Below are 143,513 nucleotides of genomic sequence, written 5' to 3'. Positions count from 1 at the left end.
GATGAAAGACCGACTTTTCTTCCTTTGCAGCCCCCATACCTAGGCCCTTGTATAGTGCCATCTCATGGCACAGGTGCATAGTATTTACCCAATCCATCCATCAGCATTGTTTTTTCTATTTTTTTCTATCACTGCCTAGCTAAAGATTACAGTATAACGGATCCGACCTTGTAGCCTAGTCTCTGACCTTCCACTGGTCTCGGCTCTGTCACATACTGCAATTACAGGTAGGAATCCAGCTCCTGCCTCAGTTCTAGCACCAACACATGCTAAAAAGGCTGGAATAATCAAGGAAATATCTTTCTCTCTTATGATCAATAGGGTTGGAGGATTGACTCATCAGTTACATCTGAGCTTAGTCTGGCACGATGTCCTTCAATTGCTACAAACTTGGATTATAAACACTTTTTTAAAAAGATTGTATTTATTTGTTTGACAGAGAGAGAAGCAAAAGCAGGGGGAGCAACAGAGGGAGAAGGAGAAGCAGGCTCCCTACTGAGCAGGGAGCGGGAGGGGGGCTGAATCCTAGGACCCTAGGATCATGACCTAAGCTGAAGGCAGGCCCCTAACCAACTGAGGTCCTTGGTTGTTTGGTTGGATGGTTGGTTGGATGGTTGGTTGGTTGGTTGGTTGGTTAACCAACCAACCCAGGTGCCCCTGGATTATAAACTCTAAATAAAAATTCCTGTTGAAAGACTTGGTATCAGGGGATTGAGAATTGGGGACCTGTATCAACATGTTAAATATGAATCAATTAGCTATGAAATATAAACTATTTCTGAAGTGAGAGTGTGAAATTTTAATTGGATTAATAGAAAATTTAGTATGCTTGTGACAAAAGGAAATGTATGTTATATGGGAAATGAGAATTTAGAAAGGTATGGCATGAAGAGCTTTTTATTTTGGATTCTTAGAAGTTTGAAAAATCCTTCATCATCGGCCTGATCATGCTCTGAAGGTAACTACTATTTTCAGAGGAGGCTTATTGCTTACTTTGTCATCAATAAGAATCTATAGTAAATAAGTGTTTCCATGTCTTGGCTATTGTAAATAATGTGTCATGGGGTGCAATATCTTTTCAAGGTAGTGTTTGTTTTCTTTGGCTAAATAACCAGAACTGAGATTGCTGCATCTTATCATATGGCCTTTTTTTATTTTTTTAGGAACCACCATTCTGTTATCCATAGTGGCTACATCAATTTACATTCTCATCCTAATTTCATTTTTTGATTATTCATTGCCAGTGTGTAGAAGACTAATTTTGCATATATCCTGTGTCCTACAAGCTTGCTGAACTCATTTATTAGTTCTGATAGCGTTTTGGTGAGTCCCTTAGAATTTCCCGTACACCAGATTATGCCATTTTAGAATACAAATTGATTTACCTCTTTCCAATTTGGATGCCTTCTATTTTTTTTTTCTTGCTTGAATGCATTAGCTAGAACTTCTAGTACTATGTTGAATAAAGAGGAGCGTGTGAACATTTTTGTCTTATTCTCAATCTTACGTGGCTGGTTTTCAGTCTTACACATCAGATGTGATTACTCTAGATTTTTTTTTCCTTTTTTTTGCAGATGCCCTTTGTCAGGTTGAGGAACTCCTACTCCTAGTTTATTGACTTTACTTCTTTCTTTGGTTTTAAAGTGAGCTCTGTGCCCACCATGTGGTTTGCACTCAAGACACGGATATCGAGTCCCACACTCCACCTACTGAGCCAGACAGACGTTAGACTATTTTTATTCTGAAAGAGTGCTGGCATTCGTTTAGTGCCTTTTTCTCTATCTATTGAGATAATCCTGTTTTTCCTTTATTCTATTGATATGGTATGTCACATTAATTGATTTTGGGATGTCGGCGAACCTTGCATTCCTAGGACAAATCCCAACTGGTTGTAACCTACCATCCTTTTTGTGTGTTGTTGCTCCATTCAGTTTGCTAGTATTTTGTTGAGGAATTCCGAATCTGCACTCATAAGCATTGTTACCTGTCAGCTAAGTCCAACATCTGCATCCTCTCAAAGGCAGTTTCTACGTGCATGGGGTTCAGTTGCATGTTTGTATGTCTCACTGTTTTTTTGTTGCAAGCTGTAGGTTTCCATTGTAGCAACTCTGGAGACTGATCCAGACTGGCTCCAAGGTTTGTTGTCATTGTTGTTCACTTCTTTATTTGCTGAGTGACTTGGCCAGACGAGTTGAGGGGAGTTTATTTCTCCCAGAGTGTGCAGGCTCTGATGTCTCCCCAGGGCTTTGGCGCCTCTCCCCAGGCTGACACCTGGACTCCTTCTCCCTCCCCTGGGAGATGACAGTGGTTTTAGTCAGGTTCTCAGACTCTTTTCCTTATCTCCCTATCCAGCCTTTGGCTGGTTTGCCTCTCTCAGTACTACTCCTAACTGTTAGTCTCTACTAATTGGCAAATGATTACCCCAGTGCTTCTGACAATGCCCTGGGCCATAAATGTCTCCATGGTCTGATGAATGGTTACTTTTTTATTAATAATTTTCATGAGTTACGGTTGTTTCACTGGGGAGAGTATATAGAGAGAGCTCCTCGTGTTTCCATTCTGTAAGAGCTCTGACATTAGTTTTTAAAGTCAATGGGATGAAATTATAACAGATGTAAGGCACAAAGAGTTATGCTTACAGGATGATCAGGTCAAAGAAATTATGTTATATTATGTTATAACAAAAGAAAACCCTGAAAACTCTAGCCATTTCTTTAAAGAAAAAAGGACTCTGTAAAAGGGTTTAAAAGGAACCTGGCATCACATTAATCATATCTTTAGGAAAATGCCACTTCCTTTCTATGGATTGAGCTGCTCTTACAAGAATAATCAGAAGAAGTTGACCTTTATATTCAGTCTTATTGAGCCTCACCTGTGTCTTGCAGTCAGGATCAGATACGAAAACTTGTTTGCCATCTTGTTGATGTCATCTCATAAAATATCGTGCTACGGTATTTCTGATGCCTCTTCCTCAGTTGAGAATCAAATGGTAGAAAATGTAAACTCAATGGTAGACACTGTGACCAAATCTCCCACAGCCATTTTCTTTCTGTCGGTGCTTGCTAATGGTGCTTACTAATACACTTAGCTTTGGGTAAGCCTGCTGCCCTTAACGTAGCATTCTTCAGTGAGCACGGGATACACTGAGCATGGGATAATGTCATTAAAAGGAGAGAAAAAGGGTTTAAACTGTAAGTCCTGATCATTTGCAGGAGAGGTGGGAGGGGGAGGCGACTTTGTGACCTGCAGAGATAAACATTGAGCACTGGGCTGAATTAACCTGCCTTTGACTCACTGCAATAACTTTAATAGGGAAAATTAATTAATGTGCAAATCCACAGGCTTAAGAGATTTAAAATATTTTGGCCAACATTTTCCTATTTTGTGACCACAAAAGTACTTGTCCCAATGTGGAGCAAAAATATCCTGCTTGGAAAATGGCGAATGAGATAATGAATAGTAGACATGGGTTTTGTGTGATCATGTTTTACTATCACACCGTGGTACCTCACCTTCAAGAATAGAAGCCACGACTAAAACTCCTGACTGGAGTTCTGACAGCTGAGGTTAGTGAGAGAGTTTAGTTTTTATTGTGTTAATTAACCTTGCTGATTTAAATGGAGAATACCCCCATGACTTTCTTACCCCTTCTTCTTTGCCCTCTCACTGCCACATTGAGATGGCCTACTTTATCTCCACATTATCTGGGTACTCCCTTCACTCCAGCCTCACAAACTTATTCCCATTATGTTCCCCAATCTCACTCCTACACTACAGATAATGACATATAGCAGTTTTAGCCTTAACTTATTTAAAATGTCCTCACTTTGGGGCACCTGGCTGGCTTAGTCAGTAGAGCATGCGACGCTTGATCTTGAGATTGTGAGTTCAAGTTGGGTGTAGAGATTACTTAAAAATAAAATCTTTAAAAAGTAAAATAAAATGTCTTCACTTTTTAAAAAAAATATTTTATTTATTTATTTGAGAGAGAGAGCACAATGTGGGGGGGGGTCGCTGTAGAGGGACAGGGAGCTGCAGACTCCCTGCTGAGCAGGGAGCTGGATGCAGTACTTGATCCTGTGACTCTCGGATCATGACCTGAGCCAAAGGCAGACACTTAACCAACTGAGCCACCCAGGCACCCAAAATGTCCCCGCTTTGAACTTAAAATAATTTTAAGATTGATATCATATGTTGCCTAACAATCACAGAAAAGGAAACTCATTTATTTATGCCAATGACAACATATTCCTCCCTTTGTATCTATAGCACCCTCTGCTTAGTCTGAAATGCCCTCCCAAACTCAGTCCCTACCAGTCCTGGCCAACTGCCACTGTCTTTCTCTAGGAACCATTTACACACTCGCCTCTGCTCCACTAGACCATTAGGTACCCATTCCCTTAATTCTTCCTCTTTGTACTTGTGCTCTGCATTCTGTTTTATATGTCACAGCACGTCTTGTACAGTATTATAGTTTATTTTCTCGCTGACACGTTTGTAAGGCTGGAACTGTAATTGGTTCATCACTGTGTCCCATGTACCTAGCCCAGATCAGGTTCTCAATAATGTCTGTTGACACTGAGCAGTACCACTTTGCTTTATGTTTCTTATCTGTAGGATGAGGATAAGACTTTGTTTAATTTGATAAGGATGTCCCAAGGCTGGATTAATTATTTAATTCTTAAAATGTAAAGGAGCACTATGTTAATGCAAAAACACAAGAAACAAGAGGTTTGCTTTATGAGCCACCAATGGAGAGCTCCATTAAGTGGAGGAGTCAGTGATGCAAAAAAATATAAAACATTTACTTAATGAAAGTTGCTGAATACTCAAAGAGGTCTAGGAAATCGCAGTATAATTAAATCCTATAAGGTTAATTGGTGTCAGGCTCTACTGTCTCCTTTTCAAGAAAGGTATAATCCAGGTAGAATGTCAGGACATATACCAATAAAGAGGGGGGAAATATGCAAAATAGCAAGCTGTGTGCCAATCCGTGGTAAGGAATAATTGCAACAGCTCATGAATACTACCTTGTCTTCTTTGGGAACCAGAAGAATCCCCTGGTGTCTAGCTAGATTGGAAGGCACAAAGCTGACTAGTAAAACAACATGTTGAAAGAGCCTCCATCAACACACAGAAACTTCATTTAGAAGTATCATTGTCTAATGATATTTGCATACCCAGGTTGCTGTCACTAACTGCAATCAACCATTAAATGTTAGCTCCCCTCCAATTTGAAAAAGCAAACCTGTTCTTGACGCTGGCACAGTCAACTGAAAATGTAAATTTTATCTAATAAATTCTCGAGGCTGCAGGCACTCACTCACCCCAGCACTGGCCTTTTCAGTGACCCAATTCTTTCACCTAGCCTCTGGAGTCAACCCCTTTCCCCTGCCACAGACGACGTACTCATTCTCCCTACAACCTCCACCTACTTCCTATTGGACTCAAATACTTTCATATTGAATTTCTGCTGACCTTGAATTAAACTATATTCTATTTTGGGCCACAGAGAAATCAGAGGAAAAAGCAGGGCTCCTAGTCTATAATGATTTCTGGCTGCTTAATCACACATACAATGTCAATGGGAGCAGCACTCCAGAGATAAAGCTGCCGGTTAGTTCATCTGCACACTGGGCTTATCATCCTGCAACTTGAGCAGGAGATCTTTCACTGAATCAGTATGGCTTCTTCTTCCAGATAATAACAAATTATGCATCAGTCTATAATTAAATCAGCAAAGGGCTCCAGACATGGGAGACTTTATAGCAAAGGTGCTATCTTCATGAGGTGCCTCGAGAGTAGGAATCTTACCTTGTAAATTCTTTTGGCATTTAGAAAATTCTAGGTATTCAACATATATGAAATTATTTAATTTGATATTTAAATAATTTTATGTTGGTTCATGTCCACTTAAATACTAAGATTAATCTTAGTGAAAGAGGAAGGAAGCTGCAACAGCAAACCAGCAGAGCAAGTCTTTATTTGCTGTTTGCCTTAAAGCTATTAGAGCTGTGACCTGAAAAGTTAGTTCGGCTTGCTGAGCAATCCGTTTACTCAAGTCAAACACAGCTTTTAAGGAAATAACTCTGATTTTACCTAATCTGGAACCTTTCAACACGAATCATGGGTTCATAGAGTTTCCTAGCTAGAATTTACTTTATATCATCTAATTCAGTTTTCTGAAACTTTTTTTAAAATTCATTTTCTTTTTTTTAAGATTTCTATTTATTCGTCAGAGGGAGAGAGCACGCACAAACAGGAGGAGCAGGAGGCAGAGGGAGAAGCAGGCTTCCTGCTGAGCAAGGAGCCTGATGCAGAACTCCATCCCAGGACCCTAGGATCATGACCTGAGCTGAAGGCAGACGCTTAACCAACTGGGCCACACAGGCATTCCTGAAACTTTAATATGCATACAGATTAAGTGGAGATTTTATTACAGTGCAGAATCTGATTTTTAAAGGTAAGAATGGGACCCAGATTCTGCATTTCAGACCAGCTTTTGTGGGATACTTATGCTCCTGGTCCAATGGTGAGTTTGAGGAGCAAAAAATCTGGGGCTCATTTTACAAATGAAGTCCAGAGAAGTGAAATGACAATGATTTTTATCATTGCTTCAGAGCTTTTCATTCATTAGCATAATTTTAAATTTTTTTGTTTTGTTTTGTTTTGTTTTGTTTTGTTTTAAAGATTTTATTTATTTATTTGTCGGAGAGAGTGAGCACAGGCAGACAGAGAGGCAGGCAGAGGCAGAGGGAGAAGCAGGATCCCCGCTGAGCAAGGAGCCCGATATGGGACTCCATCCCAGGACCCTGGGATCATGACCTGAGCCAAAGGCAGCTGCCCAACCAACTGAGCCACTCAGGCGTCCCTCATTAGCATAATTTTAAAATACCATGAATTTGAAACAGGGAAACTGATTTCTGGCAGATGAAGAAAAAAATTAACATCCCCAAATTCTTAGATTCGTATTTTTATTTGTTTGTTTTCCATGATCTAACCACATATGTAAATGCTGTCTGGATTTGTTGTAATTAGAGAATCACTTTAACCCACACATAGTTTGTTCTCATCACAAACAATTAATAGGCTCACAGTATTCCCGTAGATAAATGACAGTATACTGAGTATCATCTCCTGACATACTCATTCTTTCTCGTTTAGCAACCTTTTATATTTAGTCTTTTTTTTTTTTTTCAAAGATTTTATTTATTTATTCATGAGAGACAGAGAGAGAGGCAGAGGCAGAAGGGGGAAGCAGGCCCCTGCAGAGCCTGGGATCATGACCTGAGCCAAAGGCAGATGCTAACCCACTGAGCCACCCAGGTGTCCCCTTTTATTTAGTCTTAATTTTAAAAGTTTAAGTCAGGGATGCCTGGGTGGCTCCATCAGTCTAGTGTTTGCCTTTGGCTCAGGTCATGATCCTGTGGTCCTGGGATGGAGTCCTACATAGGGCCCCCTGCTCAATGGGGGAGAGGGGGAGGGGAGGATGTCTGCTTTTCCTCTCTCTGCCCCTCCCCCTTCTTGTGCTCTCCCTCTCTCTCCCTCTTTCTCTCAAACAAACCAATAAAATCTTAAAAAATAAAATAAAATAAAGTTTTAAATTGGGATGGCTGACTGGCTCAGTCAGTAGAGCATACAACCACTGATCTCAGGGTTGTGAGTTTGAGCCCCACATTAGGTATAAACGTTACTTAAAAAAAAAAATCTTAGGGGCGCCTGGGTGGCTCAGTTGGTTAAGCGGCTGCCTTCGGCTCAGGTCATGATCCCAACGTCCTGGGATCAAGTCCCGCATCGGGCTCCTTGCTGGGCAGGGAGCCTGCTTCTCCCTCTGCCTCTGCCAGCCACTCTGTCTGCCTGTGCTCGCTCACACTCTCTCTCTCTCTCTCTCTGACAAATAAATAAATAAAATCTTTAAAAAAAAAAATCTTAAAAAAACAAAATAAAATTTTAACTCAAACAATTCCAAAGATTTTGGTTATGTCCTACAAGACACTATTCAGTATGAGACTAGATTATTCCATCTTTTTTCTCCAACTCATAAGTAGAAAGCAAGCTTGAGATACGAAGAGAAACAGGATGTCTTTCTCTACTTTATGACTCAGTAATTTGAAACTACCACTCAGAGTTCTATTGAGAGTTAGTTTAATTTACTCAGTTCTTGGGGGAATTCTGTCAATCTTTTTTATCCTTTTAATAGAATTTTAAAGTTTTAAGAGTAATATTAAGAAATATTTAAATATATTTATGCACTAATTACTGAGTCTCCATCTCTCCATTCCTCCAGGAAAGCAAGTAGAGAGGCACTAGAAAATCCCAAATGGGAGAAGGTGCTTTTCTCTTAGACCCTGTCATCCGGAGCAGCTAAGCTGTATTATTATCTGTGAAAGGGGGAAAACAGAATGACACTTAGGCCAACTAGCTTCTTATTTTAAACATGATATATTTAAAAACACAAATATTATCAAGAAACATGTACCACATGTCCCCTGGATACAAGGCTCTACATTTCATACAATAACACATAAAATCCAGTTTTTGCCCCTAAAGCTAGTTGGAGCAGTATACTTAGGAGGGTCATGCATAAACCCGTGATTAGCAACAATTCAAGATTATATAACAATCGAAAGCAATAGGGCAGTGCAGAAGAAATTGCTAATTTCGTGGAAAAGCAAGTCTGATCCATAGAAATTCAGAAAAAGGAGTAATTATGTATAGCGAGGGTGGAGGAATTTTGTTTTCAATCTCTGATAGCAGTTATCTCAGAAGATAAGTGTGGTATAAAACAGAAGCAGTTGTCTTTCATCTGGAAGGGACTTTATCAAGGACTAACTGAAAAAATGCTTTATCAAGGACTTACTGAAAAAATCCTTTGTTAGCTTGTAATAGAATGTAATTTCCCAGAGACTGGAGTCCCTTGGCAAATTTACATGAGATAGGCCACAAGTTGCTAAGCAGCCTTTCAAGGTCTGCTTTTTCTTAAGGAAAATTAAGTCCATGATCTCCAAGACCAATTCCAGTCTAGAATCGTAGGATTCTGGGACCTCTTGGACCCTTTTGGGTTTGAAAAAAATCACTGGACTGTGAACTTTCTTTATGTATAAAATTTCCCCAGCATCCAGCAAAGTCTATGGCACTTGGTATTTGTTGGTTGACACTAGGAATCTCCAACCAGCTTTTTTCATTCATTGATTCATTGTTGAGGGTTTACTATATCACAGTCCCATGCCGGACATGGAAGTAGGAATACAAAAAAACTTGCCCCAAGTTCACAGTAGTAGATATGTGTCAACATTTATTTAAAAACCTGTGGTAAGGGGGATTCCTGGGTGGTTCAGGCCATGATCTCAGGATCCTGGGATTGAGCCCCACATCAGGCTCCCTGCTCAGCTGAGAGTCTGTTTCTCCCTCTTCCACCATCCCTCCTCCTCCCACTTGTGTTCTCTCTCTGTCTCTCAAATAAAATCTTTAAAAAAAATGTGGGAAGAGCCAAGCATAATTAAATATGGGAAATAATTGTTGTTGTTTTGGTTTGTAGCAAATGATGCCAGAACAGTTGGATACCCATGTACAAAAAAATGAAGTTGGACCCCTATCCAAACCATTTACAAAAATTAATTCAAAATGGATTAAAGATCGGGGCGCCTGGGTGGCTCCGTTGGTTAAGCAACTGCCTTCGGCTCAGGTCATGATCTTGGAGTCCCTGGATTGAGTCCCACATCGGGCTCCCTGCTCGGTGGGGAGACTGCTTCTCCCTCTGACCCCTCCCCTCTCATGCTCTCTCTCTCTCTCTCAAATAAATAAAATCTAAATAAATAAATAAATAAATAAAGGATTAAAGATCTAAATGTAAGAGCTAAAATTACAAAACCCTTAGAAGAAAACATAGTAAATCTTTATGACCTAAGATTAGGCAATGGTTTCTTAGATTGACACCAGAAACAGAAATAACAAAAGAAAAAAATAAATTGAACTTCATTAAAATTAAAAACCCAGGGGTGCCTGGGTGGCTCAGTGGGTTGAGCCTCTGCCTTTGGCTCAGGTCATGATCTCAGGCCTCTGGGATGGAGCCCCCCATTAGGCGCTCTGCTCAGTGGGGAGCCTGCTTCCTTCTCTCTCTCTCTGCCTGCCTCTCTACCTACATGTGATCTCTCTCTCTGCCAAATAAATAAAATCTTTAAAAAAATTAAAAACACTGATTTTCTTTCTTTTTTTAGAGCATGCAAGGGATGAGGTTGTTGGGGGGGAGCAGGCTGAGAGAGAGGGGAGAGAGAATCTTAAGCAGGCTTCATGCCCAGAGCAAAGCCTGATGTGGAGCTCGATCTCACAACCCTGAGATCATGACCTAAACCAAAATCAAGAGTCGGAGGCTTAACTGACTGAGCCACTCAGGTGCCCCCCAAAATACTGGTATTTCAAAGGATACCATCAAGAAAGTGAAAAATCATTCCACAGAACGTGAGAATATATTTGCAAATCATATACCTGATAAGGTGCAAGTATTCAGATATACAAGTAACTCTTAGAATTAAACCATAAGAAGACACATAACTCAATTTCTCTGTGGGCAAAGAATTTGAATATATATTTCCCTGAAGACAACATATGATGACCAATAAAAACATGAAAAAAAAATTGTTGGTCCTCAGGGAAATGCAGTTCTAAATCACAGTGAGATTCTACTTCACACCCTCTAGTTTGACTATAATCAAACGGTCGATAATAACAAGTGTTGGCAAAGAAGACCCGAAGCTGAAACCCTCATACATGGCTGGTGGGAATCTAAGGGCTGCAGCTGCTTTGGAAACAGTCTAATTGTTCCTTAAAATGTAAAATAGAGAGTATGACCCAGTAATCACACTCCCAGTTATATATAACCGAGAATTAAAGATGTATGTCTACACAAAAACTAGTACATGGACCTGTTATTCATAAAAAGTATGTGAAGGTAAAAAAAAAAAAAAAAAGGAAGTGTTATTCATGATACCTAAAAAGTGAAATTAAACCAAATGTCTATCAGTTGAAGAATGGATAAACAAAATGTGGTGTTTCCATAAAATAGGATTCTGTTTATCTGTAAAAAGGAATGAGGTCCTGAAAGATATTACAGTGTGAGTGAACGTTGAACATTAAGCTAAGTAAAAGAAGCCAGACACAAAAAGTCACACACTGTATGATTCCATTTATTTTTTTTTATTTTATTTTTTAAAGATTTTATTTATTTATTTGACTGAGAGAGAGAGATCACAAGTAGGCAGAGAGGCAGGCAGAGAGAGAGGGGGAGGTAGGCTCTCCGCCGAGCAGAGAGCACAATGCAGGGCTCGATGTGAGGACCCTGAGATCATGACCTGAGCCAAAGGCAGAGGCTTAATCCACTGAGCCACCCAGGCACCCCTTATCTTATTTTAATTTTAAGGATTTATTTATTTGAGAGAGTGGGGGTGGGGGAGGAGTGTGTGAGTGGGGGGAGGGGCAGAGGGAGCAAATCCTCAAGTAGACTCCAGGATGAGCAGGGAACCTGATGCGGGGCTTGATCACAAGACCCTGAGATCATGACCTGAGCCAAAATCAAGAGTCTGCCACAGGCACCTCTGTATGATTCCACTTATAGTAAATGTCCAGAATAGGAAAATCCAAAGAAACAAAAAGCAGATTAGTGGTTGCGAGAGGTTGCAGAGAGGGTGTAATGAAGAATGATTGTTTAATGATCATGGAGTTTCTTTTAGAGTGATGAAAATATTCTTAAATTAGATAGTGGTGATAGTTATACAACATGAATATACATTGAGTTGTACACTTTATTTTAATTATTTTATTTTTTCAAGTAAACTCTACCCCCAACATGGGGCTTGAACTCATGACCTCGAGATCCAAGAGTCCCATGCTCTACCAACAGAGCCTGCCAGGGGCCCCATGAGTTGTAACTTTAAACAGATGGATTTTATATCACGTAAATTTTATCTCAAAAATATAAGTACTCAGAGAGGAGTATAAACAGAGTACTATGCAGCTAACTACATCTGAGAGAGACTATGTAGGCCAAAGGAAGAAAACGATTGGAATCTGAAGGATAATGCCAGATGACAACAGTGGTTGGAGAGAGTCAGCCATATTGAAAAGGCCAGGACATGCATCTTGGAGCTGGATTTTGGCTCCAAAGCTAGTACTGCCATACGCTAGCAGAGTCAGCTTGAACGAGGTTACTTAATGCTGCTAAAATGAATATCCTCATCAGCAAAAGGGAGGAACCTATTTCATGGATTTGCTGTGCAAATTAGATGGGATATTATATGCAGGGCACTTGGTAAGTACTCAATAAGCATAGCCTTCTCTTTCTCACCTCAACCTCTTATTGGTATTTTAGATGGAATTAATGTTGAGTGTAAAGGCAGAGCCGGGTAAAGGCCTTGCTTGTGTCTGAATGGCAGGAAGTTCAATGAAGCTTAAGTATAAAGGGAGTTGGAAGCAGAGCAAGGCATTTTAGAGTCAGAAAATAGAGACTCTGTAAGCCAAAGAAGGAGCTTTGAACTTGGTCCTATGATTGAGGTCTTAATCTGCAGACGTTTTAGAGAAGAATGTGAAGATGTTGGTTCTTTAGATGAGAGCAAAGGGAGGGGTGGCCCAGAGTAGGTAAGAATGGTCGCTCTGGGGGCGCCTGGGTGGCTCAATCGGTTAAGCGGCTGTCTTCAGCTCGGGTCATGATCCCAGTGTCCTGGGATCTGAGTCCCACATCAGGCGCCTTCCTCTGCAGGGAGCCTGCTTGTCCCTCTGCCTCTGCCTGCCACTGTGCCTACCTGTGCTCTCTCAGTCTCTCTGACAATTAAATGAATAAAACCTTTAAAAAAAAAATGGTCGCTCTGGGAACTTAGGAGAGGATATAGGCTTTTAACTTCATTAAGTGTAAACCAAGTGCCTGGTTATTAGAGGCACTTGATGTGGCCTGTTTGCTGATGAATTGTTAATAATTATTCGATGTCAGATTTTCTTTTTTCTTTTTTAGAAGTTACGCATTCTTTTTTTTAAAAGATTTTTATTTATTTATTTGAGAGAGAGAGAGAGTGAGAGAGAGCATGAGAGGGTAGAAGGTCAGAGGGAGAAGCAGACTCCCCAAGAGCTGGGACCCCGATGTGGGACTCGATCGTGGGACTCTGGGATCATGACCTGAGCCGAAGGCAGTTGCCTAACCAACTGAGCCACCCAGGCGCCCAGATTTTCTTTTTTTAAAAAATATCTATTTCAGAGAGACAGTGCAAGCATGGGGTGGGGGAGGCAGAGTTAGAGGGAGAGGGGAAACTGACTCCCCGCTGAGCAGGTCTGATGATGTGAGCCCGATTTCCCCGATGACAGGGAGATTATGACTTGACCTGAAAACCAAAAGTACAGCGGCTTAACCAACTAAGTCACGCAGGTGCCCCTTGATGGCAGATTTTCTATATTTTAATTGTTCATTTCAGTTAACCAAACGTTAGATGATTCCAGCAAAAAAGGTGTTTATTGTGGGAAGCTCCAGTCCCCAGCCTGAGCACTCCATGGCAAAATTGAAAGACTTGGCTCTGTTTTTGACTCAAGCAGGTTATGTAACTTGCTGTGAGTTTATTTCCCTTTCAGAGACTAGAGGATGACAACTTTAGCCAGACTGACTTCAAAAATATTATGAAAATAAATAAACATTGCAAAGCTCTTTGAAGTTCATTGATGGAAAGTACCCTTCAAATCTGAAATTTACTATATAAATAGACAGTGAATTATTATTCTTTTCCTGAATCAATTTTTGTGTTCCCTACTCTAATCTTGCCCTTGAACATTTCTACAATTACAACGACAACAAAAAAACCCTCTGGAAAAGTTCCTGCTGCATATTTTGGTAAGAGTAAATTCTAAACATGTGTGCGTGGTACACTACAGTTACTAAACACTTTTACAAATACAATCACATGTACATTAATGATGTCGTGCAACAAGCTCATCTGGTAGAGATTACTGTTATGATTACTGTTATCTGTGCTTTACTGCTGACGAACTTGGTATGCAGAGAGGTTAAATGAATTGCCTAAGAGCACCCAGACTACTGTTTAGACTTAAGCAGCTAGGATCTGCCTATCTTCCTGCCTATCTTCCTGCATTGAACTAGACAAAGACTCTTACAGGCGGACAGACAGATACACAAATATTTAATTTCCTACAAAATGTTCCATACCTCTTGTGAAGAATAGACTGCTTCTGGGCTCTTACATACTATATTGAGGTAGAGGTCATTTATTTGTAGATTAAATAGTATAGTATTGGCTAAGAGAAATTTATTCGCTTTTAAAAGTTTTAACTTATTTCCATAAAACTATCTCAAATAAATAACCCAACCATACTCAAAGTAATATGTCAATATTACACAAATTATTTGAATAAGCTATATGTATTAAATCATCATAACAGAAATTATTCTGAAATCAATATATATCGTACTATGCTTTGCATAAATATGTAAGTGTATTTAAAATACCACATAGGAATCATGGTTTATAGTTAATCTGAAGACTTTGATCAGGGAATGAATTTCATAACACCTAAATTGGAAATGCATTAATCAGGCTTTTTATTTTGTGTGTTTTGTGAGGCTTTGCCATCTTGGTGGCCTTAGTAACAGAGGAGCCCTCCCAGGGCTAGCTAATTCCTAGAGATAGAAGATGACACACCTGTGACCATGCCTTTCTTTTGCAAATGAACCCCCCAGTCTATATCCCCAACCACCTCCTTTATTACACTCGTATTCAAGCCACTATTTCCCCTGCTCTAAATTACTCCAGGCCCAGGCATTGGACAAATAGAGATCACCATTATCGACAAGAGCCTACTAAAATTATTCTAACCATCCAATCCCAAATTTGCTCAAACTTTCTTGTACTGCCTTGTCCATTCCTTCCTGCAGAAACCACAATACACACTCTGGGCCTTGCTTTCTCTTTCACTCTCTCTGCCTCCTAACTGGCTGGTACTTCCCCATGTGGCCCTGCATAGTATGACATGACCCCTTCCAGTGGAAGCTGTAATAATAAACTCCTTTCAAAGGCAGTTGTCCCTAGGTCTGTCATCTTACCATACCCAATTAAAATAAACCTCAGGTACAAATTAGGGACAACTATGGTATTGCTCCTGAACTAAGACTAAATAAAGAAATGAAAAAAAAAAAAAAGAGGCAATGCTCTATCCATCATGTATAGGAAATGAAAGATCAAATATACTTTTTTTGGTGCATTACTTGTATGTTTATTTACTCTTCCAACATGTATTTATTGAGAGCTTACTATGTGCCTGGCACTGTGTTAGGCACTGCATATCCAGTAAGGAATAAAACAGGTTTAGGCCCTGTTCTTGTGAGGGTCACAGTTTAGAGAGAAAAGATAGGCAAGGAAACAGGTGAACAAACGGGATTACAAGCTGTGGTACAAGCTGCAAGAGACAAAGATTGTGTAGTTACAGAGAATAATGGTGGGGAGAATTCTATTAATTCATCAGGAAAAATCTATCCAGAAAAATAGCATTTATGCAATGAATTAAAGGGAAACCAGGAACTAGATTTGAAAAGTGTGGGAAAGAATATTCTAAGGTTGTGTGGAAGGCCTTGAGGTAAGCTCAGTGTGGCATGTTTGAGGAACTGCGAGGAAATGAGGCAAACGGACATGGAAACATACTGTTATTTGAAAAAAGTGGCAGAGGGGCAAGTATAGTCTAACACCGTTCTTTTTTCTTTATTATTTTAAAATTTTTATTAACATATAATGTATTATTTGCCTCAGGGGTACAGGTCTGTGAATCATCAGTCTTACACAGTTCACAGGACTCACCATAGCACATACTCTCCCCAATGTCCATAACCTGCCACCCTATCCCTCCCCACCCCCAGCAACCCTCAGTTTGTTTCTTGAGATTAAGAGTCTCTTATGGTTTGTCTCCCTCCTGATCCCATCTTGTTTCATTTTTTTCCCCTCCCTTCTCCCCACGACCATACCCTGCTTCTCAAATTCCTCCTATCAATGAGATCATATGATAATTGTCTTTCTCTGATTGACTTTTCGCTTAACATAATACCCTCTAGTTCCATTCATGTCCCAACACCATTTCTGATTTAAAGAAAAACAAAAAAACTATATATATATATATATATATAAATACACACACACACACACACACACACACACACATGTATGTTAAGTGCATAGAAAATCAATAAGAATATACGATAGGCTGTTAATAATGATTATTTGGGGGCTTAGAAAACATGGTTTTATAGTGGACTTTTACTTTCGACTTCATATGTATTTCTGCATTATTTAAATTTTTACACAATTTTGTACTCCAGATTTACTGAAGATAAATATCAAAATTAAATTTTGCATTCTTGAATGCTTCTGCCACATAACTTTTCCCCAACTTTTCATCCCTGCTCACAAGCTTTGGTTGTTCCCTATTATGTATTTTGTTCTGCCTCCTGTTAGCATTTTATGTAATTATGAAAGCCTTAGCTATCAAAAATAGGACATTACAATTAAAAGTTAATATGAGGTGGCTCAGTCAGATAAGTGTCTGCCTTCGGCTCAGGTCATGGCCCCAGGGTCCTGGGATCGAGTCTTGCATTGGGCTCCCTGCTTCTCCCTCCCTCCCTTCTCCCTCTGCCTGCTGCTCCCCCTGCTGTGCTCTCTCTCTCTCTCTCTCTCTCTCCCCCTCTGTCAAATAAATAAATAAAATCTTTTTTAAAGAAAGGTTTAATATGATGAATGCCTGTGTGGCTCAGTCAGTTAAGCACCTGCCTTCGGCTTGGGTCATGATCCTTGGGGCCTGGGATCAAGTCCCGCATGGGAATCCTTGCTCAGCGGAGAGTCTGCTTCTCCCTCTGCCTGCTGCTTCCCCAGCTTGTCCTCTCTCTCTCTGACAAATAAATAAATATATAAAATATTTTTAAAAATTTAAAAAAGGATTTAATATGAAACCAGTATGATACTGTTTAATACATTAGGAACATACAGACAAAAATCTATTCTTAATACCGACACTAAATAATTTAAATGCAGCTTATGCAAGTTAAAAAAATGTATAATGCAAACTAACTTTCAAAAGTAAAGACTGCCTCATAATTTTTAAAAGTGCATAACCTTCGGAAATAGGATAGGAGGACTATGTTCCTTTACTTTAAAAATAGTAGTAGTATGTAGCAAAATAACAAAAAACATGAGCAATCATAACAGCTACGCTTAGTGAGAATTTATTACGCTGCACCACTTACATACATTATTTCCTTTTTATTTAACTTTTCTGTTTTAAAAGATTTTATTTTCAGGGTGCCTCGGTGGCTCATCGTTGAGCATCTGCCTTTGGTTCAGGTCATGATCCCAGGATCCTGGGATTGAGCCCCGCATCAGGCTCCCTGCTCAGTGGGAAGCCTACTTCTCCCTTTCCCACTCCCCCTGCTTGTGTTCCCTCTCTTGCTGTGTCTCTCTCTGTCAAATAAATAAATAAAATCTTAAAAAAAAAAAAGATTTTATTTTCAAGTACTCTCTACACACAGTCTGGGGCTGACCTCACAACCGTGAGATCAAGAGTTACCTGCTCTACTGACTGAGCCCCAGTCGGAAGCTTCCCCCATTTTTATTTAACTTCTACAATACCATTGTGGTAAATATCCCTGTTTTTCAGATTAGGAAATTCATAATTAGAGATGGAAGTAATTTCATTCATTCAATGGATATTTATTGAGCACGTGGTGTTTTAAGAACTAGGAATACAGCAGGGAACGAAACAATAAAACATGGAGCTTACAACCTGCAAGTTGAGGGGTGTCATAAACAAATATGTATACAACATAATGTCTGATGCATTCAAGTGTTAGGAAGAAAAGTAGGATAAAGGAAAGACAATGGTGGGAATGCATTCTCAGCTGCAGAAGCAGGAAGTGCAAAGGAGGACAAGCAAAGCAAGGAGGCTAGTGTAGTTGGAGCAGAAGAGCGAAGGAACACTCTGAGATCTGTTCCTCCCTTCTTTCTTTTCTAAAGATGTATTTATTTTAGAGAGAGAGTGCAGGGGAGAGGGCCAAAGGAAGAGGAAGAGAGACAGTCTTAAGCAGACTCTGTGCGAAGTGCAAAGACTGATGCAAGGCTTGAGCTCACAATCCTGAGAGCAGGACCCTGAGCCTAAAACCCAAGAGTGGGGAGCTTAACCAACTGCACCACCCAGGTGACCCTCTGGGCTCTTTTTCTAAGTGTGATGGGAAGCCATCAGAGGAATTGAACAGGACAGTGACATGATCTGATTTAAAGTTTTAAAAGCTGACTTACTGTGTGGAAAATAGACTGTAGAGGAACAAGACTAGAAGTTGGGTGACGTGTCAGGAGCCTATGGCCGGGGTCCAGGGAAGAGATGATGGTGGCTGGGCCTAGGCAGATAACAGTGGAGGTGGTGAGAAGAGTCAAATTCAGTTTGTATCTGGATGATTTCATGCATGTTCGTGGTGGTGCGGCCAGGGATGAGGTTATGTGTTGAAGGTGGAGCTCACAGGATTGTAAGAGTCACACCGCTCGTGAGTGGCGGAGCCATTATTCCAATCTAAATTTGTCTGATTCCACAGCCATGCTTCTAGCGACAATTCTATGCACCACAGTGCTAAACGACAAAAGCATAAAGGCAGAATGGAAAGTACATAGTCTTTTTACATGTTTATTGAGCACCTATATGCTTGAAGCAAGGCTTAGTGGCACAACACAAGACAACTCTGGATGGGGAGGATGGGAGATCAAGGGTCAAACTCTGATTTTTGCCTTGGATTTTTCATCAGCTTGGGTCACATGTCTAATGTCCTTTCTAGCTTTAAGGCTCCATGTTTCCACTATTCAATACCTGGGGAGATACAGCCGACTGTGTGTGGTGCTGCCCACAGGTGTACCAGGGAAGATAACATGGATTAGCATATGATTAGCATACTGATGACTGCGAGAGCAGAGGAGGGACGTAGGACTAGAGACTGTCTTTTCAGTTTCAACATCATTTGGCTTAGCAAAAATATTTGGTTTTAGGAGATTAATTTCAAAGAAAAGAGAAAGCAGGTCTATACATTGTTGTCATTTTAATTTTCAGGATGTACTAGAATTTTAAGCCTCATTTATCCGAACAGTCAAGCCTTTATTCCTTTAATAAGCATTTAAAACCATTGAGTATTACGCATACTTAATAACATTTATTGAGCAAATTTAGGCGAAGGGAGATCATGAGAAAAAGTTAAAAAATAAACAAGAGGGCTTTCTTAGACTTTACATTTGGCCTTTTAAGACTTCACAGCAATCTTTTTTTTTTTTTAAGATTTTATTTATTTATTTATTTATTTGAGAGAGCGAGAGAGCGAGAGAGAGAGCTCGCACAAGTGGGATAAGGGGCAGAGGGAGAGGCAGACTCCCCACCAAGCCTGACATGGGGCTTGATCCCGGGACTCTGGGATCATGACCTGAACTGAAGGTAGGGGCTTAACTGACCGAGCCACCCAGGAACCCCAAGACTTCACAATAATTGTATCAGGTGCTGTTGCCCCCGTCTTTTCCGTATTATAAAACTCAAATCAGTGTGTGTGCTGTATTAACTACCCTGAAAGTGTCCAGCATGGGAGGTAGGGGGCCATCAGTGATCTAGAATAGAGATCCCAAACTCTGTCTGTAAAGGGCCACACAGTGAGCAGATCCTTACACTGTTGTCAGCCTTACCTCTTACAGCAAAGAAGCCAGCACAGATGGCAAAACATAAATGAATGGGCATGGCTATATTCCAGTAAGACCCTCCTTAATGGAAAATGAAATTTAAATTTCACATGATTTTTACTTGTCACTAAATACTTTTCTTCTTTTGATCCCCCCTACCCCCACAATCATTAGAAATGGAAAAAGAATTCTCCTCTTGAGAGCTATACCAAAACAAGGGGCAGGCTGGATTTGGACCATGGGCTTGAGTTGGTGAATTTGGGCTGCTGTGACAAATACCACACCACAAATACCACAAATAGCCACCACTGGGTGGCTCAAAGGACAAACGACCCTTTCTCACAGTTCTAGAGGCTGCGAAGTTGAAGATTGAGATGCTGGCCGATGTGGTGTCTGGCGAGAGCCTTATTCCTGGTTTGCAGATGACCGTCTTGTTGCTGTATCCTCACGTGGGAGTGAGAGAGAGCATCTCCCTCTCTTGTCTCCTCTTCTAGGGGCACAAATTCCATTTATGAAGGCTCTATCCTGATGATCTAATCACCTCCCTAATTTAGAGAAGTCTATGAATACCATCACATTGGGGGATTAAGGCTTCAATATACGAAGTTTGGGGCAGGGGAGACACATTCACTCCATTGCAGTTTATGAGGGGAGCCCTGGCGTCCTGAAGAGTTCTGTGATCACTCTTCTCTGCAGGCCAGACCTTACAGTGGGAAATGCAGCCACTGACTTGGGGAACTAAATGCAACAGGAGTAATTGGATCTTAAGTGGGCAGGGGCCAAGTGGCAGCACGTAATTGCCAAAGGCTCAGCGGGCATGGTCACCATGATGGACAGCAGAGTCAAAGCCGCAGTCAGAACAGTCTGACTTGCACAGACCTATGTCATTAGCTAGCTCATCATGGCATTCCTAGAAGGGAAATAGGAAGCTTACTAAATTCTTACTTGAAGTGGATCAGTAGAGAAGTTCTTGGTTAAGTAAATAAAAGTTTAACCTGTATCTTAAGAAAGGAGTCATAGCGCCTCAATCAGTTCTCAGACTCCAGCCAGTTTACAGATCCCAGAAACCCCTAAATGAAGGGGAGGTTGCATGCCCCAGAGGAAGGACGCTGGGATACTACCAAAATTTTATAGTTAATCTTTCTCTAACCTTTCCCGAAGGGACCTACAACCTTCTGCTAGGGTAACTGTGCCCTGGGGTAAAGGAAATAATCAGGCCCTTTGGGCACTGCAGGACAATGGCTCTGAACTAATATTGATTCCAGAAGACCCAAATGTCACTGTGACCCATTAGCCAGAGGAGGGGCCTACAGAGGTCAGGTTATTGGTGGAATTTGGTCTCAGGGCTATCTAACCATGGGCCCAGTTGGTTTCCAACTCTATCCTGTGGTTCTTTCTTTAGTTCTGGAATACATACTGGGAATAGATATACTTAGCAGCCAGCAGAATCCCCACATTGGTTCCCTGACCTGTGGAGTGAGGGCTATTATGGTGGAAAAGGGCAAGTGGGAGACCCTGAAACTGCTTCTACCTAGTAAAATAGTAAGCCAAAAATCAATAGCCCTTTCCTGGAAGATAGCAGAGATGACTGCTACCGCATACTTATTTGACTCCCCTAGTTGGCCTGTCCAGAAGACAGAAAGTTCCTGGAGAATGACAGTGAACTATGATGAGCTTAACCACGTGGTGACACCAGTTGCAGCTGTTGTACCAGATGTGGTTTCCTTGCGTAGCTATCGATCTGGCAAATGCTTTTCTTTCTTGATCTCTATTAGTAAAGACCACCAAAAGCACCTTGCTTTTGGCTGGCAAAGCCATCAGTACACCTTCACTGTCCTGCCTTGAGGGTACATCAACTCTACAGCCCTACATCATAAATTAGCTCCCAGAGATTTTGATCACTTTTCCTTTCTACAAGGTGTGTCACACTGGTTGGTTACATGGATGACATTATGCTGATAGGATTTAGTAAGCAAGGAGTAGCAACTACTCTAGACTTGTTTGTAAGGCATTTCCATGTAACAAGGTGGGAAATAAATCCAAAAAGACTTTGTCACCTCAGTGACATTTCTAGGCGTCCACTGCTATGGGGCATGTCAAGATATCCCTTCTAAAGGGAAGAATGAATTGTTGCTTTTGGCCTCCTACAAACAAAAACGAGGCATGATGCCTAGTGGGCCTCTTGGATTTTGGAGGCAACATATTCCTCATTTGGGTATTTTACTCCATCCCGTTTACTAAGTGACCTAAAAAGCTGCCAGTTTTGTTGGGGGTCCAGAACAAGAGATGGCTCGGTGACAGGTCCAAGTTGCTGTAGCTGCCTTGCCACTTGGGCATTATAATGGTGCTTGAAGTGTATGTTGTAGATGGGGATGCTGTTTGGAGCTTTTTTTTTTTTTTTTTTAATTTTTTTTCCAAGATTTTATCCATTTGCCAGAGAGAGAGAGAGAGAGAGAGAGTACACACAAGCAGGCAGAGAGGCAGGCAGAGGCAGCGAGAGAAGCAGGCTCCCCGCCGAGCAAGGAACCCGATGCGGGACTCGATCCCAGGACCCTGGGATCATGACCCGAGCCAAAGGCAGCGGCTCAACCAACTGAGCCACCCAGGCGTCCCTGTTTGGAGCTTTTGATAGGCCCCTATAGGTAAATCATTGCTCAGGTCCTTAGAATTTTGGGGAAAAAAGCCCTATCATCCTCTGCATATAACTATTTTTCTTTTGAAAACCAGCTCTTGGCTTGCTACTGGGCCTCAGTAGGGACTCAATGGGTCACGCAGTTACCATGAGACCTAAGCCACCTATCATAAACTGAGTGTTACTTGAGTTACCAAGCCATAAAGTTGGGGGTGCATAGCAGCATTCCATCACCAAATGGAAAGGGCCCAGCAGGCTGTGAAGGCACAAGTGGGTTACATGAAGAAGTGGCCCAAATGTCTATAGTCCCCATGTCTGTTACCCTGTAAGGATTGAGCAAGGAGGCAGCTGTCTGCAAAACTAAGAAGAGGGGGGGCACCTGGGTGGCTCAGTAGGTTAAAGCCTCTGCCTTTGGCTCAGGTCGTGATCCCGGGGTCCTGGGATCGAGCCCCACATGGAGCTCTCTGCTCAGCGGGGAGCCTGCTTCTCCCTCTCTCTCTGCCTGCCTCTCTGCCTAGTTGTGATCTCTGTCTGTCAAATAAATAAATAAAATCTTAAAAAAAAAAAACCAAAAACCTAAGAAGACGGTTCTCACTAGATACTGAATCTGCTGGCACCTTGATCTTGGACTTCCCAGCCTCCAGAACTGTGAGAAATAACTGTTTGGTGTTTAAGCCACCCAGTTGATGGTATTTGCCTTCGACCCCAAAGACGAAGGCAGAAATAGTAGTTTGCCAACTGCTGATCTAGAGTCTAAACTGGCTCTGTCCAATAGAGTTTTCTGTAATGATGGAAATGTTCTATATCTGCACAGCACAATATAGTTGCCACTAGCCACACGTGGCTATTGGGCACTTGATGTGTGACTCATGCAACTAAGGAACTAAAATTTTAATCTAGCCCTTTCTACCACTCCTGTAGCCCTTACCCTTTCTCTTAGGATTCATACAGTTTCTCAGTTAGTTGCTCTGTATCCATTTTCCTTTTCTTCCAATCCATTCTTCACAAAGCTAGAGGGTTCGTTCTTTCTTTCTTTTTTTTTTTTTTTTTGAGAGTTTTTTCTAAAATCAAAGAGAATCCTAGCACTTCTCCAAGGTAATGGTTCCTGGAAACTTTAGAAAGAAGTTCAACCTTCTAGCGTGCCATATACATCCTTTCCTTAGGAAGTAAAACACTGGGGGCCCCTGAGTGGCTCAGTCATTAAGTGTCTGCCTTCAGCTTAGTCATGATTCCAGGGTCCTGGGATCGAACCCCACATTGGGTTCCCTGCTCAGCGGGAAGCCTGCTTCTCCCTCTCCCACTCCCCCTGCTTGTGTTCCTTCTCTCTCTATCAAATTTAAAAAAAAAAAAAAAAAGTAAAACACTGTCCTCTGTCTGGTCAGGTAAGTGATGATAAATTTCTTAAGAGTAGTCCCTTATCATACTTTTCCCGTTCTAACATATCCCACAGCGGCTTGCTGAATGCTGCTGTGACGAAAACAACAGCAACAACAGCAAAAACTTGGCTTTGGAGATGGAAAGCTTAAATTAGAATCCTGTGTCTGGGTTTAGACACCGTGGGTATCTAATCACCTCACTATACTTCTGTGCTAAATGGGAGTGATGGTAATATACTGCAGGGTTGTTGCGAAGAGTAAAAGAGTTTGTGAAAATCCTCTGCACTTAGTAAAAGGCTGTAGAAATGGTTGAGGTTATAATAACTATCGAGTTTGGAAATGTTTCTAAAAGGCAATACTGGTCTAACATACATCTGGAATTTTAAAGCCAATCTTCACCAGGTGACTATAGACATGGGCCTTAGATGTTCAAGGAAAAGAGGGAAGAAAGGAACAATTTTGCCCGATTTATTCCAAACACTCCTTGGAATTATGCATTTTTTTTAATTAAATTTTTTATTTATTTTCAGCGTAACAGTATTCATTGTTTTTTCACCACACCCAGTGCTCCATGCAATCTGTGCCCTCCCTAATACCCACCACCTGGTTCCCCCACCCTCCCACCCCGCCCCTTCAAAACCCTCAGGTTGTTTTTCAGAGTCCATAGTCTCTCATGGTTCACCTCCCCTTCCAATTTCCCTCAACTCCCTTCTCCTCTCCATCTACCCTTGTCCTCTATATTATTTGTTATGCTCCACCAATAAGTGAAACCATATGATACTTGACTTTCTCTGTTTGACTTATTTCACTCAGCATAATCTCTTCCAGTCCTGTCCATGTTGCTACAAAAGTTGGGTATTCGTCCTTTCTGATGGAGGCATAATACTCCATAGTGTATATGGACCACATCTTCCTTATCCATTCATCCGTTGAAGGGCATCTTGGTTCTTTCCACAGTTTGGCGACCGTGGCCATTGCTGCTATAAACATTGGGGTACAGATGGCCCTTCTTTTCACTACATCTGTATCTTTGGGGTAAATACCCAGCAGTGCAATTGCAGGGTCATAGGGAAGATCTATTTTTAATTTCCTGAGGAATCTCCACACTGTTCTCCAAAGTGGCTGCACCAGTTTGCATTCCCACCAACAGTGTAAGAGGGTTCCCCTTTCTCCACATCCTCTCCAACACACGTTGTTTCCTGTCTTGCTAATTTTGGCATTTTTGATCTTTAGGTGTAAGACCGTGCTTTCTTTACTTTTGTTTCTCTAAAAGAAATTTCAGCAATACCAATGGACAGTTGATTCTTGAGAGTCAAATGACAATGACATCATATGAGCAGGTCAGAAAAGAAAGAAAAAGTCATGATACCTTATTTTTAAATATCTACAGGGACTTTTCAAAGGGGACTTTCTCAGGGAGTTCTCCTAGGAGTAGTAGGAAAGGCACTACTCTGAGAGAGGAAAATAAGGTAAAGAAAACACATTTTCAGGGGTGCCTGGCTGGTTTAGTCAGTATAGTGTGCAACTCTTGATCTAGGGGTTATAAGTTTGAGTCTCACATTAGGTGTGGAGATTACTTAAAAATAAAGTCTTTTAACAAAAGAAAATTTAAAAGACCCCATATTCTCAGAGGTGGGGAGGGAGGGGTAAACTGACCATTTAGTTTACATTGGAAGTGTTCTTTTCCCTACCCTAGGGACAGCCTGAAACACAAGATTTCCGAGATTAAGTATACTTTTCATTAGACCACATGACACTTCACGATGAATTTGTATCAGTACTTCATTTCTCAGGTCTTGAAATTAGTGCAGTTCTACCATCTTAAGAAATACCAAAAGAATAAATTGTTTGTGAGCAATACACTTTTTTTTTTTTCTGTTAAGTGTAGTAAAGATTAATTATTCTGTGAACTTAAGGTTTCCAAAGCACTTAACGGATCTGTTTCAGAACACTTATATTGCAGGGATATTTCTACAAAACTCTCCCCAGTCTCCAAATTAGGACTTCCGGGAAGACAGGGACTTTTTAATACTCCTCTTTGTCTCATTCTGCCTCAGAGGACTTAGCATATATACTGAACAGTAAAACGTACTAGCAAACTTCTCTCTCGTATTCAAGTTTGCAATCCCTACCAAGTGCTCGGTAAATTCACGTCGCAGACATGAACGATACTCATAGGGTAATCAGGGTGATTCCTTAACTCAGCAGCGACTGGAACACTATCTTTGCGCCTGACAGAGGAACTGCTGGTTTGGACCCACAGTTCCACTGAGCCCCAGTTAGCAAGCCCTGCACCACCACAGTATTTCCTTTCCCACTGAACTCCAAGCATCCAGTCTTCTTGTATTTTCTTTCATTTCACTCTCTGCAATTTACATAGGCTTTTGTATATTTGAGATGTTCTTTAAATATGTAATTTAACAGTCTAAACACAACTTTTCATATCTCGGTTACAGATCCCTTCTCGAGAGTGAGACCTTAGGCAATAGAAAGCGAGGGGTGGACGGGAGACAAGGAAACCTGGTCACTTCCCAGAGCGAGCAAGGCCTCAAGTGGGATTGGGGATTGGAAGCCGAGCACGCCACGTGACCTTGGGGGCTCCCCCGGGCTGAGTCGACCCCGCCCCTCCTCTGGCCGCCGGGGGGCGCATGCGCAGCCCGTGTTAGTGATGGAGGAGAGAAGATGGCGGAAGCGGAGTGAGTGACTTGCTGGTGACTGATGTCGTAACCGGGGGGCGAGTGGGGCAGCGACATGTCCCCGAAGGGGAAAGCTCAAGGCTCTCTGGCGGGCAGTGCAGGGAAAGGGAGACCCAAGAGCTTCCTTATCCTTGGGGATCCTGCTTGGCCTATATCGGGGGGCGGAGGCCAACTGTAAGGGTCTAGTTCCCTCCAGGCGGGAGCGCCCCTTCCGCGGTCTGATCCCAAATCGGCCGGGCCTTGCGCGCAGAGTCACCCCAGGGACCCCGATCGCTGGGGTCTTCCGGGAGCTGAGTCCCGGAGGGCTCCTCAGGCGCTGTCATCCCTGCAAGTGGGCCCCGAGGGCAGCCTTGTCACGGATGCCCGCGCCGGGGGCCCGCGGAGGCTGGGGAGGGTTGGGCGGGCACTGCCAGGCCTCCGCGCTCCCCTCCTTCCCGCCCCGGCGTCAACCCACTGCTCCTCGGTAGGAGAACCCGAGACGAGGCTGCTCACCGCCCTCCCCTGGGAGGTGTGGAGAAGGTGTCCCAGCGCGGGCCTTGGAGCGGAGGGTGGTGGGGGGAAATGTTCCTGCGGGTCTGGTTAGGCAGAAAACACCCCAGAAGAAAGACGTTATTTCCCTTGGGTCTCTGGCTGCAGTGTCGATGCCACCTTAGAGGGCCATATTCTTGTGTGGCGGTGTGGTGTGATGGTATCCTTAGCTAGCTACTCAAACTTAGTGTTTCCTGGGTAGGCCTCTTGTGCACCAGGACTGGCCAGCTGTATTTTGCAGACAGTACTACGCACAGACGGTGGAGTTAGCAAAATTGTTCTTTTGTGCCAGGTCTCCAAATGCAGTACAATGGTTTGGCCAGTTCTACTCACTGATGTTTAGACTTGTGCCTAGAATTTGTATTATCTGTGACCATTTTTGGTTTGTTACTGAACAAACCTACCATGGGGTCTGAGTTTGACCACATGATTGCATAGAATACCACTCTAAAAGGACCAGAATTTAAGTTGGCTTTTTGCATATCACTGCTACATGTTTCATAAGTGTTATGAAGCCAGTAATTTGGTAAAAACCTTACCTTATCTACCACTAAATCTGAATGATGTTGAACAGTTACCATATGAGGCTGTGATTTGCTGATTGGAAGGCAGTTTGAAAAACTAAAAAAAACAACAACCCCAGAGAAGCATAAAGATATGTGAGTCATTTACTAATGAGAAAAGTGAAGTCAGCTGTTTTCCTTTCACTTTTTATTAAATTGAATTTTCTTTTTACTTTTAATTCCTTGAGGAGCATATAAATACTATTTACATAAATGATGTAAAGAACAAAGAATATTTGTACATAAAAGGACACCATATGGGAATAGCGTATGCATGCATAATTAGTGCCAAATTCCTTTGTCTTTTCATGAAGTAGAAAGTGTTCTTGTTACATTCTTGTCAATGATGCTGATGTGATGTGTGTCAAATTTTGTTTCTCAGAAGAAAAGAGGGGTTAAGAAAGGCAGATAAGACTGTTGTATTCACAGGTGTGCTTTTCACCATTCTGGTGCATTTTTAACTCTACAAAAACTATTGTAGTTCCACTTTCTAACAATATCGAGGGCTTCAGAATTGACTTAAAATACAATGTTGTTTGATTGAATTAAAGTATAGATTCAAGGTGAAGTGGAAGTTTATATCACAATAGTGAAGTGAGTTTGCAGTATTGGAGGGGAAGAAATCAGAAAGTCTGGTACAAAATGTACTTTATGAACTTTATTGTTCATATGTGGGGAAGGTGACATAATTGTGCTGTTTTCAGAATTTGGAGCAATTCTTTGTGAAAAGACACTTTTGTAGGGAAGTGGGAAAATTGTTGTCAGGTGCTTCTCTGATTTCCCAGAGTAATCTGCTAATAAGTGTAACCAGAGTTATTAAATGTAGTAATGACAATGTTATAGACTAATAAGGGAAAAGCCAGTGTGAGTTAATAAAAAATTACTATTTTTACCTTTTTTTTTTTAAAAGATTTTATTTATTTATTTGACAAAGATCACAAGTAGGCAGAGAGAGAGACGGCGGGGAAGCAGCCTTCCCACTGAGCAGAGAGCCCGATGCAGAGCTCGATCCCAGAACCCTGAGATTATGACCCTAGCTGAAGGCAGAGGCTTAACCCACTGAGCCACCCAGGCGCCCCAATTTACCTTTTTTTTTTTTTTTTTTAAATGTAAGTTTTATGCCAGTGTTGGGCTTAAACTCAAGAGGACCTTGAGGTCGAGAGTCACATGCCCTACCATGTCTCTTAGAGCCCCATGTTAGATATGGAGATTACTTAAAAAATAAAATCTTAAAAAAACAATTTTTTAAATTATTTAATAAGAGAACATGTTTTTAAAGCAGAGTGCATATGGTAACCAGAAATAACCTAATTAACACAAGTCCTTAGGCATCCTGTTTTAATATATAGATAAGAATTACTTTAATTTGTGATTAGTATGGGCAAAAGAACGTAAAAAAATACTTTAAAGTACTCTGATGCTGCTTAAGCATTTGTTTTTTAGGTAGTTTAGTGTTCTCTTATAAACCTGTTCTGGTTTCACTTATCTTTCAGTAATGGAAAGATAAAGTTTAGGCCAGGATTTATTTAAGTTGCGTATCCTGTATCATTTGAATGCAAATTTAGTAGGTATTAACTATCAAATATGCTACATATTTGCGAAGTACTTTTCCTTTCTAAGTGGTTATGGTGACTGTGTGCTATGTATGCCATTTTGGGAGGGTCTTAAAAATTTAGATTGTTGCTGATTATTTCTTTGAAATCATTAAATATTCTTTAAAGCCCATGAAATAATGCTTTTGCCAATGCAAATCCTTTGTGTTATCTGACAGATTCAAGGACCACAGTACAGTTATGGATAGTGAACCAAACCCTGGCACATCTTCTGTGTCGACAACAACCAGCAGCACGACTACCACCACCATCACCACTTCCTCCTCTCGAATGCAGCAACCACAGATCTCTGTCTACAGTGGCTCAGACCGACATGCCGTACAGGTATTTCGGTTAGAATGTGTGGTAGATTGAGACTTAGGATGTCATTACTTTTCTCTTAAGCCAGATGAAGCTATTGTTTCACATCCTCAGATGAGTCACATGATATTCTCTAAATGAGTACAGTTAGGATTGTTAATGTTTGAAACAATCAAAAAGTTATTTAATAATCCTATTGAGAGGGCTTATATTTATCAGCAGGTGGCCTATAAAACCACATGTCAGGAAAATTATAGCTGAAAGGACTCTAGGTGCTGCTGCAATGTGGAGAAACTCAACGTACAGCCTTGATATGCAGAGTGGCTCTAGGTTTTTCTGGGTTCTTTGTATTTGAACCCAAAATATAGACTTAGGAAGATCTATTCAGGTCTGTAGATGTGTTAAGAGGTTCATTTAAAACTCAGGTGGTCTAAGAAACTAAGTAGGAGGATCCATTTAAAGCTCCTAGGGGCAGAGGGGGAAGGGAATATTTAACTAGGAAAAGTTTTAGGTCTTCACTTGGTTAATTAATCTTTATAATAACGGATGTTGAGACAATATGGTATTGCATAAAAGGGGCATGGGCATTACAGTCTGATACGCTCTTTGAATTCCATCTTCTTAATCATTAATACCTATGTAGTGTTGGATGAGGGGCGTGATCTCTTTGCACATCAGGAAACTGTGAAATGAGGATAAGACCACCTAGTTCCTTAGTTATGATGAGGATTTAAAAAAAAAAAAAGATTTTGAGAGAGAGATTTTAAGAGAGAGAGCCCTGGAGAGTGTGAGTGCATGAGCTCAAGCAAGGGGAGGAGCTAAGGGGAAGGGAAGGAGAGAGACACCTAAGCAGACTCCCAGCTGCTTATTGAGCTGGTTGTGGGGGCTCAGTCTCACAACCCTGAAATCATGATCTGAGCTGAAACCAAGAATCAGAGCCTTAATTGACTGAGCCACCCAGGCACCCCGTTATGAGGATTAAAGGAAGCATTAGAACTGTGTGGGACACAATATATATGCCCAGTCAATAATAATATCTAGTATTTGTTGAACAGTTGCTATGTGCCAAGCGTTTGATGAACGCTTTACGGGGATTATCTCTTTTGATCCTCAGCACACCTCTTTGAAATAGATATTATTATTATCTCCATTTTATAGGTGGGAAGACTGATGTTTTAAGTGGGCTAAATAACTTTTCCAAAATTCACGTAGCTAGTAGATTGTCTGGTTTTAGAGTTGTGCCTTTAACCACTCTGAGTTTTTTTGTTGTGTTGTACCTGCTTACTCTTTCTACAATCTCCATAATTTCATTCTACTCTGAAATAACTTAGTTGTTTGCAAGATATTCCTCTCTCCACTCCATTGCTATTTCACTGTTCTGTTGTTTTGGATTCTGAAGTTACCATGGGGTGGAATCAAAATTGTCGGAGACTGAGTCAGTTCAGCAAAAGTTCAGACAGGAATGAGGAATGTGTTATTAATGTTTTTCACCTTTCTTTGAGGCAAGGGACGCAGGAATGTGGTATTTTACTGTGCCATTTTGATCTCTAGTTTCTATCTAAGCTGGATGTGTTAATAAAAAATAAAGTGTTAACTGGAAATATGTAGATATACATGTATCTCACAAGTAGCACTAACACTAGTTCTTAAGGAGTCGTATGGTTGTTTCCCCCAAAATGTAATCAAATCAGTATTTATTGAATTACCTAAGGAATTCTTTAATACCTTCCAGCATTTGTTTTCATTGCTATGAATACTTTTTGCCCTTTTCATTTCTTTAGAGAAATAATATAAGAACAGTGTATTTTACCTTTAACTTGTATTTAACGAGTCTCTCTTCTATGAGTCTGTGGTTGAATGGCAATGAAAGACTATTTTGATGATAAGAAATGACTACACTCTGACAAAAATCTGTCAAGTAGATTACTCATTTCTTATTTCAATTTGATTTTAGTTTTGTTATGTAATTTAAAGAACATGTATAGATTTATCTGACTAAAAAGACATACTGTTGTAATTCTCAATCACTTAATGTTGGTCTATAGTCTTCTGCAACTGAGGTTCAAAGTCCTATAATGATTTTGTGACAAGAGTCTGTAGCAGGTTTAGCAGTCTATAGTTGGAGAGATGAGATATGTATACATGAAAGTAAACACAAGGAAATATGTTTTCTTGGAATTTGAGTAAAGAGATTCATTGCTTTATGGCTCATGGTGTCCTGACTCAGATCTCAAGCTGTAGGATTATGGCTCTGTTACTCCCTTAGCCTTGAAAACTCCATGGTTGATGCTGAGGTTAGGGTTCTGTGCTGTTTAAGAGTCACTGTGGGCATGATGTGACTTTGGGACATGGTTGCAGAGGACTGGCATAGTCTGACTTACGGGTTTGGACAGATAAAGGATAAAGGATTTTTCTCTGTTTTTGGAATATTTGACTTTCCTATATTTATCTATTTATGAAGTTTCAGGCTCAGATTTTATATTTCATTAACAAATATAGTAATTAACACTTTTTCAGGAATTTTTTTTAGTTAAAATAGTTTTATTCTATGTTGAAAGGAATCTGATGTTTAAAAAACATTTAAAAAAGTAATTAATAATTTAAAACATGAAACATCCTTATAATTTTATGTGATTATTAATATAATACTACTCAGATTTTTTTTCAGACGTTTAAAGAAAAATACACATGTGAAGGTAAAAATCACCTTAAATCTAGTTGTCTCTCGGGAGTCTTTTAATGTTTTTCTGAATATTCTTTTAAATATTTTAATATAAAATTGGTATCTTACTCTATACACCATTTAGTAATCTGCTTTTTTCACCTAGTAATATATTGGGAATTTTTGTGTTGTCAATAAATGTAGATATGTCTGTATTCAATACACAGTAGCTCCAAAGTACATGTGGCTGTTTATATTAAAATTTAGTAAAATCAGAAACTAATTTTCTTAGTTGCATTAGCTACATTGGTTAGTACTCAGGAGACACATGTGGCTAGTGGCTGCTATACTGGGCAGAATGGATCTACAGGGCTATTTTTATTTTATTTTATTTTATTTTTTTTGAGAGAGAGAGAGAGAGTTGGGGAGGGGAGAGGGAGAGAATCTTAAGCAGGCTCAGTGCCCAGTGCAGAGTCCGACACGGCACTCAGTCTCTAGACCCTGAGATCATGTATGACGTGAGCCAAAATCAAGAGTTAGACCCTCAACCGACTGAGCCACCCAGGCACCTCTGTGTTACTATTTGTAACTACTGCAGGGTTGTGCATATTCCTCTCTACACCCAAGCCCAGAATTCTACTAAGTTTTATCCAAAATAGTTACACCAGTTTCCATACTTACTAACACTATGAGAGTATCTTTTTTCCCACTTAGTGGTAGTATTCTTTTAAATCTTTATTCATCTGAAAGTTGGAGAATAGTATCTTGCTTTTGTTTTTTAAAGATTTTATTTATTTATTTGACAGAGAGAGATCACAAGTAGAGCAGCTGGCGGGGGGTGGGGTGGGGTTGGGGGGGTAGGCCGTGAAGCAGACTCTCCACTGAGCAGAGAGCCCCATGTGGGACTTGATCCCAGAACCCTGAGATCATGACCCGAGTCGAAGGCAGACGCTTAACCCACTGAGCCACCCAGGCACCCTGAATAGTATCTTGTTTTAATTTATAAATTTTGACTACTGATGAGATTGAAGATCTTTTCAAGTGCTCATTTGACTCTTCTGTTCTTTGGTGAATTGTCTCTTCTGAGTGGTTTTAATTTGTATAGATTAGTGCATCTCAGTGATGTGTAACTAGGAGAGAACTGTGTTAATAAACTTGACATTGAATATTAAAGCAGTGAAATTTTCAACTGCCTGTTCTTTCATACTTTATTTTATGGTTCAGATGAACGTTAAGATCCATATTTGACCTTGGTTCAATTGGCTGCCCGCAGGTGATTCAGCAGGCCTTGCACCGGCCGCCCAGCTCCGCCGCGCAGTACCTGCAGCAGATGTACGCCGCTCAGCAGCAGCACTTGATGCTGCACACGGCTGCGCTGCAGCAGCAGCACTTGAGTAGCTCCCAGCTGCAGAGCCTTGCTGCTGTTCAGGTGAGACTTCCATAATTGGAGAGTTTATGAGGCCAACGTTGATGAAAAGTTGACATTCTTAGCAGATAATCACTGAAAACAAATACGTTGGGAGTTATTTCAGAATCCTTAAATGTCCTATGATTATTTTTTCTTAAAGAAATTAATAGGCGGCCAAATAGAAGTTAATGAAACAAATATGGCTATGTCTTATATAGTACTCTGTCACTAGCTTTTGTCCCACTGCTTTTTATTTGCACTGCAGAAATTCAGTGCAAGTGTCAGGAATGTGTGTATAAAATTCTAGGTACAACAGTGAATACTTCAGGTTACATGAATTGTATTTACGTTTCAGTGAAAAATGTCTTTTCTTTTAATGTAAGTAATTTACATTCATTAAAAAAATTGAACTGCATAAAATTATAAGAGGTAAAGTAGGGGTGTTCCTTTTCTAGACTCACTGCTGTTTTTCATTCTTCAGAGGTGGCCACTGTTTAATATGTATCACTCCAGAAATTTTCTATCTAAAATAGTATCCATGAAGCTTTCTAATACCCACGCATACTTTTCCTACTGATAACAGGATAATTTTATGATTAAATACTTGTTTTAAAAAAGATTTTTGACCCTGTTTATTTAAATAAAACTACATGTGAGATTTAATCTCAAATTTTCTTACTGAAGGAGGATCTCAGTTGACTAAACCTGAGAGTTATTTCTGTTAGAAACACATCCCCAGCTGTTGCTTCTTCTTCGTAGTATACTTTTAAATAACCTCGTGTTCATGATACAAGTTAGGAAACTGAAACCCACTGGCACTTCACGTAGCTACAATTTCTTTTTCATAATGTTGTTATGGGTGGTTTCACTTCAAAGAAGACAGAGAGCTGATGAGTAAAACTGACAATGGGTGCAGCTATTAAAATAAGATTAGCCTTTGGGTCCACAGTTTTCATCGTTCAGCTTTTTCTTTTCCTCTTAATCTGTTTGGCCAAAGCTTAATCTATGTTGGCTGTGAAATAGATTGGTTTATAAAACAGACATTTTGACTTTTATCATGGTTTTGTGGTATCCTGGTACCAAAAGCTTTTAACTTTAGATTCTTAATAGATCTGTTACAAAGATCTTATTATTTTAGGCAAGTTTGTCCAGTGGAAGACCATCTACATCCCCAACCGGAAGTGTCACACAACAGTCAAGTATGTCCCAGACATCTGTAAGTGCCCTAATTTTTTTCCTGGATTTAAAAATTTTAATTACTGTTTTCCATAAGTGAACTGTTACTGTTTACAAAGTTGCTATTGCGTTATGTTGATTGCTTCTTAAGTAATAAGTGCCTAGAAATAGAAGTGGTAAGTTTCAAGAATCCAGAACTAATATTAAGCTTCTGAAAATCTGAGTCTTTAAAAAATGTTTTTGTATTATTTCTTATACATGTTTTCCCATTGATTTTGTTCAGATCTTATGTGATTCAAAATGTTTACAGTTTTCAGTGTGTATTGAAAGCCTGAAATATACAGTGCAAGGGGTATTAGGCCATGTATTTACTGTGATATACTATAATATACTAAAGAATGTTAATTCTTGACACATAAATGTTTCTAGGTTTTTCTGGGCACCTCACATTTTAGAAATTAATACTTTTCAGCTTATGCTTACTTATCTTGACCAAATTTACAAGTATCTATTCAAGATAATGTAATTTATTTTGAGAAAGGAGTAAATCTGCTTGGCTGTATTACACATATATACTGGGAAATTGTATAAAGTTTTCCAGTTGAAAGAAATTTTCAGGCATGATAATACTTAACTTTTTATTTTGATATAATTTTAAGTTGGAAAAATAATAAACATTTCTGTATATTCTTTACTCAGATTCACCAGTTGTTAGCATTTGGCTCATTGCTTTACCATTCATTCTTTCTCTCTGCATATATACATATAGACATATCTTTTTCTGAACCATTTGCAGGTAAGTTGAGACATGTTCCTTTATTTCTGAATACTTTGATATATATTTCCCGGAAAGAAAGTTGTTCTCTTACAGAGTGACATGAAAATAATCAGATTCAGGAAATTTAGCATTGATACAGTGTAGTCCATATTCACATTTCATCAGTTGTTCCAGATTTCTCTGCATCATCACTGTAGCTGTTACAGAGCAGATAATTCTTGTGGGGGGACTATGCTGTGTGTTATAGGATGCTTAGCGGCATGGCTAGCTTCTAGCCACTGGATACTAGTAGGCTATGGCCTTCCTCCTTGCCACAGTGTGACAACCAAAAATATCTCTAGACCCTGCCAGATGTTTCCTGGAGGGCAAAACTGCCTCTGGTTGAGATCCATTAAGTTAACCTAATCATATCCTTACCAGCTATTTTTTCCTGATCCAGGAGGATAAGATTTTGATACTTTATAAAGTTGACTCCAGTAGAGTTTAGTTTGTAGATTGCTAAGAAATTGAAGATGAACTTGTGCTGTATTTCTTTGTCTAGGGGTTTGGTCTTTCCTGACTTGATACCTATATCTATATGTTATGTGTATATATATATATATGCATATGGTTATTTTTCTGATATTGATCTGACTTTATTTTTTTTTAAAGAGGGCCAGAGAAAGGCAGGGCAGGGCAGGGGAGAGGGAGAGAGAGACTCTTAAGCAGGTTCCATGCCCAGTGCCAACCCTGTTGTGGGGCTCAATCTCACAACCCTGAGATCATGACCTGAGCCAAAATCGAGAGTTGGATGCATAACCGACTAGGCCATGACATTTTTAATTTAAAAATTCTATTCTTTTTTAGCATGGAAGTATCCTGGAACATGTAAAATTAGGTAATAAATTATGACTTGAAAATGTTAGGCTGAAGAAAATAAAAAATTTCAGTGGTATAATCTAGCCTAAGCATTAATAACTGTAATTATGATTTTTTTTTTAAAATTTTTTATTTCTTTATTTGACAGAGAGAGAGAGATCGCAAGTAGGCAGAGAGTCAGGCAGAGAGAGAGGGAGAAGCAGGCTCCCCGCCAAGCAGAGAGCCCGATGCGGGGCTCGATCCCAGGACCCCGAGATCACGACCCGAGCTGAAAGCAGAGGCTTTAACCCACTGAGCCACCCAGGCGCCCCTGTAATTATGATTTTTAAAAAGATTTTTATTTATTTATTTGAAAGAGGGACAGTGAGAGAGAGCATGAGAGGCGGGAAGGTCAGAGGGAGAAGCAGACACCCCATGGCGGTGAGAGCCTGATGCGGGACTCGATCCTGGGACTCCGGGATCATGACCTGAGCCAAAGGCGGTTGCCCAACCAACTGAACCACCCGGGTGCCCCTGTAATTATGATTATTGATGTCATGTCTTTCTTTAATACATTGGTAGTTAAGACAAGCATTCATAAACATTTGTGGTCTGGTTAAAAAAATTATAGACAGTTTTTTTATTCTATGAAATACTGGAATAACATTAGGGTATATATGGATAAAGAGGTGCTTTTTAATTTTTCAAATTATTAAAAGGTATCCTTTTAAACTGTTTTTCTCTCATTATGATTTTATGTATGTGACTGTCACAGAAATTATAGTTCCATGGATTGTGTTTATTTTTTATGATGTTGTTAGTGCTGCTTGTCATAAACCAGGCAGCCTCATATGATAAAGTATGCCAGAACCTGACTAGTTGGTGGAGGAAAAGAAGTAAGCAGAGAGAAACAGATGTCCAGGAAAAAAAAGGAGTAATGCATTGTATTTGCTTCATTTTCGATCCCAGCTGAATAATAGCTCAAGGGAGTTGACTAGCTGTCCAAATTATGATACCAGGGTAGCTTAGTGAATTTGGGTCAGTCTCCAAAAGCGGGGTAGAACCTGGTAGCAGAAATCTCTAGGTAATGATACTAATGACCCATGTTAGGGGGCAGTCTAGTAATTTTCAGTTTTGGTTATTTCAAGGTATGGTTCCAGATTAATAGTGAAAGCCCATGGGGAATGGTCCAGCCTTTAGTATAATAAAGGACTGGATGGTAGGTTGTCAGGTTTTTAGCCAGATTAACTTGGGTTTAAAGTAGGAGTGGGATCCCAGTAGGGAAATGGAATATTATTAAAGAGTGGATTATGACCTCGGGAAACGGGCGAAGTCTGTTGTTAATTGAATATATGGGTAAATAGTGGATGCAAGCATCCTCTTCTTCCCTCATTAAAACAGAAAGACTAATTCTAGACACTGATCAGTAGTGAGAGTGGTGGTTTTATGATTGTTTGGCTTTAAAACTAGTTGGGACTGGGGGTTTAGTTTGTTGTCTCTGTACTTTAAGTGAACAGGACTTAGATTTGGTTAAATTTGATTTGTCAAAATGAACCCTAAACCAGTTAAAGCATCAACAAACTTAACACAAAATGGTTGAAAATATATTTGTACCTTGTAGGTCAACCAGCTTATATTTGTGAAATAACAAGGGCCCTTTTATAGTGGTGAGATAAACAGTGAGAATTCACAAAAGACCTGCACTGGTAATTTTCAAAAGAAAGACTATTTCTGGCTTTTAAACATGTGAAAACATATTTATCATATTAGTAATAAAGAAATGTATATAAAAATAACAATGACATCTCTCAAATTAGAAAACAAGGAAAAACATTGAGCCAATACCCATTGTTGGCAAAGATGTGAGAAAGTAGATACACTCATTTACTATCAATGGGAATGTATTTGGTACAGCTTTTCTGGAGGATTATTTGACATTGTGTATGAAAATTTAAATTGTGCATTCCCTTTCACTTATCACTTATTTTTAGTGATGTCATTTACTAAAAATGATAGATAATTATGACAGATAATCATGTAAAAATGACATAATTATGCAAATATGCATGGCTTATAATGAAGAATTATAAGCAGTATAAGTAAGTGCCCATTAATCAAAGATTAACTTATAGTTAATTCATACAGAGGAATACTACAGCTAATAAAAAATGCTGTATGTATGTATACAGAGAGAATTAGATTTTCATTAGATATTAAGTGAAAAAAGCAAAAATGTGTAGTATGATCTCATTAAATTATTTCTTTAGGTTATTCTGTTTTTCAGTTCTAAAATTTCCATTTGGTCCTTACTTATATCTTCTGTTTGCTGAGAGATTTTGCTTTTTCATTCAAGTGCGCTCATGTTGCTTATTTAAAGCATTTTTATAATGACTGCTTTAAAATCGTCCGAATTATCCTATCTCTTTCTTCTTGGTGTTGGCATCCACTTGTCTTTTTTATTCAGCTTTGGTCTTTCTGGTTCTTGGTATGAGTGATTTTTGATTGAAACCTCAACATTTTGAGTATTATGAGACTATGGATCATTTTAAACTTTGCATTTTGGCTCCTGGCTTCTGAAAGGGAATGTGTGACAACTCCTTAATACCGTCTGAGGGTAGACTGACACCTGAGAGGGTGCTTCTCAAAATTCCTGAAGCGGGGGGAGAGTTCTGGCTCCTCACTAGACCTCCATGGATGCGTCCCTGGCTGGAGGGGTTGGGGGGAGGGAATAAGAATGCCATGTTATGGCTCCCCGCTTGGTCTCCACTGATACCTTAGGGATGGGGTGGGTTGGTGGAGGTAGTCTATTCCTGCATGGCTGGGATAAAAGTCCTCTACCTTGACTTCTCTGATGCTTATCCATTGGAGGGATTATGGCAATTGAGGTGCCTTGTTACAACCTGGTGTAGGTGGAAGTCTTTGCTGGTGTGGGTGGGGCCACAGTGTTTTCTGTGGTGTTTGGCTAGAGTAGAGCAGCTATCTAAAAGTTTTCTATGTTGCTAGGGAGTTTCTTTCTTGTTCATTTGGCTAGAAAGAGCAGGCTTCTTTTGGGGTGTTTTTTTGTTTGCCCCCATTTGTGTTTCTGGGTTACACACTGATTCAGCTCTAAGTTTGGCTTATATAAGATAAAAGGAAAACCAGGGAGCCCACAACCACATGGTCCTGTGTGTTCTGAGGTCCCTAGCCAGTCTGCTTTTCTCCACCTTTCAGGATTTTCTTTTGCTTATTATATATGTTACATCCAGGGTTTTTAATTGTATTTAGGGGCAGGAATAGGGAAAAGTATGTCTGTTCCATCTTTCTGGAAACAATTACTGTCATTTAACTTACTTTTTAAAAAATTATATATCTGCTTGATAACTCAAGAAGAATATCTGTAATACATAACAAATTGTTAATCAGTGGTTTTCTCTGAGGAAGTGGATTGAAGAGCTTCATTTTGTTAATTTTTAAAAAAGATTTTATTTATTTGAGAGAGAGAGAGAGAGCGAGCGTGCGTGCTATAGAGAGCACAAGTGGGGGAGAGGGAGAAGCAGGCTCCCTGCTCGGCCGGAAGCCCAACACAAGGCTCCATCCCAGGGTCCTGGAATCATGACCTGAGCCTAAGGCAGATGCTCAACTGCCTGAGCCACGCAGGTGCCCCTGTTTTGTTAATTGTTATATTGCCTAAATAAAACACGAATATGCTCTTGTTGTCTAAGGTGCAGACACTACAAATGTGTAGAGTAAAATGGACATCCCTTCTTAGTAGTCCCTTTTGCTGTGAAAAAGTTATGTGTAAAGCTTTCTTATTTATTACTGTGTGTTTCCATACATAAATGTAAATAGATAGGCCTGTGGTTAATTTTATTTGTTTTAATGTAAGTGAAGTGTTATCATTCTCTATATACTTTTACTTCATTGAGCATTTTCAGCTGGAAAGGATTATGTAGCTGAAAAATTGCAATCATGAGTCTCTAAGTGACTCAGGGGCTATTTGCATCTCATTCCCTTTATCTTTTCTTTGTTGTTTTTTGGTCTTGGAATCTACATTAATCCCAGATGTTTTGACTTTAATTCACTGTACTATTTAGTAAAAAAGGACAAAACCTTGTTTGTAATAGCTTTCTAGTTATGGTGCCAGATAAGATGAGCTTTTGAAGATCGGTTAGTTTTATGATTTTTTTCATTCATATATTCACTCATTCATACAACAAATATTTATTGAGCATTTAATATGTGTCAAAACCCTTTAGGTACAGGAACACAGCAACACAACAAACTCTCTGTTCTTATGGAGCTAGAGATAGACATGGTAAACTGCTGGTATATAATATGTCAGATGGTAAGTGCTATAAAGAAGAATAAAGCAAGAAAGGAGAATAGGATAAGGGAACTTGCTGTTTTAACTAGGGTGGTCAGGGAAGGCACTGCTAATAAAGATGGTATTTGAAGGAGGGTTAGGGAGGCAGACATGCTCAAGGAACAGAAGGGAGTATGGTGGCTGGAGTAGAATGAGAGAGTGGTAGTGTGGTTAGAGATGACATTAGAGAGGTAATTGTAGTCCAGTCATAAGGAGATTATAAAACTCTTACTCAAATTGGGAAGCTATTGGAAAGCTATTTCAGTAGGGAAGCCACATGATCTCAGGGTTTTTTTTTTGTTGTTGTTTTGTTTTTTAATTCTAAATTTTTTTTTTCAGATTTTATTTATTTATTTGACAGAGATCACAAGTAGGCAGAGAGGCAGGCAGAGAGAGAGGGGGAAGCAGGCTCCCCGTTGAGCAGAGAGCCCGATGCGGGGCTCGATCCCAGGAGCCTGAGACCATGACCTGAGCCAAAGGCAGAGGCCCAACCCACTGAGCCAACCAGGTGCCCTGATCTCAGGTTTTAACTTAGTGACAGTGTTAGGTTGTGGGGGGTGAAGATAGAAGCAGGGAGACCAGTTAAATGATTCTTGTAGTAATCCAAGAAAGATTGGGGGCTTGCACCATGATGGTGACAGTAGATACGGTGAGAAGTAGTTGGCCAGATTCTAGATAATTTTTTTCACCAATATTTTTTAATTGAAATTTGTATATGTTTTAAAAGTAGAGCTAATAGGGTGTGCTGATGGATTGAATCAAAGATGTGAAGAAAGGTGAAGAGTCAAGGATAACTGTAGTATTTTGGCCTGAACATTTAGAAGGATCTGACAAAGCAGGTGTTGAGAAGAAAATCAAGAGTTCAGTTTTGGACATTCTGACTTTATGGTGGATGTTGAGTAAACATTGGATATATGAGTTTGGAGTTCATGTGGAAGTCTGGTGATTAGTGATGTCTTGTGCATCTCAATGAAAATTCAAGTCTCAAGAAAGAGTACATGATGATTTCACTACCAATTCTGGGTTATCATGAAAAATGGGTAGAATGGAGGAGGTGAAGGACATGGATTCTAGTCCTCATTCTGTGACTGACTGACTGGTGGTGTGCTTAGAGCAAGTCGTTTAGCCTCCTTAGTCATTTATACCCCATTTTTCTTCTGTGTAAAATTCAGTTGTCTAATTAAATGGTTTTTATTACTCTTTTCATCTAGATAACTCTGGGTCTAGATCAAGGTATACACTGAATTGCATCTCCCCAAAGTTCATGTATTGAAGCCCTCATGTGACTATATTAGAAATTTTGCTGTTATGAGTAAACAAAACATTGGAGTTCTGTTATATATTTTTGTATACATATTTTTGTATACATATCTAGTTATTTGTTTTTAAGAAATTTCTAAAGAGTACACTTATTGAGTCAGTGAGATGGTTTTCTAGATCAAGAACCTTAAAAATGTTTACTTTTCTCTAAAAATGTCTAAGTCAGATCAATCACACATCAAATGAACCCGTTACAGGTTTATTTCTGAGAGAAGAATACTTGGTTATAACCAGTCATTCCCAATGGTCTATTGCTAATGTTCTCATCCTATTACCTATTTTAGGAGGCACTTTAATCAAGGATTTTTAAAAATGTAATTTCAAATGATTGAGTTTAGAAGTCTATTCCAAAACTTAATACTACCTTAAAGTAAAACTGTAGCCTGAATATTTGTATGGTCATGAGCAGCTTTAGTGCATTCTTGTGAAATATTCAATAGTACAGAAAAAGTGAAAAAGTGTTAAGTCCCTTCTTGAAGTTCTCTTCAGTCCTTCTGACTTCTCAGTTTGCTGGTTATCCCTCCATATCTTTACCTATGTGTTATGGACATATATAGCATAAAGAAATGTGTGTGTATGTGTTAACATGCTTTTTTTTTTATACACTGGAAACACAATATTCTGCATTTTGTTTTTTATACCCAACAGTCTTCAGCTCTTTCTGTATTAGCACACAAAGGTCAATCTCACTCACTCAAGCTGTTGCATAGTGTTGCACAGTATGGATGCACTTTACTTTATGTAACCATCCCCGTTGCTGAATACTGTATTTCCAGTATTTTAATTGTTTCAGCATTGCAACTTTTTTGAGATGTCAAAATCTGAAAGCAAATGGGAAGTTACGAGGTTTCTTGTTTTGCTGTTGTGTGTTTTTTTTTTTTTTAAGATTTTATTTATTTATTTGTCAGAGAGAGGGAGAGAGAAAGGGAAAGCACAGCAGAGGGAACAGCAGGCAGAGGGAGAAGTCTGATGTGGGAGTCTGATGCAGGGAGTCTGATGCAAGGAGTCTGATGTGGGACTTGATCCCAGGACCCTGGGATCATGACCTGAGCCCAGGGCAGATGCCTAACTGACTGAGCCACCCAGGCATCCCTGCTGTTGTGTTTATAGCGTGTATTACAAGTGGTAGAAATAATGGTTTTCTATAATAAGTAGGATTCACATTTTATTTTATATTATTAGTGAGAAAGTACAGTCTCTTAAAGGAAATCCTTCATGGGTAGATATTATTATTTGAAATTTTAATATAGCGTTTTATATTTCTAGATACTTAAATTACTCATATACAAATCCCCACTGAATAATGAGGCAAGAAAATGTATACACTGTTTTAAAGTGGTAAAAACAGGGGGCGCCTGTGTGGCTCAGTGGGTTAAAGCCTCTGAATTCGGCTCAGGTCATGATCCCAGGGTCCTGGGGTCGAGCCCCACATCGGGCTCCCTGCTCCGCGGAGAGCCTGTTTCCTCCTCTCTCTCTGCCTGCCTCTCTGCCTACTTGTGATCTCTGTCTGTCAAATAAATAAATAAAATCTTAAAAAAAAATAAAAAAAATAAAGTGGTAAAAACAATGTACCAAAGTAAACATTAAAGAAAAGGAAAATAGCATTTCTTCTCTGATTCTAAAGTTAATACCTACACAGAAAAGAAAAAAAGATTAAAAAAATACACATTATCCTAAATTTTACCCCTAGTAGGCATTATTCACCTTTACAATTTGGTGCTTATTCTTCCAGAGTGGTGTGTGTATGCCTATATACCTATATGAGATTTAATAATATACTGTTTTATGAGTATGCATTATTGTGTGTATATACATTTGCTTTTCTCTCAACATATTTTTCATATGTGATGTGTGTATTCATGAACACATATTTATATAATTACGTAAATGGGATTGTACAGGATATGTTATTCCATAGTTTTTTTCATTCAGCAGTGGGTTATAAAGATATTTTCACATCATTAAATAATACAGGTATACATTATCCTTTTAATGTCTGTGCACTATGTTTCTGTAGATAGACCTGATTGATTTTGATCAGTCAAATGGCAGCAATGGTTTTCAAATGGGCTTTGGTTCTAGGGAGTACTCTGAGCCAAAAAGCCTACATAACTTGTGTTGGAGGGACACCAAGATGTGACTGTGAGTTAAACAGCTTTTTTTTGTAGACATGGTTTTCTCTGGTGACCCTTGGAATCAGTGCTTCCAACTGGGAAGAGAAGCTTCCAGTAATAAGGGCTCAAAGAGTGAGTTCCTTCAGGGAGTGTGGGGTTTCAGGTATGAAGTGACAGGATTGGCCAAGGCTTTAAAGGGAAAAGAAGTTAGGAATGTTGGGATGGAATTGACAGAGAGTATAATGCTAAGGATTTGAGGCCTTTTGCTCAGGTCAGCAGAGCAAAGCAGAAAGTAGAGGAGAGCTTTATTAGTTGTGGAATGGAAGGGAAGGTTTTGGGAAGGTTTTTTTTGTTTTTGTTTTTGTTTTAAAGTTAGGCCAGTTGTGGAGGTGGACTTCTTGCAGAGATATAATTGCCCTCATTCATGGGTTGGGCATTTGTGAGTTAGATACTGCCTGAAATGTTACCTGTTATGTGGAACTTAAAAATAAACATGATACTGGTTTTTTGATCTCACAACTTAGACAAAATGGAAATGCAGGTGGTTAGGAAGTTACTATTTTGTTTTCTTACTTCCTTTTTTCTTTTTTAAGAAAAAGAAAAGCATTCTGTTTATACTGTGTGTTCTGCTTCCTTAAAGAGCACTCTCAGGCATTTTAGCTACCAGCCAGTCATTTTTTAGAAAGACTTTTGTTGTGTTTCTGTTTAAAGATTGTGTGGTCTGTCCTGACTACAGTTCATTCCTTCTTTCTCTCCCTCCCTTCTCTTTTCCTTCCACTGTCTGAAAAAAAGTGTCATGGCACTATTATTTCAGTGACCCAAATTTACAAGCCATCAGGGTGTAGGAAACCACTCTGAATGCCAAAATACTTGAGTCAGAAAACCTGGGTCCAGTTTTATCCTGCTAAGTGATTTAACCTTTTTAGTAAGAGTTTATCCAAAATGTCCATTCATAGACCTGTAGGAAAATAGTACGTTTTGGGGGGGGGCTTACTAATAACTTATTATGTAGCATATCAAAAATAGAGTTGAACTAATATTACCACACTGTCTCTGCATTTTTACTCTGCTTTGTTAGGGATGCTACTAAAATTGTTTTTTTTTTTCCTTATTCACACTGATACTCTTTATGATGAGCTTATATAATACATTGAAACTATGAGGTATGTCTTAAAATAACATGGTGTTCATTAACTTAATAAATGTATTGAATGAAAGTACTTTTGTAGATATTGGGTATATGAAGATGAATAGTTCATAATCCCTACCCTTATAGAAATTATTGTTTAGAAGGATGAGATAGAAGTATATGAATGATAACAAGCAAAAAGGAAGGGAAATAGTTCTGTGGGATGTAGAGATGCCTGAAAAAGCTTATTAGAGCAGATGCTTTTTGAGAGAGGGTTGTTCACTACGTAGGTACAGATGGGGTGGAACCTGTGAGTAGGGGGATGCCCAGACCAGTCCAGAGCATTGTTACTAGGACCACAGAGGTGTGGGACATTGTGATATTGCAAATAGCTTCATATAGCTAATGTGAAAGGTGTGTATGGAGGAGTGGGAGGAGTGATGCTAGAATGTTACCCACATTTTTAAATGGTTAATTAATTAAATAAGGGAAGATTGGCAAGTAGAAGGAAACAAGATTACAGGCAGGGAGGTCAGTTTGCGGCTGTTGAAGTAATCTAGCTGGAAGTGCCATAGGCCCAGACTCTCAAACTAAGTGATTAAAATGAAAACAAAGAAAATAAAGGTGTATAAACAGTAAGATGTGACTGGTTTTGTATGTGTGGTAAAGGAGAAGGAAGAATCAGGATGACTTCCAGATCATCCGTTTTGTAGGATTTTAGTAGATGCCAGTGACTATTCGAGGAGAAGCTGGCTTAAGAAGGAATAATAATGAGTTTGGTATTTGAACATGTTGAATATGAGTTGATAAGAGATACGCAGAAAGATGTGTACTGTACGTATGTGGATCTGTAGCTCAGAATGAGTTTATAATTAAGGATTCAGAGTCATCAGGTTTGAGTTTTTTGCAACTGTGGGAGCGTGGGTGTGGTAATCTAGGAGTTCAAGAAGAAAAATGGTGGGGGTAAACATTTTGAAGTTGGGCCTGAAAGAAGAGCTGGTAGGAAGATTGAGAGGGAATGGCCTGAAAAGATCCATTGAATTTGTCAGATGGGCGGTGTTGGTGATTATTGCTAATGTGATGTTAGTGGTGTGCTAGGAGCAAAAAGCATATTGCAGAATAATTCTATGTATTGTATTTGTTGCCTTTATGCACTGAATTATAGATGTAAGTATGATGTATTTTATTAAAATTAATAATACTTTAAAGATACAGATAAGTTTAGAGAATTAGTTAACCAACTCTTGTGTACCCCCTATACAGTTTTTTCAGTTTTTAAAAAACTTTTAAATTTTTGAATAATTATAGACTCATAGGAAGTTATGTAAAACCACCACAGAGAGGTCCTCCAGTATGGCCTTCACTTAGCCTCCTCCAGGCACTTGTTCAATTTACCAGATATCTTTCTTGTTCAGTTTACCAAATGTCCTGGACTGGTTTAAATGCTAATGTTTTGAGATGGGTTATGAAATTGCAGGTAGTGTAGATTTGGATTGTGTACCCCCCACATGGTGCAAGCCTGGGGTTTTGATTCTCATAGGAGCCTTTCTCCTTCCATTGGGGGCAAGGCAGATGGCAGGCTTCCTTGCTGGTTCTTAGAGCGTATGAGTGGAGCTTTTCCTGTTCTCTTCTCACATACTGAGCACCCCTTTTGAACATCTTGGCTCAAAATAGGGGTTTTACCTCTAGCTCTTTCCTGAAATAGGCTCAAAATTAGGCTTTCTATCTTTAGACCAGTGTCCCCTGAGATTGCCTTGGTGCTGGGTGTCAGCTAGAGTTTCTTCCCTTCTGGAACCTGGGAATTTCCCTCCCCCTCCCCTTTTAGGAGTTCAGTTGTGTTCTGGTATTTCATGTTGCTTTGGCATTTCAGTGAGTATATTTGGGCACATGGCTATATTAGGCTAGTCTACCTTGTTGCTTGAATCAAAAGCCTAAAAAACTATTTTATAACTTCTTATTTCTTAAATTTATTCTTTGTTAACAAAAAGTACTTGACATCAGGTTGTATTACTTATTAAAATATTTATTTTTAAAATGGATAATGCATAAAAATTAAAAAAGACCCAAATAGAAAAATGAAACACAAAAAAAGAAGAAAAAAAGGGTAATATATGCATGTGGTATGAAATTGGAAAAATAAAAAAGGGTATACATGTCTCCCTTTGCCCTTTACTTTCTTGGGAAGTTTGCCTTCAGAGATAAGACCCATTTATAAGATTCTCATGTATGCTAGAGGTAGACTCTGAACTGGTTTTCTTTTTTCTAACAGCAGTTATAACTTTACAGTAGTGCTTATAATTTAATTTTGTAACCAGAATTCAGGATTTTTCCATCTGTTTGACAGTAGCAATTGTATTTTCTTTTTTGAGAGCTTTTGAGAGAGAACATTATACTAATTATATGTTATATGTATGTTTATATATATGTGAATGGATTATCTGTGTTTTAATTTTTGTTTGCCTGAGAAATCAAAAATGTGACAGAATCTGACAAAATAGTATAAACTGTTGATTCAGATGTTTTAAGTTAGTATGTGGAATATTAAAATAGTGGAATATTAACCCTAATTTTTGAGAGGTAGTGGAAATGAAATTTTAAGATAGTGAAATCTTAGTGAATGAAACACCTTGAGGATATCCTTAAAAATTATCCTAATTACTACTCAGTACATACTGTTGTTTGCATATGTGCAAATAATTGCCCAAAGAAGTGAGGGAGGCTCTGTCATAGATGAAGCCCTCTCTTTTAGGTTCCTTAGCCATAGTTTATACCATTGATTGCCTAACTGCAGCTTGGTGAAATTCACTGGCATGGAAGCAAGAAATGGAAGCCTATGACCTAATATGTTTTCTTCCTTAGATCAACCTCTCCACTTCTCCTACACCTGCACAGTTAATAAGCCGTTCCCAGGCTTCCAGTTCTACCAGCGGCAGTATTACCCAACAGACTATGTTACTAGGGAGTACCTCCCCTACCCTAACGGCAAGCCAAGCTCAAATGTATCTCCGAGCTCAAATGGTAAGATATGAGCTACCAAATTTTTTCAGTGTTTAAGGACTTGAGAGAGATCGAAATGTTTCTTGATTTGATGCAATAAGAGGCATTTTTAATACTTAAGAAATGTTTAACAAATTTTTTTATATGTGTGTGCTTAGCTCTTATACATTTACGTCATGAAAAATTCTACTTTTAATTGGTAGGGCTTCTTGGTGTATCAGATAGCAACATTGGGAAGCTAACAGATTCTGTAACATGGAGTGACTGTTTTTTTAATAGCAAATTTTATGGATTTCAAACTTTTTTCACATCTTAACATCTCTGAAATTGAGGTGCATTTATAATTGATGGCATCTTACAGTTAAAATTAATGTTTGCAGTGATACGTAGGTATATACATATGAAAAGTCATTGTATATCTTTGACAACTTAAATTTGATGAAATAGTTAGCAATGTTAAAAAGTTGTGGTTAACTGTAAGTTAGAATTTATACCGTGGGATCTTCTTAAATCTGGATTGGAGTTCCTGGTAATTTACCAGATAACTTTTAGCTTTGGTTATTCCCATCTTAAACTTAACAAAATATTTGTGTTCTTATGTTCACTTTGATCTTTTGTTAATACAGGAATGTTAATTTGGCTCTTCTGTATTTGAGTACCTACTGATTTCCTAGTTTACCTGTTGAGCTTCTTTAAGGCGTTGGTTAGCATTTACTTTATTTGATGTCTGCAGGTAGCTAGACAAGAGCTTTGGTCTAGTATGTATTTACTTATATTCTTTTTTGTCCAATGAACTAAATATATATCTGGATCCCCAGTTCTCCACTAAAATTACAAAGAAAGTTTTCCATCATATTTCTGATAGGAAACAATGACATGACCCACCTTTTATTTATAGATTATTCAGTGGACATTACCATACTTCTGGGTTTTCTCCCCTAAGAGATCTTATTTAATTAATGATGTGCTTTAAAATTAGGCTGAATCGTTTGAAGTGACTACTTTAGACCTCTTTATAAAACTTAACAGTTTCTTATGGTTCAAGCTAAATAGAACAAACATCTTCTCTTTATTTTTAGTTGCTTTTAATTGTTTGTTCTGGCAGTTACCTTCTTGTGAAAGTTATACTTTGTTGTTTAATTCACTTAAATTTAGTATTATAAAGAACTGAAATTTAAAAGATCCTATAATCAGTAATTTTAATTTAAACAGGAACGGTTTGAGGACCTGAATAACTCCTAATGCAATTTTTTAAAAATAGAGTACACACTGTGTGAAACGACTATCATAATATACTAAATTGGATTGGATAATCTCTGTGTGGATTGATAGTGCCTTTTTAAACTAACGGCATTCTGTTTTAATATTGAAAAATAACATTTGAAGAGACAGTGATAAGTAAATAAATCGACTATGTCTTCCTTCCTTATTTATTTGATGTGAAGCTTTTTTGCAGGCCGTTTTGTTGTTGTATTTTGACATGTGGCATTTACATTTGGAATGAATATTTCTTTATGACTAGTTTTAAAATCAAGAGCAATTTGGTTTGTATTGTAGATCCCATGTAGCTGAGTGAAATACTATAGTATGGGGCATAGTTATCTTTTGTGATAAAGAAGACTGAAAAGACTCTTGTGTTTCTTTTCAGGTTTCTCACTGAAATTTGTATTCAAGAGTGGTTGTCTATTAAAAATAACTTCATTTTATAAATCCTGCCACAGTAGTTTCTGAGCTGGGAAAAGTTTGAGTAAATAATAGCTTATTTGGGGTAAAATTTGGTATGAGGATTTTATATTACCAAAATACATTTTCTTTTTGGAGCACTGATTTATTTTTCTACTCATCAGAATCATGAGCTGTTTCAAAATGTTTATGCTTTTTTTTTTTCTTTTTGAGTTCTGTATTAGAAACTTTTCTTTGTCACGTAAAACCTTTTGCTTAGAGGACAGTCCTAAACTGCATTGTCTTTCTGTCACAAATTTCAGTCTCTCTTGCCTGCTATACATTGTGTGTGGGACACGTTCTTTTGTCTTAGGGTATTTTTTTGGTTTTTCTGTCTGTACAGCTGATTTTCACACCCGCTACCACTGTGGCTGCTGTACAGTCTGACATTCCTGTTGTCTCGTCGTCATCGTCATCTTCCTGTCAGTCTGCAGCTACTCAGGTGAGCTTGTCTGCTTCATAATGTGGTACTTGAGGTCTGGATCTTTAGGATAAAGATAAACACACATTGTGTTTAAGTTGCTGATGATTTCAGTGCTCTTTGTCCTACATTTTGGATTGGAATTTAATGAAATACTGTGAGAACTTCAAGAAGTTTTGGTTACATAGAAATTACCATTAAGCACAGATATTTAGGTTATTTGACATTAGTGAAAGTTAATGAGTTTTTGCTATAACATAGTATGTTTAGTTTTATTATAAAGCAGGCTTATTGTTCTTACTATGTGAGTTGTATTCTTTTGTGTAGATTCCTTTGCAAGCAGTTGTGTAATAACTAAGTGAAGATAGATTTTAAGTTTAAAAATGAATTGGGGAAATTCTTAACTTAAAAAATGGAATAGAACATTATTTTGTTTGGTATTATGAAAAAACCCTTAATTTTCTCCTCACACCATTCACAAAATTGAGCTAGAAGTAGAATACAGACTTAAAGGTAAAGCCTACACTATAAATCCTCTAGAAGAAAACATAAGGATTATTTTTACAGCTGTAGGGTACACAAAGCTTTCTGACAAGATCGGGTGCATTCAGGATGGTATGGCCATAGACTAGGCAAAGCTTTCTTAGGACACAAAAAGCACTAACCATAAAAAAAAATAATAACAAATCTGAATTTATCAAAATTAAAATTTTCAAAATACATTGTTACAAAAGTGAAGAGGCAAGCCACAGACTGAGGGAAAAAATTCGTAATACATACCTCTGACAAAAGAGTTGTATCCAGAATATACAAAGTAATGCGTATAGCTCAGTAAGATCAGTAAAAAATGGGCCAAAGATTTAACATTTCACAAAGGAAGATATACAAAAGGCCAATAAGCGCATGAAAACATGTTCAACATTAATAATCCTTACAGAAATTAAAACCACAATGAATATCATTGCGCACTAAAACGGCGGAAGTGAAGGAGACTTCATAATACCACACGTTGGTGAGAATTGGAGCAGCTGTAATTTCATAATATTCCTGGTGAGAGTGTAAAATGGTGTCACAACTTTGGAAAACAGTTTGTCAGTTCCTGATAAAGTTAAATATATGCTTAACATGTGACCTAGCAAATCTGCTTATAGTTTTTTATTCTCAGAGGTTTGGAAATGTATATACATACAAAGACATGTAAACGAATATTTGTAGCAGCTGTATTCAGAATAGCCCCAAACTAGAAACAACCATTGTCTTTTAACTGGTAAATGGATAAACAAACTGGAATATTACTCAGAAATAAAAAAAGGACACACTCCTGATGCATGTCAGAAACATAATAGCAAAAGAAGGCAGACACCAGAGAATATCTACCATGTGATTTTTTTTTTTTTTTAAAGATTTATTTATTTACTTGAGAGAGTGCATAAGCAGGAGGGGCAGAGGGAGAGTGAGAAAGAATCCCAAGCATATTCTCCACATTGAATATGGAGCCTGAGCAGGGCTGGATCTCACAACCATGAGGTTATGACCTGCCCGGAAACCAACAGTCGGGCACTCAACTAACTGCCCCCCCTGTGATTCTTTTCATTGAAATTCTGGAACAGGCACAGCTAATTTATAGTGAAAAAAATTGGTGGTACCTGGTTCAGGAGGTGGGAGAGATTGGGGACAGGCATGGGTGAACTTTTATGTGATGGAAATGTTCCATATTTTCATTAAGGCGTTTGTATAACTCTTTGAACTGTTTGTTCATTTTATTGTAAGTTACATCTCAGTAAAGTTGACTAAAATGAATTAAATTAAATAAATTTTATTTCTTAAAATTAATTTTATTTTTTTCAAGTAATCTCTATACCCAGTGTGGGGCTCAGACTCACAACCCTGAGATCAAGAGTTGCATGCTTTACGGACTGAGCCAGCCAGGCACCCTGAATAAATTTTAATTAAAACAATTGAGTAGGGGTGTCTGGGTGGCTCAGTGGGTTAAGCCTCTGCCTTCAGCTCAGGTCATGATCTCAGGGTCCTGGGATCGAGCCCCGCATTGGGCTCCCTGCTCAACAGGGAGCCTGCTTACTGCCCCTCTCTGTCTGCCTCTCGACCTACTTGGGATCTCTCTCTCTCTCTCTCTCTCTCTGTCAAATAAATAAATAAAAAATCTTAAAAAAAAAAACCCCGAACATTTGAGTAGAAGAGGTGCCTGGGTGGTGTGGTTAGTTGAGTGTCTGACTCTTGGTTTTGGCTCGGGTCATGATCTCGGTGTCATGGAATTGAGCCCCTCTTCAGGCTCTGTGCTTAGCAGGGAGTCTGCTTGAGATTCTCTCTTCTTGTCCCATTGCTACTATCCCCCACACACACTCTCTCAAATAAATCCTAAAAAAAAAAAACCCAGTTGAGTAGGATATTACTTTCTATGATACTATTTTGGGTTTTTTTTTTTCCATAGCTAATGTTTTAGACTACATATGGCAGAAATAGGTATAACTTATAGTCATCGTTGGCTTTTTATTTTTAATTTAATCTCAATTTTTTTGGTAGTTAAAAAAATTAGTAGTAATATTCTTTGGTACTTTTCATAGAACCTCTTTATTATTTTATTGAATAATAAAGGCCAGTTTTCAATATCAGTATATAAAGATGGTGATCAGTTAAACTCAGGTTTCTCCTAATGTGCTTTGTGTCCATCTACAATTCCTTAATGTTTTTGTACTTTAGTTTCCATATTTAAAAAATGAGACCTTTATTACCTTGAAGGTTCTTTGATCTCTAAACCTTTATGATATCTCTTTGTGGAGTGATTTGTTGAAGTAATGATCTTCCTGTTTTCTTTTGGTTTTATAAAACCCAATAAAGATAGACTGTAATCAACTTTCAGAACATGTTAAATTTTATTTTTTGTTTATTCTTGACTTTGTTCCAACTAAGATTTTATTTAATTGATTTACAAAATGCATACAATAAAACAAGATAAAATAAATTGAAAACATGCATGAAAAAAGCAGAAATCAAAATAGAAAAGTGGCATAGAGTTAGGAGTGAGGGTCCTCTTCAAGTTACACACATGAAATCCTCCATGGGTTTAATTTCAGCTCCCACTTCAATTATTTATTAGTTGTTTTAGCCAAGTTATCAAACATTTTTATCATATATATTTGTGTGTGTATATATATCTATACAGTCATATATACTTGTAGGGTAATTTGAAGAATGAATAATAGATGTGTTTAGTGTCTAGAACATTATAGGTACTCAGTACTTTTTTTTGCAAAGGGAGGAATTGAAAGACTTGGGTTAAAATTCTGACTTCCAACTGCCAGCTTTGTCACTCATCAGTTGATTGATTTTGAACAAGGTCCTAGTGTAGCATACTGTTACAAGTTTGGACTCTAGAACTAGTCTCTCCTGGTTCAAGTACATTCTCTGCCACTTTTTCATTATATATCATTGACCTCTCCCTCAGTTTCAACAATATAAATATTTATAAAATGATTCACAGGGTTGTAGTGAGGATTAAATATGTTAATAATTGAAAAATAAGGGGCGCTTGGGGGGCAGTCAGTTAAGCATCTGACTGTTGGTTTCAGCACAGGTGATGATTGATCTCAGGGTTCCTGAGATGGAGCCCTGTGTTAGACTCCACGCTCAGCAGGGAGTCTGCTTGAGATTCTCTCTCCCTCTTCTCCCACCACGCTCTTGCATGTACGTTCTCTCTCACAAATAAATGAATACATCCTTAAAAAATAATTGAAAAATAGAACAGTATCTGATACTTAGCACTCACTAGGTGTTAGTTATTATTACCTATGCTGAGCCTCAGGTTTTCTTCTTCTAAAGTAAGCTCTACACCCAGTGTGGGGCTTGAATGCATGACCCTTGACATCAGGAGTCTGTATGCTCTAGTGGCTGAGCCAGCCAGGTGCCCTGAGCGTCAGTTTCTTTTTTCTTTTCTTTTTTCTTTTTTTGGACATTTTAAAGCTTTCATTAAAGTATAATATGCATCCAGAACATATATTAAGTGTTCAACAATCTGTACCAAAAGAATATGCTTAAATCCCAAGCACCCAGACCAAGAGGGAGAAACTTACCAGGATCCAGAGAAGCCTTACTGATGGCCTGTTTTGGTCCTGTCATTGCTGCCCCTCAAGGGTCACACTATCTTGACCTATGTTAGTTTTGCCTGTTTTTAAGCTACATTTAAATGAAATTATGTTGGGTATAATTTAAGCCTCAGTTTCTTCACTGTGAGCTAGAATAGCTCAGACTTGTGAAAAGAAATAAATGAGACGATACTCAAAAGTATTTAGCATAGTGCCTGGCACATCACAAGCCACTAATCCCTATTTTTGTTATATATTATCTAAAGATAAGTCATGACTTCTCTTCTCAGCTTTCAAGTAGCTAATAGTGAAGAGAGAAAGGTAGCCATTTAAATGATTCACAGTTTCCAAGGTAAAATAAACCAGTTGTTAGAAAAACAATTAACATGCTCTCTAGAGAGTGCTCTAGAGTGTGTCTTGTGTGTTCTCATGGAGAAAACCTCTTAGAGTGTCTTTAGTAGTGCCTTTAATGTGAGCATAGTCAAAGTAATTTTATAAAACTGGCTCTTTGGGGTCCAGCTTGATGTGATACAGGTATGCAGCTCTGTGATAATTTGACTTAATTCAAGGATAGACTTTGAGAAGCTAAAGGGATGGATTGACCTTTAAGAATTTGTCTACAAATGTTTTTTCTTTGCGGTGCTTTTGAAATGGCAGTAAATGAAGATGACAGTGGTAGGGGATGCTAATACTTTGCATATTCTAGTGATAACTCTCCTCAAGTTTGGGGCTGTTAGTTTTGAAAAAATTTGTGTTCTACTTTGTTAATTTTTAAACTTAATATGAAATTTTTAAAACAATGAATTTGTAATTGAGAGATACCAGAGTTGACATTTTATTTTAATGCTCTTTTACAGAAGTCAGTATAACAGTTAATTTTTTCTTAGTATTAAAATTCATTTGTAGCATACTGTCCAAAAATAAGAAATTTGGAATATCTTACCCTTATTTACTATTTTAAGTGCACCATCCCTTCTCCCTACCATGACCAAGAAAATAAGTAAAAAGTCTGACTTTCAGAAAGATACAGGACTAAAAGTAGCAAATCTTACTTACCAAGGCTTTTAGAATTGAGGAGAAAATAGTCCTTTGGATTTAAAAGCTAGAAACTCAGCTCTGCTGTTGGCAGTGTGACATTAAATCTTAGTTTCCTCATCTGCAAAGAAGGGATGTTACACAGTAATTCACACAGTATTTGTTAGAGCCAAATTAAGTAATAGATATGAGTATTTGAGTAACCCACTATAAAAATGTAATGTGTGAAATTAGCAGAAATAAATCATGTGCTGCAACCTAGATTTTTTAAAACTTAGAATGTTTCTATAATTTGATCATAGGAAAAGTTCAGATGAAATGAAAGTTGGACATTAGAGAACTATTTTGTATCTAGAAAGGGTGGATTCTTCTCAAAAGGGAATGTCTGTCAAAGACATTTGATTATGTGATCTTTCTATTAACAGCTAAATTAACTCTACTGTACTCTGGGAGTATGATTGACATGTTTTAAATTTATTATAAATATTTAAGCCAAGATGACCATAGTTATTATGGCCATACTCCAAAATTTATTCATATAGATAATGTATATGATACACATAATAAGCACATATATACATTTTCTTCCAGAATTCCAAAGAACAAAATTATTCTATAGAAATGTATTGCTGCAGGTTTAGGGTTCATTGTGTGAAATCCTCATATACTGTGAATGTGTCTTTTATTTGAAAGAAAGTTTTCTCGTTTTTCAGATTATAATTTAGCCTTTGAATATCATTATGATTTGGTTCACTTTTAGATCATTTATGGCTGACGTTCAGTTTTATGCTGTTTTTTCCCTTGCTTCTTGAAAGACTTTAATGTGCCTCCACTAGATACTGGTTGAGATTTTTTTTGGTTAAATGTGAACAGATTTTACTGCTTGCCTAAAAAAACTGTAAATAGAACTAAACACTTAGCAAAAAAAAAAAAAAGGCAGTTAATATATATTTTAAAATCAGATGTAGGAGAATATCTCAGACTTGCGGAGTTTCTGTTATGTCTGTAGCACTGAACTGTGGGGAGTACAAAAATGAATGTCAGAGATGAGAGCCTGCCAGCAAGTGTCTCAGCATTTCACAGACACATTAGTAATTCTAAAATAAGCTAGACATATGTCAGTGCTGTAGGCCAGTATGTCCAGATTCTGTGGGAAAGGCATTGTAGAGGAGAGGAGAAATTATTTCTAACCAGGAACTTTGGAAAGGCTTCTTTGGGAGAGAGTGGGATTTTACTGGGCCTTGAAGAAAGGATTGGGCTTCAGGAGAATGGCATTTTAGGCAAGAGAAGCTTGAGCCGGGGCTCTCTCTAAATGGAGGAAGTATAATGTGTATTTGGAGAAGGGTGAGCAGAACGGTTTGGCTAGAATGTGAATATTGTGGATTGAAATAGTGGGGAATGGGGCTTGGAGTGGTTTGGGCCTAGACTGTGGAGGGCTTTGAGCGGCAAGCTGAGAAACCTGGATTTTAGCAATTTTATTTTTGTATTAAATTTCAGTAATACCACAATTATTAGTCCACTTACATTGCTATGAAATATTTGACAAAAATCTGAGAAGATGCTCCATATGGTCTCAGAAAATTCTTTCAGTAGTTTAGAATAGACTGATTCAAGCCTCAACTGCTCTGAAGTGAACATTTGTTCAAAACCTGCTGTTGGCTGCCCACTGCATTTGGCACTTAGGAAGAGAAGTTTTAGCCTGTATCAGTTAAATGATACAGTTGTAGAGACAGAACACACATGAAACAGGAATGTGCATAAAGCAGCACTATCTCATTTGCTTTGTCACTTTAGAATCTTTTGCTTCAGTTTCCTTCTCAGGGTCCGTGCTAGCATAAATGTGTTTAATGCATTCATTTCCAGATCGGTAAAAGGTTAGGCAGCTATTGGAGAGGCATTTTCTGTCTTGCCCTTTGGAAATGGTATAAACCTCAGGTGAAAGTCATTGGGGGATGATCTTGCTACTATCCAGATTGGTGGTATGTTTAGAATAGCCCTGGGTGTAGACAGGAGTCATGGTGTAACCAATTTTAAGGCCCCATTCGAGGTCTTTTCAGTTCATGAGAGCTAGTTCTCAAAGCCATGTGAGTATTCCATAACAACAGGACTTTAAAAAGGAGTTGAGATATGCTTTTAATTATCACAGTGGGCAGGTGATTTGATGAAAGAGTTTTCTAATTTACAAGAAGAGTGTTCCCTTATAACCTCTGTGGAAGGGTTTTTTTTTTTTTTTTTCCTTTTTCTTTCTGATCTGTGTGAGGATGACAGTATTGTATATGCACACTCCTAACTGTATGTAGTAACTTCTCACAAGAGTATGAAGCACTTGTAACCTTCAAGGTTTCACACTCTTGGCCTGGAGGAGTCAGAGTGAAGTTGAAGGAATTGCTCCTTCTCTTACCTGGGCTCTTCTGCCATGGAGGCTTTGATCAAGTTTTCCTTTTTATCTGGAGTACCCTTCTCTCTCCTTCCCTTTGCCTGTCTCTGAGCTGGTAACTTCAAAATGCAGTATGTTGCAGAGTGATTTCCTCATACATATAGTTCATTTGAGATATATGTATACTGTTTTCATTTTGTTCTTAATGATTCCCTTCATGTCTTTTAAAAAATTTTTACCTAATATTTAAGGTATGATTACTTAGAATTATAACTCCCCTTTCTTTTAGGATTAATCAGTCATTTCAAATGCTTGGAACTTGATATGTAAAAAACATAATATAAATGTATTGTCATTGTTGTTATAATGGTAATGATTATCATATCTCAGTTAATACCATCCGTTTCATCCTTATTTTTTGTTGTGTGGTTCTTAGGTTCAGAATTTAACATTACGCAGCCAGAAGTTGGGTGTATTATCTAGCTCACAGAATGGTCCGCCAAAAAGCACTAGTCAAACTCAGTCATTGACAATTTGTCATAACAAAACAACAGTCACCAGTTCTAAAATCAGCCAACGAGATCCTTCTCCAGAAAGTAATAAGAAGGGAGAAAGTCCAAGTCTGGAATCACGAAGCACAGCTGTCACCCGGACATCAAGTATTCACCAGTTAATAGCACCAGGTGGGATAAACTTGTTGGAAATAGTTGCATTTTTCACTTTATCAGCAGGCAGAGCAAAGCAAAAGATGTCTATTACGTGAACAAAAATACTTTTAAAAACATTTTTAAATGTGAATTTCATGAGTTTAAAAAAAAACAGTATTGTAGTTGAAAAAAGAGAAATCAAAAGAGCCCAATAGCTAAACAAATAATAGTAATAAAAGAAATTTTTTTGGTTAATTGACATTTGATTAACATCTTCATTATGTGCTGGTCTTTCACTGTATTGGTAAAACCAATAGCTTTTATTTTTTATTTATTTACTTAATTAAAAAAAAATTCTAACTCCTGTAGAGTTAACGTACAGTGTTATATTAGTTCCAGGTGTACAATATAGTGATTCAGCAATTCTGTATATTACTCCATGCTCATGAAGAAAAGTGTACTCTTAATCTCCATCACCTATTTTACCTGTTCCCACCTCCCTCCCCTCTGGTAACCATCTGCTTGTTCTCTATAGTTAAGAGTCTATTTTTTGGTTTGTCTCTATTTTTTTTTCTTTGTTCATTTGTTAAATTCCACATATGAGTGAAGTCATACAGTGTTTATCTTTCTTTGACTTATTTCACTTAGCATTATACTCTCTAGCTCTGTCTATATTGTTGCAAATGGCAAGATTTCATTCTTTTGTATGACTGAATAATTTGTGTGTGTGTGTGTGTGTGTGTGTGTGTGTGTGTATCACATCTTCTTTATCCATTCATCTGTTGATGGACACTTGGGCTGCTTCCATAATTTGGCTGTTGTAAATAATGCTTCAGTAAATAGTGATGCAGATATCCTTTCAAATTAGTGTTTTCATATTCTTCATATTTACATACCCAGTACTGTGATTACTGGATTGTAGGATAGTTCTATTTTTAATTTTTTGAGGAACCTCTGTACTGTTTCCCACAGTGGCTGCACCACTTTGCCTTCCACCAACTGTGCCATAGGGTTCCTTTTTCTCCACATCCTTGTCAACTCTTGTTTCTTGAAAAACCTTTTAGTTTAAAGAAAAAAAAAAGATTTGCCTGTAGTTTATTTGATATGCTTTAGTGAGACAGAACTAAAAGCTCTTAAAAAAGCACATATTTTTTTTAAAGTTATCGTTAGTAAGTGGAGTTTACCACTTTCCAAAAATAAGGATTTTATATAATTATTTTTCTTACAATGTTGCTTTTTTTCCATACCTGAGAGGAAGATGTCAGGCAATCAACTAAGTTGTTTTCATTCTCATCCACCTTTGAATCCCATATGTGCTCTCTCTGCTATCCATAAGATGAGATCCTTCATGGTTCTTAGGCTGAAAATGTTGGGGCCATCCAGAGTGAGTTTCCTTACCACCTCTTCTGTTCATCTCAGAATTACTCAGTGTTAGCTTCCTTCACTTCTAATAAGATAAGGAGTTACTCATTTTCTACTTTAAAGTTAACACTGTTTGCTTGTGTCATCAATTATATCTTTTTTACCAGCTCTTAACCTTCTCTTGTAGTTGTTATAGAATCTTTTGTCTGCTGGATCCCTTCCTTTGCTTCTCAAGCATACTTGTATCTCTTCTGTAATATATCTGCATATGTTTTTATTCCAGTCCGGCTATTGTTTATTGAAAGTATGTGTGTGTGTGTTATGCACTGGACTAGACACCACATATGTTTCATTAAAAAAAAAAAAGTCCTCCCTTGATTCAACTTCATCAAGTAAGCACCTTCTTTCTGTCTTTTTATAACTATGTATTACTTTTTAAAGATTCATTTTATACTATTGAAGTCTGCTTTTTCTCCACCTAAATCTGTTTCTTTTGCATGTTTCCTTTGTGCTAATATTGCTTGCATTCTCTGTGGTACCCAATCTCAGTGTCTTGAAATTGTTTGATATTCCCCTAGTTAGAAATCTCTCCTCACTTTGAACTTGTGTAGTGTTTTTATGTTTCTTTGTGGTCCTTTTTCTTTTATAGTTATTTGTATACTTACTGATCTTAGTTTTTCTACTGTATAGTAAGCTCTTTGAGAGTAGGATGATAATGAACATTTACGTGTCAGGTACTTTACAATTAACTTCTTTAATCCTCTTTAGTTTCACCTTTTCACCCTTTTTTCTTGACAGCACTAAGTTGTGCCTTGTATGTACTTATTTACATTAGGTGGACAGTAACTATTTGGTGGATTAATAGTTGGTCTATTTTTCCATTTGAATTTTGGAAATTACAGCACAATTTTTTTTTTTTCCCATTCAAACTGGGTATCACTGCTTGGAATTCTTAAATCTGAATCTTTAGATAAGTGCAGGCATTGTTGTAATGTATAAATTAATAAGTCCATTCATAGTATAGTATGATGTGAATTCTTTTTTATAAACATCTGTGTGCCTAGGTCCTGCTCTCTGTATGGCTTGATAACAGGATTTTTGTACTCTACTGTTTAGAGTATTTTCAGCGTCAGTCCAGCCTCTGGCCAGTTTTGATAGGTGTCATTGTGGAGCATTAGTGACCCACTGCACTTGACATGACTGCTTGGGACAATTTTTAGTGATTATAGTTTTGATAGATTATAATGGGTGATAGGTTAATTTCCTTCCAAAGAGAATGCTCCCTTCAGATAAAGCTAGGACCTCTTGCAGGGTTAGTTAGTTCAAGCAAGGAGATTACTTTTAGATTTTCAGTTCTCCTTAGCTCCCAGTACCTGGTTCTAAGTTGACAATTACTCTTCCGCTTTTCTTTAATTGATAGTGTGATAGGATCCCTATCGTTGCCTTCCTCTAATGCCCAGTATTTTATGTAGGTTTGGAGGAGACCAGTAAGCTAAAACCATCAGACTCTCAGGACAATTGCAATGCCAAATTTAGATCTCTTAAGTGTGTTAACCAAACTCCAGTTTCCTGTCGTGGTGTTGTTTCAAAGTAAAACCAAATGAAATACCTTAAGCCACAAAAACCTTTGCAGTTACCAAACTTATAAATTCACTCAAGCCTTACACTGCAGTTACTCTAAGCAGTTTGTATCTTCTGGCTAGGCAATAGCTGAATTTTTCCACTCTTAGTTTTTCTACTCGTGTTGGTGAGAAGTTAGTCTGAAGTTGAGGGTTTTTTTTGGTTTTTTGGTTTTTTTGTTTTTGAGATTCTTGGTAATTTATCCTGTTCCTCAGTTAGAAAATGCTTATTTATATAGGTCGCTTTCAAATATGAAGAAATCTACTGGTATTCTACTGTAGCATAGACTAATAATAATTATAATGGATATGGTTATTGTTTCCTTATATTTATTTCTAAGATGCTAAAACCATTTGGTTTTCTTTATTTCTTCTTGAATTTGTAGCTCTCACTTGATCGTTAATCTATTTTTAATATATAAAATAAAGGTGAATTTTAACCGTATGACTGGAAATTATCACTAACTGTATTCGAGTTCAAGTTTTTATAGCAGTTTTTAGAGCTTTTATGACATCAGTTGGAAAAAATATATACCAAACTTTAATATATGTAGTAAAGAGCCTATGCTAGTCTGCTCAGGCTGCCATAAAGGATATCATAGACTAGGTGGCTTAAACAGTAGAACATTATTATCTCAGTTCTGGAGGCTGAAAAACCCAAGATCAAGGTCTGGCAGTGTTCATTTTTTGGTGAGAGCTCTCTTCAGGGCTTGCAGATGGCTGCCTTCTTGCTGTGTCCTCACATGGCCTTTCATCTGAATGCTGGGAGAGAGGATAGTGAGCTTTCTGCTCTTCTTGTAAGGGCCCCACCCTTCTGACCTCATTTAACCTTAATTACTTCTGTAGAGGCCCCATTACCAAATGTAGTCACAGGAGGTTTAGGGTTTCAACATATGCATTTTTGGGCACTCAAACATTCAATCCATAATAGGAACCCAGACTCAGCTAGGGACTCTGGGTTCTTTTACACCCAGGGCTGCCCCTCAGTAGCTGGGTGATTTCAGGCAATGCACTTAACTGGCCAGTTCCTTCTCCAATAATATATTGGATTAATGTAGCACCCTGTCTACCTCATAAGGTTGTTGTAACTACTTAGTAAAATAATGTGTTTAATAATTTACAATAATATGTAATTATTTAATAATATATTTAACTATAAGTAATTATATAAAGAGCTCTATATATGTGAGAGATGATGCCAATCATTAATTCTCCAAATAAAGGCCATCCTGACAATAATAAAAGGTTTATTAAAATCAGAGAAGTTAACAAACATGGTATCATTCTCCAGAGCACTAGGGCTTTTCTTATACAGAAGTATTGTTTCAGGTAGCCTCACAATTATTCTCTAATATATTTTCTTGTCACTTGGGCTTAGGGACTAATATAAAATATATAGATTCACTTTGATTTCTGATCAAAGAAAAGCTTAATTTAGGTGTAAGTATTAATTGAATACTATTAAATTACCAGTTCTAGAATATAAAAGATCGCTTACTAACTAGAGCTGAGAAAGAACTTTTATTCCATAAATGTGATACCCATTGTACATCAAGAATATGGTATTTTAGTTATAACTTTAAAAATTGAATTAAAGTGGCTGTTTGCTGTTATGATGGCAAAACCTCTATTACCCCATATGTAAAAGAGGAAAAATAATACCAACCTATTCCATAGGCATTTTGTGAGAACAGATGAGAGAAATGTGAAAGCACCTTCAGCCCTTTGAAGGAAAGGCACTCTAGGATTCTGAGATTTTATTGAATGCCCTGTAGCGTAGAGTCCTTATCAACACATTTATAAAGTACTGGCATAAAATTTTCAGTCTTAGTTTGAAGTGCTAGTCTAGTTATGCGAAAATTACTTTGTTAGGTGAAAGTCTAGAATGAATCTCTTATTTTTTTAAAAAATAGAATTGGATATTTTGAACCTTTTAAGTGCCTGTGTTTTGAGATGTTAATCAGATGTTAATTTCCTTAAAGGACCCCCCCCAATTTTAAATGATAACTAAGCAAATGCAAGAATGTTAAAAAGTTGTTACAAGTTTTTATAAGGCCTTTGTCACAAATATGGTTAGTAGATGTAAGATGTTAACAGCCTTTATCTTAACATTCTGAGATTAAGAAAGTTTTGCCCTCTCTTTAGACCTATTTAAAATGCATACAGCCTTTGTATGATAGTAAGAAATCTTTTCAGTTTATCTTCTAGTGAACCCCATTTCCATTTATATTTAGAGAGGGTTTCACCAGCACCTCCCTCTGCGTAAACATACAAACTAGTGTGTAGAAGAGGCATGATATGGACAACTATTTACTACTTGATTTTGCTAATTCTTATATATATTATCCCTGTTGTGAGTGACTCCTCTGTGGAAAAAAAACGGATACTGTCTTTTATAGATTACTGTAGGGTTTTTTGTTGTTTTTGTTGTTTTTTTTTGGGTGGGGCAGGGGAGAAGTAAAACTAGGTCCTTTATTTAGACAGCATGAACTTATTGCCGCCAAACTAGTGCTGTCCTGGTTTTGGAATGGCCCCGGAAATTTTATTTCTTAGTTACAGTGATTATTCAGCAATGCTGTAGAATTCACACATGTGTTTTGCTTAGCTAAATTAACTTGTTATACAAAACATTTTCTGTTCCTGGGTCCAATAATACCAACTTTTCATCTTGGCTCAAATTTGGAAACTTACTTGGGAAGCTTTATAAATAATTACATTGGCTGTTAGTTGGAAGACTATTTAGACATAGACTAGAGAGTTATGAGACCTTTATTTTATGAATTTTGATACTGCATTTTTATGATTTTGAAGTGATTTTTATAGATCTTATATTTGTTCTGGGATACTCCTCTTCTTCCCAGAGAAGGAATTCAGATAAACTTTGTTTAAAGTTAATGCAGATTTTCTGGTAACTTCAATAAGAATAAATTTAATAAGAATAAATCATGTATATTTAATAATTTAATAAGAATAAATCGTGTATATTTCAGATGTATGAATCAATTGTTTAGGCTGTTTTTTCTTTTGGGGCTTATCACAGCTATAGTCTGTTTCATGAAATCTTTATAGTTTTCCAAGGAAAAGTTGTTTGTCATTATATTTTCAAATCACTCTTGTCGGGAAAACTTATAATAGATTTTTGGTGATTAAGACCTTCTGATGTGAAAACTTTCCTCTTTTAGATTTGTTTATAAATTTCTAGGCTATTTTGGGAAAAAAATACTAATTGTCGTTTTTTTCTCTCACAGCTTCATATCCTCCAATTCAGCCTCATCCTCTAATAAAACATCAGCAGATTCCTCTTCATTCACCACCTCCTAAGGTTTCCCATCATCAGCTGATATTACAGCAGCAGCAACAGCAAATTCAGCCAATCACACTTCAAAATCCAACTCAAGACCCACCCCCATCCCAGCACTGTATGCCACTCCAAAACCATGGCCTTCCTCCAGCTCCTAGTAATGCCCAGTCACAGCATTGCTCGCCAATTCAGAGCCATCCCCCTCCTTTAACAATGTCTCCTAGCCAGTCACAGTCAGCACAGCAGTCTGTAGTGGTGTCTCCCCCGCCGCCTCATTCTCCAAGTCAGTCTCCTACTATAATTATCCATCCACAGGCCCTTATTCAGCCACACCCTCTTGTGTCCTCGGCTCTCCAGCCAGGGCCAAACCTGCAGCAATCCACTGCTAATCAGGTGCAGCCCACAGCACAGCTGAATCTTCCATCCCATCTTCCACTTCCAGCTTCCCCTGTTGTGCACATTGGCCCAGTTCAGCAGTCCGCTTTGGTGTCCCCAGGTCAGCAGATTGTGTCTCCAACATCACACCAGCAGTATTCAACCCTGCAGTCCTCTCCAATCCCAATTGCAACCCCTCCGCAGATGTCGGCATCTCCTCCAGCTCAGATTCCACCACTGCCCTTGCAGTCTATGCAGTCTTTACAAGTGCAGCCTGAAATTCTATCCCAGGGCCAGGTTTTGGTGCAGAATGCTTTGGTGTCGGAAGAGGAGCTTCCAGCTGCAGAAGCTTTGGTCCAGTTGCCATTTCAGACTCTTCCTCCTCCACAGACTGTTGCGGTAAACCTACAAGTACAACCACCAGCACCTGTTGATCCACCAGTGGTAAGCCCTTGGAAGCTCTTTGACTTTCTTGCTGAACTGAGAGTAAAAACTATTTTCTCCCACATTATGTTATATCGCTAGATCTAAATGCCTTTGAATTTAAAAAGCTTGAAATTTCCATCTGTCAGTGTCTGACAAACATGCTGTATGGGCAAAAAAAATGCCATTTGTTGTAGTATGGTTGCATGCTTGATAATTTGTGATGGTTATTAAAGTCCCTCGTTAATTTTATTACTATTTAAACAAATCCATCTGCTATCTTTACAGAGTTGATTTTTTTTCCCCAAGGGAATGCATTTGAACCAGTGTCATCTGCACAAAGTTTTTTCTCTTAAGGTGATTATCCTTCATAGATCCCTTCTGTTGGCTTGTATGTTCTTAAACGTATGGTTTATCTACCTAACCTTTTTGGTTGTGTGCATTCTGAAGTCCTGGGCCTTTATGGGCTTTGGCTTCAAGGTGGAGGTATGCTTGTATGATGTAACTTTGGGGTAAAATTATATTGTGTAATTAAATTTTGTAGAAAAGACATTTACTCCAGGAGAGAATGCAGCTTTGCGAAAAACATTAACTGTAGCCCATCTTTTAGAATTATTAAACTTCTGATTTTTAAATTTCTATGAAGAGAAGAGATATACTTTAAATGTTTCTCATTTAAAAAGCTAAAAAAACTGAGTGGATAAATTGAATACTGAGGGTGAAAAAAATCAATTGGGAGGAATGAAAGTTCTGAATAATTGAGATCATTGTGAAATTTATCAGAATAAACCTCTAGCAATGGTACATGTTGCCTGGAAAAGAAAATTAGCTTGAGGAATGTTTTTTTTAAACATTGTCCTGGGATCAAGCCCTCGCATTGGGCTCTCTGCTCCGCAGGGAGCCTGCTTCCTCCCCTCTCTCTCTGCCTGCCTCTCTGCCTACTTGTGATCTCTGTCTGTCAAATAAATAAATAGAATCTTAAAAAAAAACACAAAACATTGTCTAAAAGACTTTTCAAATTTGTAAAATAATTTACAATAAAAATTGAAATAAGGTCTCTAAATGTTTAAGCAGAATGCTCAAATTAATAATGAATTTATAATTGAGGAAAATAGTCTTCCCAAAGAAGGTTTCGTATCAGATTTCACTGAAGAGATTTTATTACTTAAAATTAATCATTAATTCAGAAAGGAAAGGAGTTTCAAAGTCTGTTCCTTAATGGGAAGCATTTTGGTTTTCAGGATGCAAATTTGTAGATTCTTTATTCTTATCATCCCCATTGATGTTAATAGGCATAAAGAAATTGACTTCATGGGACGCCTGGGTGGCTCAGTGGGTTAAGGCCTCTGCCTTCGGCTCGGGTCATGATCCCAGGGTCCTGGGATCCAGCCCCGCGTTGGGCTCTCTGCTCGGCGGGGAACCTGCTTCCTCCTCTCTCTCTCTGCCTGCCTCTCTGCCTACTTGTGATCTCTGTCTGTCAAATAAATAAATAAAAATCTTAAAAAAAAAAAAAAAAGAAATTGACTCCACTTCTAATTTACCTTTATTAAAACAGCTCAATAGAAACAATAGGCATCTAGAAATAAGTTTGTCATTCAGTTCTCATGTATCTTTTTTTAGATTTTTGAAGAATTTACAATAAATATTTTAATATAAAACATAGGCTTCCAAGTGTACAGTAATTTCTAAGAAATTTTAAATTTATATTCTTTCTAGCTCAGTGATTTGGGCTTTAATAAGTAAAAAGTAAAATTTCTTAGTATGCCTTCTAATTTTCTAATTGTTTTTATTAGGGGAAACTTTGGAGGAACATATTTGGGATAGGAATACCAACATAATAAGACATTAAAACTAAAAAATTTGAGGTCTTGGTAGTTCTTGCTGTCTTCTTTTAAAAACAATTTTTTAAAAAAAATCTAGATTTTTCTCATTTTTGAAAGTTTTTGTTTTCCCTCATGAAATAGTAACTTTTGCTGTTGTCACTGGTATGCTCATACTTGCTATGGATGTTCCTATGTTATTTTTCTTACCTTTTATCTTTCTTTTAGTACCATACCCTATTTATTGTTACTCTGTTTTTCTTTCATTACCTTTGATCTCATTTTTTTTTTATCAAATCATGTTTCTTCATGAATTATGCATCTCTTCACAGTTACCTGGTTGTTTCAAATATTTAAAGATAATATCTATTTACTTCTTAAGAGATGTGAAATTTTAAAAGATTAAGTGTGAATTATCAAAGTAAAAGTGTATTTTTTAAAAAATATATTTATAAAGGATACATTTATAAAACTAAGATTTTTCATTGACATTTGGGTATGATAAGATACGTCAGAGTAGATAATTTAGAACTAATAAATGTTCTACAGTTTATTTAGGAAAGGAAGACAGATGGGACTAATGTATTTTATTGAGGTAAGTTTGGCACTCATTGCTGGTTTTAGAATAGTTGTAGTTATGAGCTAAACAGAAATTGCATTGTGCAGTCTTCTGATGATCTTGTGAGTAAAACCTCCATTTCTTCGCTTTATTCAATATTTTAGTTGTTGCCCTTGGATTTTTTATGCTCATGGTGCCAGATGTCTGTGACAGATGTTGTTGCTTACTTTTATTAACCTATTTTGCCTTTACATAGCAGATTTGGAAGAAAGTATACATAGTTAGGCTTACCTATAAAGAATGACAAATATTTTATAATATTCTTTGATGGATTATTTCAGTATGTGCTGTTTATGTTATGACTCTTATCCTTTAAAACTCTTAAATTATTTTTTAAAAACCAGAGTTTTTAAACTCAAAAATCAAACTTAGATTCCTTAAAAGTTACTGTAGCATGTGTTTTAAAAACTTCTGACAACATTAATATTAAAGAGAGAATTTCAACATTTTAAGAAAAGATAATATCTAATAAAGGAATGTTACACAGATAAAATTGAACTGGTTGATAAAACCATACTTGTCTAATTACCTCTGAATCAACATCCCTACCACTGCCAAGTTAAGGTAATCACACAGCAGATGCTCCTCAGTAGAAGATTTTATTTTTTTTCCCTTTAACCCCCATGACATTTCTTTTGGATGACTTCCTTGTATTGGACATTATTGTCATTAAAAAAAATTACCATTGTACTATATAATAATAAGCAACTGTTTTTACTTCTGAGCATCCAGACATGAGACAGGAAATCTCTCAATGAAACAGGTTTCTAGATGCAGGGTTGGCAGCAAATAACTTTTAAAAATGTAGTCTACTTCGTTGAATCAGATCACAGTTCTGGATATTATAATTGGTATAAGATTATCAGTAACTGGAAGATTCTTAAACTTTTTTTTTTAGGATTTCTAAATTTTTAAACAAAGGAAAAGACATGTTTTTCTTTTTAAGATGTTTTATTCTTTTTTTTTTAAGATTTTATTTATTTAGTTGAGAGAGACAGACAGCAAAAGAGAGCAGGAGCAGGGAGGAGAGGGAGAGAGCTGGGAGCGCATTGCGGGACTCGATCCTAGAACGCTGGGATCATGACCTGAGCTGAAGGCAGATGCTTAACTGACTGAGCCACCCAGGCATCCTGAGATATTTTATTCTTAATAGAGGCTTGGAAAGTTAGGTTTTTTGGTTTTTTTTTTTTTAAACTCTATCACTGTTGCCAGATTTATTCCTTTGTAGATGAAACTTGATAGTCCTTTTAATAACACATGCTTTATGCTAGTTTTAATTTTAACCATTTTTGTATTTAATTTTATATACTTCAAATCACCAGACTTTTTCAGTAGTTTGATTAAAAATACATATAATATTAGATATCACAAAGTTTTTTGTGAATGTTGAGAGATTCTTGTTTTAATGTTTATTAGAAATATTAATCAGTTTAGGTAAGTAATCTTAAAAACTCATGACCTTCGTAAATTTAAGTAATAAGCTTTGTATATAAAAGAAAGGAAAAGAACTGCTTTGTGGCTTTGTTTTTAGTAGCCTGTCATTTTTCAAAAATAATGGTTAAGTATGATGACAAACTAGTCTAAAAGTGGCCTTGGGAAACAGTCTTCAGTTTAATGAATAATTAATAAGTTATTTTAAGTTACATAGTACCTTCTCGGATTGAGTCCATGTTTTCTTCTTACAGTATGCTCTTTAGCATTAGATAACAAGGTTGTTAAGTTAAAAATTTAAAACCTTTATAAGGAACAGTATTAAAGAACTAAAAATAATACTGGTTTATTAGGAGGGGTGTGTGTGTGTGTGTGTGTGTGTGTGTGTGTGTGTGTGTATTATTTCAAGGACATATATTTTCTGTTTACCTGATACTAGCTTATAAAAAAACTTCATTAGATTCTTGAGTAGATCATAAAATTAAAGATATAATTGCATACCTTTTTTGTATGTTTTCAGACATTACTTTTCATAATTTAATCTTCAGTTCACATGAATATAATAAAGAAGAGCCTGGGGTATCATCCTTTAAACAGTTCCTGATATATGTCATTTTGGAGATTTACTTAGTGGGCTTGTGAAAAATACTAGTATTTATTTTGACTTATGACAGTTGAAGTTAATAGAAACAATAGTAAATTCCCCAAATAGTTATTTGAATGTATAAAATCAAAACTTTTTTTTAATTCTCAAAATTAAAAATGTGCTCTGACTTGACTTTCACCTTTTGAAACTTTAGTACTTTGTATCTTAGATACTGATCTACAGCTTTCTTTTCTTTTATTTTTTTTAAGATTTTATTTATTTATTTGACAGACAGAGATCACAAGTAGGCAGAGAAGCAGGCAGAGAGAGAGGAGGAAGCAAGCTCCCTGCAGAGCAGAGAGCCCGATGTGGGGCTCCATCCCAGGACCCTGAGATCATGACCTGAACTGAAGGCAGAGGCTTTAACCCACTGAGACACCCAGGCGCCCCACAGCTTTCTTTTAGTGAAATATTGTCAAGCATTATGAAAAGCCTTATTTGAGCTGTTTTAAAGTTTTCCTTTCAGTCTGTCAAATAATCATTCTGTCTTTTTAAAATTTAAAACACTTAGAGTTTATTATTTTTTTTTCAGTTAAGTTAGAAACACCTTAGTAAATGTATTTTTAGAAACATTTTAAGGTCGTGTGGTTTGTCATTGCAGGTTTATCAAGTAGAAGATGTGTGTGAAGAAGAAATGCCTGAAGAGTCAGATGAATGTGTCCGGATGGACAGAACCCCACCACCACCCACACTGTCTCCAGCAGCTATAACTGTGGGGAGAGAAGATTTGACTTCTGAACATCCTTTGTTAGGTAAGGAAATACCTAAATTTTGGAGAATTTTCTATTAGGTAAATGTTAGTAATAAAGTTTAGTAAACTTAATTAAGTTTCATAACTGGAGATAGTATTAAGCTATTGTGTAATTATAGCAAAATACAGATAGAATTCAAGATTTTTTAAAAATGAGGAACAGTTAAAACAGTTAATGAGGAACCACAAATAAAAAACATTCTGTAGCATTCTAATTTTTAGTAGTTTGCACAGATACATTTTATATGCCCATTCAGATTCATGTGTCAAGCTATTGTTTAAAAATTAGAATAAATTAGAATAATTCATTAAAAATTAGAATAAATCAGTGTACTATTAAAAGATTCCAGTTATGCTTTCCAGAAATCACAAAGCGTTCTGAGTCATATCTGACATTCCTCATAATTCCTTGTGATCCAGGTTGAGTCTGTTTTTAAAAGTCCTCACTTCTTTCCCAGACAGTTCTTAAATTAAACCTCACTAATTTTCACTAGAGACATGGATTAAAAAATTCTTGGCCTTAAGTATTTAAATTTTTATACACTACTTTAGTGCTACTCATGCTGTGTGCTCCTCACAATGTTAAAGTGACTGTGAATCCTAGGTGTTTTACTAAAACATTAGTATGACCTAGATGTCTAGGTCCTAAAAAAGACAATAGTCCATGTTAGATTTTTATTTTTATTTATTTAATAAGAACTTTTCTTTCTTTTTTTTTCCCCTTTAAACGTGGGGCTTGAACTCATGACCCCGACATCAAGAGCTGCATGCTCTACTATCAGATTCTTTAAAAATTTATGAATAATTTATTTAGATTGGGGTTGGCAAACTATAGCTCATGCTTTAAATCTTTCCTGCTGCCTGTTTTTGCATGGCCCATGAGCTGAGGATGGTTTTAAAATTTTTAAACGGTTGAAAAAAAAATCAAAAGAAAAGTAATATTTCATGCCACGTGAAAATCATCCTGAATTCAAATTTCATTGTCCATAAAAACTATTCTGTATAACACAGCTGCCTTTACTTATTCAAATATTGTCTTTACTTTTGCATTACTGTGGCAAAGAAGAGTAGTTGCAGAGCCCATATAGCTCTTCAGAGAAAGTTTGCTGACCCTTGACCCAGATAATCCTAACCTTGATTCAGTCTTCCTTTAAGTATTCAGTTCTCCTGAACTCCTCATGGCCCTTGTGATTATTTACAGTAAACAAGAACCACCATCACCTATGTGGAAACAAACTGTAACAGGACATTGATTTTGCTACCAAAGATACCCTTGCCCTCTCTCTCTTTTTTTCAAGTGTGGCAGTGCTCTAACCCTTCCCTTCCCTCTGATTTCCTTCCTTACTATCAGTGTGAATCTCTGGAAAGCACAGAAGGGGGAAAATCAGTTTTCTTCCAATATTTTCTCCCTGCTGAGAAATAGAAAATGTTTAGTCAGTAAAATGATATAAAATGTTTAAGACAAGTTTAATACTATTGCCTGTGTTTATTCATAGTAGTACCACAAAAGATAGATTTAGGAAAATCTATAGTATTAAATCTTTGTAGTTTCTCTGAACTGAAAATGGATTTAATGTTGCTGCAGATTGCCTGGAGTTTGATTTAAAGACAGAAATAAAAGTTTAATTAGATACTAACCTTGCATTGTGAGCGTGATTTAATTACCTAAAAAGCATTATTAATGGTAACACAAAGAAAATTTAAACACTTCTGAAATATTGGAACACAAAAACATCTTCATATTTTTTTCCTCAAGAATTCAGGGCAAGATCCTGTCAAGCAAATCCCTCTGGCTAAATTGTCTGAGTACAATGTAGACTTCTGAATGTTCCTGTAATTTACTTCATACTTACTACTGTGTGTATGAGGAGAAAAGGAGGCACAAATTGACTTTTAGAATAACTTGCATTAAATCATGAAATAAACTGACTTGTAAAAATAGAGGGATTTATTTCCATCCAGTATTCAGTTTTCATAAATCTTTAAAAATTTTTTAGAAGTGAAAAGCATCCATAAAAAAAGGTGGAAAAAGCTCGTAGATCTTGCTTAGAAAATGAGACTGTGAATAGACAGAGTTCTGTCAGTTGTGTTTTCTCTCCCAGTTACCTTAAATCTAGGGAGTGCAATAATGGTGTTTTTGTTCTACTGTAATACATCAGTGTTTGTCATATGTTTTATTTTAACAGCTGATTATACACTGGCAAGTAACAGCTATTAGCTTCTTCAAAAAGTTAGTAACTTACAGCTCTAGTTTTAACAACACTTAGGATGTTAGAAGATGGGTGCATACGATCTAAAAATTAATTAGAGGGGCGTCTGGGTGGCTCAGTGGATTAAGCCTCTGCCTTCAGCTCAGGTCATGATCCCAGGGTCTTGGGATTGAGCCCTTCGTTGGGCTTTCTGCTCAGCAGGGAGCCTGCTTCCCCCTCTCTCTCTGCCTGCCTCTCTGCCTACTTGATCTCTCTCTGTCAAATAAATAAATAAAATCTTTAAAAAAAAATAAATAAAAATAAAAATTAATTAGAACATACACCAAGCAGTATCTTCTTAACAAACCATATTCTACTTGACACAGCTATATATATATATATATATATATATATTTAAAGCTTTTATTTATTTATTTATTTATTTGAGAGAGGGACAGAGGGAGGGCACGAGTTGCGGGGAGGGGCTGAGGGAGAGGGAATCTCAAGCAGATTCTGTTGAGCTGGGAGCCTGACATGGGGCTCAGTCTCACAACCCTGAGATCATGATCTGAGCCAAAACCAAGAGTCAAATGCTTAACAGATTGAGCCACCCAGGTGCCTTAAGGTGGCTTTTATTTCTAAAATAACAAAGTATCTATAAATCTGTAAGGGACATTAAAATTTTATCTTATTTTTCAGTATCCCATAGATTTATATTTTCCTTCAAACAGAAAAAAATACCTTTCAGTCCCACGTTAGAGTTTTATAATTTTTATCCCTTTTCCTCTAGGAGTAAATGTGAAGATTTGGCATGTAGGATAGGATTTTCCTGGAGTCCTCCAGTTTGGTAAAGCAGGTGTACAATACTGTGTTTGTTCCCGAAATCAGCAAACTAGCATTTTCTATTGACTTTCTTGTTTAGTTTTTAATAAGGGATTGTGTAATTTTAAACTGTTTTTCCAGTGCAATTTACCTTGGTGGATTATTTGATATGGCATTAATAAATGCCATATAATAGTGCTGTGATAAGCTATATTATGATATTAATCACAGTTTCTGAGTGTGAACTGTTAGAACCTTTCCATTTCTGAGATTATACAGATGATCAGTACACTATTTTCTTTTTTTTTTTTTTTTAGAGATGAAGTTATTCATGGTTTTTTTTTTTTTTTAAAGATTTTATTTATTTATTTGATAGAGATCACAAGCAGGCAGAGAGGCAGGCAGAGAGAGAGAGGAGAAAGCAGGCTCTCCATGGAGCAGAGAGCCCGATGTGGGGCTCGATCCCAGGACCCTGGGATCATGACCTGAGCCGAAGGCAGAGGCTTTAACCCACTGAGCCACCCAGGCGCCCCAGTACACTATTTTCTTAGCTGAAATTTTATTCTTTAGGGATTCCTATTCTCTACCCAACTGGGCTGTATTTTGAGCATCTTTAATAGTGGTGTTAACCCTTTTCTTACTAGTGGAGAGGAGTTACCCCAGCAATTAAGAGCATTATCTCAAGAACTGACCCCCTGGGTTAGTATTCCAGCTCCATTACATAATTAGTTGTGTGCCCTTGGGCAAGTTACTTTATTTTTCTGTTTCCACACTATGAAATGGAGATAACAACAGTACCTACTCTTGGGCTAGTTTTGAGAGTTAAATGAGTTACAGGATGTGAGGCATTTACACAGTACCTGGCATGTAAGTGTTCAGGAAGTTGTAGTATTATCTTGAGACATATGCTGTTTTTTTGTTACTTTTTTTAGACGTCTGTAATCACGGATATTTTTAGCTGCCAGCCGGTTCCATCTATCCACTTTAGTACATACAGTCAGTGAAGGTTTGGTGCTATCATATGGGTAGGTAAAGTCTGTCATAGGCTGTGGAGTCTCTCTTATTGCGGTCTTCATAGTTTGAAGGGGAGGGATCACAGTGATCCAACCCGATATTTTGCAGTTGCCTGATACTAAAGTGCTCCCCCAAACTCACATACACAGTATCACTGAAGAGTTGTTAAAAAAAATTGTGCATAGATTTGGATTAGCCTTACTACATGAAATAAAGATGATGCTGTGTAGTCCTGTAAAAATCTCTACTTATTCTGTGGATTTGATGATCCTTTTTTATTTAAGTATACTTTCAGAGTACCTTTCCCCCCATGCATCTGGAATATATAAACAGGAACATAGGGAATTTAATATTTGTGTAGCTTGAAATTTTTTTAAAAAGCAACAGTTTTCATAATCATTCTTAAATTGACATTTTAAAACACTTTTTGTATCTTACAGGACCGTTCTTTTAACCAGGGTTGGAAAAATCACTTTGAGCAAGTTATTCCCTTCTGTAAAGTGGGGATAGTAGTAGGTTCTATCTCATAAGATTAAGTGAAAGTTCTTAGAATGGTGTTTTAAAGCACCAGATGTGGACTCTTATTGTTAATAATGTTTATTCTTGAATTTTTTTCTTACTTGCCGCACAGAATGCTAAAGATAAAAAAATGACTTTTTGTTCCAGAGCAAGTGGAATTACCTGCTGTGGCATCAGTCAGTGCTTCAGTAATTAAATCTCCGTCAGATCCTTCACATGTTTCTGTTCCTCCACCTCCACTCTTACTTCCAGCTGCTACCACAAGGAGTAATAGTGCGTCCGTGCCCAGCAGCATTCCCAGTATAGAAAACAAACCTCCACAGGCTATTGTTAAACCACAGATCTTAACCCATGTTATTGAAGGCTTTGTAATTCAGGAGGGATTGGAGCCATTTCCTGTAAGTAGTAAGCAAATTTGTATTTTTTCAATTATTCAAGTGGTATTATCTTTAAATGTAGTATATTTGTTCTTTAATAAAATGCTAATAATTTTATTTCAAAAAAGTTGTCAATCTCTTATCTAGAATTTCTCTGTAATTTATATATTTCTAGAATTTTTATGCTAGCTATATATAAACTAAGGAAAAAATTTCAGGATATTAAGGATATCAATTTTATAATTTTTAGAGAAAGATAATGGGAAGTTTACTCCAGTAAAATAAAATTTTTTCTTTTTTTAAGAAGACTGAAATGACACCTAAAGTACATTATTTTTTTTAAAATGATATTTCTTATATAATGCATACTTTGTGAACTTTAACTTGAGTGCATAAAATAATTTCCCAATGACCTGATACTTCTGAAGTTACCCAGTTGATGGTTTATAATTAGCAAGTAGATTTTCTCATTCTTAAATCTCAGCCTTCAGTCAAATTTTAAAAATGCCTTAAAATCTTCACTTCACATTGGATATGTTATTTCTGTCACTGTAAGTCTTATAAGTTGAGACTAGCTGTATATAATTTATATGCTAATATCTAGAGACAAGTGGCCAAAGTCAAAGCCAAAATCTAAGACAAGAAAACAAAATAATTCATTTCAAAGACCTTTTATACCCATTTTTTTAAGATTCATGGGTGGTGAAGATTTTGCATTGTGTTCGCGGGTTGCCTCATCATTTGCTTTTGTATTCAGTTAACTGTGTTTTAAATTTGGATCTCCTATAAGAATTCTGAGAGTGGAGCGATAGTCTTTTTTCCCTGCTCCTCAGGGTTTGGATCTTGGCAGTGGTGCATACAGTAACCTTTGTTAAGTCACTCAACCTTTATGATCTTAAGTTTTGCTCATCTGGCAAACAGAGATGATACTTGGCTGTGAAGGTTATTGTGAGGATTAGATGTGCGCACGTTGTTTTGTGTAGTTCCTGGCACTTGTACCCATAGCTTCTGTTATTAACAGTGACAATTACAACTTTTTTTCTGATTACAAAGTTAATAATGTATTACTTTAAATGGAAAATATGGGAAATATACAGAGCAGATAATTCCCAGTAACACCACATGTGTATTTTTTTACATATATATTTCATATGATCAAGATTATTATATATATAGTTCTGCTTCTGTCACTTAGGATATTTAGAGCTTTTGTTTTCTTATATGATTAATAGTACTTGAGAAACATTTTGAAAGGTTACATAATACTCCACTTTATGGAAACCATAATTTATGTAATCCTTGCATTATTGTTAGACATTTTAGGTTTCCATATTTAGTAATTTCTTTAGCACGAATTCCTACAAGTACAGATATTGAATCACATTACATATGTATTCATAAGGCTCATGATATATATTGCCAAATTATTTTCTGGAAAGATTACTTATTTGTGGGGCGCCTGGGTGGCTCAGTGGGTTAAACCTCTGCCTTTGGCTCAGGTCATGATCCCAGGGTCGTGGGATCAAGCCCCACATCGGGCTCTCTGCTCAGCAGGAAGCCTGCTTCCCCCTCTCTGCCTGCCTGTCTGCCTACTTGTGATCTGTCTGTCAAACAAATAAATAAAATGTTAAAAAAAAAAAAGATTACTTATTTGCTTTATTTTTATTTTTTAAAGATTTTATTTTTAAGTAATCTCTACACCCAATGTGGGACTCAAACTCACAACCCCAGGATCAAGAATTAACATGCTCTTCTGACAGAGCCAACCAGGTGCTCCTGGAAAGATTATTTAAATATTAAATACAGTCTCACACCAGAAGTGTAAACTCTTAGCAACCCTGAGTATTACAGTTTCTTCAGCAATACCCTTTGTAAATTTTACTTGAGGTATATTAAATATACTAACTGAAATGAACAAAATTTAATAAGAGTTCATGGTGGATAATTCTCTGAAGTTAAATGTAGAAATTTACAATAAGCTATCGTTCACCATCTGTGTCAGATATTGGAGACTTAACCAGCATTCTTAAAGGAGGTTCTGTTTCAAATTAGCTAAAGGTTCACTTGCAAATCAGTAAATATTTTTGGTCTGGATTGTTTTTGCTGAAAACATTCCTAAAATAAGTAGTATTTATGACTTAACCAAGTATATTGAATTATAAGTATTTTGTTACTGATTTTCATGTTAATGTTTGAGGATTTTTCCATTTCTTTTTGTGATTATAATGGATTAGGTTGCTGAACTAGGAGTCAGGAGACCTGAGTTCTAGTCCTGATTCTGCTTTTGTAAAGAAACCAAACACTAACATTAGTTCACTTATCTTTAAAGTACATACAGTAGTGATCTATCTTAAAGAGACAACCCTAGGAATAAAAAGCTTTGTGCATGAAAAATAAATCTTAAAAGTTGTTGCACGAAGAAAAATAAGGATACTGGCTAATCAAAATTTATTACAGATTTTTATTATTTATTTATTTATTTTGAAAAATACTTAGTTCAGTGAGAAAGAGAGCATGAGCTAGCACAGGGGTTGGGTGAAAGGGGTCAAGGGAGAGGGAGAGAGAGTCGTAGGCAGACTCCATGCTGAGCGTGGAGCCCCAGAGAGGGCTTGATCTGATCTCATGACCCTGAGATCATGACCTGGGCTGCAACTGAATCAGATGCCTGACTGTGCCACCCAGGTGCTCCTATTACTGCATTTTAAAGACATTTTAAACTACTTGCCTAAACTAGGACACTAGGTACCATTTGACAAGAGACTTTGAAGCATCCATAGTGCTGATGACTTGAATTACGAACTATTGATGTCCAGATTGCCTAAAATTTTCTTAAGGAACAAAGCACTTAGTGAATCAGTTCAGCTGATCAGTTGAAGAAGTAAATTAGCACAGATACTATCCATTCCAAGAGGTTTTTTAACCAAGTTATTTCTGAAAGTCCTCTTAAAAGATTATTTTATTCTCTTTTTTAAAGGTAAGTCGTTCATCTTTGCTAATAGAACAGCCTGTGAAAAAAAGGCCTCTTTTGGATAATCAGGTGATAAATTCAGTATGTGTTCAGCCAGAGCTACAGAATAATACAAAGCATGCAGATAATTCATCTGACACAGAGATGGAAGACATGATTGCTGAAGGTTTGTGGATTTTACTTAAGATACTGTTTAAATTAACTTTGACTTCTACCACTTGAAACAGGATATGGATTTTTATTCTACATGTATTTTCATACACTAGGAAGCTATTCACTTTTTATTATTACATAATGCATTATTTAACTGAAGTAAATGAAAAGCTAATCAGACTTTTAATGGCCACATCATTCAAATAGAAAGATTGATGTTTAATTTGCATAATGTCAGTTTGACTTTTGAAGGAGTGTGGGAGGGAAAGTTCTACAATGTATGAAAGTAATTTAGAATTTTAGCATCAAAGCAATCAGTTCTCTTTTTTCCCTGAGCAGAGTTAACTAAGTGTTTTACTGAGTTTGCTTAAAAATTTAAAGCTCTTGGTTTGTTTGGTTTTAGACTTTTCTGTATCCTGATGTTTGATGTCAGGTAGGTGTTACAGTTGTATTAAGGATCTACTTGTCAGTCAAGAGGTGATTAAATTTGTTCAAAGAGGAAAATATCACTAAATCTTAATGTCAGAGATTTCCTTTTTTTTAAAAGATTTTATTTATTTATTTGACACGGAGAGAGACAGACAGTGAAAGAGGGAATACAAGCAGTGGGGGTGGGAAAGGGAGAAGCAGGCTTCCTGCCGAGCTGGGAGCCTTTGGGATCACCACCTGAGCGGAAGGTAGGCAGACGCTTAACTACTGAGCCACTCAGATGCCCCCAGAGATTCCTTCTTTAAAGATGTCAGGATAATAGTGAAATACCCCAGAAAAGTCAGTTGTATACAAAATGACTATAGGAAAACAAACACAAATAAATGCAGAAGTGATATATTTTATTTTTTATTGATTCTGATCATGGCCCTGTAATTGTGATACAGTTTAGTCAAATAGCATTTAGTATAGCCAGAGGACTCTACAGTAGTGATTTAATTAATATCTGTGTCTAAGTAATTATCCTTTATATCTTAGTATATTTCATGTAAAATTAAGTTTCACATATTTATTGAGCATATACTATGTGTGTCTATACTTTGGTGAATTAAGCAAAATAGTATGCCTGTAAACAAAATAGTCTTTGCCCACAGTTTTCCTGTTTCTTCAAAGCAAGGCACCTCTGTCATTGTCAGTAAGTTATAAACTGTTGAAATGTATTCATCACTGGTTTACCTTTTATTTGAACTGCAAAGAGTATGATAGTAGTATAAAATTTGGTTTTTACTGCTAACTTATATTGAGATCAGTGTGATTTTTTTTCACTTTAAAAGAATGTTGGGCGCCTGGGTGGCTCAGTGGGTTAAAGCCTCTGCCTTCGGCTCAGGTCATGATCCCAGGGTCCTGGCATCAAGCCCTGCATGGGGCTCTCTGCTCAGCAGGGAGCCTGCTTCCTCCTCTCTCTCTCTCTGCCTGCCTCTCTGCCTACTTGTAATCTCTGCCTGTCAAATAAATAAATAAAATCTTTAAAAAAAAATAAATAAAAGAATGTTAACAATGAAAAATTTCAAACATACATAAATTAGAATTCTATAATGACTCCTTGCTCACCCAGACTCAACATTGTTACCCAATTTCAAACATTATTTTTGCCATTCTAGCTTCATCTATCCCTTTTGTTTTCCTCCCTCCATTCCCCCTTCTCTTTATCTGTTGCCTTTCTCTTTATCTTTTCTTTATCTTATCTTTATCTTTTCTTCCCTCCTTTCTGTTAAAAAAAAAAAAATCATAGTCCTCATTTCATTTCACTGGTATATAATTCATTGTGCATTTCTAAAAAATATACATTTTCTTATGTAACTATAATGCTACATCACACAAAACAAGATTAACTAATTCTTTAGGGTCATCTAGTACCTGGTTCATATTGAGATTTCCTTAATTATATAATTGTATAAATTGTTATAAATATCCTTTTATAGTTATTTTTCAAATCAGTATCTAGACAGTGAATACATTTGGCTTTTATTATGAACTTAATTTCATTTAATTCCTGAATACGTTGTTATGGATAGTATTTTATCTGAGAAAATGTTTCATTTGAGATGAAGAGTAGTAAAGATGAATATGCAGGGTTTGTTTTTTTTCTTTTCTTTTTTTGGTTGTGAGGAGGGTCAAAGGGAGAAGGAGAGAGAATTTCATGCAGGCTCTATCCCTGGCACGGGGCCTAATTCGAGGCTTGATCTCACAACCCCAGGAGCATGACCTGAGCCAAAACCAAGTGTCGGATGCTTAGCTGACTGAGCGACCCAGGTGCCCTACAGGGATTTTTTTCCCATGCCTATAACTACAAGAATTATATAAATGAAAGTTCTAAACTAAAAAGCATATATAATATGCCCTATTGTGTGTACACATTGGAGAAAAATGGAAAACTGGTTAGGAAGCTTCACAGCATGTGTCATGATAATCATGGTTTATAATATAATAGACATACAGCCTATGTTAGACTGTGGTTGAACCTGAGAGGAGCTTTTGATCTAGTAGGAACTAGTGAATTTAAGATAACTAAGGAGTAACATGTGGTAAGTTTTAAATGAATTGTATAGATGGTAAGAACTTGGGACCTAAAAACTGATTTTAAAACCAGTTGAGATCAACCACGCTGTGGTTTTAAAACCACAATGAGGTATCACCTCACACCAGTCAGAATGGCTAGTATCAAAAAGATGAGAAATAGCAAGTGTTGGAGAGAATGTGGAGGAAAGGGAGCCCTCATGCACAGTTGATGGCAATGTAAATTGGTGCAGCCACTCTGGAGAATAGTATAGTGGTTCCTCAGAAAACTAAAAAAGAGATGTACCATATGATCCAGTAATTCCACTTCTGGGTATTTATCCAAAAGAAAATGAAAACATGAATTTAAAAAGATATATGTACCCCTATGTTTACTGTAGCATTATTTACAATAGCCAAGATATGGAAGCAACCTAAGTGTCCATCATCAATAGATGAAAGAATGAAGAAGATGTGGTATATATACACAATGGAGTATTTCTCAGCCATAAAAAAGAATGAAATCTTGCCATCTGTGACAACATGGATGGACCTATAGGGTATATGCTAAATGAGATAAGCCATACTGAGCAAGACAAATACCCTATGATTTCACTCACAAACTGATGGTTGCCGAAGGAGAGAGGGTGAGAGGATGGGTGAAATTGGTGAAGGAGATTAAAAGGTACAAACTTCCGGTTATAAATAAGTCACAGGGTTGAAAAGTGTACAGGATAGAGAATATAGTGACTAATATTGTAATATACTTGTAACAAGTATTTCATAATGAATATAATTGCTGAATGACTACCTTGTGCACCAAAGAGTCATTTTAAATGTTACATGTTAAGTACATTTCAATTAAAAAAAAACCTGGTTGGGGCGCCTGGGTGGCTCAGTGGGTTAAAGCCTCTGCCTTCGGCTCAGGTCACAATCCCAGGGTCCTGGGATCGAGCCCCGCATCGGGCTCTCTGCTCAGCAGGGAGCCTGCTTCCTCCCTTCTCTCTCTGCCTGCCTTTCTGCCTACTTGTGATCTGTCTGTCAAATAAATAAAATCTTTAAAAAAAAAAAAAAAAAAAAAACCTGGTTGATGGAATGTTCTGAATATGTCTGTTAAATCCCTTTGGTCCAGCATGTCATTACTGTCGATTATATCCTTTATGTTTGTTATGAACTGTTTTATGTATTTGGGTGCTCCTTGTTGGGTGCATAAATAATTACAGTTGTTATATCTTCTTGTTGAATTGTCCCTTTCATTATAGTGTCCTTTGTCTCTTCTTACAGTCTTTGTTGTAAAGTCTCTTTTATCTGATTGCTGTCCCAGCTTTCTTTTGACATCCATTTGCATGATAAATGTTTCTCCATTCCCTCACTTTCAATCTACAGGTGTCTTTCTGTCTGACATGAGTCTGTTGTAGGCAGCATATAAATGGGTCTTATTTTTTATCCACTTTGTCATCCTACGTCTTTTGATTGGAGTGTTTAGTCCAGTTACATTCAAAGTAATTATTAATAGATATGTACTTATTGCCATTTTGTTACTTGTTTTATGGTTGTTTCTGTAGAACACTTGAAAATAATGCAAACTGGTACAACCACCATGGGAAACTATATGGAGTTTCCTCAAAAAATTAAAAATAAAACTACTCTATAGTCCAGTAATAGCACTATTAGGTGTTTACCCCCGAAAAACAAAACCACTAATTCAGAAGGATACATGCACCCCTGTGTTTATTGAATCATTATTTACAATAGCCAAACTATGAAAGCAGCCCAAGTGTCCATCAGTGGATGAATGAATAAAGAAGATGTGGTATATACATATAATGGAATTTTACTCAGCCATAAAAAAGAATGAAATCTTGCCATTACAACAACATGGAGAGTTAGGGAATATAATGCTGTGTAACATGAGTCAGAGACAGACAGATACCATATGACCTCACTCATGTGGAATTTAAGGAACAAACAAGCAAAGGGAAAAAAGAAAGACCGAGAAACAAACTCTTAACTATAGAGAACGAACTGGCTACCAGAAGGGAGGTAGGTGAAATAATGATGGGGATTAAAGAATATGCTTATTGTGGTGGAAAACAATGACAACAAACCTGGCTTTATTGCCAGTTTGCTAAGTTTCCTTTAGAGATGGGATTTGACCTGGGTCTTGGATGATAAAACATAGATAACAAACAGGAAGAACCTTTCAGGTTGGAACCATGAATAAATGTACAAAGGATGTTCACATAACTCTAGGAGGGGACAGCGAGGAGTAGACTATGTGCTTAGAGAAATAGAAGTTAGACTGATAAAATCAGATTCTAGAGTATTTTGGATATTTGACCGAGTTGTTAGGAGTTATCTTGTCAAGAGAATGGTTACTGAAGATTTTTAGACAGATTAAATGAAAAGAATGTTTTTGGAAGCTGCTGGTAATCTGTGGGATGAATATAGGTTTGGTATGTAATTGATACTTGTAGTTAGTGGGAAGAGGAAGGAAAGGATGTATGGAAGACAAGGCAAAGAGTAGTTTCACAGGGTAAGTTACCAGAGTAAAGAAAAGGAAGATTTAAAGATGATTAATCTATGCATTGAGTAGTAAATAAGCCATAGAGATCTAATGCATAGTATAATGAATATAGACAACAGTATTGCTTAGAGACTAAAACTTAAGTATTCCAATCACTAAAAAGAAAGGATAATTATGTAAAGTGATAGAGGGTGATGGAAGTGCTAAATACTGCTACAACAACAAGCATAATATGTAAATGTACCAAATTAACACATTATACAATTAAATTTGCACAATGTTATAAGGTAAGTATAGTCCAAAAAGATTAATCTGTTTCACAGTGGAGCTTTATTTACATAGAGTATGCCAAATTTTTAAATACTTCATAATTTCCCAAGGTAATTTTATAAAGTGTTTCTATTACTGTGTTTTAATGTTTAGTTTATGGAAAGTGGTAAAGAGTGAAATAGCGATGTCATTTGTTTACTGTTATTAGTAGTAAATACAGTTTAATTCAATACTTAGAAACTTAGTGTAAGGATTATTCTCTTTTTAAAGGATAGTTTCTATTTCTATTTGGAGTGGTTCTTTAACTAGTATCTCCAACCAGTAGACTGTGATTTACCAAAATATCTTTTGTCTCCCTTGGTAAATCATATTGATCATGATTTCTATCTCATTGCCTCTCTCTTTTGCTTCATACCATTAAGTGATCTCAAGTCTTAAGAAAATTAAAAAGTAACTACTCCTCCCACACAAAAAATGGGACATCTCTTAGTTAGGATATATGTTTGGCTACTCCATTAGAAACACAGAATAATATTTGATTAAATAAGGTAGAAGTTTAATTTTTGCCCAAAGGCAGGCAGGTGTTGAACACCTAAGATGCCAGGGTGTTAACAATTCTCTCATCCCTAGAATGTTGCTTTTGTTTCCAAATAGCTAATTTTCATTTTCACATTCTAATCAGTGAGGTGGGAGAAAAGGACACCACCTGGAATTTGCAAGCATTTCCGTTCACATGTCATGGATGGCTTCACCTAGGGCAGTAACTGTAGTTTTTATTTTCAGAGCCCATATACCTTGCTGAAATTTAGGATTTTGTTACTGTGGGAGAAAAACGAAGAATGGACTGGGAGAATTACCAGCTGTCTATGCCATAGACTTCCATCTTTATTAGCTAAAGCAACAGTTTTTTGTCTCTGTAATTTTTTATTCACAAATGTCAAAAAGTAGCCTTGGTAATACCAAATTTGTTAAAATTCTGACAAACATGAGAACAGGGATTTTTAAAAAAGATTATTTATTTATTTATTTGACAGAGAGATCACAAGTAGGCAGAGAGGCGGGCAGAGAGAGAGGAGGAAGCAGGCTCCCCACTGAGGAGAGAGCCCGAGGCGGGGCTCCATCCCAGGACACTGGGATCATGACCTGAGCCGAAGGCAGAGGCTTTAACCTACTGAGCCACCCAGGCGCCCTGAACAGGGATTTTTGAATGTTAATATTCCTCTCTTCATTAAGAGAAATAAAACTGATGTTCATTTTTTGTTACGTTGTCTGTCCTTAGATCATACCTGTTTGGATCTCCCCTCTCTCACCAGCAAAAACACATTCTTCTCCTTTGTAAGGGATTCTAACCTTTCAATATCAAGTATTACATATTGCTACATTAGTGAATCCAAGCTTTTTAAAGCTTTCAGTATGGAAATGGAACAACTTGACTAGATTCTTTGGGGCCAGACTGGTGGCATTGGTGGTGGAGTGAGAGGTCCTGTCTCCTGTCAGATCAGGTTACAAGCATGACAAAGTGAAAACAATGCTGGAAGTTATGACATCAGTTCCCGGGAATGTGTTGTTGAGCCGCAGTTGTGTAAAAGCCATTTCTAGGTCATTGGAAGGAGCAATTTTAATTTTACTTGATTTGAGACTTTCTTATTGCTATTCACCAGATGACTTGCTTAGTAAGGTAGTCCTGAAAAATTTTTTTTATAGTGAACTCTTGCTAGTTCATGATTTGATCAGTCATGTTGATATATTTGGATGTCCCTTGGAACTTCAGATATTTCACAGTATGTTTTTTAGTAGTTCTTGCGGTTTTATCTTGACTTAGCACTTTGCTGTTTGCTTCTTCAGTAACACTAGGATAATATGCTTAAATTTTCTGAGAACTTGTCATATATGTCTACATTTCAGAGTCCCTTTCTTCATCTTTTTTTTTTTTTTAAGATTTTATTTATTTGACAGAGAGAGACACAGCAAGAGAGGGAACACAAGCAGGGGGAGTGGGAGAGGGAGAAGCAGGCTTCCTGCTGAGCAGGGAGCCCAATGCAGGGCTCAATCCCAGGACCCTGGGATCATGACCTGAGCCGAAGGCCGGCGCTTAAATACTGAGCCACCCAGGCGCCCTTGTATCTATATTTTCTACTGTACACTGCAGACCTTTGAGAATGTTCTCTTACATGCTTCTCTAAAATCCAGCATATCAGAAGTTTAGCTTCTTTTTGAAGTCATCCTTTCTCTCCAGTTACAATTAAGTATTCTCTGCTATGTATCTTCATAGCACCATGCACCAAAATTCATATCCTGCACAGTACTTTTTGAGAGCGTTCTTCCTGAAGGTTTTGCCTTACTCATCTTCATTTCTTTTACACTGCTTAATAAAGTTATTTGCCCATTTTAAGTATGTCGGATTTTAGCAAGATGAACCTTTAAAAATGCATTGCTTATTTATACAGAGATAACTCCATAATGTTTATGGAGGAGTAAGAGGGAATTGGTGGTGGCAGTTGTTTTTGGAGTACTTTCCTTGCCACAGTGGCTATCCATGGAAAAGTTAAAAGACCATTCCTTTAAGTTTCCTGGAAGGACTGAACTAGCTATATCCAACTGAAGTAGATGCTAAAAGAAAATCTGCCACAATTAAATTTTTGGAAGTTTTTTCCTTTGTTTCTTTTTTAGAGACATTAGAAGAAATGGACAGTGAGTTGCTGAAGTGTGAATTCTGTGGGAAGATGGGATATGCTAATGAATTTCTCCGGTCAAAACGATTCTGCACTATGTCCTGTGCCAAAAGGTATTTCTGTTCCCTTGACTTTCCTAAAGCGGAAACGAACAACCATTGTAAGAAACCCCCAAAACTTGTAGGGTTTACAAGCATCCAAAACTAGATACTATAATATAGAGGAAGAATATCAAATAGGCATTATCTGGAGCTACTTTAATAGTTATTAAATTTTGCTCTGTAAGAGTTACGTATTCATAACACTTATAGTGAGTTTTATAGCATATTCTAACATAGAAGTAGCAATCTCCTGGCAAGAGTATGCTTAGGAGAATGTCTCTTGTGAACTAGTCCTTAAGGTATCAAAACAGTATTTGTTTTATCACCTCATTGTTTGATCAGTATGAAAATACCAGGGTTTAAACTGGTTTTGTTTTGTTTTAAACTGTTCTCATTATATTCATATTTTGAATATATTATATTCATATCTGTTCATATATTACTCCTATTTATCCTGGGTTAAATTTTAATTGGGACAGCTGCAGCACAAGTTCCCCACATTGTTAAATCATCAGAGAGCAAAATAGGTCTTTTCTAAATCTATTTTCAATAGTAATTTTAGAGATAAACTGTATTCATAACTAAAGAAGTGTTCAGTATCTTCCTTGTTCTCATCACAGGTTTAGTTTACATTAAAAAAAAAATCTGATTTTGATAATCAGTCCTAATACAGGTATTGACCATGGGGGTGAAGTGTATGCACAGGTTATTTTGAAGTTTGTTCTCTGTTCCAGAAAGTGATTATTCTCTCAAAGAATATAAGATCTTAATTGTTTGTATGTAGGAATTTTCTTGCATGAACATATATTTATGGTGCCACTACGAGATACTTAGTGTAAAACTTAAGTTAAAAAAATAATCAGAGTATTTTCCTCCAAAAATGGCTTCATTTGGTTTTTTAGTTAGTTGTCAGTCCTTTATTTACATATTATCTCGTGTTATTGACAGACCTAACCAAGTTACATAACTCCTGTTTTAACTTGGGAGTGTTCCAGTTTGCATACACCACAAAAAAGATGAGTGGCTCCCTGATTCTAAGTGATTACAAAACTCTGAGGGAAAGGGACGGCCTTTCAGAATATTTTAAATGTTTTGACTGTTAAATATTTTAGAACATTTAACACTACCATCACTCCTCCCAGAGGTGATTGATTGCTGAGTTGTCAAGTTACTATACCTTTAGGTGAACCTCTTTAGGGGTGAGGGATCCTAATATAAGGGAAATGCACATGAGAGAGTAAGGAGGAAAGGGTAAATTAGGTCAGGGAAGAACTGCTGCTTACATGTCTGCCTTGGAGATCTAAATATTTAGGGACTAAATAGCAAGTGTAGGGTTAGTCTATATTCTCTAGTCAGTGGGGAAGGACGTTTTGTAGATTGCTGTGACTGGAAATCAGAAACCTATAAAGCTGCGCGCACAGACCAGCGTATTGAACGCAGCAGAAGCTTGTTGAGTTGTTTTAGGGTAAAATGAAGTGGCCGTTAGGGAACTTAAAAAAAAAAAAAGGTTTTAGGGGAAAAAAATAGATTATTCATTTTCATAGTATTCCTTACTTCCACCTCCTGATATTGTCATAAAACATAGATGAGGAAAATTTATTTTGGTATCTGTATATTGGTCGTAGAATAGTTATCAGTAGCAAAGTTCATTTGAATTTATTTTTGTCCTTTTCCTGAAGAATCTTCTTAGATCTAGAGTTTTGAAAATAAGAAATTACAGTGGCAGTTCTATATGTGTAAAAAAGGAACTATATGTATTTTTCTTTGCCTTTCTTTAGCTTTTCAGAAATGTGTTTCTTAGATTATTTCTTTTCGCTCTTCTTTCTAGGGAAGGGGTTAACAAACTGTACCCAGGCCAAATCCTTCATGTAGCCTATTTTTGGATGGTGCCTGAGCTAAGGATGGTTCTTAAATTTTGAGATGGTTGGAAAAAAAATGAAAAGAATAATATTTCATAACACATGAAAATTATGTGAAATTCAAATTTTGGTCTAAGTAAAATTTTATTGCAACACAGCCATGCTCATTCACTATTGTTTATGGCTGCTTTCATGTTAACAGTTGCAGAGTGGAGTAGTTCTGACAGACACTTGTATTGTCCACAAAGCTTAAAATACTTCCTTTTTGGCCCTTTGTAGAAAAAAAAAGTCTGCCTGCCCCGTTCTAGGCCTTGAAACCCAGTAAACAGCATAGGAGTCTTTCAAACTGTCATATGCCTTATAAAAGATCTATATTAAAAACTACTAGTCTGTTTTGATAAAATGAAAATATTCTTTCAGCTAATTTTAAAGAATTAGGTGTATTTGAATTTCATGAATAGTGAGAACTATGAATTCCCTGAAATCTTAACTTTACAGTATTTTCACTCCTTGATTTCAGTAATATTTGAAAAATCTTTTACTAGCCATTTGAGATTTCCCCTTCTTTACTCTGTTAACCTCTTTATATTACTCTCTCTCCAGAAATGATTACTTGAGAAAACATAAGTGTGAACATCTACATAATTCATATATTTTCTCCTGAACCTTGAATTATTTTGCAAAAAATCAGTTATCCTCTGTATTTTTCACAAGGTTTCCCGGTATCATACTGTTAATAGAAGAAAATATCAGTACCTTGTTATAGGTGTCCAGTAATGTATTGAGAGCTATATTATTGAAATATACAGCCATTTTTTGACTGTCAGCGTAAGTAAATCTATTGAACACTATGGTTTACTTTCTGAGGTATTACAGTCCTTAATGAAGTATTTGGCACTTACTGATTCACAAGTGCACTTTAAAGTCATAATTAAATACTAAATGGAGTGTTCCATCTATCACTTAATATTTTTTCTTACTTGAATTTCTTAGGTACAATGTTAGCTGTTCTAAAAAATTTGCACTTAGTCGTTGGAATCGTAAGCCTGATAATCAAAGTCTTGGGCATCGTGGCCGTCGTCCAAGTGGCCCTGATGGGGCAGCAAGAGAACATATCCTTAGGCAGGTCTGTAGAAACCTTGCTTCAATGTACTATACCCTTTTCCGAAATGCAAGGAAAGTGCAATGCTGTATTTTACTTGTACTACATTTTCCAGCTTCCAATTACTTATCCATCTGCAGAAGAAGACTTGGCTTCTCATGAAGATTCTGTTCCATCTGCTATGACAACACGCCTGCGCAGGCAGAGTGAGCGGGAAAGAGAACGTGAGCTTCGGGATGTGAGAATTAGGAAAATGCCTGAGAACAGTGACTTGCTACCAGTTGCACAAACAGAGCCATCTATCTGGACAGTTGATGATGTCTGGGCCTTCATCCACTCTTTGCCTGGTATGTAATTCACCACTTGGGCCTTATATCTTTCTTGTGCATTCCCACACAGGAATGATGTTAGATCCATCCGCACCTATTGCACAAGAGGGCTACAGAAGTACTATGTATATATATTAATTGAATGGCATTTGCTATTGAAATATGATCTGTTTCCTCTTGCTTATTCCCTCAGCACAACTGGGTATTTTCTCATACCCCCCCAAGTCGATAAAAACTGACTAGTCCTGCTTCTGCTGTGACACCTCAGCCGGTGAAGATCTTAAAGGTGCTCTCTTCTCTTCAGTCTGATTTCTCTCGAGAGGTCAGTAGAGAGATTGAGTCAGACGCTTCTTCCCTTCTGCTCTTCTATTTTTCTATTCTATTTCTTCTTTATTTCCTAATTTAACCTTTTTAAAATAAAATAAGAGAGACTATATATATATATATTTTTTTTAATTTTTGAAAGCTAATCAAGACCTTTTAGAATATGATAACATTTTGGTTTCTTTTTTTAAAAATCAAGCTGGTTCTTTTAAAGGGAGCTGCATTCCTTGATTCTTTTCAATAAGTAGACATCAAGAACCCTTCTAAAATTTGATTTTTTAAGTAGACAACTAAGATTCAGTTAATGATATTCCATTCCAATATTGAGGGTAACTTTCTTATTTATGTTTTTCTGCTCTCTCATTTTGGTACTCTTTCCATCAGCTTAATTCTTTATGTTCTTTATCTTTTTTCTTTAATGTAGCAGTCTTTTATATCTCCTTTGTCCAAGGGGCTGGTTACTAAAGGTAACTGCACCATTGCTCATGATGAGACCCACACTGATGTATGTTAAGACTATATTTTTTAAAATCAGCAAATCTTACTCATTTTGACCTTATGAATGTGGAAAACAAGATGTTTGCTCCATTTTTATTTTATTGTGAATCACACTATTCTCTTGATATAATATATCCCCTTTGAACTCTACAGACTTACTAAAATTAATCCAGCTATTTTTGCTGATTAATCTTTCAGTGAAGATAACTACTCTCTCAGAAGCAAACTTATAGTTAATGTGCTGAGTAAAGAAAGAATATTCAGAACTATTAACTGCTTTTAAAAAAAACCTATCTGCCATTTTACCTTATATAAACAGAATTCTGTGACAAATTATTTTTTCAGTAGCTTGTTTCAGAAATGCTCAATAAGTGTGTTTTTTTTTTTTTTTAAACAAGATATGGTCACTTTTAAAGAAAGATTGCAGTTGTTTAAAGAGAGGATACATTTTTCATGGAAGATTTTTAAATACGCACCTTTGGAAACTTAGGTGTGAAATAAGTGCTAACCATATAGGTTTTGAATCTGCTTTAAAACCAATATATTAGAAGATGATGAGTCTTCACTGGTTGTGGTTTTAATTTTTAATGACATAAATTTTAGTTTTTAGACCAGTCTAGATATCTTGAGAATTAACACCGGGATCTCTAATGATTCCTTGGGATTGGACTTTGATTCTGTCATCTTCAGAAGTAGTCTCACTCTTCCACCTGGGGTGTGTGAGCTGTTAGCTCAATTTCTCTTTTGGGGATACTATTTCCTTTCCTTTGGGGAGGAGCGTTGGTTCATATCCTGAGGAAAGTGATTGGTCAAATAATTACCAAATGATAGGTATCTGATTCTTCTGTCATTTCATATGCATTTTTTAAGGGCTAATTTTCTAACTTTCCGCAATATCCATTTGCTAGGAGGTTACTCTTTGCTGCTCTATTAGAACAAAGGCTGAACTCCTTTGTCTCATTCTTGCTTCATTTCAGTTAAAAAAAACATGACTGCTTATATTTGAGATGCTTGTCTTAGTTCATCAAGATACAATTTTGTTGCCAGTTGTTTAGAGAACATGACTTATCATTAAAGGGAAACTGCTTTATAAAATTTAGAATTGCTTGGTGCTGTGTAAGAGTCTCCTTTCCTTTAACTGATTAAATGGGAGTACTTCCACACTCCTTTGACAGGCTAAATAACAGGCTTATTTGTGTGGCCAGTTATATCTTCTTTGAGTGTTTCTCTCTGAATAATCCCTGTGGCCTGAAGTAAATCTTGTATCAGAAAATGCTTTTGTCTTCATTTCTCTATGTTCCTCTGGCCTTTATAAACATCTTTTGAGCCTCTTTCAGGCTCATTCAGGGCTGTGTTGTTTTTCTTCCCCCCAAGTAGTCTGCTTCCAACCTTTTCTCGGTATTTTCTTTGTTTCCAGCTGAGACAGGCATCCCTCTTTCATCAGGGCACCTATATTTACTTATAGAGTTTTTTCTTTGTATAATGTCATCTTGTGAACCATGCTGCCGGGACCATATTAGAGCTGTATGCTGTGTATCCAATCTCAGAGTTGCTACCACAGTGAAAAATTACATTCTTCTGGGGGTGCCTGGGTAGCACAGTCAGTTGAGTGTCTGACTCTTGGTTTTGGCTCAGGTTGTGATCTCAGGGTCTTGAGATTGGAGCCTGCTTAAGATTCTGTCTCCTTCTCTCTGTCTACCCCCCTCCCCCAACGTGTGCATGCTCTCTCTCTAAATTAAAAAACATTTATTTTCTTCTAACTTTTGTGCGTTAAAAGGTTCTCTACGGGAATGATTATTCTCAATTAACTGCAGTTATCTTCTTAACTCATTACAGTGCAAAGGTCAGTTTATTCTGTACTTATTAATTTGTGAATCTGTAGTAGATTTGGTTTCTCTGTAGGCATATAAAATAGGAATTCACCTAAAAACGTATGACTGTTGGTTTTTATAATACTCATATTAGGGCTTGTTTCTTATGTAATATTAAGTGGCAAGTGATATATTTTCACCAGCCTTACTGAGATCATTTCTGAGCAGAGTGTTTGGTTTTGGGTTTAGCTGGAAAAATGACTGGACATTGCAAAATTCATTTGGGACTCATCCAGTTGCTGAGGTCCGTGCCCATCTGGATAGCTGCTTCTGGTGACATAAAACCAGCAATGCTGACTGGTTGCTGCAGTTGGGATATGTTTCGTACGAGTCCCTGGGGCACCATTGTTTTAGAGAAGTAGATTTTAATGTAAGAAACTCATTGAATTTCTAGCTTAGTATACCTTGAGCATCTAAATATTTTTTGAAAATTCATTTTTCTTTAATGAGTTTCAGAAAAATAATTGCTTTTGCCTCCCCCCCCCCTTTTTTAAAGATTTTATTTATTTATTTGACAGACAAGAGATCACAAGTAGGCAGAGAGGCAGACAGAGAGAGAGGGGCAAGCAGGCTCCCCGCGGAGCAGAGAACCCGATGTGGGGCTCGATCCCAGGACCCTGGGATCACAACCCGAGCCGAAGGCAGAGGCTTTAACCCACTGAGTCACCCAGGTGCCCCCCCCTTTTCTTTTTAAAGTAATTTTATTTTTTCATTTCTATACTAATGTATAGTATAACTAATCTTTGTTGTGGTTGGCTTATGGAAGTTGTGATCTAAAATTCTGAAGATGATGCGTTCCTCCACGATCATGCTGTTTCCCGAAACATTTTTTGTTCTTTATCATTTTACTAGTACATTTACTTATCACAAGAAGACATTTGAAGAGGGATCTCCCAGTACAGAGGAACAACAGATGCGATATATTTCCTTAGGGAAAACTCCTTGTTTCTATTCCCAAATGTAGCTCTTAACAGTCCTCATTACTTCTCATTGCTCCTGTTTTCTGAATCTAAGTAAGTCCCGCCCTGTCTTTCTCTCTCTTCTTTTCTTTCCTGTGTTCTTGTAAGTAAGACTGAAGAGAGAAGAACATTAGTTCTTTCATAAAAAGAAGGATGAAGTCACAACTAGATGCAAGATTAGTCAGTTTTGTCTGCCCAGTTTTGAGAGCTACCTCTGGGAAAAGAAAGGGAGCTTTTCTATGGTGAGTAATCCCATTTTAACTGTTTAATTTCTTTTATATGGTAAATGGGCAAAAACCATAACATTCTGCTTAGGGTACTTTTGAAGTGTCAGTTTTTAAGTCTGGAAATTAAAATAGAGAAGTTGAAAATCTGGTTGCGACATACATGAAACAGTAAAGAAACAACTAACAGAGGAGACGGGAAAAGAAATAACAGAGAAAAGAGGGCCGTACAGCTGAATACAGAAGAAAGTGTATCACTCTTAAAAAAAGCTCCTCCGTAGCAGATCCTGTTTTTGTTTATTGTTTGTTTATTCACTCATCCAGTCCTTGACTTATGCAGAAATGGATGTATCTAGCACCTAACAGTGCTTTGTGCTTGATACCCGGGTTATAGGGATGACATTATTATCTTATTATCTTATGTAAGCAAGTGGATGACAGACACATTTGCAGTAGAAAGGATAATCATTCCAGCAAAGTTGTGCTCTCCAGTGGTGTAATGTAACCATTTCCATTACTTGTTATCTTTTTATTTTCTCATAGAATGCTGATTTGAATAAAACAGACTTGAAGCTGTTAGTTTTTACTTTTAAATTCATTTTTATAATTTCACTGTCTCTCATAAGGAAGCTTCCCCATTATTGCATTCTCTCCTTTCTTGGTTCCTTAACTCATTACCTTCCCTGGTTGTTTCTTTATCGTTAGTGGGGAAGTTTATTAAATAACCTGGCTGTGGAAAATTTGGTAGACAGTAAAAACATTTTAAGTTGAAGTAGATGTTAGTATTGTTACCTGCTAAATCACCAGGTTTACACTGAGAGATAAGATATTATTTGGCAAGGGGGCAAGTTTCTAATTTCAGTGGGAATTTGTTTTTTTATCAAAAGTAGAGACAAATACAGTGATTTGAAGTTGGCATTACAAGTCAAGAAGTGTAATACATTTCAGCAGCATTGCAGTAGATTGATACTATGATCTTGTTGGTTTGGTTCTTTCATGAGTGAAAAATAAAAATGTTCTACTACATGTACTTGGCAATTCAAAGTTGTAAATTAGAATAAGGTACAAATGATAATGAAATTGGTACTCTGGTACTTGAAAAAATATTTCTAAATGGTTACTCAAATGACAGAACATTGTATTTTATTTCTCTACACCTGTATGTGAAGGGTATATTATACAAAGAAAAGTTCATGAGGTATAGTAACTAGTTAATCCAAACTTGTTATATGTGTGGCATGCTTTGAGGTGATACCATTGTCTTTTTTGTCAAGGTATGTTATATCTGAACTGATAAATCTACATTTCTCCTGACTCTGATTACTTCTATAATAATAATATTTTTTAGAACAAGAATTCCGAGTAAATTGCTTTACTTGAATTTTGAATTAATTTTTATTTTCAGAATGCCAAGAGATACTCTGTTCTTCAGGAGTGAACCCAAGACTACCATAAATAAATTTCATTTGTTTCTCAGCCTGTATTTCAGATACTCAGACCCACTGAGAACTGAGAACATAACTGTGACTGATAGAAGTAACATCTAATTGTTATGTATTAAGGCTAACTTCCTTCCTCTAATCAATTCCAGGCTGCCAGGATATTGCAGATGAGTTCAGAGCACAGGAGATTGATGGACAGGCCCTTCTTTTGCTAAAAGAAGACCATCTTATGAGTGCAATGAATATCAAATTAGGCCCAGCTTTAAAGATCTGTGCACGCATCAATTCTCTGAAGGAATCTTAACAGGATCATGAGGCTGTGAGAAAACAGCGGTTTTTACTCTTCTTAAACAGACTTGTAAGGTAAAGGCTCGAGTTGGCCTAGAATATTATCATACAGTGTGGTGGAGAGCCAAGCACATTGGAATCTCCACATCAAAAGCTGACATTTCTTCTACAGATATAATTCATCATACATTTTCATAAGTAGCCTACATTGGTAAAATTGATTTTACATGTTACATGCAACAATGAAAGACTGATATAGAGGGCCATGATATTTTTCAAAGAAACATGTTATACTAGATAATTTTTTAAAGGTGATGTTTATCGTTAATATAAAGAATCCTTTTAAAAATAATTTAATGATTTACATTTCTCCTGTTTTGATTCGGTTTTCTTATACATTTTTCTACCCTGTAAGTTTTCTATAGGTTGTCATGAGAGATATAATTTAGGAGTAATTTAGGACTAGCATAGGAGTCCAGTGACTGGAATTGTATGCAATGAGATATCAGTGTGCATTTAAAAAAATATGTCTGTTAGACAATTGCTTTGTCTATAAAAAAGGATTGCATTCTAGCATGAATAATACTGATCTGGAAGTTCGAAGAGTTGGTTTCTATTCCAAACTTGACTAAGAATTTGGTGTGGCTGAGAAAGTTGGTTTTCCTCTTAGTTTTTGGACATTTAGAGCAGTGGCTCTCAGCAGAAGTCAGTTTTGCTCCCCAGGGGACATTTAACAATGTCTAGGGACATTTTGGTTGTCATAGCTTGGGGGGGGCTGGGTAGGGTTGTTATTGGCATCTAGGCCGTGGAGGACAGGGACGTTACTAAATATCGCACAGTGCACAGGACGGTCCTCCAAAACAAAGATATATTGGGTCCAAAATATCAAGTAGTGTCAAAGTTCGGAAACCTGATGGAGGAGTGATAAATGTTGCTCTTTTTTACCCAAAGGAGTATTTTGAAAAGATGGGGCACAATAAGGAATACATGATACAGTGGAAGTATTTCAGATAGCAGATGTTCAAGTATTTTTCCTAATTTTACCCATCCTAGAAAAAAGGGGAAAGTCCACTAACTTGACCTATAAAATAAGGACTAGCATACAAATAATTTGACTCTCAGAAAGTACAGATTTCACATTAATTATCTTTCATACCTACTCCTCTGCACTGATGAGGGCATACTGTGATTATACCTTATGAACCAGTGCATAGCCTTTACAGGTAGTCCAAGCTTACTTGGCCCGACAGAAGTTTGTAGTGGGTATGTGGTTGGTCTTTGGATTTTTTCTAACCTTGAACATGCTGGGTCTAGCTAGAATACACATTCCTTTTTCCTTGACTAAACCCTTGCATGCTTCCTGCAAAGTACCCACCAAGTAATATCTCTTGGATTATCAGACCTAATTTTGTATGTATATGTTTTAGGGAAAAAAATTTTAAAGTAAAAATTTTCACTAAATAGTGTCCTATCAGAATTATGACAATAAAACAGAATTGTTGTGGGAGCCGTGAGAGCCTTATAGTCCTGGACATAAAAAAATTTTTTTTTTTAAATCTTTGCCACACAATGGAAATGTTTTAAAATAGAAGGAACATACACAGAAGTTCAGTAAGTGGGGAAGAGTCCATGGGTTTCAGTCATTGTCACTGCTCTTTTCAAAAAGATTGTGTTGAGCTAGTAGAGGACTAAAGATGTCATTAAAGACATCACAGATATTTATCTTTTGGCTTTGTGTACATTAGAGAATGTTGATTATTTTTATACAAAAATACAGCGGGTAATTTTTTTAATCTTTAGATGCCTCTTGTTTGAATGTATGCTTTGTGGGATTCTTTTGTGTAGTAATGTTTTAAAAAAAAGATGTTTACTGATAGTTACGTGTAGGATTAGAAGGTGTAATATAGTGTAAGGCTCATGTTCCAGACCTACAATAGCTTGTAGTCTACGTCACATATTTTTTTATATCACATCTTTAATTGGATTAAAGTTTCAAGGAAAGGTAGGTACTCTCTAGTCAGTTTTCATTTGTTAGCAGTTAATCGTTATGACAGAGTTGTCATATGCTTGACTTTCCCCTGTCATCTTCTAGTTTCAGAACACAAGTATAGGCTGAGCATTAGTAGGAGATGGTCCACTGTAGGGGGGCGTGGAGGGCACAAAGGAAAATCTCCCCCTGGAAGTAAAACTTTTCATAGATAATCCACAAGCAATTGATTATTTGGGGATAGACTCCCCTAGCAATAATGATTATCTCCCATTACTATATTATCTATAGCCTTTAAGGCATTTACTTTGAACTATGTACAGGTTCTCCTTTTATTTACTCCCTTTTCTTGTATCAGTCATTAGATACTAACTGAAAGCCCCTGTGCCTAGCACTGTGTTAAATATCCAAGAAAGCTTACAGGAATGGGGATTTCCATTTGATGAGTGCACCTTATAATCTTAAATCTTGTAAATCTCAAAAGTAGTCCAGATCTTCTCTTGTCCTCACTCAAAACATACCTAGAAAATATATTTAGTTTTTCAAGTGAGCTATTTTATTTAGAAATGGCTCATTTGCTCAACTGGTAGTTTTCCCTGTTGATGCATCTGTTTCTTTCTAGACATTTTAAAATCAGAGCTTCAGTTATATATGAGGGGTATGGATGATAACACTGGGCATGCACCTCTCTCCTAAGTTCTAAGCACAGTTCTGGTATGAATTAGGTGGGGAGAGTGTTATTTTCTTTTTCCTTCATGCTACTAATTGTTTTAGGATTTTCACTGAGGAGAAAGAATGACAAAAAGGGGACATGGGAAGTTCTTCCTATTTTTGCTACCTAAGTTTGCATTTTCTGACTTGTTTAAACTGATGCACTCTTTTCCCATTGAGGGAAGTAAAACCTCCACATTTCGATTTTTATTGCTTTAAGCCATGTATTCCTAAAAAAATAAACACACTGAGAGAGCTGGTTTGTAAACGTTTTTACATGACACGAATTTTCATCAAGCCTGGTATAGGCATGTGTCTGACAAGCCATGCAGCTTGGATATAATCACTATTGATTAAGGCAGAGTGCTGTCCGTAAACCTGTCCCTTTTTAAGTGGCATGTAACTATTTCCAGGATGATACTTTTAATTTGCTGTGATATCACTAAACAGATGTTTTTCTCAGTCTTAGCTTAAGGGTTGTCACATAGGAGTAGGGAAGTTGGAATGGGGAGAAGACATTAGCGAAGAAGCTTGAGAATGGGAGAGAGGCAAACAAGAGATCTGCCACTTTGCTTATCCCACTTCAACACTGAACAGATTTCTGCACTTTTGAATATTCATGATTTACCTAGTTTTAAATAGAAAGGATTTTTTTAGATAGCCCATTGTTTGTTTTTGTTTCCTAGTGTGTTTAAACACTTACTTAGAACTGTATGAAGTAAGTACTCTTGTGCCCATGCCTTTGAATAATTTTTGACCTAGCTAATCCTCATATAGCTAGTGTGAAATTATAGTCCGACATATACTCAGCTATCAGTCTGAGACTGAAATCTGTCCCAGTGTCCCATATCACAGACTTGTTCAGTTAAATGTTATAAAGTCCTGTTTATTTGCATTCTCAGTGTTCTGGTACCATCATGGCATAAGTGTGGTAGGGTTGTGTTTACGTGTTTACATGTGTGTACACCATTTTGGAAAGAATAAACTATGATCGGTGGATGTGAGTGATGCTATCCTCACAGCCATACTGAGTAGATGAAATCCCGGTTGGACACACTGTTAAGAAGTTGTAAAGACATTTTAATCTAGAACCCTGTGCTTATATCTCGTGGTTTGAAGATCCTCATCCTTAATGACTGGTAGGAATGCATGCTGCCTGGGTGCGGTGGGCCTGAGCCTGAGCCGACAGCCTCAGAGGGCCTCACCTACTGCTTCCCTCCTCTAAAAGCCTGTTCTAGTCAGGAGGGAACTGTGGGAAAACTTCTTAGACACCTTCATCTGAAAGTCCTTAGAGAGGGTTTGGTAGTAGGGTTAATATTAGGCAGTTGGGGCAGGACTTTTTAATACCTAACAGTCATGTTTCAGTGAAACCTTTGGGCACAATGTTCAGTCTGTTTCCTGTGCACCATGGGGGAAGGACAGGGAAGTGGAGGAAGAGACAAAAGGAGGAAAAGCATCCCAGACCCACGGGGATAGTACAGTTAATGGAGTGAGGTTGTGTAGTGTCGCTATGGCCTTCAGTGGTTCAAAATAGTACAGTGCAATGGTTGAACCCCAGTTACAGCAGTAAGATTCATCTGTAATCATTCTCGTTCCTTCATTCTCCATCAAGTGATCCTGCCCTTAGGAGGACTTCCTGTCTCTAAAAGAACTATTAATAAATAGTTCCAATGATACATAAATTAGTGATTTTTGACTTCAGAGGTGACAGCTATTGTACTTGGAGAATATCTGTCAAACTCAAAGGTTAATTTTTATAATTGAGTTACTAGAATTGTAGAGGAAAGTATCCATTTTCAGATACCACAGTTGAATCAACCTTGTAGATTGTTACAAAGGCATTTTAAGATAGTATTTTATTTGTTAGGTTGTATCTAGGAATTGGATGACTAAAGAGCTATAGCTTTTTATTAGTATGGATTTCAATGGAAGCCTACCTCTGTTTCTTTAATGCACAGTAGTGTGGATCATGAAATGAACTGTTCAATTCACATTCATCAATATTGGTATTTTATCAATCTATTGGAGAGCATTTGATTTCCTCTTAAAGATTGTGATTCAATTTAGATAAGCACAAATACAGTATTAGAAAAATAAATATGCAGTCTTACTAAAATTTAAAGCTACTATAAGCTGTACATCTTAAAAAAAGTTCTTTGGGAAGATATTCCTTTTTTGTTAGTTCATAATATGTACTACTATATAGTTTCCTTCATAGCAGCAATACAAGGCCATTTCTTCAATTAAAAAAAAAATGTTGACATTATCTTCTTTGGAAAAAGTTTCCTAAGTTTTTAAGAATTTAAAGTTTTACATACTATTGTTTAGAACTTATTTAATCTATTTTAAAGTAATACTACGAGAAAGCTTTTTTTGAAAGTTGTAAAGCACTAATACAAATTAGCATCATTTTCCAGAGCAGTGTTTGGCTTTTTCTGAACTTTCACTTGAGCTCGCAGACATTAAAGGGAGTGGTCTCCCTCCTCCTCAGATCTGAGGCCCAGCTTCTCTAATGAAGACCCGTTCTACTCGAACCCATGAACACACACCTCGTTAAGTGCCATGTTTATGGGACCGTCTAGGAAAGGTTTTCCATGAATGGTTCATTTTTTTTTTTTCTATAGCTTGTGACCACTTAATTTTAAAGATGACAGTTGTCATCTCAGATGTTGGAGAAGAGGGTACATTAGAGAAGTATTTGTTCCCACTGCTTCTGAAAAGGTAGAATTGCTCTCAGTGATATTGATGGCGCCAGTATGAATCCATAGAAAGAAAACCTGTACAAAGGTTTTAAAATGTATTGTTGAAAAGAAGTCTAGTGATGAATTTTAAGTCAGAAAAAAAAAACTTAATATAAATTTAAAGTACTGTTATGCTAACATGGCATAGTTTTAAATATAAGAGTAATTTAGTAAGTCCTTTTAGACCACCTATTTAAATTGACTCCAGTAATCTTCTTAAGGATTGATAGTAGCCATCATTTATTGGCTTAAAAGTTATGCTTTAGGGAATATTATCAGTGTTAAATCCATGTTTTGTGGAGCTTTAATTAGTGGAGGTGAGGAAGTTGGTGTGTGTAAGGTAGTGGTGGGGCTGATAGTGAAATAAACATCAACCAGCTTGAGAAAGAAGGAACTGGGTTTAGTCTTGGCCTCAGGCAAACCAGAAGTGTCCATTGTTTAAAATCTTTGTTTAGAATGTGTGGTTAAAGTCTTAATTCTTTTTGTTTTAGATAGTACTAAATAGTCTACTTCAGTACTCAATAATAGATGAACATAATCATTAAATTAACATGATGAATGAAGATAAAATGCTGGTTGGGGGCTGGGAGTTTTACTTGCAGTTGGTGACTTAGCTTGTGTGACACCTTCAGCCCTTCCTTAGCCTTTAATCTGTTCCATCTCCTGAATACACATTATGGAGCCTCTACTACTCAAAAGGCTGGTTTTGGTTTAAATCCTCTTTAAGGCACCTCCTGGCTCTGAAACTATGATTCTAGGCCACATAAGGGGGTATTTTTCAAGTTGTTTCTACTTAATTCTTTTTCCCTTTTTACTGGTTCATTTCATACTAAGAGCTTTTGCTAAAAGATACTTGTTAAGTGTCCATTTCCTGAGTCACTTGCAGTCTTTGTTCTCTTACAGATTAAAGCAGAGAAGAAAAATTGTCCAGACAAGTAAATGAGGGCATTTTTCTAAATGCTTCCTACTAGTTCACCACTGAACATATGGACACATATGAACACTGTCATTCATGCATTCATCCATTCATTTAGCAAACCATGTGAACACTTACTGTGTGCGCTGTGTGGTATACATGACTTAAGGAACTGGTAATGAGTACACAAAATCTTCCCAAACAAAATTCTAATTGTGGCTTTAAACAAACATGGACATTATTATTATTATTACTTGCTGTACTGAATGTGAAGCTGGAACTGGGGGAAATTTTTATGCACTGGGTTAAAGTATTAAGCTAGATCTAAAGGGTCTGAGTGAATCACAGCACTATTCCTAAAACACATTTTACATACCGATCACAGTCAGTCATACACCTGATTAGGTTACAAAATCAAGGGCACCTGATAGGGATTTACATTTTGAGACTGTTGTGACAGCCCATTATTTCTCAGAATTATTTTGACACTTGAATCTATTCCAGAGGTGTTGCTATACAGGGTGTGTGACAGAACAATACACTTGATCTTAGCCAAAAGGCCGAGAAGCGATGTGACAGAACAATACAAAGAAAGAAGCTGGTGCTGGTTTACTATACATTTGTAACTACAAAAGCTTTACACCCAGTATTGACAGTGGAATAACTTTCTCAAACTGAAAAGTCTCAAGGGGGATTGCTAAACAGGTTTGTTTTTTATTGTCTTTTGTTGCTAAAGCAAGAAATTACACAAATTTACTGTTATTACAAATAATCTACTTTTTAAAAAGCACACATGTATTACATAGTAAATGGGTTTCCTTTAAAATGCAGTACTGGTCAACAAAAAACCATTTGATGCTTGAACTGACAGCTTTTGGGGGAATAAATACTGAATGGCATTGAGTGATTGGGTAAAGTTTCCTTACCACTTGGGGGTTCTGTGAAATGATGTTCTAATTCCTGTTGATCCAGTGGTACAGATTAACATCATGCTAACATTCTCCATAAAGATACCAAATGAAAATAATTTTTTCCACCCCTCAAAATAAAAATATCTGCTATTAAAAAAGATCTTTTGTGCATCATAGTTGCAGCTTTTAAAGCAGGAAAGTGTCCCAGTACATGTTAGATTAGAATCTAAAACGGATTGAAAAAAGAACACTGACATTCAAGTAACCAGATAGTCTGGGTTTAAAATTTGCCATGGTCTTGGTTAAAATTTACTTTTAAAATGTTTTAATTTACCTAAGTTTTCAAATATTTTATGCTGTTAAAATATCTATTGCATACTTCTTGTATATGCATTTTTAAATTTTAAAAAGCTAATGGAGTGTGCAAAGATGGTATAATTTTAGATGTCTGATTGCTAGTATACTAAATTAGATTCCCAATCACCTCATTCAGAAGTTTGGTCTTGTTTTTTCCACAGGAAAAAAAAAAAGTCAAAATGAGTTCTAAAAACTATCCTCAGAGTGAGGAGTGAGCTGTGGTAAAACGCTGGAGTTGTAGACACAGTGTGCAAAGGTGTACTGATGGGAGAGGCGAGGGTGGGCATTTCAGGCCTCTATTAAATCACTGCTTTTGTCTTATTAAAAAAAAAAAAAAGTTACTTTGTTGATTTAACAAAGGCAAATTGTTGTGGTAATTTTTTTTTTTTTTTATGCTTCAAGCACATGTTAACTGATTTTTAAATTCCTTTTGGTTCCTCCCATTGTTCTAAAATAGGAGTTTCATATTACTAAAACCTCAAAAGCTCATCTACCCAGGTTGAACAAAGCATCACCAAGGGGAAAGGAAACCTTTTTTTACTTTTACAGAAAACAGATGTTAAGATTATATATAGATGTATTCTTTCCATTGGATATTGTATTAGAATCCTCCTTACAGGAAATGAAATAGTTTTAGCACTCTTAGCATTAGCGTTCCTAGATTGGTGTCTATAGCTACAGTTTTAAAATGTATAACCTGAAAATGAAGTTAATTTTGCATTATAAGAGCACACCATGATCTATGTAAAAAGACTGTCCATTTGGTGTATTTTTTTAAAAGAGAAAGCACTTTCATATTAACAAGTAGCATGTGTATGAATTTTAGATTTTCATATTTGTTGTGTCTGTATTCAGTGAAGTAAAATTGAGCATTCAGATGTTTGTTGATGGCAACATTAACTGTTCAATTAAAGCACCTTATACTCTGCTGCTTAACCTTGCTTGTAATTGCACCTTTGTTACCTGCACATTTTCACACAGAATATTATTGTTAACATTGCTTCATGTGGGTCTGGATGGAAGGTTAGTGGGCCTACAGGATCATTTATTTATATTGTTTATATTACAATAATATATTGTAGACCAGTTGTAAGTTCATTTCTTTACAAATAAAAGCCTCTTCCATTTGGCTGGTCTATTGGATAATTTTTTTCTTTAAGCTTATGAGGGCCTTGAAATATTTACAAAACTCTGCAGAGTGTAAATCTTTACTAATTAAGTACAATATATTTTAAAGTATCTCAGTCCTAGGTAATGGCCAGTTAGAAACTGGTACAGTCAGAGGGAAAGTAACCCAGAGAAGCAGAGGGGACCAAGTTTAGAAATAGTGACAGTTACAGACAGTATCTACGTAGTTGAACAAAGTGACTTCAGACGATTCTGCCATCGAGGTGGCTTTACTCTGGCAGTTCTGCCCACCAGGGGAGGTTCGGCAGTGTCTGAGACGTTTTCGTTGGTGTGTTTTGGGCAGAGGGAAGGCACGTGCTGAACGCCCTCCAGTGCACAGGGCAGTCTCCCACAACACAGAACTGCCCAACCCAAAATGTGAACAGTGCTGAGGATAAGAAATCCTCCTTTACTTTTCAGTGGGACACATTGCCCATGTGATTACGATTTGACATGCAAGTATGTGACATACAAGTTATAAGTGAAAATGAATCTGGTATGTCATGGAAAGAGACCTAGTCACTACTCCCAGTTCTATAAGGTGAGCAACTAAAAACTTTTTTCCAGGATTATCTGTATTAAAAACAGAGATATATTTTTGGAAATTACCTAAATTTAAATCGAGCTGATCTTCCCTTTATGTTAAAAGAATATTTACACCAAATAATTTTAACAAAATGATCTTGATTTTCTTGCTTTGAATTCAATAAAAATGTTTATTTACACTTGTATAGTATTGGCAGAGAATCTCAGATTTACATAACATGTTTGCATCCAGTAGTTTTTTGGGTAACGTGAAATCAGTATGGCCAAGTATTAACTAATTTCACTTTTGTGTTAAATTAATATTGGTAACATGCAGTGTTCCTGAACAGGTATAACAAAATTCTCTTGGAATTATTTTGTTTTTACTACCATAGCCCCAAAGACACATTCTGAAAAGGTATGAAAGGTGGGCCCAGGGAGTAGAGCTTTCAGTTCAGTTCAGTCTTTGTCCTTTCCCGTTTGTAAAATTATGATTCTTAATGTAGTTGTCAGTTTTAATTAGTTTTAACATGGCAACATTAACAAATTATTATTGATATAGGCTTTTCAATTTGCTCAAGATTATGAATTGTAAGTGGAATGAAGCAGCATTTCCAGTTGACGAATGGATCCACAGGTAATGCAATGTCTCTTAAATTAAGCTTGTGACAATTAAACCAATAAATTGTAGCAATTAGAAAACTATTGACAAAGTACAACCACGGAATGTTCATTTCAATATACGCTGGAATCTGTACTTTAAGTAGAAGGATAATTACTTGAAGTAGTACAAATGGTAACCAGGTACCGAGAAAACAGATAATGAACTTGGGCAAGAGCGTTTTTTTAGAGCTCAGAGTATAACCACAATGGGATGGAAAGGGGAAATACAGGATAGTTTCATTCATATAGGAAGTCATCCTAACAGCCTGTACCAAGGCAATAACTTCTGACCAAGAGGTTAGAAAAGCCATAAACAAAATCACCACCATGGAAGATGACAGCCAGTAACTCTGAATGCTAATGTAGAAAGGACACTGATAAGAATAAACATTCTGTGCCTTCAGGCTTTGGTAGATAGCTGGATCTCCCAAAACATAAGCAAGGACTGAAATCCAAATTAAAATTACTATAAAGAAATAAAATAGTTTTTGACACTTAAATGCAAACTTTGTGGTTTTAGAGAAATTCAGGTAATAATCTATACAAGCTATCAGGAAAACTGGATAATGCAGAAAGCCGTAAGTGAAAGAAATAATTTGAGTAAATAGGCAAATGTGGTATTTAGTAAACCTAATGCCTAAAAGTACAAAATCCCTGAAATAGAATATAATGGAAATGTTTACTAAAAGTAAAAGATCGATGAATGCTAGTGAAATGCAAAAATATTCCATAAAATTTTGATAGGTGATTTTTCTTCTCATTCCTAGTGTGAGGATATTCAGTAATATTTTCCCAAGTATAATCAAGAATAGCAAACAGTTACCATCTAGAGGCTGATTTGCTTGATGTAACTGGTACTGAAAAGAGCAGTTCTTTGAAGAAAGAGCAGTCATGGTTTTAGCTGAACTGCAGAAGGTCTGCTGAAGTACATACAATAAAACACTGCTTCATTTTAGCTTCCATCCCTGTAAGGAAAAATGAAAAGAAAACCTGATGCCATGTCTAATTTTACTAAAGCTTTATTCTCAGGGCACCTGGCTGGCTCAGTCTGTTAAGCGGCTGCCTTCGGCTCAGGTCATGATCCCAGGGTCCTGGATCAAGTCCCACATCAGGCTCCTTGCTCAGTGGGGAGCGTGTTTCTCCCTCTGCCCCTCCCCTTGCTTGTACCTGGTCTCTCTCTCTGTCAAATAAATCTTTAAAAGTCTTTAAAAAGAAAACAAAACAAAAACTTTATTCTCAAAGAACTAATTTAATCCAATCATTTCTCAAATAATTACAGTTGATCCTTGAATAAGGAAGCATTAAGAGGTGCTGATACCCTGTACAGTAAAAAATCTGTATATAACTTAACTCCCACAAAACTTCACTTCTAATAGCCTACTGTTGACTGGAAGCCTTACCTGTAAGTCAGTTAACACATATTTTGTACACGTGTTATATGATGTATTCTTACAGTAAAGTAAGCTAGACAAAAGAAAATATTAGGAAAACCATAAGGAAAATACATGTATAGCACTGTACCGTTATTTATTGGAAAAAATCGGCATATAAGTGGAACTTTGCACTTCAAACCTGTGTTGTTCAAGGGTCCATTATAAATATATAAATAGGAATTTATATTTCTTATAATACAGAATATGATCAGAAAGAATTAATGTGTACACTTTGGTCATTTTTTAAGATCCACATAGTCCAGAACTCTCCGCTCTATAAACAAAATGGTACATATAAATTACTACTTCTATAAAAGTATGGGTTTTAATAACTTGTAGAGATAGAAAAGTACTTTTATCTACCAGAACCAAAACGCAGGAAAAAATAGCAGCCTGAGAGGAATATTCAGTTAACAATTACTGATGGTTGTTAACCCAGTTTCACTCTGACTCCAGACCCACCCAGCTTTCTTTTTGTCAGTGAAATTTAGGATAGCATTTTGCTGCAGGATCATCATTCTGAAACTCGAAGATAGAAAGCAGATGGTAAAGCTGAAAATACTAGGGACATAGGTAAAGGAAAGAAAATTCACTTTGGGACATGGTCTTTCAAATATGGCGCCTGGATAGACAAGGGAATCCGGGGGAAGGAATAGGGATTGAGTACGGATTGAAGAACATTAAGGCCTGCCAGGTAAAGGCAAAGGAATGGGAGTTGAGGCTTGAGGGACTAAGGCATTTGGAGGCAGAAAAAAAGAGAAGATGATGAAAAAGAAAGGTCAAAGGGGAAGAAATCGGAAAAAGGATGGAAGGAGAGGCACCTGGCTGGCTCAGTTGGTAGAGCTTGCAACTCTTGATTTCAGGGTAGTGAGTTTGGGCCCCATGCTGGAGGTAGAGATTACTTTAAAGGGGAAAAAAAAAAAGATGTAAGGCAGTTTAAGAAATTTATCATCAAAAAAATCACACGTTTGACCAAAAGTTGTTTCTGTTCCACCCACAGTGTTTGTAAATAATGAAAGAAACAGTAATGAACCCACTCACAAATGTCAACAATTGGAGATGGGTTAAAAATAATACATGGTGCATCCTTACAATATACTCTAAGGAGGAAGACCCTTTTCTTTCTTCCTCTTCTGTACTTGTTAAATGTTAAGCCTAATGAATTTGTTACATGTTAAAAAATATAAACTCCTACAGTATGTCTAAGCGAATTGCAGGTCACAAAATTACGTAGCAACATCTAATTAAGACATAATACATGTACAGAAAAAAACTAAGGGTACACATTGAGTTACTAATGTAGTGTTAGAGGTTTCTCCAAATTTCTCAAACTTCAAGGAAAAAAGTAAGGGAATATTAAGTCTGAAAAGTAAAACAAACTGAATTTGCCTAAAACCAGATAAATGATTTAAATAATTTCAAGGAAGTAGTTGAGGATAATGCCTGAGGGTAAAGAAGATTAGCGTGAGGGAAGGCTATCTGTTCTCTTGACAGACTGAACTCTAACTTGATAGTCTTTCCATGTTGAGAAGAGAGTTCAACTGATTTTTTGAGCTTCTGTGTTCATCTTTTCCTTGTCCAACTTTAGCAAGAATTCTGCTAAGAGAGGTTAGCCAGACTCTTATCCTCAGGATCTGATGTCCTTCATTATCTGACCGGGTTCCTTATCCTGCACCATCTTCCGATGATGACCTATCACCGTGTCCTGCCTTTAGCAAGAATCCCTTATTATCCCTGATGTTTCCTCAATAATATTCCACCCACTAACCTCCACCTTGTTCCTTGGCTGTAAATTCCCACTATTCCTCATTGTATTCAGAGTTGAGCCCAATCTTTCTACCCAACTGCAAAATCCCATTGTAATGGTCCCTACACCTAATGCAAAGGTCCTGGGTAAAGTCTAAAGTCTGCTTTACTGTTCTTTAACAAGGGTCATGAATAATTTTTCTTTTAAATACTGTCATGGCTATAAATCTACCATGTCATAAGCTGACTTACTAAGGTACACAAATTATGTATTTAGACACAAATGTGTATATATGTAAAGAGTTATAAAAAAATCAGTTAATACCTATTTTCCTAACTATAAAAGAACCAATGAAACAAGCTTTTGTAGGTGTATAGTTCATATATAGTTGACACTTTCCCAAAAAGTTCCATTCAGATTTGATGTAAAAAGGCATAGACTCATGGCTACCATCTTGATAAATGCCACTGGCTTTTATAAGTCGTGGTGTCTGGATAAGGAAGCCCAGATGGAATAAATAAATGAAGTCTTCCTTGTGCCAAGAAAAAAACCAGGCTACTTTAAATAGCTAATATTGTTTAGAAAGGGTGTGAAGGTAAATAGAGTAGGTTCATATTTATAAAGACCCATCTAAAAAGATATCTTTAGGATAAAAGAGAATTATCTGTATAAAATGATTTTATCCTTTGTAACATCCGAAATTAAATAAAGCTAAGGAATCCCTATATAAGTGGTCAGCAACCAAGGGATATTTCCAGAGTTTTCCATTTCCTCACTGGCTGTCAGGGGCCAACTGCAAGGACAGAAAAGGAAGTTTGTCCCTGGATGAAGAAAGTAACTGGGGAGAAGGATGATCAGCTACAGCCACCAAGACACCAGCCAGGAACCTCTTTAGAAGAGGAGTGGAAGAACGAAGACAAGTTTGAGATGGAATGTGTAAGAGAACCAGAAGGCTGTAAGAAACTAGAGCTGAGGTGGGAAAGGCCTTGGGAAGCTATGCAACTTGAAGCAGTAAAAAGCCATCAAAAGGAAGGATATTGGAACATGAGGTTCTAGTCATTTTACACTGGCTCCTGAATATTGTGACCCTGGGAACCAATCAAAACTTTTTCATGATACCAATTTTATGCCACACTTCCCCTATAGTCCACTGAAAGTACTCAAAATTCCAGTATTTTGTTCTTTAAACAACCTCCTGAGACAAGACAAAAATATCCTTTGATAGGCTACCTGTACTGAATTTTCCCTTGAAAAATGTTCACATTAACTGCAGGGATCCAGAGATTTATAAGATATGGCTCTTTTCCTGAATGATTTTTTTAAACTATGTATGAATCAACTCACGTGTCTCATATACAACGTGAATAGTTAACGTGGAAGTCCTTTTAAGGCATCATTGGGCTTACTTTATGATCTGGCCACTTTAGAAGAATTAGCAGGAAACAAACCATGATTTCTTTTCACTAATCCCTTCTCCAGGCTCCTACTGAAAGCCCAGGGGCACCTGCGTGGCTCAGTCGGTTAAGCGTCCAACTCTTGATTTCGGCTCAGGGCATGATCTCAGGTTTATGGGATTGAGCGAGCCCTGTGGCCCCATGTTGAGCTCAGCAGGGACTCTGCTTGTCCCTCTCCCTTTGCCCCTCCCCCTACTCGAGCTCTTTCTCAAATCAACAACAACAACAACAAAAAACCCAATTAGATGCCTGGGTGGCTCAGTCAATTAAGCCACTGCTTCGGCTCAGGTCATGATCCCGGGATCCTGGGATTGAGTCCCACATCAGGATCCTTGCTGACTGGGGAGCCTGCTTCTCTCTCTGCCTCTGCCTGCCACTCTGCCTACTTGTGCTCTCTGACAAATAAGTAAATAAGTAAACTCTTTTTAAAAAACAAACATAGGGTGCCTGGGTGGCTCAGTGGGTTAAGCCTCTGTCTTCAGCTCAGGTCATGATCTTAGGGTCCTGGGATCGAGGCCTGAATCAGGCTCTCTGCTCAGCAGGGAGCCTGCTTCCCGCACAGCCTCCCCCCCCCCCCCCCGCCTACTTGTGATCTGTTACTGTCAAATAAATAAAATCTTTAAAACAAACAGACAATTCTTGACAACACACGATGCTTTACTTACTCTGCTTTCTCCAGTAGGTCTTTCTTGGCTGATAATCTCAGTTTTACTTCCTTTAGGGATCTTGATTTTGGAACGTGGCATTCCACATGCCATGTGACTAAGCTCTGTGTGAAAGAGAAAACATAACCACCATTAAGAGCAGTTGCTGTGGGATTCAGTGTAACTGGCTCCAACTCTCTGCTTAGAAAAACTAACTTTCTGGGGGATTAAAGCCAGTAATTGACTGCTTATATTCTTTTTTTCCAGGGAAAGGAAGATGGGATACATTTAGGTGGAAGCCACCAAAGACCCCGAGACATGGGTACATATCACATGGCATCTATTTAAACAAGTCTTGCTGGCATTGCGGTTTCTGACCTTAGGCTTCAGAGTCTAAACCAGTGGTTCTCAAAACTATTTGGTTTCAGGACCTTTTGACACTTGTGGCATGTAACATAAGTGACATTTTTTTAAATGAAAAATTATATTTTCCCAAAAGGAAAAATTTAGTGAGCAGGGGGCATTTTTCACATTTCACAAGCTGCTTTGGTGTTCAGCTCAAGAGCAGGCAGCTGAATGTCTCCTCTGTACCAGCTGTGGTATCACACATCACGTAGCTTTTGCAAAGTCCTGTGTTACATGATGAGAGTTCGAGAATAAAAATACATACTATTATAATCAAAGAGTTGTGTTATACCGTCTCAGAAGTCTGACAGAACCGTTTGCATTAAACACAAGTATTTAAAGAGGAGCAGGGTTAACATTCTGGTCTACTCTTGTACAGAAAATAGAATTAGTACTGCAGCTAGATTTGCTGATCCCAATGAATGGAGAAAACCTACAGTAGAAATCACGTACTGAGCTTTGTTCAGGGGTTTACATACCTTTTATCTAATAACCTTTACAACAATCCCCAAAAGGTAAATATTTTTCCCCATGAGGAAACAGATGCAGGGGTAAATAAGCACATTTCCTGAGGGCAGATGACTGATAAATGTTGGAGCTGAAGTTCAAGCTCAGGTCTGAATTCAAAGCTCATATTCTTCAGTAAATGACATTATGGCTTGACTCACAACTGGAAATGAAGAAAGGGACCCAATTTATGTATGTGAAAAAATTCTGAAAGGGTGACATCCAAATAAAAGTGACTGTTGATTACTGACACCCGAAGGACTGTAACTAATCTATGTGGATAATGTAATTTTATTCCTTCAAAAGGTAACTGTACATAAAGTTTTCAAAACATGGTCCTTGCTTGATATGTCAAAGTTCAGTTAAATAAAATGTCCCTCAACTCTGACAACTTTTAAAGAAACATGTTTTCATTCATTTACATAGTATAATGAAATTCAATATAGAAAGTTAAGAAAATACAGGAAACTGGGTTTTATTTAACTTGTTTTTAAAAATAGGTAATACAATTTACATGGTATAAAAGTCAAGTTATAGAATTATATGCTGTGAAAATTCATCCTGCCCACTCTTTCAACACCCTTTACCCCCAAACTCCTCACTATCCAGTTCAGTTCCCTCCCTAGATAAAACTATGGTTACCACTTACTTGCCTGTCTTTCAGAGATACTCTAAAGCAAGGTTTTACAAAGAAACTTGAAATTTCCATGTTGTTAAGGAAGCTAGCAAAGAATTCTTGATTTGCCCTTTTCCAAGTGTCATTCATATACTGGTAAAAATCACATAAGAGTTTCAAAGGTAGAACACAACAAAATATGAATCAATGATTAGTCAGATTACAGCAGTAATTCCCACCAACCCCAAATATAAGGCTGGCCATGAGGAAGGAAGGTCATCTAGGCCAGGAAGGAAGATAGGAAGTAAGGATTATCTCAGAGTAGAATGACAGGTGCTCTCTTTTTCCTGGAGTATAGAATTACAGTGCTCACTCCTACCTACTTCTCTGCTTCTAGGCCCACAGGGAGATTTCAGTTTCTTGACCCTTAAAATTAGGTGGGCCCAGGATGTGGGTATTTCCAGCCAAAGGGTTATGAGGCTCAAGCATTTAATTGCAGAGGAGAAGCCTCTTCAGTGTTCTCTTCTTCTGCCACAGCAAATAGAGTGGCCATGTGTTCCAGGTGGTACAGCTCGAGATGATGGAGCCTTTAACCTGGGTCCTTGAGTGACTGTGTGGAGCAAAGCCCTTGATGACTCACAGCGGATGTACGGTGTAAGTGAGAAGAGTCTGTCATATTAAGCTGCAAGGATTTTGTGATTATTTCTTATTGCCTATCCTAACTAACACACTTCCATAGAACTTGAAATTTTTCAACAGCATGTATTAGTTATATTGTCAATTTTAAAAAGCTATAGTAGAAAACAACTTTGAAAAGCAACAGTGCAAATGTCAGAAAATTGGTAAAATAAAAATTGTTTTAATTCCCAATACATGAGCTGGTTTTGCATTGTTTTGTTGTGATTTTCTTTATATTCGTCTGTATTGGAAAAGAAGGTCTCAAGTCACTGACCTAACTTTCCATCTTAAAAAAAGAATGAATTAAACCCAAAGTAAACTAAAGGAAGGCTCTAAGAGCAGAAAACAATGAAGTTTATAAAACAGAACAACCAGTGAACCAAAAGCTAGTTCTTTGGAACAACAACAACAACAACAACAATGAATTGATAAAACTTCAGCCAAACTAAGCAAGAACCTACCAAAACTAGGAAAGAGAGGACCTCACTACAGATCATACAAACACTGAAAGGATAATAAGAGACTGCTATGAATAATTTTAATAACTGTCATGGAACATAAATTTCTGAAAGGACCAAATCTCATTCAAAAATATCCCTAATGATCTCTATTAAAGTGATTTTGGACTTAAAAACCTTCCCACAAAGGTTCTAGGTTCCCACAAACCTTCCCACAAAGGTTCTAGGCTCACTCTAGATGAATTCTACTAAACATTTAAGGAAGACATTAAGATAATGTCTATTAAACAGAAGACAGAAATACCTCCTAAGTTCTTTAACAAGTTCAGAATCACCCTGATACTAAAAGCAAAAACATTTTAAGAAAACTAAAGAGAAAAACTGTAATGATCATCTGAATCGACACAGATAAAGCATTTAACAAAATCCAACATGATTAAAACTTCCACAAACAAATAGTAAGAGGGAACTTGCCAACCAGATAAAAAGCAGCTGTGAGAAACCTAAAACCTACACCTAACCTCATCCTTAGTGATTAAAGAGTGGCCATTTCCCCCCCCAAGATCCACCCTTCACTCAACAGTTTTTTGGAAACCCTATCCAGTGCAATAAGGCCTTAAGAGGAAATAAAGGGCAGGAAGACTGGAAAGAAAGAAGTAAAACTGTAATCATGGATCATATACTTAGAAAATCTAAAGAGTCTATAATAAAGCTACTAAAAGTAACAAGTAAATTTAGCAAGCCTGCAGGTTTTTGTTTGTTTTTTTTTTTTAAGATTTTATTTATTTATTTGACAGAGAGACAGCACAAGTAGGCAGAGCGGCAGGGAGAGGGAGAAGCAGGCTCTCTGCAGAGCAGGGAGCCCGATGTGGGACTCAATCCCAGCACCCTGGGATCATGACCTGAGCCAAAGGCAGCTGCTTAACCAACTGAGCCACCCAGGCAGCCAGGTTGCAGGTTTTTAAAAAATCATATTTCTAGACACTAGTGATAAACAATTGAAAAATGAAATTAGAACATTTTATTAGCATTAAAAATAGGAAACATTTTGGGATAAATTTGACAAAGCTCACGCAAGCCCAGTATTCTGAAAATTTTAAACAATACAGAAAGAAATTGAAGATCTAAATCAATGAAGATCTATATCATGGGTTGGAAGACTCGGTATATCTTTTTGTTGTTGAAACTGGCAAGCTGATTCTACAACTTATATGGAAATGCAAAGGACTGAGCAGAGCCAGTTTTTTAAGAACAACAGAGATGGAGGACTTCTACTACCTGATTTTAAAACTTGGTTATAAGGGTACAGAAGGAAGAGGATGCTATCAGCATAAGATAGTCCTACAAATTAGTGTAATAACAGAAGAGGATTCAGAAATCCTCTTAAATATATCCTCTTAAATAAATATGAATATGAATCCAGAATGTGAAAGAAATCCACATATTTATGGTCACTTGATTTTTAAAAGGAAGGTAATTCAATAGGGGAAAGGACAGCCTCTTCTAAAACTGATGCTGGAGAGTGGATATCCATATGGGAAAAACTACATCACATCATACCCAAAATAAACTCAAAACTGATAAGACTAAACGTGTGTGGGGGGCAGGGGGATGGGTGAAACAGGTGACGGAGATTAGGGCGTGCACTTGTGATGAGCAGTGGATGTTGTTGGAAGTGCTGAATCACTGTACTGCACACCGGAAACTATTGCTATACCGCATGATAACTAGCTGGAATTTAAATAAAAACTTTAAAACACTTAAAAATTTAAAAAAAACCCAAAACTTAAAAATGTAGAAATGAAATCAAAATATCTGGAAGAAAAAAGAAAATCTTTGCGGCCCTGGGCAGGTGTATTCGATTCCTCAGCCTGCCATAACAAATTAACCACCGGGTGGCTTAAAACAACAGGAATTTATTCTCACAGCTCTAGCAGCCAGAAGACCAAAGTGTCAGCCAAGACACACTCCCTTTGAAGACCCTGGAGGAGAATCCTTCCCCACCTCTTGCAGCTTCTGCTGGCTGCTGGCACCCCGTGGCCTGTGGTGGGACACCACCCACCTCTGCCTCTGTCTCTGTCTCTCCAGGGCCTTCTGCAGTGTCTCTCTGTGTCCTCGCCTCTTTCTGTAAGAACACTATTGGATTTAGGGTCCACCTTAATTTAATCCTACATGACCTCACCTTAATTACATCTGCAAAAAACCCATTTCCAAATAAGGCTGCATTCCAGGTGGACGTGGATTCTGGGGGGATCCTAGCCAATCCACTCCAGTCAGCAAAGCTTTTCTTAGGGCATCCACACATACACAAATTGAAAAGGCGGGCTTGTTAAAAAAGAAATACTTCTCTTTAAAAGCATAGTTAAAAGAAGAAGAAAAGGAAAGCTACAGACTGGGAGAAAATACAATAAATATGAATATGAATCCAGAATGTGAAAGGACTCTTAAACTCAGTAAGATAATTAGCCCATTAGCAAAGTGGGCAAAAGATTTCAACAGACACACTGAGCAGACACAAATGCAAACGCAAACCACAGTGTGCTGTTGCCACACACCACTACAACAGCAACATTCAGAAGACTGCCCGGACGTGTGTGGCCAGGAAGCAGAATGACCAGACCGCTCAAACACTGCTCAAGCACTCTGGAGGTTTCTGACAATGTTAAACATGCAATTACCATTTCATCCAGTAATCCCACTCCTAGCTATTTACCCAAGAGAAATGAAAACAGATGTCCACAGAATGTGCACACAAATGTGTGTAGCAGCTTTGTTCACCATGGGTCCAATCTGGAAATGTTTCATATGTCCATCAATAGGAGGATGAATAAACAACTTGTAGTGTATCCATATAATGTACTTCTCAGCAATAAGAAGGAATGAATAAAAAGGATATATGCTGCACAGGCACAGATCTCAGAAATGCACTGAATGAAAAGAACCTGACACAAAAGAGTACAGATGGCGAGATTCCATGGAATTCCAGAATAGCAAAAGAAATCCACGAGCCAGGCAGACCGTCCATGGAAATGTGGGGCCAGGCTGGGGCAAAGGGGCACCAAGGAACTTTCTGTAGAGATGCAAATGTTCTATATTTGGATTAAGGTGGTGGATCAACAAAAGAATATGTTTTTCAAAATTCAAACTGTACCCTGAAAATGAGTGGATTTATTTTTAAGGATGGTCATCTCACAGTATTGGATATACAAGTGAAAGCCCAGAATTCATTTAAATATCTAACAATAAGAAATTGGGTATATAAATTATGACATGACTTCCAATGAAAGATGGCAGTTTGAACAAATGCAATTACCTCTACTTGCTCTTATAATGCCACGAAACTAGCAGTAAATTGAGTCTGTACCTGATTCTAAAACAAGCAAACCTAATTTGTCACATGAAGACATGAGGGAACAAAGTCACTATGTTTTTAAACTGGTAAAAATAGGAAACAGGTATTTTTTCCTGCCCCCCCTTTCTTTTTAAAGATTTATTTATTTGACAGAGAGAGAGAGATCACAAGTAGGCAGAGAGGCAGGTGGGGGTGGGGGTTGGGGTGGGAGCCGGATCCCCGCTATACAGAGAGCCCAATGCGGGGCTCGATCCCAGGACCCTGAGATCATGACCTGAGCCGAAGGCAGAGGTTTAACCCACTGAGCCATCCAGGTGCCCCCTTCTTTTTTTTTTTTTTTTAAACTAACTGTACCACTAGGTGACAGACTAGTGAGGGGATGTTTACTTTTATAGAAGCACTCTAATAAATGAATAAGGAATAATAAAATTTGAAAATCACCATTCTGTAACTTCTGATATATTAATGGAGGTAGCCAATGATCATCAGTAGCTCCTAACATCCAAAGGAAGAGAAGGAAGGATGTACCACCATCTAGGAAGTAGACTTGCTGAAAACAGAACCTGACCAAGCCTGCAGATTCAACTACTTACTCACAAAAAAACAGAGGACAAAAGAACATGTTACATAGCCCCAGGAGACACAGTAAGCAAAATCCAGATGGAGGTCAACTCTCTGGGACAAACAACTTGTATGTTCAATAAACTGTATCAATAACAAATGATTAAATGAGACTTCAAATACATCAACTAAGTGCAATGTGTAGAACTTATCTGAATTCAAAAAAACAAACAAGTACATTTATGGGGTACCGGGGTGGCTCAGTTGGTTGAGCGTCTGCCTTGGGCTCAGGTCATGATCCCAGGGTCCTGGGATGGAGTCCCACATCCAGCTCTCTGCTCAGCGAGGAGCCTGCTTCTCCCTCTCCCTGCTGCTTCTCCTGCTTGTGTTCACTGTCTTGCTCTAATAAATAAATAAAATCTTTAAAGAAGAATTATATTTATAAGACAAATGGAAATTAGAATACTGCCTAGAAATTTGAGGGTATTAATGAGTTATTAATTTTTGGCATTATAATGGTATATTTTTTGCAATGGTATATTTTATGGTATATATATTTGCATATATATTTGCAATAGCTGAACTGTGGTCCCCCAAATTCCTATGTTGAAGTCCTAATCTCTAGTATTTCAGAATGTGACTGTATTTGAATATAAGGCCTTTAAAGAGATAATTAAAATGAAATGAGGCCACCTGTGGGGGGTTACCTAATCCAATCTGACTGGTATCCTTTTAAGAACGAGAGATTTGGATGCACACAAGAGACCAGGGCTGGGTGCACAGAGAGGAAAGATCATGCAAGGACATGCCAAGAAGGTGGCTATGCAAGCCAAGGAGTGCAGCCCTAAACAACTTCTATGGTAATTCAAAACCTGTAAAAATACATACTGAATTATTTACAGATGAGCTATATTCTCTGGAATTTGCTTTGAAATAACACAGAATATGTGTCTGGCCGGGGAGGGAGTTGATGGGAGTATAGATGGGACAGGACTGACCACAGGTTAATTAATGGTTATTCTGTTTCTTTGTAGGTATGTCTGAAATTTTTCATCAATTTTTTAAAGGCAAAAACTTCCAACGATGAAAGAATTTATAGCAGACACCAGGGGAAAAAAAAAAAACAAAAACAGTCCAGAGGCTGGAAAATGAATAGTCAGGTGTTGAATGACTTAGCATCCTGCCACATGCGGTGTGGTCTGAGAGGCAGGGGCAACAGCATCACCTAGGAGCTTGTTATAAATACAAAATCTCAGGTTCCAACTTGGACCTACTGAATCAATCTGCATTTTCACTTATTTATTTTTAAAAGGATTTTATTTATTCATTTGAGAGACAGCACAAGCAGAGGGAGAGGGAGAAACAGACTCCTGGCCAAGTTGGGAGCCCAATGTGGGGCTCAATCCTAGGACCCTGGGCTCAAGACCTGACCAAAGGCAGAAGTTAAACCATCTGAGCCACCCAGGCATCTCTCAATCTGCATTTTTAATAAAATCCCCAAATGAACCACACATACTGATAACAGACTGAAGAAAGTTAGCAGGGGAGGAGGCACAGTGCAACCTAATTTCTACCTCAGGACCTGCAAAACGCTCAGGAATTGCTGGCTCAGGTCAGTTTGGAAAGGGACGCAAAGGTGGGGCTAAAAACAGGATTGGATGCAAATGACAAACAATTAGATCCCAGATCACTTCCCCGTCTCAGTGCAACAGATGACTGCCTCTCCATGGACTAAGAAGAGGTTTTCTCCTCCAGCAAGAGTAAAATTTAGGTGGTCTCCGGCTGAACTCTGGAAAGACTTGAAAACAGAGGGATACCATGCTGAAAAAGAGGGAGATCAAGGAAAAACACACATATTAAAAGTTGAGACCTCTCCAGTCTTCTTTTCCCCACTTGGATTTTTGAATACCATTATCACAAAAATATCTAACGATACTGACCTTGAGTCTTCCCTAAGGAAATAGCCTAGATAATGCCCTGTTGATCAATATGAACTACATATCCAAAGATCATCAGACATTCAAAGAAAATCTCTACTATGAAAAATCAAACCACAAGAAGAAATAGACAACTTGGAGGAAAGAGATGCATTCAACATTAGGAGAAAACTTGATTTAGAAACTCACTGTTTTCAGGAAGGAAATACTACATCCATGAAACAAGAAGAGAGGCTATTTAAAATAACAACAGAAAACAAGAAAGTACTCTTGGAAAATAAAAATATGATCATGGCAGAAATGATAAGCTGAACATAAAAGTTAGAAAACTCAGGAAATTCCCCCCAAAATTTAGAAAAAGATAAAGGGCAACATGAGAGAACCAACCCAGCAGGTGTAAAATCTCAATAATGGGTGTCACAGAAAAAGAACCAACAGGAGGGGAAGAAATCAAAGAAAAGACTCCAGCATTTTCTAGAACTGGTTTTTCAAGAGTTAGAGTCCATCAGTGCCCACCTTGATGGAAGAAAACAGACATCCCTGGAAACTTCAAAACAATGGCAACAAAGAGATAACCAGTTTTTCCAACAGAAAAGCAAAAACAACAGGTTTCATTCAAAGAAATGAGAGCTGGGGTGGATATCTTAAAAACAGGTAAATTAAGGGAAAGAATAAAGCATTTACCCTACGCCATAGGAGATGTACCACTGGACAACCAAGTAGCAGATGAGGCAAAGTAGCGCTTTAAAGACTGTTCCAACTTAAAAATGAGAAATAAGGGGAACCTGGGTGGCTCACTTGTTGAGCCTCTCTGCCTTTAGCTCAGGTCATGAACCCAGGGTCCTGGGATCAAGCCCCACATCGGGCTTCCTGCTCAGCAGGGGAGCCTGCTTCTTCTCCCTCTCCCTGCTCGTACTCTCTCTCTCTCTCTCTTTGAAATAAATAAATCTTTTAAAAAAAAATGAGAAATAAATTGCAGACTTAGAATTCCATCATTTTGCAACCAGCCCTTCTTCCCCAGTTTCCCACCCATGAATTGACAGGTGTAAAGCTTAAGCAACTATTGCTATCATCATCACAACAGGAGAGAACCCAGACATTCTGTGTCTCCTATAGACTGACGCTGGGTCTGGTCAAAATCTCCAGATCAGCTGCCAATCTGAAAGAAGTACAGAGGACACGAACTAAAAGCAGTCCAAATTTCTATCAACAACTGAATGGACGAACAACAGTCTATCCACACAATGGAATATCACTCAGCCATAAAAAAGGAAGAAAGTACCAAAATTTGCAACAACAGGGATAATCTCAAAATTATTATGCTGAATGAAAGAGGCCAGGGCAAAAGAAAAAGAATGCACACTGCATGATTCCATTTATATAAAATCTTAGAAAATGCAAACTTGCCTATAATAAGGAAAGCAGATCCTCAGTTGCAAAGGAGACAGGGAGGGGCAACAGGGAGAAATTACAAAGGGGCACAAGGAACTTTTGGGGGGGCGATAGCTGTATTTATTATCTTCTCATGGGTGCAGACTATGGTAGAAGGTATCAAACTGTACACATAAGTATGTGTTGTTTATTGTATATTAGTTATACTTCAATAAAGCTGGTTTTTAAAAAAGATTTTATTTATTTATTTGACAGAGAAGAGATACAGCGAGAGAGGGAACACAAGCAAGGGGAGTTGGAGAGGGAGAAGCAGGCAACACGGGGCTTGATCTCAGCACCCTGGGATCATGACTTGAGCCAAAGGCAGACACTTTATGACTGAGCGACCCAGGCACCTCAATAAAGCTGTTTTTAAAAAAGGAAAGAAATACAGAGGACAGAGGGACCTAATGGGTGGTACCATGAGCATGTAATCAGCAAAAGTCACACTGTGGAAAATTCTAAAGGTCAAACGGTTCAGTTCTTCAACAGAAGAACAGGGGAATGGGGAATGGAGAAGTAATCTATAGAGCAAAAAAGAGACTTAAGACATCTCAGAGGCACCTGGGTAGCCCAGTCATTTGAGTGTCCAACTCTTAATGTCAGTTTAGGTTTTATCTCAGGGTTGTGAGTTCGAACCCCATGTTGGGATGACTATTTAAAAACAAAAAAAAAAAACTCAATTTTTTTAAAAGAGTAAGACTGAAGTCTCCAGGGATACACATTTGGGTGATAAAATGATCTTTCAGAAATACAAGAAAGTGACTGCTCTATGAGCCATGTTACTTTGGGGGAGAGGAGCTGGGGATGAAGACATCACACAGAAGGGCTGTATGGGGCAGAGGCCTAGTTCTTTATCTGAGTGGCAGTTACAAGGGCATTCACCTTATAGTCCAGTGAGCTATACATTTTTGTGTACATCACACCATCTAAATTAGCAGGGCATATGGCTGTGGGAGAAATTTCTAGAAGATGGACCTTCCAAATTCCTTTGAGTGTACCTGAAGAGATTTACAGAATAGGGAAGAGTTTATGGTTGAATTAGTGATAAATATAAAGAAATAAAAAAGACGAAAGGAAAACAAAAATGTTGTTCAGGAAAGGAAATGCCAACTGTAATAAACACACAACACTGGCTAGCTGTGGATGGCTTTTGCAGAGTCCTGCTAACGTTAACACTGGATACTGTTCTAAACATGCTTGGAACACAGTGATACCGATAGCACAGGGCCAGGAAGAGTGCACGGATATAGCGATGGTGGTAGTGGGGCTTCCCAGCAAGACGAGAGACCTGGGTGATCACCTTCCCTTTGGGAAGTAAACAGCTAATGCTGGAAGTGAGAAATGCCAAATGTGTGGTGAGCATGTCACCAGAGGTGTGAAGGTAAATACCATCAGCAAAAGGAACTGAAGTTGCCTGTGAGGAGCAGGCAGGAAAAGGGGACTTTTTTCTTTCTTTCTTTTTTTTTTTTTTAAAGTCCTGACCCAACTAGGTAATCCTTTTGAACATGTACCTTCATTATTTGGGTAAAAATTAAAGTTATATCTGAAAATGACAATAAGGAAATTTTACTTTAAAACAGAAGTCTGTATTTCACCTATTTTTAGGGCACACCGTTCTCCAACATTTTTTATGTCTTTCTTTTTTTTTTTTTTTAAGGAATTTATTTATTTGACAGACAGAGATCACAGGTAGGCAGGGAGGCAGGCAGAGAGAGAGAGAGGAGGAAGCAGGCTCCCTGCTGAGCAGAGAGCCCGATGAGGGACTCGATCCCAGGACCCCGAAATCGTGACCTGAGCCGGAGGCAGAGGCTTAACCCACTGAGCCACCCAGGTGCCCCATTTTTTGTCTTGAGTCAGGATGCTGACGGCCTCTTACAGTAACTGTCCTCAGCAAAAACATTTTTCACAGAAATACTATCTAGATTCTGCATCCCATTATGTCAGTTTGCCTTCTTACTGCTCATGTGAAGCTAGATCATTTGATTGAGGTGTGTGCCATACTTCTCTGCCTCAGGGGTACCTTCTCCCTGAGACTGTTAGACTCTGCTGTTCTGCAACAAAGTTTCATCTCATGGTTTATCATCCATTTATCATCCTTGCCTGAATCAATTACCATACTGGGAAAACAGTGATTTTTCTAATTCCAGGATTCACTCTGCTTTCATGAACTGGCAGGTTTTTTTCTTGTCCAGGAAATAAATTTTGGATTTGTTTTTATTCAGTGTGTTATAATCCAGCACCATTATTATTCTTTTGAATGCCTGATTTTTTCCCCAATTCCTCTTGTCAGAGTTCCTTCAAGCTAGCTCCTGTAACCTCTTGACAGGTTTCAGACTCTGAAAGTGCTCCTTTGCTTTATGGCATCTTGAACTTCTGTCGACCCAGAGTCATTTTTTTCAAGGAACCTTACCTTTTATTGAAAAAACGGTATTTAGAAAGCAACATCTGAGCTCAAGGTACACGTTACACTGAGGTGTCACTGTGTCTAGGCCCTTTCAGTAGATGGGGCTAGAAAGTAATTTTTTTAATCAAGAGTTTATACTGATAACCTCCAATTCAAAGCCAACATCACATGATTCTTCCTTTCACTTCACCTCATTCCCTATTTTTATCTCCCTTCTCCCAAAGTTAGAACCTCGTTCCCAATTACATTAGTATGTTATTTATTATTTTGGCTCTAATACACATATTTTTAAAAAAGATTTATTTATTTATTTGACAGACAGAGACCACAAGTAGGCAGAGAGGCAGGCAGAAAGAGAGGAAGGGAAGCAGGCTCCCTGCTGAGCAGAGAGCCCGATGCAGGGCTCGATCCCAGGACCCTGGGATCATGACCAGAGCCGAAGGCAGAGGCTTTAACCTACTGAGCCACCCAGGTGCCCCTGACTCTAATGCATATTAAATATAGCTTCTGACTTAATACGCTGGACCATTGCCAATAACGAACAATGAAATAAAGGGCAACATGTCTTTCCCACTTTTTGTCCCTACAACATATCCCACTATCATGTACAGTCAGAGCACTGTCTTAAGTTACCAAACTATCTTTTTTTTTTTACTTTGTGTTTATGTAACCAATTTGTTTTTATTAGTTGCTCTTTGTACATTCAATTATAGGATTTGCTTTGTTTTCATTTTATGTAATTGAATATGCAAAATATTTACATGGTTTAAAGTCAAAAGTATTTATAAAAGAATACCCAAGAAAGTCCCATTTCCTTCCTTATCCCCCTCCAACCATACCCACCACCCACTTACCATTTGTTTCTGGTTTATAGTTCCTAAGCATCTTCTGCAAAAATGATTTGCGGAGGTGTTTCCTCTGGAAAAATTACTAGACGTGAAACTGCTAGGTCAAAGGGTAAATGCTTATAAGCTTCTGTTAAGTATCACCAAATTCTCCTCCATAGTGACTGCGGACTTCCTTTTTTACCCTTATCACAGTAACTAGTCTTCATTTGTTACCATACCACATTGTTACAATACTATGAAACATATTCCCTATACTGTACTTTCCATTTCCATGAGGGACTGACTTTATAACTAGAAGTTTGTCGTCTGAATTTGCTTTACCAATTTTGCCCATTGCACCACCCATCTTCCATCCAGCAACAGCCAGTTTATTCTCTGTATTTTTGGTTTGATAGTTGTGTTTTTTAGAGTCCTCACGTAAGCGAAATCATGTGGTATTTTTGTCTGACTTATTTCACTTAGCATAATACCCTTTAGCTCCATCCATGCTGTCAAAAACGGCAGGTTTTCATTCTTCTTGATGGCTGAGTTATATTTGGACTTCTTTCTCTTTATTTTTTGTGTATCTATTATAGGTTTTTGATTTGTGGTTAGCATTGCATTCATATATAACATTTAAAAAAAATTATTTATTTGACAGAGAAAGACACAGCAAGAGAGGGAACACAAGCAGGGGGAGTGGGAGAGGGAGAAGCAGACTTCCTGCCGATCAGGGAGCCCGATATGGGGTTCAATTCCAGGACCCTGGGATCATGACCTGAGCCGAAGGTAAACACTTAACGACTGAGCCACCCAGGCGCCCCTAACATTCTGTGTATAGCAGTCTATATTAAATCATATTAAACCAATGGTCACTTAAATTTGAACACATTCTAAAAGCACTAAACTTCTACACTCTCCTCCACGTGTAATGTATGTCATATTTTATTTACATCTTTTTATTTTGTGTATTCTTCGACTAATTTTTTTAGATACAATTGTTTTTAATCTCCCCTGGCTTTATTAGTGGTGAATTTACTACCTTTATTATATGTCTGTTTTTACCTGTGAAATTTTTTCTTTTCAAAATTTTCTTTCACTTATGCCTCTTTCTTCCTACTTAGAGAATGCTGCTTAACATTTCTTATAAGGCTGGTTTACTGGTGACGAACTCCTTTAACTTTTGTTTGTCTGGGAAACTCTATCCTTCAACTCTGAATGACAATCTTGGTGAAGAGTATCCATGGTTGTAATGTTTTCCTTTCAGCACTTTGAGTATATCATCCGCTCCCTTCTACCCTACAGAGTTTCTGCTGAAAACTGAGCTGACAGTCTTATGGGGTTTCCCTATGTATAACTATTCTCTCTTCTGTTTTAAAAATGATCTTTATCATTAATTTTTGCCATTTTTATTATTATGTGTTTTGGTGTGGCCCTTCTTGGGTTCATCTTATTTGGGAATTTCTGTGCTTCTTGAACCTAGATGTCTTTTTCCTTCCCCAGATTAGAGAGATTTTCAGCTAATATTTATTCAGATATGTCTTTTGGTCCCTTTGCTCTCTTCTCTTTCTGGGATCCCTATAACGTGAATGTTATTATTATACATGCTGATGTCACAGAGTTCCCTTAACCTATTCCTGTATTTTATTTTCCTCTTTTCTTTTGGCTGTTCACCTTGGTTGTTATCCATTACCCTTCTTCCAGATTGCTGATCAATTCTTCTATACCCTCTAATCTGCTGTTGGCTCCTTTTAAAGTATTCATTTCAGTTATTGTATTTTTAAATAAGATTTTATTTATTTATTTGACAGAGAGAGATCACAAGTAGGCAGAGAGGCAGGGAGGGGGTGGGGGGAAAGCAGGCTCCCTGTTGAGCAGAGAGCCCAATGTGGGGCTCAATCCCAGGACCCTGAGATCATGACCTGAGCCGAAGGCAGAGGCTTAACCCACTGAGCCTCCCAGGCACCCCATCAGTTATTGTTATTTTTCAGCTCTATTTTTTATTTTTTCTCTTTGTTGAAGTTCTCACTGAGTTCATTTATCCATTCTTCTCCCAAGTCCAGTGAGTATCTTTATGACCATTACTTTGAACTCTGTGTCAGGCATATTGCTTATCTCCATTTCATTCAGCTCTTTTTCTGTGATTTTTCATTTGTTCTTTCATTTGGGACATATTCCTCTGTTTCTTCATTTTGTCTAACTCTCTGTATTTGTTTCTATGTATTAGGGAGGTCAGCTGTCTCCTAGTTTTGAAAGTAGTGGCCTTGTGTAGGAAAGGTCCTATAGTTCCCAATGGCATAATCCCTACTGGTCAACCATACCAGTTCTCCAGGGGTATCCCCTTTGTGGGTTGCGTCAAACCTCCCATATTGGTTGTGCCACAATCACTGTGGGCATGCTGGTGGATGGGGCTAGCCTTTAGCCCAGCTGGCTAAAATAACCTGCTTCACCTAATGTGGGTGCCCTAAGCAGAGTTTACTGCTCATGCTGTTGAGAGGCCCAGCTGCAGCTGTGGTGGGCTCACTGGTGAGTGGGGCTGGCACTCAGCCTAAGCATCTGCAATTAACCTCTGCCATGGTGGTAGGCACACTGAAGGACAGAGTTTGCTCCCCAGGCAGCTACCTAAGAGGCTTGGCTGTAGCAACTAAGGGTATACAAGTGTGTGGGATTATTTTCTGTCTCCCTAGGGCACAAATCACTTTGGTGTGGTGCCTGCAGAAGCAGGTAGGCTGTGTGGGGTGGGTCTGCAGGGGAACTCTGGACCAGAGCACACAGTGCTAGCAAGGTAGATGCACAGTGTTAGAACTGGCTCCTGCAAGTGTCTGGCTATCTAGGCAAAGTCAGGGTAAAAAAAAATGGCACCCACCAACACTTTTGCTCCAGGAGAAATCTACAGATTCCTGGCCCTGCAGCACATGTTATAAGATTAGTCGATAAACCTCCTTCATGTATACCACAGGTGCTTTTCAAACTGCAACTTGTGGGCTGTGTTTCTGGGAAAGTCATTTATTTTTTAAAAGATTTTTATTTATTTATTTGTCAGAGAGAGAGAGAGAGAGAGAGAACATGCACAAGCAAGGGGAGTGGCAGGCAGAGGGAGAAGCAGGCTCCCTGCTAAGGAGCCCAGACACAGGACTCAATCCCAGGACCCTAGGATCATGACCTGAGCTGAAGGCAGACACTTAACCAAATGAGCCACCAAGGCGCCCCCTGGGTCCTGGCTCTATAAGGGCAAAGGGCAAAAACCTGGTTTCCTGTCACCCATTGGTTCTCCCAGAGTTAATCCGGGGCTGATTTTCAAAGCCAGCTATTAAAGGGTCTTGTTTTCCTAGGATGGGTCCCCAGGCCCGGGTGCCCAGGGTACCCAGTGTGGGGTCTGATCCCCTCACTCTTCCATGCTTGTGATGTCCCTCCTGTTTGTAGTGAGTCACAGCAGGGAGTTTGGTTCCAGACTGCATTTCCACCCATCCAACCCTTTTTGATGTGGCCTTCCCTCTGCAACTAGCAGATTTGTTCTGCCAATCCTCAGGTTTTTCGAGTTCGTTGCACAGATGTAATTGTTGCCTCAGTGTGTCTGTGGGACATGGTGAGCTCAGGATCCTCTTACTTTGCCATCTTTCCCCTCACTGTCTTTCTTTCTTAAATGACGGTTTAACTAATATTGAATTCTAAGTTGAAATATTAGTCTCTTGTGTTCTAAATTCTATTGTTGATGAGAAATCTATCAGTTTAGCTGTTGTTTCTCAGAGGTATGGCAGAAACTGTTAGCAGCTCTCAAAATTTATGTTCCCTTCATTTTCTGAAGCCCAGAGCTAACCTGTATTTCCCAGAGAGGGAAACTCCTTTGCAGTTAGGTATGGACACATAGCTGATTTCTAGCCAAAGGGATGTAAGCAGATGTGACATTACCTATTTCCGGGCTGAGCTCACCCCCGCTTCCTGTGGGCAACCAGAGCAACTCCAAAGAACACATGGTGAAGGCAGTAGAGCCAGTTCCCTGAGTATGCAGAGCCACCCAATAATCTGAAATTACCCATCCGCCACCCCCACCAGGACTGTGACATGAAAGAAATAAAGTTGTACTAAATTTGAGCCATTATATTTCTGATCTATTTGTACAGCACTTTAGCCCATTCTACTTAATACAATATACTTCTACTTGGTTCTTTTTCATATCTTTCCCCTCTTGCTGCCTACATCCCCTACTTCTATTACAAAATTTTTACTCACTGTAAGCCTTTACTGTATCTTTTTTTTTTTTTTTAAATTTATTTATTTGTTAGAGAGAGAGAGAGAGCGAGCACAGGCAGACAGAGTGGTAGGCAGAGGCAGAGGGAGAAGCAGGCTCCCCGCTGAGCAAGGAGCCCGATGTGGGACTCGATCCCAGGACGCTGAGATCATGACCCGAGCCGAAGGCAGCTGCTTAACCAACTGAGCCACCCAGGCGTCCCAAGCCTTTACTGTATCTTTTGCCTGCTGTCAGCCTCATGTAAATATTACGAACCAGAGCACTGATTTATGAAATGTGGTATTCTGCAAGTACTTGTATTACAGTTATTGATGGCTCAACTACCTCGTGATTCAGCATGGCCCATGGGCTTTTTCTGCCAAGAACAGGCACAAAGCCAATCATTCAGCAATTTGAACTTCTTACCTATAAAATTAATTAGCTTTCATTTGACTTTGTCCAATTTGTAAGTACCCAATTTATCTAGGTTATTTTGACTTGTTGGCATATAAATACATATACACAGTACAACACTAGTCATGGATTAAAACTGATTAAAAAAACTGGGTTCCAGCCTGACCTCTGAAAGGCTGACAAAAGCTATCCATACCAGCACCATATCCTTTATAATGTCTCTGTATGGTCTTCCAACCATCTAATCATGATATCATCTGAGCTAAACTATGTTTCCCAAGGTTGTCGATTATTACATTTCTTATAATTAAATCAACAGTATGAGAAAAATCAAGATCTATGAGCCCTGCTTCCTCCAGATCCTTCCAATGGCTCTTGAACAAATCAGGTTATACTGATATGATTCAGTTTTCCATACAGCTACCATTAACTTTAACCCGATGCTCTATGTTTGCTTAGATATAGTAAATTAATATTCTGGTGATGTATATTTTAACATATCCCTCCCTCACAATGTGACCGTGACTTCTCGTTTACTCAAAATTCTACACATATATTTGCCTCTTCATCATTTTGGTGGGAACAGATAATTAATGTAAGTACAATGCTCAGAATTAGGGAAAAAGGAGTTCTATACCTTGTAGTAGTTGTTTGCTTTTTGCTACCAAATTTAAGATATCACTAAATAGGAATATACCTAAAGAAATTAACAAATACGGGAAAGCTATCCATAACAGCAACAGTTAAAGGATCATAATAATGGGTGTTGTCTGCGAGAAGGATTTGTTTGTGAACTAGTGTTTGCACCACCACCAGAAATGTCCAAATACAGACGGGATGACTGCTTAGCCAACATGCTCACGTCTTGTCAAAGCACATCTGAACTAGAGACCGTTTCTTAGTTCTCAGTGATTATCATCACCTTTGGTCTTGCTCTTAAGCAAAGGAAGAGTGACCATACCATGACCAGGAAGCACCAATCAGAAATATACGCTCAGTATTCCTGAGACTTTATTCAGAAGTCCCAAGCTACTGAACACAGCTCCTGGGATGATTTAGCAGCCACAGAGATGCGAGACTGCTCAGGTTCAGTTACTTATGGCTTCTAAAACCAAGGCTCTGTTTGTCATTACTGAGAAAGTGAACCAAGGGGGCGCCTGGGTGGCTCAGTGGGTTAAAGCCTCTGCCTTCGGCTCAGGTCATGATCTCAGGGTCCTGGGATCGAGCCCCACATCGGGCTCTCTGCTCAGCAGGGAGCCTGCTTCCTACTCTCTCTCTCTGCCTGCCTCTCTGCCTACTTGTGATTTCTCTCTGTCGAATAAATAAATAAAATCTTTAAAAAAATTTTTTTAAATAGCTTTAAAAAAAAAAAAAAAAGAAAGAAAGAAAGTGAACCAAGCCAGTCACCTCCGCATCACACAGTGCGGGGTAACCTAGCCAATCAACCACAAGGGCACCGAAGTCCTGCACCAGCTTACTCCACCACCATAAACACTTGCCTCATTTGTCTCCATTCCCTCCAGCTTCAGAAAAGATAACATACACATCTCCTCGGAGTGATTTTTTTTTTTTTTTCTTTAAAAGCATACACTAATGGTGGAAGTTTCAGAGATTAAGACAAGTTTTTTGGGGCAGGCAGATCCCTTAAGTCAAATAATTCTACCTAAATATATATGGTGCTTTTTAGTTTATATTTTACGGAGATTGTGTGATTCAAAGTATCTAAATCATGCTCCTAAACCTACATTCCATGAATGACACCAAGATGTTCAAGTGTCAAAACTGAGTAATAGTTTTTTCCCTAATAATTTTTCCTTAATTTGAGGGGGAAATGCCCTATGAAAAAGAGAATATTAACAGAATAAAGGAAAACATATGATCATCTTGAGATGTAGAAAAAGCTTCTGACAAAATTCAACACCAATTCATGATTAAAAAAAAAAAAAACCTCTCAGCAAAATAAGAATTGTGGGAAATTTCCTCAACTTGAGAAAGGACATCTATCATCATACTTAATGAAAGACTGACCACTTTCCCCTTAAAACTGGGAACAAGGCAAGGATATCTGCTCTGATCACGTCTATCCAACATAAATTTTTTGTCCTAGCCAGTTCAGTAAGGCAAGGGGGGAAAAAAGGGCACAGAGATTAGAAAGGGAAAGTAAAACTATTTATAGGTGATGTGTATATACAGTTGACACTAAAACTCAGGGTTTAAACTGCGCCGGCCCATTTACATGTGGATTTTTTTTCAAAAAATATATGGGAAAACTTTTTGGAGATCCGTGACAAGTTGAAAAAACTCAGACACAAACTGTTGTTAACTTAGAAATATCGAAAAAATTAAGAAAAAGGTATGCCATGAATGCATAAAATATATGTAGATACATTATACTATTCTGTTTTAACATTTACTACCATAAAATACACACAAATTTATTATGAAAAGTTAAACTTAATCAAAACTTACACACACACTTACAGGCCCTACATGGCATCATTTGCAATCAAGAGAAATGTAAACAAGCGTGAAGATGCAGTGTGAAATCGTAGCAGCATGAAACTAACTAGTATATACTATACTACTGTAATAATCTCATAGCCACCTCATGTTTGCGGTAGGCTCAAGTGTTTCGACTATCCCCTTAAAATGCCATGTGATGCTAACTTAATCATCTCCACATGAGCCACTTGCCTCTCCAGTAAAAGGTTTTTCGGAGTAAAAAGTGGTTTCTCACAGTTCTTCTGTTATTATTCAGTGCTTTAAAAAGAAAAATGCTATCAAGCCACAAAAAGACAAGGAGGAAACTTAAATGCATATTACTAAGTGAAAGAAGCCAATTTAAAAAGGCTACACGCTTTATGACTCCAAGTGTATGACATTCTGGAAAAGGCAAAACTAGGGAGACAGTAAAAAGATCAGTGGTTGCCAGGATATAGAGGGTTGGGGAGGGAAGAACAGGCGGAGCACAGAGATTTTAAGCAGCGCTCTGTATGATATTATAATTGTGAATACATGTCTTTATGGATTTGTCCAAACCCACAGAATATGTACCACCAATAGTGAACTGCAATGTAAACTGTGGATCTGGGATAATTATGAATCTGTCAATGTAGGTTCAACAACTGCAACAAAAGTAGCACTCTGATGTAACAATGGAGGCTGTGCCTGTGTGGAGGTAGGGCGTAGATGGGGAATCTCTTTGGGAAATTGTACCTTCTGCTCAAATTTGCTGTGAATCTAAAATTGCTCTAAAAGATAAAGTCTACAACAAAAAAGGCTTGTAGATTAGGAAATATTTCTTAGATATGTAAAAGCAGAAACCATAAAAGAAAAAAAATGGGTAACTTAGACGTCATCAAAATTTAAAACTTTTTCTTTAAAAGGCACCATTAAGAAAATAAAAAGCTAAGTCACAGATTCAGAAAATATTTGCAAATCACATCAGATAAAAGACTTTTTAAAAGAATTTCTTAAAACATGAATATTTTTATTAAACATTTAATTTTTTAAAAGATTTTATTTGAGAGAGAGAGAGCATAAGCAGAGGGAGTGGCAGGCAGAGGGAGAGGGAGAAGCACACTCCCCGCTGAATTTATTAAACATTCTAAAGAATATTTTTAAAATTTTGAAACTAAGATAACAGTGACAACCCAGTTTTAAAAATAAGCAGATTTTTAAAAAGATTTATTTATTTATTTATTTAGATAGCACAAACAGGTAGAGAGGGAGGGCAGGCTCCCTGCAGAGCAGGGAGCCTGATGTGGGGCTCAACCCCAGGACCCTGGGACCATGACCTCAGCCGAAGTTAACCAACTGAGCCACCCAGGTGCCCTGAAAATGGGCAGAAGATTTAACTAAACATTTTGCCAAAGATATATGAATGACTAACGAGTACACGGAAAGGTACTCAACATCATTAGTCATTAGGGAAATGCAAATTAAAACTGAAGTAAGATAACACCACACATCCACTTGACCGGTAATAATCGGTCATAATCGAAACAACTAACAATACTGAGCGTTGACAAGAATGTAGGGAAATCAAAGCCCTCGTGTATATTATTGGTCAAACTCTAACACTGTATAGCCTCTTCTGCAAAAAGTGGCAGTTTCTTAAAAACTTAAATATAAACATACCATATGATCCAGTAATCACATGCCTAAGAATCTACCTAAGAAAAATAAAAACACAGGTCCACATAAACACCCGTTCAAGATTTATAGTGGCCCCAAACTGGAAACAAAATGTCCATCAACTGGTAAGAGGATGAACAAAATATGGTACACATCCATAAAACTAAATACTATTCAACAATTCAAAGGGACAAGCTACTGATGTACGTGGTAAAGTGGATGAACCTCAGAACTATTAAACCAAGTGGAAGAAGCCAGACACAAAAAAACTACAGATTCAAGGATTCCATTTATAGGAGATATCCAGAAAAGGCAGAAGATAGAGAGTAGATTAATGGCCATCTTGGCTGTAAGCTGGCATGAGCAAACTTCAGGGTGATGGAAATGTTTTGAAATTAGAATCCGGTGATTGGTGTAAAAGTCTATAAAAATTAAAGAACTGTACCGTACCTGTATGATAGATGGATTTTAGGGCATGTAAATTACACCTCAGGAAAACTGTTGTTGTTGTTTTTTAACTTGTACAAGAATGTTTGTAACAGCTTTATTCATCAAAATGGCCCCAAACTGGAAACAACCCAAATGGTCTTCCAAGGAGAACAGATAAATTGTGATAGATTAAAAAATGGAGTATTAGTAATTAATAAAAACCAAATTACCAAAACACACATGAAAGAGTCTCTAAAACATGTTGACAAAAAGCCAGTTTTGTTCCATTTATACTGTATTCCATTTATAAAATGTATATTATGTTTCATTTATATGAATTTCAGGAAAAGGCAAAGCTCATTTATGGTGCTAGAAATCAGAACAGCAATTGCCTTTGGGGTAAGGAGACTGAGTGCAAAGGGGCATGAGAGAACTTTCTGGAGCATGAAAATGTTCTGTATCTCTTTTTTTTTTTTTAAGATTTATTTTTTTTTTATTTTTATTTATTTATTTATTAAGATTTATTTTAAGATTTTAAGATTTATTTATTTGAGTGAAAGAGAGAGTGACAGCAAGTGGGGGTGGGTGGGAGGAGTAGAGGGGGAGAGAGAGAGAATCCTCAAGCAGACTTCCCCCTGAGCACAGAGCCCTGATGCCTGGCTTGATCCCAGAACCCGAGATCATGACCTGAGCTAAAGTCAAGAGTTGGATGTTTAACTGAATGAGCCACCCAGGCGCCCCAAAAATGTTCTGTACCTTGACAGGGATGTTGTGTATCTGGGTGCATACACTGATCAAAACATAACACTTACAGATCTGTGCATTTTACTGTATTCACCTTGATGAATTTTTAAATGATTAAAAATGCCCTCTAAGGGACGCATGGGTGACTCAGTTGGTTAAGCTGCTGCCTTCGGCTCAGGTCATGATCCCAGGATCCTGGGATCGAGTCCCGCATTGGGCTCCTTGCTCAGGAGGGAGCCTGCTTCTCTCGCTGCCTCTGCCTGACACTCTGCCTGCTTGTGTGTGCTCTCTCTCTCTCTCTCTAACTCTCTGACAAATAAATAAAATCTTTAAAAAAACAAAACAAAACAGAAATGCCCTCCCAAACCCCACAAAAACCTTACTGCTAGACTAACTCTGAATCATTCACAACTTATTTCCAGAAGGAATGGTATGTGTCTATTTGGAAATTGTAACATGCCAAACAGTTAATAAAAATGAGTGGCTAATGATTTAATACTTATTTTTAAATGTTTTAATTATATCATGTGATATATACATATATATTTAACTTATGTGTGTTATGGAACAGAATCAAACTCATTTACCCTTTGTATATTCATTCACTCATTTCCTCCAAAAATATTTAGAGAGGGCTAAAAATATTTTCCAGGCATCCAACTTCAAATTGCAACTCAATCACAAAAACAATATTGACAGTTCACTTTTTCTTCACATCAGAAACAGAGTGTGCCTTTCAGGATGATGTCTGCTTAACGTGAGTTTCCTCATCTGGTCATGGGAAGAAGTGGTGTCAGACAACCTGACAGTCTGACTTCTGAAGCAAAACCACGTTTGGTGCCAACCAAGTCCAGCAGATTCGGGACTAGTAAACGAGGTGGTCATTTCAGGCTTCCACTAACTACACGTCCACACACATACACACACGCAGCTGCTCCCTTCCACCCTGAAGCCACTCACTGGACAGTGGCATCTTTTATAGCTCAGGACTCAGGCTAGGAGGAAGGGACCGCTGCCACCACAGGAAGCCACCACCCTTCCGCCCCCAACCCCCCCTTAGAGGTACAGCTTAGAGTCTGCTCTCAACCAGGCCTGCAGATGTGATGACGAATGAGGCACGACCTCTGCTCCCCAGAGAGTCTGTCTACAGCCCACATGGGCCAGTGCACAAGAGTGTACAGTGTCAGGGTACTTCCTACATTCCTCTCGTACCTTCTCAAGACCGTTTACAATGTTTGTGGCTTTTGAACCAGTATCTCCACTCCAGGAATTTGTCATAAGGAAATAATCAGAGCTGAAGGAAGTACCTCATGAGCAGCTCACTTGGGCAACCTTGTAATTGCCTACAGAACACCATCCTGCCCCAAAAGAATCAAAACAACTTAAATGCCTGATAACAGGGAAGTAGTCAAATGAATCATGATGGTCACACTACCTGCAGCCATGAAAGATAAGCTTTGTGGGAAAGCATAGTGGAAAATGCTGACGACATAATGTTAAATGACAGAAGCAAGCTAAAAGCTGTACGTATCAGGACTTCGGGGTGGGGTGGGGGGTCCCAGAGTGGAATTCCCCCTGCTTCCCAAAGATTCTGCTGATCCCGGAATCAGTGTTACTGAGGGGAGTAAGCTCTTGTCCTCAGAAAGTCTTACGGTAGGGGGGATGGGAGGCTGAAAACCAGTGGTACAAAGAGGACTACCCCAATACTGGGTGAACAGGAAAAATGTATGTATATCCACAGATCAGGGGTAATCAATGCCAGGCCCTCTATGTTTGGTAAGATTGTGGCCTTGTAAATCAATACTTCTCAAATTTGTGTGGGTCTTGTTAAAAAATGGATTGTGGGGGTGACTGGGTGGCTCAGTCTATTGAGCATCTGTCTTGGGCTCCAGTAGTGATCCCAGGGTCCTGGGATGGAGCCCAGAGTCCAGCTGGCTCCCTGCTCAGCAGGGAGTCTGCTTCTCCCTCTCCCTCCCTCCACCCCCACCTCCCTGACTCATGCTCTCTAGCTCTCAAATAAATAAAAAATCTTTAAAATAATGAATTCCAATTCAATGTCTGGCATGGGCCTAAGAGTCTGCATTTGTAACAAGCTCCCAGGTAATGTCCAGCCTGCTGGTCCACGGCAGACACACACACACACACACACACACACACACACACACACACGGAAAAGCATGGCTAGAGACGGACACATCCTTCAGGCCAGCCAAGCTACACTAACTGACTTTCTGGTTGGTCACAGCATGGGCGCATTTACTTTTTACGCCTCCCCTATGTGGAAAATGTATTGCTTTTGTAATCAGAAAGAAAATTTTTTACTATTCAAAACCTGGGACCTGGTAATTATTCTCACAGGAGTCCATCCCAAATAATGGGAAACGGAATCAAAAGGTAAAAATGCGGTCTTTACTCACAACACTTCTAACACCAGATGTGAGGTTTTCCACACCAAGCTGTTCTGACACTGCCCAGAGTTAGTGCACAGCCCCCAAGGTGGGGGTTAGTCCCCCCAAGAAGGCCGCTTCCCATTCCAGACACCAGCCACAAGTCCAGGTTGTCACTTACACTTCTACCAAGCTCAAAACTGGGAGTTTCCACAACGCCCCCCTCGGGTTAACGATTTAACAGCTCGCAGAACTCAGGGCCACACTCGACTATTCCTGGTGTATTATAAAGGCTACAATTCAGAAACAGCGGAATGCAAGAGATGCACAGAGCAAAGTGGGAGGAGAGCAGCTTCCACACCTGCTCCGGGCACATCACCCCCACCCCAGCACCTTGAGGTGCTCACCAACCCGAAGCTCTCCAAATCCCAACACCTAGGCACGATTGATTAAGTAACTGGCCGTTAGTGATTAACCTACAGCCCCAAGGCAGGGGGGGGGCGCCTGAAAGCTCCACCCCTCTATCCACAGGGTTGGCTCCTCCGGCAACCAGACCCCGGGTAAGAATCCTCTCATTTGCATAAACACCTTTATAATGGAAAGGAGCTTATTCTGAATAACAAAAGACACTACTCTCATCCAGAGCTCGGTACTAGAACTGGGATGAAGACCGAGTGTATTTATTTCTTATAATATTGCAGAATCAAAGGTTTATGTATGGGCAACTAAGAATGATACACAATATCAAAAAATAAGCACTCATCTAGTTCTCTAATATTAAGAGAATAGCTCAAAAAAGGTTGAAATAGCATATAATTACTACACACTGTATTTGTAATGACATGAAAAAATGCAATGGTAAATTTTAATCACAGTATGAGAACTTTGTTAAAATGTTAACAAAATGAATTAAATGTTTATAACATGTTAAAATCATTATTTTTTTAAAAAAGCAAAACACAACAAAACTGGCAAGAAACAGGTCAAAATGTTCATGTCTTTGGGTCCTTGAATAGTGGGGGTAATAGAAGATTTTTTTTTCCTTTCACCTTTCAAGAATAAAATAAGATGGAAAGGAAGGACCCTGCAAGTGATTAGGATAAAGGGATCCAAGGGTACCCATGGAAAGTGGAGGAGGCAGTGGAGGGAAGCGCATACAAGGGCAGGTGATAGAAAGCAGGCTTGGGGGCTTATTAGCTGGGGGGTGGGGTGCGAGTGTGGGGCTGTGAGAGAACTCACTGGAACACCTGGCTGGGAGTGGAGGGAGAGAAATGGGAGGAGAAGGACACCGGGTTTAGTCAGGCAGGCTGGACTGCTGAAGCTACAAGTCTGGATATGGGCTGGGAGGAGGAAGGGGTCCAACAGCCCATTCCCTTTCTCCCTGACCCCAGCTGACACTACCATGGAGAGGTCTGGCCAGAAGCTGTCAAAAGGGGAGCCACTGCCTCCAATAGCTGGAGTGGGCTGGCTGCGCCACTCTGCCTCCTTGGGCACAATGGATGCCTTCTGATTCCTAGGAACACCCCACCTATCATTCTCTCCCTTTCCTTCCCCAGGATGTCATGCCTCCTTAGAATTCCTTGAGGGCGTAAGGAATACACACTCACCTAGACCTCCTCTAATAAAGCCCTGCTATGTTCCCATTTCTGGGCTCATTCCCAGCCTGATCCTCACTTTGCTTCGGTACCTCTCCTGACAGGCAACGAAAGGCAACAGAAACAAAGACAAATAAATCTGTACCACTGCCTGATGATCAAACTAGACAGCTCCTTTTAAAACTGCAAAATACTATGGAAGTATTAGTTAACAGCATCTTCATTCGTTCTCCAAGCTAAAGGATAAACCTGCCAGTGGACCTGCTCTATGATTTCACTGCTCAAGAGAGGCAAGCTGGACACACGGCTTCACTGTACCTGTGTCAGGATTTCACAAAATTTTTGTAAGCCTCTCCGGACACTCCTGTGAGACACACTGATCCCCAGCTGACGGAGGGAGAGGCACTGGTAGCACAGCGCCCTCCATCTGCCCCAAGCCGCCACAGAAGGTGGCAGAGGTGGGGCTGGGAACTCCTGTGTCCATCCCCCTAGTCCACGCTGACATCAGCCTGTTCTTCCACCACAGGATGAAGTCTGCACCCACATGGAACACCAGGAGATTCCATCTCTTTTCCAGAGTCAGCACAGGTTTTAATCCCCCAACAACAGAGCCAAAGCTCAGGGTCGACCGCCCTGGGCCTCATTCTTCATCAATTCCAAAGCTGCTGCTGCACCAGACACCCTGTGAGCATGTCATGGAGAACATTTCTCTAAGGCCACAAGTCTGCACAGATGGGCAGCCCTTGGCTCACTCTGAAAACAGAAGGGTCAGAGCTGGGAACCATCTCTCCCCCGCAGCCTGCCTTCTAAAGCCATGGGGGAAAATCCTGCAAATAAAGGCAAAAGTGAAGGAGGCAGGGCTCTACCAACAACAGTAAGAGCTAACCCCCGGTGAATCCTTATATTGTAAGGCTTGATGTGCCATGGAATCCACACAGCCCTACAAGATGGGGATTATTATCACCTCTGTTTCACACAGGAGAAAACTGAGGCTCCGAACGGTTTAAAAAAAAATGGTCAAGGACACACAGCTAAGTAACAGAAGAACCAGAAATAAATCCAGCCATCTGGCAACCGTCCACATGCAGGATTGCTCTGCCTCACCTCTGTTAGGTCTAGCCAATACCAAGCAGCCTGCTTTCCCTTGCCATCTGTCTGTGTGACCAGGTCTTAGTAATCTCCTCTCTTGTGGGAGCACTTGTGGGAGCATGCACCCACAAACTTGAATCTGAGTTCTCCTGAAAGGGTGTAATCAACTGGGTATTCCAGCATATCCCAAACACCTCAGTCTCTAAACTTGTGTCTTTCAAATAAACAAGGCATTCTACTTACAGCCCTCATTTGTTCTTTTCTATCACCTAAGGTATTATACGCCTACACTGACAGTTCTAGTGACAAAGACCTCAAAACATCACTTGACATTTCCTTGAAACCACTCCACGAGGTTCCATTTGCGGTGTTATTTTCTCTTCCTTTTCAACCCCCTCAACCCCCAAGATCTATGAACACTTGGACTTCAGGGGAAGGAAACAAAGATCAAAACAGAAGCTTCAACTGTAACGAAACTGCGGATACAGACAGAGGTGAGAATACCTGTTTCATGACCCTTAACTGAAAGTTTCAAGAGGAGGAAATTGGGCCATCCTTCATCTCGTATCACAGGAATCTCTCAAAGGCTGAGCTGTGAGCCTCTCAGTTCCTCATTCCTGTAGAGCACTCAGACAGGGCTGTGTCTAAGCAGCATGCTTAGACATACTTAGGAGTAGACCTGTCCCGAGCTGGAGATGGGTGGCCAGGGGACGGAGGGTGGGGAGTACCCTTGCAAGTCCTCGAAACCCTCAGAGCAGCTCAAAAGAGCCAACGCACAAGCTCTAGGATCCGTGTGGATCCCAGTGACAGGCTGCTTAAAGGAAGGAGGGCTTCTTGATGCCCCATCCCCACGAACACCCTGGGGACCCCCAAGGTGCACAAGACCCATACTCCCACTCACAGTTAGTGGTTTGGATATTGGGGGCATTCCTTTTCTCCACTGTGGCTTGCCCATACATGCAACACTCCATTTGTGTTGTAGAGCAAGGGTAGGAAACTAAAGTTCTATGTGATAAGCCCAGCAGGCAGGGTGCGAGGAAATGACATAAGTTGTATTCCTGTGACATGCAAACACTGCAGAGAAAACAAGACTCTTCATTCCCTCAAGTGCGTATGTGCTTTCCCATTTTTCTTGGAACAAGAGCCTCTCGACCTATTTCTGTTATCCCCTTTTGGACAGACAAATCCACAGAGAGACTGCTCACTATGGGAGAATCGTAGGCATGTTGGGGCCCTGCCTCAAGATGGCGGGCATCTCAGGGAGCAGAGGAGACCAGGGGAACCGGGGCATGCTACTCTGCTCCAGGGAGGAGGCTGCTCCAGGACTGCCTCTTCGAATCCCTGGGCACAGAACAGTTTAATCTCCCAATTCGCAACACCGGTTCAGTTTTAACTCTCTGCTGGCCTGGCCTGATAAAACAGCTGATGTATGAACATGGCCCATGCCCCGAGTTCCTAACCAAGGCAGTTGAGAGTAGTCAAAAGACGGCTTGCCTAGAATGACGGACCGACTCGGGTGTGGCACTCAGCTGTCTGCAAAAGGCAGTGTGGACAGCACAGAGGCTGGAGAATCATGTAAATGTTATGATCTAACAGATGTGAGTTTGAATCCTGGCTCTACCCTTACTAGCTGCAAGTCCTCAAGTGAACCATTAACCAACCTCTCTTAGCTATAATTTCATCTGCAAAATGGGCTGATAATACCCAACTCTGAGACACGTGTGAGACTTAACAAAACGTGTGTGTGTGAAGACTACCATGAACCCTTCATAAATGCCACATTTCCTTCCCCCCCTCTCTCTAAAGAAACAACTTGGCCAAGTCTTAGCTTCTTTAGATTTCATTGTCCTCACCTGTTGGAAAGGAGAATCATGCTCCAGCAGCTCTGTTCTATCCCCACAGGAAGGCATGAAGTGGTGCAGATGAAAGCAGGGTGCTTACAAATTAGAGAAGTATGATTGACCTGATTGCCAACACCTTTTCCTCTCATTTCAAGGCCAACAAAGCACTAATTGGCTTCCCTAATGTGTTTCTACCCTTCCATAACGTGATGCAGGGAAAAGACGTGGTCATTCCTTACAATGGCTATTAGCAATCAACTCCCCAAGGCTGAATCCCCCCCACCCTCAAACAGAAGCCAGGAAACATTATTAGGTCACCGCCGGGTCACTCAAGAGCCCAGCAAGTTTGTTTTTCTCTCTCCATGCTCTTGTTTTAGGGAACTGAGGTAGAAAATAAAGTCACTTACCAGCTGCAGCTTTCTTTTACCCACACACCAAAAAAACAGCCACAGGCCAAATGACTCCACTTAAGTATCATCAAGAATTCACTATGACATTTTCCAACTGTAAGGGGATTTTTGTCAGCTCTCCTTTTCCCACACCCTGAGAGAAAACTGGGACATGCTTTGGCATTTCCTGCACGGACTGACTGACAGCATCTTTACAACTTCTTTCCACTAGTGGAACCACACCAGCAAGGGCTAGGTTGATCTGGCACTTCAACTTTCAATGACCACAGTATCATCTACTTAATTTTTCTCTTAACAGCAGTGAGGCATTAAAGTTAGTTCCGCTGAAGCTACTAAGAAATGTAGGTTTATCTTTCAGGAGTATGCCCCCCGCAAATTTTAACAGCCCCCTCACGCAATCGCCACATTTCCAAATTACTAATCAAGCATGACAGAATCAGTAGGAATTGTATGATAAATCTAGAGGGGAAAAAATGAGCAAGCTGGAGGAATACATAGATATTTGAACATAGATATTTGAACCTTCAAAGCGGTTCTTGAAAAGCAAAAAGAACAGAGCAGAATATTTTAAAAGTCAATTCTTTGCTAAATATTTACACGTTATGATGCCTGAAGCTAACACGGTGAAAAGGCCAATACAAACAGATAAGATCTCTTTATCAGGCAGTAAGTACATCTCCACTTAGCCTGTGATTTGTTTTTTTACAACATATACTTTTTATTGATGTATACCATGCTTCCAGAAGCATACACAAAAAATTTTTTTTTTAAAGATTTATTTACGAGAGAGCAAGCGCAGAGAGAACATAAGCGGCGCGGGGGGGGCGGGGGGTAAGGTAGGTGTAGAGGGAGAAGCAGCTCCCCGCTGAGCAAGGAGCCCAGGGAGATGGGGGGCTCCATCCCAGGGCTCTGAAATCATGACCTGAGCCAAAGGCAGAAGCTTAACCGACTGAGCCACCTAGGCACCCAGTATACACAAATATCAAGTGGGTAAGTCATGTGTTTATTACTCTGAGCTTTATTTGATGAGCATAACTTGGAAAAAATTTGGGTAGTTCAGGAAAACTGCTAACATTTTACACAACCTGTCTGTTGGCACAACTCAATCACCAGCTTGCTAACACCCTTTGTATAAAAAGAGCTGACCCAGCATCCACCTGCATCAACTTGATCCCCTCAGCTCTGTCACACTCAGCAACACCCAATGCCTATGGAGCAAAAAAAAAAAAGGAAAAAGATAGTAATAAAGCAGCACCGCAGCAGGGAGGAAAAGACTTTTTAAGGAGTCTAGAGAGGCAGACTTTACACCTGATTTACAAAGAGTGAGGGTCTGTGGAAGGCCTGCAATCTAGAAACATCAGCAGTGCTTTCCAAACCTACCTTCTGCACAAAAAGTTCCACTGGTGGTGACGGTGTTACTTTTAAAGGAAAATGCCAAACATACCAAAGTAGAGACAATAGTGTGAGGAATTCCATACCGCACCCTTCATCCCAGCTAGTGACAATTTGCAGCCAGTCTCCTTTGGAACTCCCCACCCCCGCTCCTTTTCCACTAGCAGCGCTTTGCAAAACTAAATTATTTGGAAGCAAATCCTCCACCTGTATTTCAATTTCAGTATGTATTTCTAAAAGATAAGGTTTTTTAAAAAATCATAACACCATTACAAAAAATAACAAAAATAATCTTAATACTATCAATTAACCAGTAAAAAGTCCTTAACAGCTCAATTTTTTAATGAACTTTTCCCCTTCAAATCAGGATCCAACCAACGTTCGCACACATTACTGTGTCATGTCTCTTCAACAGTGTTTAAACCGCAGGTTCCCGTTGGCCACGATTCTCAGAGCGGCCAGGCTGATCTCTACTGGCAATTCCCAATAATTCGATACCGCGGATACCACAAAAAGATTCCAGTCTTAGAGGTTCGTCAAAGAAATCAGGCACGTATATTAAGCAGTCGT

At 38.1% G+C, this 143,513-nt stretch overlaps 2 protein-coding genes across 2 annotated transcripts; one reads left to right on the top strand and one right to left on the bottom strand.

Moving 5' to 3' along the window:
• The first annotated feature begins 26,392 nt into the window (after positions 1-26,392).
• PHC3 (polyhomeotic homolog 3) lies at positions 26,393-100,779 on the top strand. Its single transcript, XM_080802075.1, has 15 exons — positions 26,393-26,434; positions 29,297-29,462; positions 33,374-33,529; positions 34,647-34,724; positions 48,064-48,222; positions 50,267-50,365; positions 58,293-58,539; positions 64,733-65,604; positions 70,701-70,851; positions 75,542-75,792; positions 78,746-78,905; positions 86,844-86,958; positions 89,799-89,931; positions 90,023-90,254; positions 95,704-100,779. The coding sequence occupies exons 1-15, from the start codon at positions 26,421-26,423 to the stop codon at positions 95,856-95,858; spliced, it is 2,988 nt and encodes a 995-aa protein (XP_080658201.1). The 5' UTR covers positions 26,393-26,420; the 3' UTR covers positions 95,859-100,779.
• Positions 100,780-105,328: 4,549 nt separating this feature from the next.
• Positions 105,329-111,223, bottom strand: GPR160 (G protein-coupled receptor 160). Its single transcript, XM_080802088.1, has 2 exons — positions 111,120-111,223; positions 105,329-106,785 (listed from the first exon to the last, which is right to left on the bottom strand). The coding sequence occupies exon 2, from the start codon at positions 106,711-106,713 to the stop codon at positions 105,697-105,699; it is 1,017 nt and encodes a 338-aa protein (XP_080658214.1). The 5' UTR covers positions 106,714-106,785; positions 111,120-111,223; the 3' UTR covers positions 105,329-105,696.
• Between the last annotated feature and the right edge of the window lie 32,290 nt (positions 111,224-143,513).

Source organism: Martes martes (genome assembly GCF_963455335.1).
Source record: "Martes martes genome assembly, chromosome: 1".
NCBI classification, from domain to species: domain Eukaryota; kingdom Metazoa; phylum Chordata; class Mammalia; order Carnivora; family Mustelidae; genus Martes; species Martes martes.
This window is presented reverse-complemented; position numbering and strand designations above follow the sequence as displayed.

Excerpts from the sequence above, each read along its gene's own strand:
- PHC3 (XM_080802075.1), top strand. Across the intron at positions 70,852-75,541 it reads TTCTGAACATCCTTTGTTAG|AGCAAGTGGAATTACCTGCT; the intron begins GTAAGGAAATAC and ends TTTTTGTTCCAG. Across the intron at positions 90,255-95,703 it reads CTTCATCCACTCTTTGCCTG|GCTGCCAGGATATTGCAGAT; the intron begins GTATGTAATTCA and ends AATCAATTCCAG.
- GPR160 (XM_080802088.1), bottom strand. The coding sequence starts at position 106,713 with ATGACTGCTCTTTCTTCAAAGAACTGCTCTTTTCAGTACCAGTTACAT.